General features: G+C 42.8%; 1 protein-coding gene across 1 annotated transcript; it reads left to right on the top strand.

Annotated features, from left to right (window-relative positions):
* Positions 1-44173: 44173 nt before the first annotated feature.
* LOC138262437 (A-kinase anchor protein 17B-like) lies at positions 44174-136315 on the top strand. Its single transcript, XM_069212335.1, has 4 exons — positions 44174-44960; positions 88973-89091; positions 91786-92020; positions 133606-136315. The coding sequence occupies exons 1-4, from the start codon at positions 44187-44189 to the stop codon at positions 135442-135444; spliced, it is 2967 nt and encodes a 988-aa protein (XP_069068436.1). The 5' UTR covers positions 44174-44186; the 3' UTR covers positions 135445-136315.
* The last annotated feature ends 7864 nt before the right edge of the window (positions 136316-144179 follow it).

Genomic DNA, 144179 nt, shown 5'->3' with positions numbered 1-144179 from the left:
ATTTTAATGGTTTTCTTTCTGGATGCCGTGCTTTTATGGATAAGTGTGAACAAAATTAAACTATCATTGAATGATTCAGTTGAATGTCAGCTATTTATGCTTTGCATTGACTATATTCTGATTACGTACGCAAGAGTAGAATTAGCTGCCAGTTCCCATGTACTTCACTGAAATATAAAGAAGCACGAACATTATTTTATCACATAATATATCACTACACTTCCTTTGTGGGTCGAATTACAGGACCACAGCTCTGATTTATCACAAACACTTTGTAGCTCTCCTTTGTACCCTTTATGGATTACAATCCTGAATTGAAAAACATTGTTCTCTTTGACAGTTTGTGGACAGAGTTAATCATTTAGTATTTTTGTAATGGAATAGTTGATTAATTGTACAGTTTTAGTGTATTCAGCTAAATTCAACTTAACCCACTAGATAATTTGAATCAAAATAGAATGTGATTTTTAACATAAAGGTTTTTTTAAACTTCTTAATCTTGTTGATGATTTATCTGGATTTATTTTTAACTAATTTCTGTATTTAATGTAGAGTTTTATACGTGCTTTTTTATGGATTATTTTAAAATCTGAATAAAGATTCCTTGACTGACTGACTGCCTTCAAAGCCTAACACATAGTATTTTTGTAATGAATTATGACATCTGATGGATATAATTGATTTATTTTCAATAGTTGTTTGGTTTCTCAACATTATTTATAATGACTTTTATCATCCATTGACACATTAGGTGAACAACTTGTGTATTCAAGTTAATTTGACTTTGCTCTTCATAAATCTTTCTACTTTGTTAAAGTTATTATTATAAAGCATTTGTATAGCCCTCTGCTATTGAGAAAAAGGCGCCCTGGCTCTTTTGCAGTCTTATTTCTTTATATACTAATGCAAGTTTGCAAACCATTTGCATCTTTCGCTGTCCAAACAGCAGGATTGTGCACAGTTGTATTTTAAAGTAAAAGTTTGATGTACGAGTTTTTTGAGGTCTCGTTGGAACAGGCGCATGGATTAACGTTAGGGGTGTCTAATCTAGGTCGAAGAGACCCAGAGTGATGCTAGATGTTCAGAATAAATGTACAAACCTGATCATTTTCAAAACATCATGATCACAGGGTTCTGTGCCTGCAGCCCTATTTACATTATCCAGACCTATGATCCCGGTCTGCATTGGGTGCACGCAAACCAGGATCCATCTGCGCATACCAGAAATGTACAGCTGTAAAAAATGCTCTCCTCAGGGCATGCATAAAGGGAGAGTTTGTGCCTCCACTGGGGATAGCTAAACGCCAGAGAAGGAGAAGCCATTTCAACTGTTGCTCTTTGTTTCACTCCAGATGGGTCAGGCTTACTTTTGAGAGGGATTCAGGTAGCCCCCCTTCTCAGGTGTGTGCACAGTATGAATGCATCTATCTACAGTCGGACGCCTGGGATCTCCTTGGGACCACTAATTACATCCCAACAGGCCCTCTCAGTGAAAACAAACTGTACACTGCCTAAGTGGTCTCTCTGTAGCATGGGCATAGCTTCCATCTGTGCAGCAGGTACAGTTGCACCGGGGCCCAGAAGCCTGAGGGTCCCACTGAACTGTGATAATTGCTGTAGTTTATAAATCAAATAACAACCAGGGGTCCCACTATTATAATCCTTGCAGTAGGGCCATGACACGCTACTGCTCAGGAGCCTCTTCGCCCAAATTCACATTGGAAATATTTTGTAGATGCATGAATGAAGGAATTCTTGCCTATGCATGAGGCACACCCCAGTGCAAATGAAGGTGTGCCCTGCTGACAGTGAAACATGCACCTGTCCAATGTGCATTAAAGAAGGGGCTACTCAAGCTTCTGTTGCACCTTCTGTGATACAGAAGAGTAAGAAGTAGGTGCAAACACTGGGTGCATCCCTGAAATAGATGGGAGTACTCCATTTTGAGATACGATGTAGTTAAATCAATCTGTGCATACCAGTGTTATATAAGTCAATAACGTGAAATAATCTAATAATTCAAAAAGTGGTTGGTGCTGGCAATTTTATTCAGCCCCGAATCAATATTCAGTATTGTCGCTAGGAAACAAATAAATGTATACTGGCATCTATTTTTAAAGTGTCTTAGGTACTAAAATGAAACCTTCAAAAGATTTGAAAGCAGGAGAGGCCCCTGCCTGGAAGACATAATCATGTGCCTTTTTCCAAGCTCTACTGTTTCCCTCCTTTAAGGAAAGGAACACCAAACACTTGTAGTGTCGGACTGGGAACCCAAAGCAACCCCAGCAGCATTTGTCACACCATCCCCATAGGGTGCATAGCCTGACCACCACAATGGGGCGAGCGAGCCTGACCACTACAGTGGGGCTTGGGGGATTCTCCCCCACGAACATTTGAGAAGAAATGGCAAAAGCAGTTCATTCTACATTAATATTGTTATTATATGTTCAATTGTATTAGTCTTTGAAGCATAGTATATGATGACCTTACAGAGCACCAGGATATGGCAGTCTTTATTGGGGCTCTTCAATGATTCCCTCACCATCACCCTCTAACAGTGCCTCTCATCGCTCCATATTCCCTCTCTCACATGTATTTCATTGGTTTTATAGTGCCTCTCTTACCGGTGTAGGGTTTTGGAGCACTTTACATCACACACACGTACAGAGACAATGAATCATACATGTGTAAATCAGTGTATAGAAACTGTTACATAAGACAAAGGGGACTACAAGGTATAGATTCACATGTTATCCCTACTGGTAGGCATTTTTTTAGAGTGCTTGTTATAGGGAAGCATAAACTCAGGATTAATAACGTAACACAGTGGTTAGGGTTGACTTTACTAATAACAATTTATTTCTATTCAAACAAATCCTTTTTAGCAAAATTAGGATAATCAAAGACTGGGGAAAATAACTTTCTAACCTGTACCATGCAGTTTGCATGTAGCTCTTGGATAGCAGTTCATAGCTCACTGTGCTAGATTTTGATTGTAACTCATGAACTGCACATTATCAAAAGGATCTCTGTGACAAAAGAAGTATACCACTCAGCATTGCACATAAAATACTGTTCTGTGATCTGCAAGTACACGCTCTGTGCAGCAGGCATTATTAACTCTCTGTGCTACCTTACATGAGTCAAAACTGCCACTAGACAAAACTCTGATCTCTCTCCAACAGGTACATTAATCACCAGTTATCTTGGCACTTTTATTGTTGCCTGAAAACTGTTGGATATACAAGGAACCCTGCAGTGCTTTCATAACTGCTGCACTGTTACAAAATTGCCCCTCCAGTAAGAAAAGCCCCCCCCCCACCCTTCCAACCTCCCAGGGAAATGCCCGAAATGGCCAAAAAAAACAAAACACTAAAAGCACCCGTATTCCATTTAATATAGAGACGACAAATTGAAAGTCCCGTGATATGTTCCAATTTATTCTTCTTTATTATTTCTTCACTTTCTCTCCAGCCAAGCCAACACATGTTTCATCTGGGTTATATCTCCCTTTGACTTCCTCAGGACTTTTAAGGCAGTCAACAGTATATACAAAAATATACAAAAAATATCTATTATATCTCTTCCTATTCTCTGTTTCTATTTCATACATAATCACAAATGTAAATCTACACAGTGGTGCATACAATCTAATTATATAGTGCCAGGTGGAAATCATACAAACTAGTGATCTACACAAATTGTTGTGAAAAGTTTATTACTTTCCAATGTACTAAGATCAAAAACCTTTAGTGACTTGTCGAAACTCCATGTGTTCCAAAACATGCACACACAAGTGAAGTCCCTCAACCCAACCCAACCTATTTTGTGTCAGTTTGATTAGTGCTCCTGATATTTAAACTGCCATGAATACAATTGTACCTGCTCAATTGGAATTCCCAGATTCCTTTTTCTCTATATGATCAATTCCAACATGTATTCAATTCGTCCTGTTCCAATATCATTCCAATATAATAGCGAATCAGTTTAATAGATTATTATCTCTATTATTATTTACTAACTCTAATTCTACCATATTATTCTCATTTATATTCACTTGCTTACCTCCTTAATAATTATTTGTCTTAGTGTATTAATAGTCTGGATACAAACTTTAGAGTGTATCCTGTAATGCAAAATCAAATGCCTCAGAAAGTACACAAATATAGAAGCCCCAAAGTCTTTATTAAACGCTCCATTATATCGCTACAAAATATATTATCAAACTCACCCCTGAATAAATCACCTCTGTGTCTCCTCGCACCGCAAGTGCGCGTAAATTAATTCAAACGGAGTATGCGTCTCCCCGCTACTTAAATAGCCCCTCCTTCATAGTATTAAACAAAGAAAGAGGACTTCTTCATTCACTGCAACTTCGTCAGAAGTTTCCCGACTGAGTCCTTTTTCTATTTACCAATCGCTACTTGTAGAAATAGACAGGGGACTATCTCTATTCACGTCTGTGTGCCATTACTCCCAACTCATAATCTATATATTTGCATATAGAATTGGTAAACTGGATAATGCCTCATTGATATTGTAATAACCCCTCACTCACTATAGTCGTTTTCCCGTTTTATCTATATTCCTAGAAAAATGTCCCTTAATTACAGTAAAAAACAAGCATAATTATTGACATATTATAAATTTAATCACAGTTAAATCTAAACAAATGTTCTAAGTGTTGATATCTAGCAGCAGTTATTATTGCATCTAACTATATTATTAATAGTAATTAACTACTACCAAATCTCTTGTCTCCTATTCGCCAAAGGTATCCATGTATATCTTATGCTACACCTTATATATTAATATCTTATTTGTATTCTCAATCAAAATAACTTTTATTGAGTTTTCATTCTCCTTGTGTGTGCATAGTTTGTTATGCATATCACCACTAGTAAATATACATATACATTATCTATCACCTATAAAATATTCCAGCTCATAGTCTGAATTCAATCCACATTCTACTGCTCATAATTTCATTATCCACATGGACTCTTCCCTCCTTAATGCTAAATCCGTATTTCCTCCTCGCTGACTTATCTTCATATGCTCGAAACCAAAGAATTTGGGGCCAGATGTAGGTAGGTTCCGATTTGCGAATTGCAAATTGCAAGTCAGAGCGACTCGCAACTTGCGAGTCGCAAATCGGAATGTAGGATGGTGTCCCTGACACAATCTGCTATTCACAAGGGGGTCGCAAAGGCCCACCTCATGTACATTCATGAGGTGAGTTGCAATGTCCGACCCCCTTGAGACTTGCGGCACTCACAGGGATTGTGGCCTGCTGGAGGCAGCAGACCACCATGTCTGTGACTGCTTTTAAATAAAGCAGTTTTTTTTTTGTTTGTAATGCAGCCCTATTGCGAATGGGTTAGCACCCATTTGAAATGGGTGCTAACTGCGATTGTTTTGCAACCGCGTTCGCGGTCACAAAACAATACAACAAACATCACGCTGCGACCCGCAATTAGGAAGGGAACACCCCTTCCTAATTGCGAATCGCAATCCGGTATTGCGATTCGGTAACCAGGTTACCGGATCGCAAAACGGGGTTTGGGCATCTCGATGTGCTTTTTGCACATCGCAAACAGCAAAATTCGCTGTTTGCGACGTGCAAAAAGTTCAGTACATCTGACCCCCAAATTCTTTATGTGCATTTTATGCACTACACCCACTCATATTTATTGCAGTTGGATATTGTGATGGGCCAAGCGGAGGCGGCCCGTACACAAACCTGACGGGTGCTGATGCTGCCCCTAGTGCTCCGGATCTTCCTGACCAAGGAACCAATCAGCAGTCCCTTCCGTCACTGAAGGCGGGACCAGAACCAGGAACCACGGGATCCCGACTCGAAGAAAAGCCAGCGTCCGGAAGAGGAGGAGCACGCAAGGGAGGAGCAGGAGAGAACGGCGCTGATGGAGGTGACGAGGAAACCCGACGAAAGCAGGAAGACGAGGAGGAGGTGGGCCGCAGAACAGACAGCTCGGCGACCCAGGAGGTGTAACAAGAACACCCCTGCCACGCTTCTGGAGAAGCGGGGCACACTCAGGTGCGTGACAGTCACCGTAAAAGGACACAAGAGGGTCGGGGAGGACGGGAGGTGGAGGGAATAAGGAACAAGGGGGAGTGAGTGAATGTTAAAAGAAGGGAAAAGGAATAAGGTGCAAAGGGGAGTGGGTGGGGGGAGAAAAGAGAAGGAAGAAGACAATAAAACTAATCTACAATTCTATACCAGACAAGAACTCAAAATAGGAAGAGACCTAGGAGTAAGATAAGGCTGCAAAAAAGAAACACCGCAATAGAGACAACGTGGAGGAAAGCAGTCAGAGGAGAACAACATAGGCAACCACAGAGAAAGGACAAGAAGGAGCTATACGCACAAGAAAAAGTACAGAAAGGGAAAACAGTAAAGAGACAGTAGAGAAATAGAATACTATAGAAAGAAGAGACAACAGGAAGAACGAAAGAGAGACGAAAATACTTACAATAGGATCAGAGAGAGAGAGATAGAGTAAGAAAGAGAATGAGAGAGAGAGAGAAAGAGACATATGAGATGACAGAAAAGAGAGGAAAAGAAGTTGCAAGAAAAGGGCATACAATATGACAGAAAAGAGAGGAAAAGAAGGTGTAGGAAAAGGGAAAAAGGACAAAGAGAGCAGGAACTTACCGATACGTCTCTTGTTCTTCCCTACACATACGCTTCCTGGGAGCCCTGAAAAAGGGGAGAAGACCACAGAAGACGTGAAAATCCTGGGAAAAGACAAGGAACCTACAAAGAGAACAGTATAAAGAAGACAAAGAAGATACACTTTGTAAACCCCACAATATTATCCAATAAAGCACATCCAAAACAATCATAGCTCTTCGTGTCATACTTGAACCCGGCCAACCACAGATATCTTTCATCATCTTGTCTGATGGCTCTCCAATGTTCTGCAATTCTAGCCTTGAGTGGACGAATTGTACTACCAACATAAATCTGTTCACGTTTACAAATCAGCATGTATATTACAGAAGTAGTATTGCAATTTATATATTTTTGTATTAAATATCTCTTATTATCAACCTCAAAAAAGTATTTCTGTGCTTGACATTCCCACTTACATACTCCACAACTACCACATTCACAGAAAACTTTATTGTGTGTATCTAACCAATTTGTATCTAATGATTTATTTGGATAGCTAGGATGTAAAGAACTACTCAACGTTTTCCCTTTACGGTAAGTAACTATTGGTTTCCTGCCAATATATTTTCTCAATGTCTGATCCTGTACAGGGATCTGCCAATACTTCCTCATACTTTTCAGTAGTATAGCCAAGTTATCTGTATAGTCCAGAATTACTCTTATTTGATCATCTTTATCTTTCTGATTTTTCTTTGTTGTCGATCCCAGTGTTTGTTGCCGAGAAATACAAAATGCCTTTCTCAAAGACTTATTCACAATCTCTTCCTTATATCCTCTAGCTAAAAAACGTTTCCTCATGGCATGTAAACATTCATGGAAATCTTTCTCTCTACTACAGTTTCCTCTTGCTCTTATCATCTCTCCCTATGATATTGCTTCTACTTGACAGCCAGGGTGTGCACTAGGAGCATACAATATTGAAATACAAGATGTCGGTTTTCTATCCAATTTGCATTCAATCTTAAAATCAACCACATATAGTTCCAAGTCTAGAAATTCTATAGGCGTTGTACTATAATGATAAGTAAATTCCATATTCACCTCATTACTATTCATGTAATCACAAAACATTTTTAATTTCTCCAGAGTTCCTGTCCGTATCATAAAACAATCATCTATATATCTCCCCCAATATAAGATGTATGTATGCCACTCTGCTGCTCCATGTCCCCAAATCCAGGTCTCCTCAAGCCAGCCCATAAACAGATTAGCGTATGAAGTAGAAAATCTTGACCCCATCGCAACTCCTTGCTTTTGTCTAAACCATTCTCCATTAAATAGAAAGTAAAAAGTAATTGTGATAAAGAATAAGATCCATCATTTCTATTAACATATCTGTGTGCTCCAATAGACTTGCTGACCTCTTGTTTAGCATATGCTTAATAGCATTAATACCTGCTTTGTGTCTTATACCAGTGTATAGAGCCTCTACATCCAATGTCACCATATACATATTCGATTCCCAATTCATATCTACAAGCATACTCAACAAATGTTTGATATCTTTGATATATGATGGAAGATTCGCTACCAGCGGTTGTAAAAATATACCAACAAATTCCGACATTTCTTCTGTGGGTCCTCCTATTCCTGGTACTATCGGTGTCCCTGGGGAAAATGACAGATTCTTATGTATTTTCGGTAAAGTGTAGAAACAAGGAAATTTAGGATGGTCAACCCGTAAATATGTGTACTCATCATCATCTAATATATGTTTTTCAAACCACGTTTTTAACATCCTATAAATATTTCTGGTTAGATTTCTAATAGGATTATACATCAATCTCTCATAGCATGCAACATTGTTCAATTGTGTGTAGATTTCTTTGTCAGAGGCACATCGATTCATAATTACCACATTTCCTCCTTTATCTGCTCTCCTTATAATTATAGCATTATCTCTTTTAAGGGTTTTCAAAGACATATATTCTTTATAATTAAAATTATATTTTCTCCTTGTCTGAGAAGCTGTTTTTTTTTTTTTGTTTAAATCCTCACTGATTAATTTATTTTAAAAAATCTGTATTGTTGTCTGTGGATAATTTGGGTATCCATGTGGATGTTTGTCTAAGACCACTGCTCACATGTACATCAGATACAATATTTAAATCTTGGAATACCCTAGAGGTAGTGATTGGAAAATCCTCATAGTCTGTAATCGACATAAGGGCTACTGTATCTCTAATATCTTGTATAGATAATACACTAAGGGGGTTATTACAACTTTGGAGGGGGTGTTAATCCGTCCCAAATGTGACGGATATACCACCAGCCGTATTACGAGTTCCATAGGATATAATGGACTCGTAATACAGCTGGTGGTATATCCGTCACTTTTGGGACGGATTAACACCTCCTCCAAAGTTGTAATAACCCCCTAAGTGATCTCTTAAATGATGACATACTACTCTCTCTATTATGTATAGATTATCATTCAAAATATTTCTTGAGTTTAAGCTTCCTCACAAATTTGAATAGGTCTATTTTTGATCTATGTCCACTTAATATCACCCCTTTTAAGTAGTTAGATTACCCGGTACGGCCAGTCCGGCCTTGAACATTGGCAACAATTTACAATCATTGAAAGGACTGCATTTACCCTCCCCTGGTACCTTTTGCTAGTCAGCCTCCACATTTGTATAACCCAAGTAAGTAAGTTCCAGTAAAAATATTGTTCTTTTCAGAAAGTGGTATGTCATTGCCACAAGGAAGGCGCTGTCAAGGTGGCATCCTGCAATCTACATCGAGGCATCAAAAGTGTATAAAGGTAGGCTAACATTGGTATCAACAATAGCACAAAAAGCACAAAATTACCACCATAGCACAGCTGCATCAAATTATAATGTTAGGGGACTTATACATGTGCATATACATCCCACAGATGTATTGAAGTCAAAGCAGCAAGAGGATCTTCTTTGTGATGAAATGGCAACCCTGGGTCAGATTCTGTGATTAGCTATCAGGAAAAGGTCAGAGGAGGGGAGCATAATCCACAAGGATCTCGTGGGATCTATCTTTGATCAGGAAATAGGACTTTCAATTTAGAGGGTACTAAGCACTGCCTGTGAGAGATGGTACAGGCTGTTCTTTGTTGAAGTTGTGAGAGTGGTACAATTAAAATAATGATTAATTGCTTCTAAAATGAGCTTGAAATGAGAAAAGTTAGCAATTTTCCCATTTAGTGGCAAACTGAAGAGCTTCTTGTCCAGGTACATGCAGGACTAATGTCAAGGGTAGAGTTATATAATTCTTAAGTACCCCAGGGAACAATGAGACTTTCTGCTTTGTTGTTGAATAATGAACTTTCCTGCTGTTGGACCCCAGGCACCTTTGTAGCTCTTTTAGAATGTAGGAAGGAAGGACGGCTCACTGGCTCAGCTTGAGAGGCTGATGTTCATACTAGGAAAAGAGTTTCTAGCTCCCAATGCTGTTCAATGCTGTTGACTCTTATTGGTGTAACTGAAACATAGTAGGAGCTGAATGTTGGCACCAAGACAGTGGTGTTAGGATAGGCTCTTTGTCATTTGACTGCAATGCCCAAGGAGATATCTTAAATCAAGGCTTTACTACATAGTAGATGTCAAAGTGTATGAGAACGCACCTAAGCAGTTGATTCTACTTTGATTGACATGAACAGCCTTTCTAAGGGCAGAGGGCATTTTGTCACCAATTCTGAGTATGTTGTAAGATAATTTTCCTCAGGGGTCCCCCCTCCTCAGCTATCTGAAACGGCCCCTGTCTTGCTGGCCTACCTGTCGACCCTGTCCTTTTGGGGGCTTATGATACACATTTTGATTCTAGAACACCATGGGGGTCATTACGACCCTGGCAGACCCTGCAGAGTCGTGGTGGCGGTCTGAACACCACATTAGGACTGTGGTGGTCGTGCCGCGGTGGGACCACCAGCACTGCCAGTTCTCCTCCACAGCTGGCATCAATGTTGCAGGCCGTTCCCCGCTGGGCCAGCAAGCGGAAACACCCAGCGGGGAACTCTTAATGGGGCCCTGGGAAGGCAGCCCACTGGCAGCAACCTGACCGTCGGGACTTCGGTAGACGGCCGCTGAAGTCATAATGTTGGTGCACCCTATGCCACCGTCTCTATGATGCCTTCTTTCTGGGAGATCCTTGCTGGTCTATTTTTAATGGCTGTTCACTAAGAGTTTGATGCGTTACTTATTCAACACCTGCATTATTCTTCATCATCAATCAAGAACTTCTACGATTGCCAATTGTTTTCCCTCCTTTAGGGCACCTAGGCTATTGGGAGGAGTCAAACATACAAAGGGTGATGGGAGTGTTGGGTTGTAGATAGAATGTGGTGACAGCTATTGCCTAGTAACGATATGAGGAGTGTTGGAATGTTGGGAACTCGGAGGAAGGCAGTTGGAAGTAGAACCTGCCAGGGTTGGTTGTGTAACTTTGATCTGGAATAAAATTACTTGATTTTACGGATAAAAGACATCGGCGTGTCTTTTCAGTGGCAACGAGGATGGGATCAGACCAGTGAGCCAACCCTGGCAAGTGTAGAGGATTGTCACCAAAGTATCATGATGGAGGAGAAGGCCCAGCTAGACTGTGTGTGATCGACGTGGGCCGGCAGTACACTTTGGAGGTCGCTGTGAAAAAGGAAGAAAAAAACCACTAACAGGAGCCCAGACGTGATCGGGAGAAAAGGAGACTTGGTCACCTCAGGAGGTGCTGATAAGGAGGGCGTAACCTGGATTTGGGAGAGGAACGGAAGGGAACTCGTAAACAAGAGGAAACGCAAGTCGGCTAATCATATATAGAAGAGTGCTGATGGCAAAACGTGCGGGTTTGTGGGTAAATACGAGTTTAACTTGAGGTAAGACAGTTGAGAAGGTCACGTGGTAGTGCTGGCGCATGTTGGTACCTCGGGCCTGCGCTCGCACATCATAAATTCATCGCGTGCCGCGCGTGCCTTAGTATACGCATGTAGGTGTCAGGCATCTCCAGGGGCAACGAGTTCCGAAGACTTGAAAGTGCGCGTCAGACAATCACTTGCCCTTACAGGAATGTGTCTGGAAGTGTGCGCATGCGTCAGTGTATGCACGCAGGCATCTGGTGCCTCCAGGGCAACAAGTTCCTATGCTTGGAATGTGCGCGTCAGGCGATTGCGTGCCCTAACGTTGCGTCGAAGGAAGCTAAGTCCATCAGAGGAGGGCGTGGACGAATCAACGAGTTCAGAGAAGTGGATCTGTCGGAGGTTAATCCCCTATCATACAAAAATTATGGTAAACGGATGGATTGAGCTGAAATCTGGACAGTGAGTGACTACAAATTTTAGGTAGTATAAAGAAAATAAAAATAAAATAAAAATAGTCAACGGTGGACATTATATGGACAGTAACGTGAGAGGAGAAACAAATCGTTGGACAAGGACAGGGACTTCATTCATCATTGGACATGGACAAAGACATTGTCCTATATTGAACATTTGGGAATAAGGTGGTGGAAGGAGGCACAGCTGTTGTGGTGTAGCAAAATAATGGGTTTTGGTGTGTGTGTGTGTGTGGGTAAAAGAAAAGAGAGAAATGCAGTCAATAGTGCCACCCCTGGTATTTTTTAGTACGCCGGGTGAACCTAGTATGCCTTGGAAAGATTGGCGTGAAGCATTTGAAACATACTTGGAAGCCTTGGGTGTGGCTATTTTTACAGCAAAAAGGAAGTTAGCTTTACTCAAGCACAATTTAGGTGTTGAAGGGAGGAAAGTGTTGAAAGCGCTGCCCAGTAATGAATTGTTGGAAGTCAATGGGGATGGGTCGGATGAAGAAGATGAGAACAATGACATATATGTGAGAACCATGGCAGCACTAGAAGATCATTATAGCAGGAAAGTGACTATTGTGGTGGAACGTCATAGTTTTTTTTCGAGAATCCAAGCACCCAATTAATCGGTTGATCAATATGTGTGTGCATTAAGATCTCTAGCCAACACATGCAAGTTTAAAGATTTGCATGAAGAGATAATACAAGATCAGCTGATAAGCCTTACCAAGGATATGAAAATTCAAGAAAAGTTGTTGTCGCTTAGAGACCCATCATTAGATGAGGCTTCATCGGCAGCAAGGCGTATAGAAGCCACGTCTAAGTACATCAAGGAGTTAGGAAAAAAAAATTGTAAAGATGAGAGTGGTATAATCATTCAGGAGGTGGATGAGATCAAGTGTGAAAGAGATGGTGGGAAGGCCGATGGTAAGAAGAAATGTTACAGGTGTGGGAGCACTAAACATTTGGCATTTTCGATGAACTGCCCAGCTAAGAATAGTAAATGTTTCAAATGTAACAGGATAGGACACTTTTCCAAAGTGTGCAATCAAAAGAAAGGTGGCGACAAGAAGAATGTAAACTGTCTGTGTGACGAGAGTTCTTTGGGGGATGGCGAGGTTAATGAACATATAGAGGTGTTGATGCTGCAAGATGTAGCCTCGGAGGGTACACCGAATAATGGTGATGTGTTAATGCTGGGTAACGATAGGTACAGACCGCCAAAGTTTGTTGTGAAATTAAATGGAGTATCAGTTGGTATGTGGGCGGATTTGTGTTCCCCGTATACATTAATTGATAGAGAGTCGTGGATAAGAGTGGGGGAAGTACAGTTGTCTAAGTCAAGTGTTGACTTGATGGGTTATGGAGGGAACAAAATACACATAATTGGTTATTTCCAAGGAGAAACTGAGTTTAAACAGAGAGGTATCACCAGTGACATTTATGTGGTAGAGAGTGGAAGATATTTACTAGGTTGGGGTGAACAAAAAACGTTGGAAATTGTATTGAATCCAAATACGGAAGAGCAAGTGTTAACCCTGGAGGGTGAGGAACAAAAATCAGAGAAATGGAAGTTAGAATTTCCAACGTTGTTTGGTGATAAGTTGGGATGTCTGAAGAAGTTCCAACATAAAATTGTGCTGAAAGAAGGAGCCATTCCTAAGGTACATAAAGTGAGGTGCGTTCCTGTGGTGCTAAAAGAAGCCTTGAGAATTGAGTTAAAAAGGATGCTAGAAATGGGGGTTATAGAGGAAGTGGAATCCTCGGAATGGTTAAGTCCAGTACTTTTGGTGCGGAAACCGAATGGTAAAATCCATATGTGTGTGGATTTGAGGGATCTGAACGAAAACATCTGGATAGATAGGCACCCAATACCAAAAATAAATGAATTGTTATCTAGTGTTCGGGGTGGCAAGATATTTTCTACTCTAGACTTATCCAATGCATACCACCAAGTCATGCTGCATCCAGATTCAAAACATTTAACGTCCTTCATAACACCGGAAGGGGCTTTCAGATTTACACGCATGCCATTTGGACTGGCATCTGCGGTTTTCCATAGAGTTATGCAAAATCTACTAGGGGAAATTGAAAATGTTTTTCCAAGATGACGTGTTGGTGTGTGCGAAAAATGTGGAAGAACATGATAAGGTTTTGAGGAAAGTATGTTCGATTTTGGAGAATGCAGGGCTGACGTTGGAAATGAGAAAATGTAAATTTGAATTGTATGCAAATGTGTTGAGTATCTGGGTCATACGGTGTCGGGAGAAGGTATAAAACTGAAGACAAACTTATTAGAGGCGATTGAAAAAGCACTGAATCCTACAGACAAATATCAACTAAGATTGTTTTTGGGTTTAGCAGAATACTATGCAAAAATTGTGAAGAACTTTGCTGACATTGCCCAACCGTTGTGCTCCATAATGAAAAAATATCAAAAGTGTGAGTGGTCTAAGGAGTGTCAACAAGCGTATTCTGCTTTGAAGAAAAGTATAATCAATGCATTGGAGTTGAAACCTTTTGTGGCAAGTGATCATACCAATGTATCTACTGATGCGAATATGTATGGTCTGGGGGCAGTATTGATGCAATCACACAAAGGAAAAGAACATGTGATAGCGTTTGCGTCTAGGACATTGAAGGGGTGGAGGTAACGTACTCTGCTATCGGGAAAGAAGCTCTTGCCTGTTGGTGGGGGGTAATGTATTTCAAGAACTATGTCTGGGGAAGAAAGTTTGAACTGAGAACGGACCATAAACCTTTAATTTAGGTATTTACCATGAAGGGTGCCAGTCGAGCATCTTCCAGAATAGCAAGATGGATGTATAGTCTACAAGAGTATGATTTTGTGATGAGATACGTGCCGGTTGTAAAAAATGGGAACGCAGATTGTTTATCCAGATTGCCAATTGAGAATCCTGTGGATGAGGATGAAGAGTAGTGGATGGTTGTGAGTATCCAAGATTCGGGGACTGATGCTATCAGTGAAGAGGTGTGGCGTGAGTCAGTGAATGAGGATGTGGAGTTGCAAATGCTGAGAAAGAATTTGGGGAAACATTGGTCTAAGTTGGGAGGTGTTACGAACGTGGTAACAAATTTCAAGAGTGTGTGGTCTGAATTATCGGATCAAGACGGGTTATTAAGGAGAGGTGGCAAGTTAATTGTTCCACACAAATTGAGGGAAAGATTACTGGAGGTATTGCATGAAGGACATGGATGTATGTCGGGAATGAAAAGAAAGGTTAGGGAGGATTTTTGGTGGCCGGGAATGGACCGAGATTTGGAAAGGTTTGTAAGAAATTGTGTGAATTGTGCGTGCAGTGATAAGTCCCATGTGGGGGGAAGGACCCCGGTTGTTCCATTCCCATTCCTGGATTAACCCTGGCAGAAAGTGGGGATGGATATATGTGGTCCTTTTGCGTTGGACACGGATGGCAAAGTGTTTGCTGTGGTGATGGTAGATTATCATTCCAAGTGGCCTGAGGTAAGCGTAGTGAAGGATGTAAGGTCAAATACGATAATTGAATTTTGTGAAGAGGCTCGGAGAAGAGAGGGTTATCCAGAGGCGTTTGTGACAGACAACGGTCCACAATTTACATCTGGTGAGCTTAGTGATTTTGTGGAAGAGTGTGGCGTTAGACATATTAGAACGGCCGTAGCACATCCCAGGGAGAATGAATTGGTAGAGAGATTCAACAGAGTACTGAGTGAGAACATACAGTTGTCTGTACAAAATGGTCTAAATTGGAGGAAGGAAATAAAGAATCTTCTGTGGAATTATCGCACCACTCCACATTCCCTCACGTTGGAAACCCCATTTGTATTGTTGAAGGGTAGAAAGCCTTGTACCAAAGCTGTGCCGGGGTGGATGGGTAGAGCTGGAAAGGGTAATGTGGATGAAGAAGAATTGTTGAGGCGTGTCAGTGGAAAGCAGGAGATGTATGATGAGAGAAACAAGGAGAGCTGAAAGAAAGGTTATTTGAAAGTTGGCAATTGGGTGAGGACTCGGATGTGGGATAAAACCAAGAAAGGTTTGTCCAAGTGGTCTATGCCTAAACGAGTAGTGAAGGTGAATGAGTATAGTGTGGAACTGGAAGATGGAAAAAGGTGGAATGTGAACAGAGTAGTGAGATGTAATGAAGTAGAATTGCAGAAGTGGGAAGTCATGAGGGATAGCAACAAGGGGGGAGAGGTGAGTAAGGAGGTGTGTAGGGAAAGGAGATCAGTGAAGAGACCTGAGTATATGAAGGACTATATAACATGAGGTGTCATCTGCATCAAGGAATGTGGGAAGGCTTCTCATATAAAGAAAATGTATATAAGGAAAATATATAATAGGTAGTGTTAGATAAGTTGTATGTTATTTTGTATTTTTCCTTTTCTAGGATATGTTATATCATTTTAATTGATATAGTACATATGTATGTGACTAAGTATTTTGTTTGAGATTGTTCTGTGTAGAGAGGGGTGATGTGTTGGGTGGTAGATAGAATGTGGTGACAGCTATTGCCAAGTAACGATATGAGGAGTGTTGGAATGTTGGGAATTCAGAGGAAGGCAGTTGGGAGTAGAACCTGCCAGGGTTGGTTGTGTAACTTTGATCTGGAATAAAATTACTTGATTTTACGGATAAAACACGTCGGCGTGTCTTTTCAGGGAGGACTTCTCGCAATTCATCTAACTAGTGGCAATTGCTTGAAGTAGCATTGAGAGTAGTCACCCTTTCCTCAGACAATCACATAGGAAACTTGAAAAACGACCAGCCCTCGAGAGAAGTATAACATTATATTATATCCTCACATAATGAAACCTCCTCTCCCCTTGTTTTTTTCTGTTTGGTCTCCAGGCACTAGGGATAGTGTGAGACAGGGGCGTAGGCCCCTGTAACCTGTCTGAAGCAGGGTAGCCCCCAACCCTCCAGGAAGCCCCAGTCAGGCCAAAGCCAATGAATATCTGTGAGATGTAGGAGACTAGGGAGCTCCTCATCTCATTCTGCTGAGGTGGCCCCATCATTTTGCGTTGCACCACTGGTTTGAGATGAAACAGATGAGGAACAGAGAATGTCAACTGAACATGCAACTGTTGAATTAATAGTTTTATCAGTTTATTGTATTATAATTATTATAGGAGTTTTGCATTTGCTTCAAGTACAGATTGACAGATATTTCACCTTCCAACAGCCATTTCAGAATGCAACATTTTCTGTAATCTGTATGTATGGGTTTCATTAATCTGATAAACTAAGTATAGTTGAGCAAAACGGAAGGGAATTGAAGCAGGTATGCAATTCAAGCTTATGGGCAACACTTAGGTGAGAGGGAATCCCTAGTATGTCAGGAATGGTGTGGGTGGGCAACCTGAGAAATGAGCTGTACTTAAGAGAGCACTGATGGTTTGACATGATTCACATAACTGGTCTCGAACAGATGTATTCAATGGGCTAGTTCAACTCAAGTAAGTTGTGCTTCATCAAAGGTGAAAATGGAAGCTGTTTTGATGACTGCTTTCCCTAACAACCAGTGCATGTTCCATTGTGCATGACCTAGAATACACAGATTCTGTGTATATGATAAATGGGGGCCTGTAATGCCTTTATAAAAGACTATCTCTAATTTCCTCATTAAAGGGGAGTTTGTAGCGTCTCTGGTCACCTGTTGTTAAGAAATGGTGTAGCTACTGAATTTTTATAGGTTATTACAGTTGAGTTTTGACATCACTGTGCCAGTAGCCAAAGTGAAAGACATGCCGCAAAGTATAATTACAGCAGCATTTTAAACAAGGAAAACAAGAACTCACTTTTCCTTCTTCTGATATGTTTCCCTAAAAAGAATGAAAAGAAAAAGAGAACAGTAGAAAGGAAATATGTATGCCAGCATGTCTGTTTTTTCCATGAGATAGGTCATTGTAAGAAAAATAGAATCTCTGCAAGTTTCTACACATCTGATCCACAGTCTTTTTTAACATCACTTATTAAAAATACAGCTATTTGGAGTGTTTAATATTTCAGTTTAAATTCTGCTTTTATTCATCTTATCTGCATTCAACATGGAAGAGCAAGATACTAAGGGTTTAAGTGGTTTATGGAAAGGCTGATGGTGTGATAATATATTATAATGGATAGAATACCCTCTGCTGTACATTAAAATGATATTGCAAGTAACATTGGAGATCCATTGCCTTATAAGGGAACTTGACCTTCTGCCACATTCCTCTATATTTTTTTCCTGTTTTGAAATGTTGTATCTTTAAAGTGTGTGAAATAAAATGTGGATGTTTGTTTCTAGCCAAATGCCTGAACAACAATTCTGTTTAAAACTAAAGTACTGTTTATTTAAAAAATAGCCACCGACATCGTGCACGACCTTTAGCCATCGTTTTAAAAATTAAATAACATTATTTCAGCTTTGCGTTTAACAAGGAAATTTGAAAATAAATGCTTATGCAAATGTGCACATCCACCACAAAAATAGTCCTGTTAAACGTCAAGATTTATATTTTGTAAATATTTTTTTTACATTTTGGAGTCCTTTTAATTGAGCCTGATGGCATACAACATGATATGAACAGTAGCCATGCCTGGGGGTCATATGACTCGATTTCGCACTCGAATATTTCACATGTGGTCTCTATATAGAATCATTGATGAAAGGTTCACAGAGAGACCACCTTACCGGCCAACTTCCTCTTTCCATCACACCCAGAATTTGTGACTTTAGTAGAAAGACTCCACTAACTTTTTCCCTTTCCCAATCCTTTAGTGGTAGAAATGCAAAACATAGCATTCTCTGCCCCACCCAGGAACACAACGTGCAACACCAGAGACTATTATATCATTAATTTCTGCGTTTAGTCTAAAGCAAACAGTGCGTATCCTTGAGTTTGAAAAACACTCTATAAAAACTGAATATATTTAGCTCGTATGTGCAACGTGTCCTTCAAATATCAATAATTCAGAACTTTAAACATACAGCATTTCCTAAACATGGAGCTGCATTACAATGCCTGGCTCAGTGATTGAAATAGAAATATAGAAGTGTTGTTACTCACTGTACCTGTCTACTCCTGAGAAGTCTTAGTACTCTGCTATATAAAGTATTGCACCCCTGGTGAGAAGTGTAATACTCTCCCATCAAACGTGTTGCGCCCCTGGTGAGAAGTGATTGTACTCTCCCACTGAAAGTATTGCACTCCTGGTGAGAAGTGAATATACTTTCCCATTAAAAGTATTGCATTCCTAGTGAAAAAAAGATTGTACTCTCCCAATAAAAGTGATGCACCCCTGATGAGAAGTGTGGTACTCTCCCATCAAACGCTGTGCCCCCCTGACAAGAAGTTCAAATACTTTCCCATTAAAAGTATTGCACCCCTGGAGACAAGTGATTGTACTCTCCCATTGAAAGCATTGCACCCCTGGTGAGAAGTGATTGTGCTCTCCCGTTGAAAGCATTGCACCCCTGGTGAGAAGTGATTGTACACTCTAATTAAATGTACTGCACCACTGGTGAGAAGTAATTGTATCCTCCTATTAAAAGTATTGCACCCATGGTGAGAAGTGACTATACTCTCCCATTAAAAATACTGCACCCTGATGAGAAGTACTTGTACCCTCCCATTAAAAGTATTGCACCCCTGGTGAGAAGTGATTTTACTCCCCCATTAAATGTTCTGCACCCTGGTGAGAAGTAATTGTACCCTTCCATTAAAAGTATTGCACCCTGGATGAGAAGTGTACCTCTCTCCCATCAAAGGTTTTGAACCCCTGGTGAGAAGTGCAGGTACTCTCCCATTAAAAGTACTGCACCCCTAGTGAGAAGTGTAGGTACTCTCCAAATACAAATATTGCACCTGTGGTGAGAAGTGCTGTTACTCTCCCATTAAAACTGTTGCGCCCCTTGTGAGAAGTGATTGTACTCTCCTATTAAAAGTACTGGTGAGAACTAGTTGTACTCTCCCAATAGAACTATTGCACCCCTGGGGGGAAATGCTGGTACTCTCCCATTAAAAGTATTGTGCCACTGCTGAGAAGTGCCAGTACTCTCCCATTAAAAGTATTGCACCCCTGGCAGGAAGTGCGGGTACTCTCCCATAAAAAATATTGCACCCCTGGTGAAAAGCGAGGTACTCTCCCATTAAAAGGATTGTAAACCGGTGAGAAGAGCTTGTACTCTCCTATTAAAAGTACTGCATCCCTGGTGAAAAGTGTGATACTCTTCTATTAAAAGTATTGCACCCCTGGTGAGAAGTGTATGTACTCTACAATTAAAAGTATTGCACCCGTGGTGAGAAGTCATGGTACTCTCCGAATAAAACTATTGCACTCCTGGTTAGCAGTGCAGGTACTCTCCAATTAAAAGTATTGCACCCCTGGTGAGAAGTGCAGGTACTCTCCCATTAAACTACAACATCCCTGGTGAGAGGTCTGGGTACTGCCCCATTAAAAGAATTGCACCTCTAGGGAGAAGTGCAGGTAATCTCCCATTAAACGTACTGCACCCCTGGTGAGAAGTGTAGGTACTCTCCAATTAAAAGTATTGCACCCCTGGTGAGAAGTCAGGGTACTCTCCGAATAAAATTAATGCACTCCTGGTTAGCAGTGAAGGTACTCTCTCATTAAAAGCATTGCACCCCTGGTGAAAAGTGCAGGCACACTCCTATTAAAAGTATTGCATCCCTGGTGAGATGTGCAGGTACCCTCCAGTTAAAACTACTGTATCCCTGGTAAGAGGTCTGGATATTGTCCCATTAAAAGAATTTCACACCTGGATAGAAGGTCTGGTACTCTCCATTAAAGGTATTGCACCCCTAGTGAGAAGCGCAGTACTCTCCCATTAAAAGTATTGCACCCCTAGGTAGAAGTGATGGTACTCTTCCGTTAAAGTTATTGCACCCCTGGCGAGAAGTGAAGTACTCTCCTATGTAAATTATAGCAGTGCAAGTACTCAGTAGCTGACAATACCTGCCCATTTAAAGAACTGACCTAACACTCAACAGTTGATTCAACTGCGGAGATAGATGTAAAGCTTCAGGTCTGAATCCCTTACTAAGCGATTTCCCACCAAATCATAGTTAGGCAAGGATAATGCAAGCTAGTACTGCACCTCGATTCTGGAGATTTAAGCACTATATAGTCTATAGGCCCTGACTATACCTTGTCTTGCTGAGAGTTATATGCTCCTGTTGCTACAGCAGAGAACACATTGAGTCCAGTGTGCACTCTCTAAGCCTTTGTAGAATGCTTTACATGGAAGTTCAATTCTTTTACCAGTATTCTTTCATTGAATTACAGGCTGTTGGGGGTCAGTGGTTAGGGTCAGTATGAAAATTTCAACTTAGAAAGAGCTACGTTTAATTCTTTGAGTAAGCCAAGATGGTGTTAAGTGTGCACTATGTATTACCACAACGAAAATATAAACATTGTAGAACAAAATGGCTGTCTCCCAGCATCCATATTACATAGAAGTCATACTGACCTTCAAGCAGGTGCACTTGGCACAAACAGGGACAGTGTGTTCTATAACAATGAATGAGCTAGCCCCAAGCCAGCTGCAAACTGACTTCCTGTTTCTTTGTACAACCTGCCTGCACTTTAAAGAGAGAAGAGAGATGGGTGCAGTGAGGGGATGCACCTGACTGCAGGGGGATGCCAGGGGGTACATGGAACCCCTTTCCCACCTCCAGAGGGCTTCTAAAAAGTACCTTGGATGGAACAAGCTTCAGTGTCGTAGACTTGATGCGTAGATTCTAATTCACGCAGTCAGGTAGATGCGTCGTCGTCAAGCCTCGCAGTCGGGTCCTGCATCAGCATTGAATCCCTTTCAGTGCAGGTATTGCGTTGTTGCCATGCAGCTTTGTCTCTGGAGCAGCACTGCATGATCGTCGAACCTCGCAGTCAGGTCTGGTGTCCTTGCCGAATCGGCACTGCATTGGTGTCACAGGGCACTACATCAGTTGTAAGCCATGCAACAGCCTCAATGTCTTGAGTTTTTAAAGAAAAACAGCTGCAGAGCCAACTCTCAAGGCCCAAGACTGAATTGGCACTTTTTGTCAGGGCGCAATTCACATTGGCAGAGTCCAGCAGCTGTAGCAGAGATGAGGGAAGTCTTTGATGGCCCTGAGACTTCCAGAACAGGAGGCAAGCCAGTAAGGTATTGCAGTCACTTGGTTCTCGGGATGAAGAGATGCAAGTCCAGTCCTTCTCACTCCCAGGAATGTAGGGCAGCAGGTAGCAGGGCATGCACAACAAAGCAGGAGTCCAGCAAGTCCAGCAGAGGTCCAGCAGAGTGGCAGTCCTTTCAGCAGCACATCAGTTCTTCTTCCTGGCAGAGTATCCTCAGATCGAGAAGTGTACTATTTGGTAGGTTCAGAAGCCCAATTCTTATACCCAATGGTGCCTTTGAAGTGAGGGTGATTTTAAAGAGGCGCTTTGAAGTGTACACAGTGTGGTATCCAAAGTCTGCACAAGTGGTGTATCCTACCTTCCCTGTACTGGCTCCAGGCACACCATAGGGGGTAATGCAGCTCTTTGTGTGGGGACAGACACACCCCCATTCAGGTGAAACTGTCAGCTCCTCCTCCTTCCCATCTAGCTAAGGAAGGCCCATCAGCCTGGTGATGGACGATCAAGATTTAAATGGCACATTTCAGCTCCCTTTGCGTGTAACTGGCTAGAGGGAATAGACAAAGCCCAGCTGTCCTCCAACCCAGACGTGTATTGGAGGCAGGCAGCAGGGACACAGTGCTTTGGAGCAGAAAAATGCCAATTTTCTGAAAGTGGAATTTTTAAAGTTGTAATCATAAATCCAACTTTACCATTAAGGGGGATTTATTATTACAGGTCCATAGGTACCAGACATGGCAGCTCTACTTCCTACTCCTCAATCAGGAATTACACTTAATAAATGTATTAAGGAATCCCCAATGCTGTCCTATGTGAGGTGTAGCCCTCATAGTAGTGAAAAACAAATGTGGGAGTTTTTTACTACCAGGGCATGTAAAACTAAGTAGCACATGTCCTGCTTTCTACGTACACAGTACCCTGCCCTATGGTCTATTTAGGTCCTTCCTCAGTAATGTCTTATGTGTAATAAAAGGGGAGTTTGGGGCACGTGTTTAAAGGGCTATTTAAGTGGGTAGCACAATCAGTGCTTCAAGCCCACTAGTAGCATTTACTTTACAGGCCCTGGGCACATATAGTGCAGTTTACTAGGGATGTACAAGGAAATGAAATATGGCAATTGTAGATACACCAATGTCACAATATTTTAGGGGAGTGAGCAAATGCACTTTAGAACAGGTTATCAATGGTGAAGTGCCCAGAGTCATAGAGCCAGCAAAAATGAGGCACAGCAGGCAGAAAGTTTAGGGAAAGACCACCCTAAGGTGGTAAGGTCTTACAGAGCTGCACAAGTATGTGTGGCCTCTTTTTCTATACCGCTGTCAAAAGAAGTTGATGCATTAGCATCAACTTATACTGTGCTTCATTTAGTTTATTATTGTTAATAACGCTGCATAATTCCCAGATTTTCTGTAAATGCCTTACACCACGTCCAGATATTGAAACCGTACAAAACAAATCGTCGCTTGGGCTCTCATTAGCTTAATGAGGCTGCTGGATTTGGGCGGCAGCATCACCTGAATTGTGGGGAACTGAATCAATCCCACACCATGTAACACCTAATCAGTTTCCGGCCAACTAGCAGCACCTCATTTCTGGCCAAAACAGCAGGGATGATTGTGGCAACCGGGCGCATGACCTAATGACTTTTCAGGGAAATCCTAGTGTATCAGATCTCATCCTTTTCTCTGACACATGTTAAGACAAACAGAGGCAGAAAATGGTTCAATAAGATTTATTGAATCATCTGCGTCTTGGATAAAATGGCATGAACTGCAATAATTACAATGATGAAACACGGTAAAAGCAAAATGGTGACAAGAAAAAAATTGAAACACAAGAAAGGCCCCACCATAATGTCATTATGCGTGATATATGTGGTTCCTGCCTAAGCTATGTTAGAGCACAGCCTGATAAGCCCTAATCTGCCCTTCAGGATTCCCCCTTGGGAAGACATCCTCCATACCTGAGCAAGGAAACCTGCTGTCTATAGAGACACCATCCACAGGTAGGCCAGGGAACCGGTAGTCTCAGCAAGCACCTGTAGCAAAGTCAATCAGGATGCAGTTGTGGTCATCTGGCTGGAATCTCTCTCTCTCTAACATGCATTGGACAGAGAAGTGTTTTTATAATAAAACAACTAATGTCCTGGAAAAATGTCCCCACATAAGGATGTGTATGTTTCTGTGAATGTTGGAGACGCAATGTAGCACTTTGCCTGCAACCATATCTCGGATTGATGGAAAGCACAAAGTGAAAAGAATGTCTTGCTAAGAAATGCAATGCTTTCCTAGGAGAAAGGACAATTAGACAAAGAAAATAAAACATCATCACAAATGTGGTTGATTATGAAATAATAAAAATGAACAGAATAAAATGTAACTGGGCGAAAGGGCACAAGCAGCAGGCCTAATTGCTAAAATGATGTGCCTATTCGACATCACTAAAATGGCTATCCAACAATATCAAATCAACGACAGCAATGCATTGGGTCACAAGTATCTTTTGTTCACCTCATATGTCCAACGTGCAGATGCTATGGTACTCCGGCCTTTTAATGGCCAGTAGAAGCCCAGAGCTCCAACAGTCCAATGTTTTTATTCACAGCTGTGACCCCGAGGCCTTCGTTTTATTTATTAGAGCATTCTGCCCTGTAGTGGTGGAATGTTTTAATAGACATGTAGCCCTCCGTAGCTGGGCTATACTGGCATTAATGTCCCGCTCCCTTGTTAAAGGCCCGAGCCAAAGGCTTGGGCATTTAACGCTTGCGTGGGCCTTTAATGAAGGTATAGGCCGCTTTGGCAGGTTATAAGGCTATATTGTGTTTTTCTCCTTCTTTTTGTTATTCTACGTTTGCAACAAAAGGTTTCTTTGGGTAGTAATAAAGTCTTGTTAGAACAGACAAACCCAAACACTTGTCTACAAGTATGGATGATATTCAACTCCTACACTTTATTACCCTCAGTGGCTTTTGTAAAATGTCCTGTACATTGATTTAGACACTTGTTTGACTTATTGTCTCTTTGTATGTGATGTGAGGCGCACTGACAACATACCCTGGGATGAGTAGCACTATAAAAGAATTAAACAAACTAAATAAAACCTAAATTAATAAGTGTAATTTAAACATTATTTTTGTAAATACTTATACACACAGATACAACAGATGTTCTTACAGTGCATGCACATCTCTTACATGGAGGAGTTGAACAAAGCTAAAACCTGCCTCCAAAATATAGTTTCTCTAAAGTACCTGTAAAGTGAAGAGCTGTGTGCCTCTGTCTCCTTCGCTTGCAGTGACATCTAGGTGTTACGATCCAAGTTGCTCCCAGCCAGGATAATACATCAACAAAGAAGGGCTAATTGCCCTTTAAATCATGTCTTTGAAAATGGCCCAGTTGGATTTGAAATTAAGAAAGCCCCCTCGGTGTCTGCAGGTTACTGCTCAAAACAGAATGCACTTCTGAATTGTATACTCAAGTGTAAGAAAATTACACGAGGCCAAATCCAGATCAGGCCTAGGAATAGCTGCTGGGACCGAGATCCTACTGGATCCCCCCTCATTTCCTACAATGAGTAGGAGTTATAGCAAGCATCCATCCTACTGAACTACCGGCTCACAAACTGTCTCAACAATACCTCTGGAGCAAGGGTAATACAAACAAAGTAGTGACTGGCATAACATGATGCCAACAACATAACATGTTTTGTTAAGGCGAGCAATCATGTTTCTGACATAACTGTGATATAGCTTTTTATTGGCTGACCAGCACTAACACTGAAGTGCATGTCTTTTTAGGCGTGTGTGCACTTGTGACCAGACATATTATGCGTTCGCTCACAGTGCAAGAGAGCCAATGCCTGATATGGCCTAACCCATTACCCCTTGTTTTATGTTTGGATAGGAGCAGGCATAAATGTGAGTGCCAGCTGAACAGTGAATATAGATGGCTGCCCCAAAAGCCCTCTATTTATGTTTATTTCTATATATTAGAAATTCTTGCAATGGGTATCAGACCAGAAATTAGTGAAGTTTTCCAATCTGGCTTTAGATCGTATTGTTCCTCCTTAGAAAAGTATATGGCTTCAACTATATTAACTAGAAAAGCAATGCAGGGAAACAATCAGAAAAGTGTGTGTTTGTTTTATTGACTATTATATGGCTTGATAAACTGAATAGGAATCGTCGTTGGGCTAAACTCCACTCCTGGGGTAATGATCAATCTTTACTTAAATTTTAATTGAATGACATTCAGATACATGTGTCCAAGTGAATCTGTCAGATGGTAATAGTTTTAATCCTAAAATAAAACAAGCATTTGCAATGCAATAGGTCTTGCATTTACTTGAGCTATTGGCATCGTAAATGAATAACTTGGCTTCTTTTGCCACATTAATTGGTCAACCCTGCTGCATATATTGGTCCTTTCTGCCACATAGGTCCAGTGGCCCTGCATATAACTATAGGGCTAGTAGGCCTAATAGAATATTTTTTCAACAAGGTCCTTAACATATAAACTACTCTGAGGTGCAAAACATATTTACTTGGCAGTTGGTACAGGCGACATTGACGGCAGGACAATGAATAAATAATTGTACTCCAAGAATGCATGCTTACTGGATCACTGTCCCTTTACTGAAGTCTAGGAAGTTGAACAAAATGCCCATTACTTTTTACACGCTTAAGGAGAGTCCTCTCACATGATATTAATGATCCTCAGTCAGTCTTGAACTGAAATATTACTAATAAAATATTGACCATTGTACAGCATAATCAACTGTAAGCTCTCCTCAGGGTTAGTTTTATAAATACACGCACACAGCTCAAATTTTACAGACTCAAACATGTGTAGCTCATCTACTCAGGTTTCTGCTTTGTATTCGCAGCTTGTATCATATTATTTTAAAAAAACTACAAGTCCCAGAATGCAAAGCTGAAACATAAAGCAAATGCGCGAACCATGCATCGAACTAAGGAGCTGGACAACGCTACGAATACTACTCCAAGGGCTGGTTTCCAGCTTGTATCACGTTTAAAAAATACAACTACAAGTCCCAGAGTGAATATGTGTGCTACAAAGAACGTGTACTAAGCAGATCACAGTTCATCTAATGTAAAAATGTCAAAATAACTCTGGTGATTAATGTTCTTTTTGGAGAGAGAACATACTTTTGTCTAGTGGAAGTTTGGACTCATTATAAGGTACCACAGAGGGTAAATGTTCTTTCGGAAGAGAGAGCATACTTTTGTCTAGTGGAAGCTTAGAGCCACCGTAAGGTAGCGCAGAGGGTTAATGTGCCTCCTGCAAAGAACGTGTGCTAGGCAAATCACAAAGTGCATATATTGTAAAAACAGTACGGCTGATCGAGTTTGCACTCTGAGTGCTGTGAGCGCCATGGCAGCCAAGAGAACATACTTTTGTCTAGTAGAAGCTTGGAGTCATCATAAGGCACAGCTGCAAAAAACATGTACTAGGCAAATCACAAAGTGCATGTAATGTAAAAATGACAAAATAACTCTGGCAATTTATGTTCTTTCTGGAAAGAGAACATACTTTTGTCTAGTGGAAGCTTGGAGCCATCATAAGGTAGCACACAGAGCTAATACGTCTGCTGCAAAGAACATGTACTAAGCAGATCAGAGTGCATATAGCGTGCAAACGATACAGCTGATCGAGTTTGCGCTCTGCTGTGAGCGCCATTGCAGCCAAGAGAACATATTTTTGTCTAGTAGAAGCTTGGAGTCATCATAAGGTAGAGTACAGGGTTAATGTGCCTGCTGCAAAGAACATGTACTACCAAATCACAAAGTGCATGTAATATAAAAATGTCAAAATAACTGGTGATTTATGTTCTTTCTGGAGAGAGAACATACTTTTGTCTAGCGGAAGCTTGGAGTCATCATAAAGTAGAGCAGAGGGTTAATGTGCCAGCCGCAAACAACATGTACTAGGCAAATCACAAAGTGAATGTAATGTAAAAATGACAAAATAACTCTGGCGGTTTATGTTCCGTGTGGAATGCACTTTTGTCTAGTGTAATCTTGGAGTCATCATAAGGTAGCGCACAGGGTTAATGTGCCTGCTGCAAAGAACGTGTACTAGGCAAATCACAAAGTGCATGTAATGTAGGATGTCAAAATAACTCTGGCAATTTATGGTCTTTCTGGAGAGAGAACGTACTTTTGTGTGGTGGAAGCTTGGAGTCATCATAAGGTAGCTCAGAGGGTTAATGTGCCTGCTGCAAAGAACATGTACTAAGCAGATCAGAGTGCATATAATGTAAAAACGATACCGCTGATCAAGTTTGCGCTCTGAGTGGTGTGAGGGCCATTGCAGCCAAGAGAATGTACTTTTGTCTAGTGAAGCTTGGAGTCATCATAAGGTAGCGCAAAGGATTAATGTGTCTGCTGCAAAGAATGTGTACAAGGCAAATCACAAAGTACATGTAATGTAAAAATGGCAAAATATTTCTGACGATTTATGTTCTTTCTGGAGAGAAAACGTACTTTTGTCTAGTGAAGCTTGGAGTCATCATAACATAACGCACAGGGTTAATGTGCCTGCTGCAAAGAATGTGTACTAAGCAAATCAGAGTGAATATAATGTAATAACGATACCGCCGATCAAGTTCGCACTGTGAGCGCCATGAAGTGCAGACAAAAGAAAAAAGTAGATTGCCAAGGCTGAAGTATATCAGCAATCGTGCAATTATCCCTGTAATAGTGTTGGTATCCAAGACTGTAACCAAACTGCCCCAGGGCAGGACAAATGTAAAGCATTTACCCATGAGATCAAGGGATTTTGGAAAGGCAATCCCACGACCAACTGAAAGTGATGGGGATGTGGTGGGCATGGTTAAAAGCCCACAATACTTACAACAGGTCAAAGTGCTTGCGCGCTCGACATAAACAGCAAACGGCCTAAATGAGGATGTCCACTTGTTTCCTTACTATTTTCTTTATATATGGCTGAATTGCCAGACCTCCTGGATCACCTGGCTGCTCTAGTTCCTAATCTGGAGAGTGAATGGAGAATTCATTTAACATTTGTTGATGATCTCATCATTTCATCAATGATACAAAGGGGTTCACATAAATAGCTGAATCAATTGCAAGACTATAACGTTCTGAATGGTCTTCCCACTACTCTTTCTGAAACTAAAGTTATGGCCATTGGAACTCAGATTCAAACAGTGGTGTAACTCTTCCCCTGCAAAATACATGGAGGATCTCACTGAGTCAGGAGCTCTTAGGACAGGGGCCTGCCATCTGTGCATATAGTGCCAGTGGGGGCCCCCTTATCAGAGGGGCTGCGGGGGCTATTGTTACGCCACTCGATGCAAATTGTTGATTGACTCGTCCCATATTGAATACATTGCCAAATACCCATATTGAGGGATCCTTCTATCAAATTGAGATAGATTATTCATATTTCTAAATTAACCACCAGAAGTTCAGGTGACAGCAATGCTATAAAGAAGTTTCCAAATAAATATGGGTGGTGGGGTGCCTTCAGTCCTACTATAACGGCAGGTCGCTCCCCCCATCTGCCACACAGCCCCCTGTGGGTTGAACCTCCGTTGCCGCTTTTGCCGCCTGACTACTCGCTCCCTTTTTTCTATACCCCTGCGCTTGGCTTCTGTGCCACTTTGTTTTTTCATTTTGTGCCCCTGTGTTTTGCTTTCTGTACCCCTGTGCTCTGTTGTCCCTCTCCGCTGTCTTTTCCCGCCGTTTTTTCCCCAGATTTTCCCCCGGGTTTTTCCCTTGCTGCTGAGCCCCTGCTGCCCCGCCCCCTTCACTCCCATTGGCCTCCCGCTCCCACCTCCCAGCTGCTCCTCCCTCCCTCTGCCCTCATATGGATGCCGCGAAGCGGGCGCGCAGCGGACGCGCTGCTGCCGCGCCAAAGGCGCGCCTAAGGCAAGCCCGTCTGCGCCCGTCCGCGCCTGGACCTCACCCAGCACCAGAACCCCTGGAACCCGCACCCCCCGCAACACCAGACTGCACTACGACGCAAGCACCCTCCACGCACTCAACACCAGACAAGACCACCCCTGCTACCGGGCCACCCCGAAACGCACCCAGCGGCCTTTCACCTGCCGGAACTGCAGATTCACCAGCATCCAACCCTCCACACCACCAGCCAGAGAACCCAACCACCTCCGCTGCATCCTCCTCAACACCCGCTCCGCTCGCAAGCACGCCATCGAACTTTGGGACCTCTCAGACTACACCGCCCGACGTCGCCTTCCTGACGGAGACCTGGCTGAACACCACCTCAGCACCAGACATCGCCATAGCCATCCCACAGGGCTACAAGATCTCCCACAGAGACCGCACCAACGGAGTGGGAGGAGGAATCGCCATCATCCACAAAGACTCCATCAAAATCTCAACGAACACCGATGACACCCTCACCACCGCCGAGCACATGCACTTCCAGATCCACACCGACCCCAACACCACCCTCAGAGGAACTCTCATCTACAGACCTCCCGGACCCCGCCCACAGTTCAGTGACACCATCGCCGACCTCATCAGCACCCACGCCCTCGCTTCCACGGACTACATCCTCCTCGGGGACCTGAACTTCCACCTCGAGAACAACAACAACACCAACTCCACCGCCCTGATCGACAACCTTGCCAACCTCGGACTCAAACAGCTCGTAACGACACCCACTCACGCCGCTGGACACACGCTCAACCCCATCTTCTCCGCAAGCCCCCACGTCTCCTTCAACCACACCACCGAACCACACTGGACCGACCACTGATGCGTCCACTTCACCTTCAGAAAACCCACCACACACCACCGCACCCAACAGCTACCACGCCGCTGCTGGGGCAAGGTCACCGAGGACCAACTGACTACCGCCCTTGCCCTGAGACCACCCACCGACCCCACCGACCCAGACACCGCCGCGACCAACCTCACACCTCAACGACTGCGCCAACACCCTCGCCCCTCTCAAGACCTTTACAACCAACCACACCAACAAGAAAGCCGCCTGGTTTACCGAGGACCTCCGGATCTCCAAGCACACCTGTCGGAAGCTGGAGAAGAAATGGCTCCACGACCGAACACCAGACAACCACACAGCCCTCAAGAGCGCCATCCGCAGACATCACCAACTCATCAGGACCGCCAAGAAGACCGCCTTCAAGGACCGCTTAGACAACAACGCACACAACACCAAAGAGCTCTTCAGCATCGTGAAAGAACTCTCCAACCCCAGCTCCATCACCAACGAGATCCCGCCATCTCAAGACCTGTGCGACTCCCTGGCCACCTTCTTCCACCGCAAGATCACCGACATCCATGACAGCTTCAACCCCGACCCACCCGCACCCACCACCGAGTCCACCACCCCTGCGACTACCACTCGCACCAGTCGCCTGACCGTCTGGTCCAGAGTTAGCGACGAAGACACCATCAAAGCCATGAACTCCATCCACTCCGGATCCCCATCGGACCCCTGCCCTCATCACGTCTTCAACAAAGCCAGCGCAGCCATCGCGCCCCAGCTCCGGAAAACAATCAACTGTTCCTTCGAGACAGCAACCTTCCCAGAAAGCTGGAAGCACGCCGAGATCAACGCCCTTCTGAAGAAGCCTAAGGCGGACCCCAAGGACCTCAAGAACTTCCGGCCCATCTCCCTGCTCCCTTTCCCAGCAAAAGTGACAGAGAAGATTGTCAACAAACAGCTGACCCGCTACCTCGAAGTCAACAACATCCTGGACCCTTCCCAATCCAGTTTTTGCAGTAACCACAGCACCGAGACCGCCCTCATCGCCGCCACTGACGACATCCGGACCCTGTTGGACAAAGGAGAAACAGCCGCCCTCATCCTCCTGGACCTATCAGCAGCCTTTGACACGGTCTGCCACCACACCCTATCAGCACGCCTCCATGACACCGGTATCCAAGAGAAGGCCCTGGCCTGGACCACATCCTTCCTCTCCGGCAGAACCCAGAGCGTCTGCCTCCCACCCTTCCGCTCTAAAACCACCGAGATCATCTGCGGCGTCCCACAGGGATCCTCCCTCAGCCCGACACTGTTCAATATCTACATGGCCCCCCTCGCCCACATCGCACGACAACACAACCTCAACATCATCTCCTACGCCGACGACACCCAGCTGATCATATCCCTCACCGAAGATCCCCACACCGCCAAAGCTAACCTCCACCGAGGAATGAAGGCCGTAGCAGACTGGATGAAGGACAGCAGACTGAAGCTGAACTCAGACAAGACGGAGGTCCTCATTCTCGGACCCACCCCATCAGCCTGGGACGACTCTTGGTGGCTCACGTCACTAGGGACAGCCCCGGAACCCACGGACCACGCACGCAACCTGGGGGTCATCCTCGACTCCACTCTCTCCATGACCAGGCAAGTCAACGCCGTCACCGCGTCCTGCTTCAACACCCTCCGTATGTTCCGCAGGATCTTCAAATGGATCCCCCTCGACACGAGAAAAACTGTTACCCAGGCCCTCATCACCAACAGACTTGACTACGGGAACGCCCTCTACTCAGGAATTACAAACAAGCTCCTGAGACGACTCCAACGCATCCAGAATGCCTTGGCCCGACTCATCCTCGATGTCCCCCGCCGCAGCCACATCACACTCCACCTGAGAGGCCTGCACTGGCCCCCCGTCAACAAAAGGATCACCTTCAAGCTCCTGATCCACTCACACAAAGCACTGCACAACACCGGACCCACCTACCTCAACAACCGACTCAGCTTCCACACCCCCACCCGAAGCCTCCGCTCAGCCAACCTCGCCCTCGCCACAGTCCCCCGCATCCGAAAAACCACCGGCGGCGGCAGATCCTTCTCCTACCTCGCCGCCAAGACCTGGAACACTCTCCCCACCATCCTACGACAGACCCAGGACCTGCTGGCCTTCAGAAGACTCCTCAAGACCTGGCTCTTCAACCAGTAGCACCCCACCTCCCCAGCGCCTTGAGACCCTCGCAGGTATGTAGCGCGCTTTACAAATGCAGTGATTGATTGATTGATTGATAACATTACAAAGTCTAAACTAATTCCTAATGAGCGGCACAGTTCTCTGTTTATCGCTCACTAAACCATTGCTTCACTGGATAACATTTGAATTAAATGGCTGCATTGTATTTTTAATTTTAGATCCTCTGCTCCACAGTGCATGATTCATCTCAACTTTGGCCTTGTAAATGTATCCTGCAGCTACGCTATTCAGTTCACTAAGTACATGAATTGCTCTGCTATGCAGATGACTAATTAAAAAGTAATATTCTCACATAACACGGGCACCATATCACCTAAGGTTTAAATAAATACAAAAATTATAATCAACTTCCTATCCTGGAGACAAAAGCAAGCATGGGTACTGACCAATGAAAAACCATCATAGAAACAAAATTCAAAATTGTTGCAAATTCCAAACATCTAAAACTGCTGTTTTCCTATAAAAACTCTGCTTATGTGTATCAACAATTTACAAGGAGGGGCCAGTCTTATTTAGACAGTAATCTTGAGGATACACTCAATTCTTAAGATGAGATTTATCATGAATAAATCTAATTTAGAGGTTCTAGGTCGAAGGGGGAAAGGTCTTTGAGATTATGCTGCTTTTGTAATAAGATAACTTTTAAACATATATAGTTTTCATGGTCCGGAGTTGTTAGAAATAATATGGAAATTTCTATGACCTCTTGTTCGTCAAAATGGATGCAGGATATAAGACATTATATTGCCCTTCTTCAACGACAAAATATAGGCATTTGTTAGCTGCATTGTACAATTATTCGGATTGGTTTTAATTTTTTATATTTTGTCAGCAAACTTGTAATTTGCAGTATTTTTTTTACTTTTATATTTGCTGTTTATCCGGTATGATATCAATTCTTTAAATTCTAAGTATTTTTGTTGTGAATTAATTAATCTATACAATAAACAAACTCACTAGTGCTAAAAATGTGTGTATATATATATATATATATATATATATATATATATATATTTATATGATACCCAACGCTCCCAATTCCAAAGAGAACCAGGACACCTCCGTATATGACTCCAGCATTTATTCTCAGCAAACAAAGCAAATCCAACTCCTTTCGGCAATCAGCCTTGATCACGGATAGAGCATCATTTCACCATCTCATTTAAATACCTTGGTACAAAAACATAAAGAAAGGACTAATTTGATCCACACCAATGGCGCCTATCTTTGTGTACCTATGTTTGCATACATATCAGCTTCACTTTTACAATGTATCCTTACAGTTTAACCCTTTTCTTCGAAATTATTATCAAAAGCTTCATTTACTAGAAATCTACTACATAATACATCTCCTATTGCATCCAACTTCTAATTTATTTACATAGAAAAATCAATTATAAACATGCACCCAATATTATATATTATTAGTACTGCTCAAGTGGGCAGAATTACTTTACCATGGTGCTGTTCTGTACCTAATTTTTTCATACATAGTATTAGCCTTTCTCTCATTATTGGATCTAATGTAGTCCTCATCTTGTATAAATCAAAGACTGAAAGAAAAATATAAAGGAAAAAATATATAACTCAACTCTTATCTAAACAAACTTTCAAAAAATAAATATAACTACAACATACATTACTTATCCCAAATGTGTGCTTAGTCCCTCACTAGAATTTAGCCCCATAGGGTCCAATGTCTCAAAATCTATGATATAGCGTGACTCCATAATTCTCAACATGCGTTCTCTGTTGCCACCCCGTTTACCCTGTTTAACCTGGTCAATGACCACAAACTTTAAGAGATTTTCATTTCCTTCATGGTGGCTAGAGAAGTGTCTCACCACTGTATAACTCTTTTCATTATTTTTAATTGCCCGCCTGTGTTCCAACACTCGCTTCTTGGCAGTATGGATTGTGCTCCCTATATATAGTTTGTTGCATGGACATATAAGACAATACACACAGTATATTGTCCCACAGTTGTAACTCCCTTTGATAGTAAAAGTCTCATCTCTCCCTGCTATCCTTAACATTTTTAAATTATTTCTTGTCTTACATGCATTACACTTCATACAGCACGAAAATCAATTTCCTAGGTTTTCCCTAGTATTATTCTCACTTGATATTTCACTTCTACATAAGTCATCCCTCAGCGACCTACTTCTCCTAAACGTTATTTGAGGTCTCTCTTCCATACACTCATCTAGTGGTGGGTCAGTTTGTAAAGTATGCCAACTCTTATTGAATATCTTCTGTACCTCATAAGCTAGGTTGCTGAATGTTGTTACAAATCTAACCTTGTCCTCACTTTTGTTGTTTGTTCTTGTTCTTATCAGTATGGTAGATTAAATCATCCCTACTTAATTTCTCCACTTTTAAATGAGTCGGACTTTCATCAAGAATGTGGCAAGATGTGTGAAAGATTCAAAGAGAGGGGTTATGGGGCTAAGACCATTAAACGTGCCAGACAGAAAGTGGAGAAATTAAATAGGGATGATTTAATCTACCATACTGATAAGAACAAGAACAAAAGTGAGGACAAGGTTAGAATTGTATATATATATATTTATCTCTGTTTTTAGGCCTGGCCTAAAGCAAACTTTAGCTGTCTCTCTAGCCTCATTTAGATTTTCAAAAAACATTATGGGGGTCATTCCGACCCCGGCGGTCAAGGACCGCCGGGGCCGGGGATGCGGGAGCACCGCCAACAGGCTGGCGGTGCCCCGCAGGGCATTCTGACCACGGCGGTTTGGCCGCGGTCAGACCAGGAAAACCGGCGGTCTCCCGCCGGTTTTCCGCTGCCCTGGGAATCCCCCATGGCGGCGCAGCTTGCTGCGCCGCCATGGGGGATTCCGACCCCCTCACCGCCATCCTGTTCCTGGCGGCTCCGACCGCCAGGAACAGGATGGCGGTGAGGGGTGTCGTGGGGCCCCTGGGGGCCCCTGCAGTGCCCATGCCAATGGCATGGGCACTGCAGGGGCCCCCGTAAGAGGGCCCCACTTTGTATTTCAGTGTCTGCTTTGCAGACACTGAAATACGCGACGGGTGCCACTGCACCCGTCGCACATACCCACTCCGCCGGCTCCATTCGGTGCCGGCTTCCTCGTGGGGAGGGGTTTCCCGCTGGGCTGGCGGGCGGCCTTCTGGCGGTCGCCCGCCAGCCCAGCGGGAAAGCCAGAATGGCCTCCGCGGTCTTTTGACCGCGGAGCGGCCATATGGCGGCTCCCTCCAGGCGGGTGGCTCCCGCCGCCCGCGGGGGTCAGAATGACCCCCTATATACGCATGGACTTTTTAGTTAGCTCTCGCAATACATTGGTCGATCTAAGTGTGATTCATGTTTTGTGTCCTCCCACCACAGAATCCTGCATGGGCAGTAGGCTAGCACTCTTCAGCCATTAACTCTGTTCACTGTGATTGATCGCATTTTGCTTGTGCACATGCACAGATTGGCCTGAATAGTAGTCAATGAAAGTGTCCAGGCATCTGGGACGATCTCTGCTTCATTTAATTCTTTTTTTTCTAATTTGAGCAACGGGTCATTGTTGTGCAAACATGACTACACCACTTTTTGGCAGCACCGTTTTTGCTTTTCATTATTTTAAGCTTACAATGCCTATTCCATATATGTGCAAACAGAAAAAAACCTTTCACATTGGCAGGATCAGACATGTTGACTTTGCCAATGCTTTTTTGTTTTTTTTATATTTCTGTGATGCTTCTTTGATAATTTTGAAACATATACAGTTTATCACATTTACGTTTCCTTATGCCTGTGGCATGAAGTGTGCTATTTTGTATACAAAATTATTCTAATAATCCCCCTTTTCAGGCATTAATATTTTCCTTTTTTACATTCATGATTGCCAATAATTGCATGTTTTTGTATGTATTAGCTTATACAATTTCTCTGATAGCTCATTTCTGTGGTAGGCTTGTAAGAAACATTTAGGGGGTTATTACAACTTTGGAGGAGGTGTTAATCTGTCCCAAAAGTGACGGTAAAGTGACGGATATACCACCAGCCGTATTACGAGTCCATTATATCCTAAGGAACTCGTAATACGGCTGGTGGTATATCTGTCACATTTGGGACGGATTAACACCTCCTCCAAAGTTGTAATAACCCCCTTAATGTTTTGCCTCTCACATCCATAATAAAAGAGCCTTTGGTTATTCAGATAGGCGCATTATTACAGATATAATTATCAGTTTTAGGATCAATGCCTACCAGACAGCCCAGCTGTCTGGAATGCTATTGACATCTTGGGGACATTCTAAAACTGTCGTGGGTATGCATTCTTCCCATTGCTTACCATTGGCTTTGTGCTTTGTAACTTACATTTGCTTGCTTTCTATTTGTTGGCTTTCTTTGTTTTAGGCTGCTCAACCTGAGTTTATCCCTCTCGTGAAGCATGGCCTATTTACTGCTTTCTTCCACAAGTGCTTGCTCTCTGTAAATAGGCCTTTAAATCTTGCTCTTCTCTTGTCAATTCTGGTGTGCATTCAAAGGCAGAGGTCAAATGTCAAGCTCTGTCTTGCGAGGGAGCTTAAGGCCAGATGTAGCACGCCGTTTGCATGGCGCAAACTGCGAAAAATGCAGTTTGCGCCTTGCAAACGGCCTCACGCGATGCACATTCCCAAATTGCGAGTCGGTGTTCCCTTCCTATTTGCGACTCGCATCACAATTCAGAGTTGCTTTGTGACCGCGAATGCGGTCGCAAACCAACTCGCAGTTACCACCAGTGCCACCCTTCCCCTTTGTGAATGTCGATAAAAATATTTTTTCAGAGCAGGCAGTGGTCCTATGGACCACTGCCTACTCTGAAAAAAACGAAACCAAATGGTTTCGGTTTATTTTTCATTTTGCAACTCGTTTTCCTTTAAGGAAAAAGGGCTGCAAAAAGAAAAAAAAAACTGCTTTATTTATAAAGCAGTCACAGACATGGAGGTCTGCTGACTACAGCAGGCCACCATCCCTGTGAGTGCAGGGACTCGCTATGGGGTCGCAAAATGCCACCCACCTCATGAATATTGATGAGGTGGGTCTTTGCGACCCCATAGCGAGTCGCAGAAGGTGTCTGAGACACCATTCTGCATCCGTTTTTGCGACTTGCAAATTGCGAGTCGCTCAGACTTACAATTTGCAAGTCGCAAAAACAGATTTTTCTACATCTGGCCCTTAGTGTTTACTCTTCTTTCTCTGACTTCAAAGTGAGAGGACTTATGTGACAATCCTGCTGTGAGAGGAAAGGTTTTTTTCTAGCAGAGAACAGAATGTAAATGTTTGAAAATGAACTGTGCAGCTATTTCAGAATATATCAGAATTAAGAAAGCATAAATGAAGCACATTTTTTGTAATTTTCTAAATATATGAATACGGTCAAATCAATACATTCGATGATGACATTTCTACACATTATTGTTTGTTCGCTGTATACTTTATCAGAAAAACTGTATGTCTCTGGAAATTTAATGGTCATTTCAGTTCAAAATGTGTTGTCTGTAACTGAAGTGCATTACTACACCATACATAATCCACACTATGCCACTCCACTCTTCATCACACCACTCTACGACACTCTACTCCATTCTGTGCCCCCAACTCTACACCACTCTTCAACAGTCTACAACAAAATCACTCCATTCTATGACACTCCACTCCATTCCACATCACTCCTCTCTACGCTACTCCACTCTGAGCCACTCCACTCTATGACATGTCACTCCACTCTACAACATGCCACTCCACTCTACAACACGTGACTCCACTCTACAATCCACTCCTCTCTACAACATACCACTCCACTCTACTGGCATACCACTCTATGCCACTTCACTCTGTGACACATTACTGCATTTTACAACATGGCAATCCATTTTACAAAATACTAAAATTAGAGAAGCAGGGTTAATGAGTGAGGCAAAAAATCCGCAAACACCCATGAATGTGTTTGTGAAGCACAACTATTAGTTTGTGCAAGAAAAGCAAGCCAATGGCCAAATAGTTAGACTTCCCAATTCAACAATCATAGACTTTGCATTCAGTTTTTCATTTATTTAGCACAGATTCATCTGTGGAATATGGGTACAAGAATCAGTCAGCATACTCTTTTTTTATAAACAAATTCCAAACAATATATCAAAATACAACAAAAAAAGTATTTAAAACAGTTCACCAATTATCTACTATACACAACTGTAGCCCATGAAACCAGTATTGTTTGGGGACAAAAAAGGTCCAAGCCTCGTAATACATATGCTTTTGACAATATTATCCACTGATCAGGTCGCCATCTAATAAGACACATATTTGTCCTTTGAGCCACATGACTTTGGGCATGTTCTTGGCTTGGAATAACTGTGTAATTTTTGTTTATACACAGCATTATGGTGGGGCATTAAGGTTGAATGTGGGACTAATTCCGGTGGTGGCTCACCACTGAGCAAGTAATACATATTGTGTTCGAGTTAGGTAACCTTTTCATTTTGTTTGTTTTTAGTCTGTTGGATTATCTATCAGCCCTTGGTCCTGATGAAGCCAACAAAGTATGTAGGCCATAACATGTCAACATTACCACTTCCAAGGAGCCAAACATGAAAAGGACATTGTTAGGAGCCGATGCTCTTGTTGTCAAATAAGTGGACAGGTTAAAGGAATGTTGGCCCGGGGTATTAATTAAGTGTTGAACAGGGTTGGGCTGAGGGATGAACCTTGAGGGATCCTGCAGATGATACTTTTAGGTTCTGAGGTGAAGGGTGATAGGCAAAGTCTCTGTGTTCATCCTGTGAGGAAGGATGTGATCCATCTCCCTGGATCCTGATGTGGTGGAGTCTTTTGATGAGAGTCTGGGGGAATACGGTATTGAACAATGTTGAGAGGTCGAGGAGGATCATGGCTGCTGTTTCTCTGTGGTTGAGGAGTGTTTTGATATTGTTAGTGGTGGAAATCATGGAGGTTTTAGTGCTGTGGTTGGTGCTGAAACTAGATTGGGAGATGTTCAGCAGGTTGTTTTTCCTTAGGTGTTCAGTGAGTTGGTGTTTGATGGCATTCTCAAGGACTTTGGCGGGGAGGGGAAGCAGAAAGTTCGCTGGTGTTGGCAAAGGGTTTCTTGAGGAGGGGTCTGACCTCTGCGTGTTTCTAACCATCAGGGAAGGCGGATGTGGTGGTGGACGTTTTGAGAATGGAGGTGAGTTTGCAGCTGATTTCCATGATCCCAAGGTTGAAGAAGTGGTGGAGGCAGGGAACTGTGGGCCTTCCAGAGTGAATGGAGTTCATAATGGCTGTGGTGCTCTGTGTGGTGATCTGTTCCTGTGTGGTGAGCGGGTGGTTGTGGGTGGCGTTGGTAGATGTGGGAAGGTTGTAGAGGTTGGTGGGTTGGGGTTCAAAATGTTTGTAGATGGTGGATAATTTGTTGTGGCAGTAGTCCGCTAGAGTGTCACAGAGTTCCTAAGAAGGGGAGATCTCATTCTTGGTGGCTGACGGGCAGGAAAACACTCTGATGTTGCTGAAGAGTTCCTTGTTGAGGTTGGAGCTGGCTTCAATGTGATCTGTAAGGGCATCTCTTTTTGTGTCATTGGTGATATTCATTGAGGACTGATTTAAAGGTGGCTCAGCCTGTGGGATATTTGCTCATGCACCATCTTCTGTCTAGCCATTTGCAGTTGTGTTTCAGTATTCTGAGTTTTGGTGTAAACCAACTAGCTTGTTTGATAGATCTACTGGTCTTGGCAGGTTTGATAGGGGTGAATCTGTTGCTGCAGATGGTGATACAGACGGAAAACCTCTTGACAGCCTGTTCAAGGTTGGTTGCAGAGTCAGGATGGGAGGTGTTTAGGGCATCCATCCATTGGGTCTCTGTCCCTTTGTCCCAGCTGCAGTGGGAGGAGCAGGAAATTTCTTTGGTGGTGCATGCGGATCCTGCAATGGTGAAGTGGACGATGGCGTGGTCTGTCCAGGTGAGTTCGGTGACTTGACTGTACACACGTGTGATCTATACATAATAGTTACTAGGAAGCCTTGAAAATCCATGTCTGGCTTGAATATCCATGTGTGTTAATTGGCATCCTCCCATCTGTACTGCTGCCTGAGAGAAATACCATCAATTATCGAATTTTCTAAGACCTCTTTATAGCATTGGAATAGCTTGGGCGTGCCCCTAAATGTCCAAGCTCAGGCAGTGGGATAAATAATCTAAATGATCACAGCTGTGTGAGCAGCAAGCACTTTTATGTGGAAGCAGGCACCTTTTACCCAATTAAAATAGGTAATCCTGGCTCCCAACATGTGGGCAGAGCCAAAACCCCTCTCCTGGTGATACTCACATAATTGTCTTGTGACAATTGCGCTGTCAACTCAGACCATAACACATAATTGTCTGTCGACAGCTGCACTGTCAAGCCAGACCATAAATATATAGAACCACATTTAGGGCTAACTGCTTACCTGACATTTGCATTGCCTAACCTTTTTGGAACAGTCATGTTTATAAATCATTATAAATATATGTATTTAAAATGGGTGAGTATTTACAAATACAGTTTCTACAAAGTGTTTACTTATAAAAAGAACTATTGAGTTTTCATTTCTTGGTTTTCGTCTTGCTACAACAATACCTCAGTCTATATAGGGAAGTTGCTTATAGAGCTGTGCATGGAAAAAACCTACCACAGCTAGAATACCAAGTCTACATCATGGTATACCGTTGAAACTGTGTAGGGGTAGGCTGGTTGTAACCAGAAGATGTGGGAATAGGCAATATCGTTCATGCAACAATATCTTCCTCAGTAGCAACGATAATAAATAAGACATATCAAGTCAAATAACTTTTGGCACTTCCGCAAATATCATAAAAACACATTTTCACTTTTTGGACAAGTCTGTGACTTTATGATCCATCCTTCATGCACAGGAGGAGTATACTCATATTCATTAAAGACTGCCCAAATTATGCTCATGTTAAAGAAAGCTAACAGTGACCTCAAAATTGTATACACATGTATACCTTTTTATAACTCCCCCCCATGGCTCAGAAAAGTGATTGAAAGGTGTGTCTCCAATCAGCTAATCCCCTACATCAACAAGGAGGACAGTGAACACCTACTAGCAGGCAATCAACCTGGCTTCTTCACTGGCTGCAGAAATGAATCAGACACTTCAAAAATGTATGTGGCTACACCACACCCTGTTCGAGAAGATCCCTATTTCCTCATTCTTCCCAACCTTCCAGTGGCATTTGACACAAAAGACTATCACACACTAATTCCAAACCTGTAAGAGCAAATGGGTTTTCAAGGACAAGTGCCTTTCTAGCAAGCTATCATGAGATTAAAAAGAGGTTGGAAGCCTCTTGAAAATCTCCACCATTTTGCAGTGTTCAAATGAGTTCAATCTCGACACACAACTTTAAACCACTGAGCACTCTATTTGATGGAAAAAATGGTACGTGGCATTCATTGGTATGTGAATGGCCCACAACTTTACTAAAAAAAGGAAGGAGTAAAATACATGCTTATCCTTCATTCCTGTCTGACAAACATAGAAATGCTCACGCCACAAAAAAGTAGTTTCTACTTCTCATGCCAAAGCACAGAACAGATTTCTACCCCTACTGATCGATGAACGAAAGGTGAACTGTTTCTCCACTGCCATTTTTGGAATTTCACTTTGAACTCTACCCTCTCATTCAGCACACACATCAACAGAATTGATCAAACTGCCAACTATCACCTCCCCCAGCTTAAAAAGACCTACTCTTCACTGGGTACCTGAAATTGGCATCACGTCATGGTAATTTCTTGGTGTGTCTTTGGAAACTGTAACTCACGCTCTCACCATGCACTGCTAATTACTACCCATATTACATTACTCATGACATGTTCTATGACATCATTGACAACATGACTACAAAATCTGAAATGACATCATTAATGATAACACTGTACATGGCGGTGGCGAGAGCTGCTGGATAGAACTGCCTAAAGACTGCTGTTAATGCTGAATTGGAGTAATAATAGTCTGGTGAAGAGCTCAGCAAATATGTTGCTGCGGGTTCCACCCATAGAGGTTCACCCAGGTTGGAATGGTTTAGTGCAGGCACGAGAACGTCACTTAACATTAGTCAATTGTGTTTTTTCTTTTGTTTTTAGGCAATGCCTCTGATAGTGCTGGGGTTTCAGACTGCACTGAAAGAACTTTAGACACAGAGCTTGAACTTTACATTCTTCCTCTGTGTGGTCACATAACCCCTTAGTGACTCACTATATAATTATAATGTGAAGAAGGCAAAGCTTTGTACCATAAAGTGATTTCTTAAATGCCAATAACAAGACTTCTTTCTTTAACTTCAAAAAACACTTGTTATGATGTGGGGAAATGGTTTGTAGTTTGTGTGGTGGTACATTTAGTAAACAAGATTCTATGGGTTCTTTGGTGTAATCCTGGTAGAACTTCTTCCCTAGAACATTCTTGAGAATCAAGCGGCATATTACTATGTGAATGAATGGAGCACAACTTCTGCCACTCTAGGACAGTTAGAATTTGGACACATTGTGATGATCGCTCGCTATCTCGGTATATTGGGGACAGCTGCATTCCACAGAACCAAGCTGCATGCCTACAGGTCAAGTTCACTGGGAGTCGACCCAAATACAGCGCTTGAGTTGTCAGCTAGTTTGTCTTGGCAGCGACAATATGCTATGTTTCAAAGGTTGATGGAAATGAAATTAGTTATGGATTAAATGCATATTATATATCATAGCTACTTAATAATAATGGCAGTGATTGGCATTATCTTTGTGTGAACAATGTGTAATGCCAAAAAACTATGGACTTTATCTAGAGTTTGGCAGACAGGGTACACCGACAAAAAGTAGTGAGTGCCCATCCACTATATTACAAGTGCAGTATAGTTAATGACACTCTAAATACAGTGAATGGGACATCTGCCACGTGTTGATGGAGTATTGTGTCCACCAAACGCTGCTAATTTTGCAGTAAAATTCACAGTTGACCTGTCCTTTTAGTTCTTGACTGATAAATGCATTTATATACTCTAATTATTATCTTTCCTAGATTGCTGCATTGAAACAATGGCTCCTGATATTGTCTATGAAACATCCGATGAAATAGAGCTCTGCGCTACTCAGTCACTGTACCTGACACCAGTGCAAAGATTGACTATCCGAGTGATGCTTCCAGAATCACAAGATGCCTTGACTTTCTCTAACCAAGACATAATAGACCAGTTGAAGCAGGCTGTTTCTCCAGATCAGTTTAGCAATATAAGGATCTCAGAAAGCGCAAAGGAATTCATTCTACTAGAAGGTGAGGCAGAAACCAAAGGTTTGGCCCAGGCTTTTTTGGCAAAACTGCATGGAAGTGGCATCAAGTTCGATGGTTTAACGGAGGATTTAAGAGTGGAAGTTACAGAAGATCAAATTAATTTCCCATCTAAACAAAGCTGGGAGGCTTCACTGCAAGCAACAAAGGAATTGAAGGAAACTGAGGAATTCCGAGAAGGACAAAAGCAAGATATCCCCTCCAGTCTACATGTGCGAGGGCTGCCTTGCCAGTGGTTTCTCTCAGCTGATTCTAATGGTGGAAAGCCAAGTATGGAGGTTTTAAAAAAAGTTTTTGAAACGTTTGGAACTGTGAAGAACATTGATATTCCCATGCTAGAATCCCGTGGAGAGGAAGTGTCTGGAGAAGGTTGTGATAGTGCCACTTCTGGACTCCTTGATACCTTTGAAGCCTTCATCCAGTATGGAGATTCAAAAAGCTTGGTAAAGGCAACAGAGTCCCTACGAGGAATGCAACTGATGTTTAAAGGAGAAGACGGGAAAGGCGTGCCATGCAAAATGAAGGTAGGCTAATTTGTACATTTTATTTTAATTAAACTGATTGAGGTGAATTACATTCTAGTGGAAATAAATACTATCTATTTATCTGGATTACTTTGCTTGGCGGACTGTTTTGCACTGCTGTGTAAATTGCTTACAAGAGTAAAGCTCAGTAGGTTATTAAGGTAAACGACTCCATCAGAATAGCATGGATTGTCATTCTCAATTTATCTTTACCCATCTTTTTTCTTGCTGCAAAACTACGAAAAAAACTCTGGTCTTATAATATCATGTGTAGTAATTCTTTATTGGTTTCAATTAATTTAAATTGTTACAAAATGTCATCTTACATAAAATACACGTAAAAGGAAAGAACAATATTCGTCACCCCTGAAGATTTCGGGCAATGCTTTATGCATCGTAAATTATATAACAGTCGCTGCAACACACAATCAATAAAATCCATTTGTGCAGTGCATCTTATTGGCCCAGCTAGAGACACCACTCGGGCCTAGAGAGCGCCCATAAAGTTAAACATGTTCCAAGAGGGCATCTGGCAATGGGCAGTCTAGCTGTGGCCCAAGCTCGACCTATCTGACCCGACCTGTGCCAGCTGGAAGCAGAAGGCCAGTAAGGTGTTGTTGGCGGTAGCGCAGCGGCTCTGTGTGTGGCTTACCAGCCCCCGACAAGGGGAACAGGGATAGTAAAGAACAAAAGTGTTGGTAGTGTCACACGAGATCGGGAGTACCCAACGGGGCCTGACATACAGGCCCTGTGTTTGGGATGCTATTGTGCAGCCAGCGGGGAGCACAGAGTCACAAGGTGTGAGGGTGGTGCCTTTGGGCCTTGCAGGCTGCCGGCATACAGCATCCATTTTAACACATCCTCATTCCTCACTCCTCATCCCTACTTCTCATCCCTGCTTCTCATCCATCATCCCTACTTCTCATCCATCATCCCTACTTTCATCCATCATCCCTGCTTCTCTTCCATCATCCCTACTTCTCATCCATCATATATCATCCCTACTTCTCATCCATCACCCCTGCTTCTCTTCCATCATCTCTACTTCTCATCCATCATCCCTACTCCTCACCCCCATCCCTGCTTCTCATCCATCATACATCATCCCTACTTCTCACTTCTCATCCATCATCCCTACTTTTCATCCATCATACATCATCCCTACTTCTCATCCATCATCCCTACTTCTCATCCATCATCCCTGCTTCTCACCCATCATACATCATCCATACTTCTCATCCATCATCCCTACTTCTCATCCATCATCCCTACTCCTCATCCCCCATCCCTGCTTCTCATCCATCATCCATCATCCCTACTCCTCACTTCTCATCCATCATCCCTACTTCTCATCCATCATCCATCATCCCTACTTCTCATCCATCATCCCTACTTCTCATCCCTCATCCCTACTTCTCATCCACCATTCCTACTTCTCATGCCTCAGCCATCATCCCTACTTCTCATCCATCATTCCTACTTCTCATGCCTCAGCCATCATCCCTACTCCTCATCCATCATCCCTACTCCTCATTCCTCATCCCTCAGTCATACCAACACATTTTCAGTTTTGTGAAACACACCTTCGCACTGATTGGTTAGGAACAGCCAATCAGAGTTATGTGAGAAAGTTGCATTCTATTTCAATGAAAAACAGCCTCCTCATGCACATGGTGGGTGAAAAGGGAGGAAAGGAAATGCAACTGTGGTAGTTTCCAGTGAATTCAAGGCTGCACAATATTTCATTTTATTTAACTCGGTGTTTTTCTGTTTGCACAGGCCTCTGCAGAAAGCTCTGCTGGTTTGGGAAATACAAGGAGTGCACAGCCTGGGACATAAATCAGCTCTTGGAGAAAGGGTTATACAGGTCATCTACAGTTCAACCGAAAACCTCTCTGGTTTCAGTTTCATATGTAGAAACAAAATGTTTAAAATCAACTCTGGTGACAGTGCAATCCAATTCATCCAAACCTTTTCTGGTTTCATTTTTATTTGTAACAAATAAAATGTTTAAATCTGAGCCTGCTTTTTATTTGGAACACATAACATGTTTACATATGAGGCTGCTTTTATCTCTGAGAGCTGTTTTTTTTTCTTTTCTGAAACCAGAAAGATTTTCGATGAACTGTATAACCCTTTCTCCAAGAGCTGATTTATGGCCCTAGCTGTGGGCTCCTTGTATTCCCCAAACCAGCAGAGCTGTAAGAATGCAGCCCTCTCTCATAACTCTGATTGGCTGTTCCTAACCAATCAGTGTGAAGGTGTGTTTCACAAAACTGAAAATGTGTTGGTATGACTGAGGGATGAGGAATGAGGAGTAGGGACGATGGATGAGGAGTAGGGATGATGGCTGAGGCATGAGAAGTAGGAATGATGGATGAGAAGTAGGGATGAGAAGCAAGGATGAGGGTAGAGAAGTAGGGATGATGGAAGAGAAGTAGGGATGAGAAGCAGGGATGAGGAGTAGGGATGGTGGAAAGAGAAGCAGGGATGATGGATGAGAAGTAGGGATGATGTATGATGGATAAGAAGCAGGGATGATGGATGAGAAGTAGGGATGATGGATGAGAAGTGAGAAGTATGGATGATGTATGATGGATGAGAAGCAGGGATGAGGAGTAGGGATGATGGATGAGAAGTAGGGATGAGGGAAGAGAAGTAGGGATGATGGATAAGAAGTAGGGGTGATGGATGAGAAGTAGGGATGATGTATGATGGATGAGAAGTAGGGATGATATATGATGGATGGGAAGTATGGATGATGGAAGAGAAGCAGGGATGATGGATGAGAAGTAGGGATGATGGATAAGAAGCAGGGATGAGACACAGGGATGAGAAGTAGGGATGATGGATGACAAGTAGGGATGATGGATGAGAAGTAGGGATGATGGATGAGAATTAGGGGTGAGGAATGAGGATGTCCTAAAATGGATGCTGTACATATGGGGGCTTTCAATCAGCCTTCTCAATCCACTAGACTCTGCATGTGTGGGACACATTTTGCTTCCACCCGCCACAGAATATTGCATTTGCGCAATGGATCAGCCATCTTCACTCATTGGCTCTCTTGCACTGTAACAGCATGGTTTTCTCAAGTGTACTGCTACCTGAAAAGGAGTGCACTTCATTGATAGGGCTGGAATTCGTGGGTTGCAGGAAAACTCTTAATTTATTATTTTTACATGTTTCCTTTTATTTTGGTGTACTGGTTATATTTGCAAAAAAATAACCAAAAGAAATCGTACTCTTTCACAGACCAGATGTTAGCTTTGCCATTGCTTGTTAGTTTATCTGTGGAATCTGCTGGACTTTGCAATTGGTTTAATTTAGCTGTGATTTAATATTAAACGAGTGCGCCCCTCTTGCACGTGGGGGGAGTACGCAAAGCAGCATTTAATGCTACTGACAAGGCTTATTCAGAGTTAATACAGGGATGAGCCGAATAACCATCTTTTATAACAAAAAAACAACATTTTAGGGATTACTACACAGCAAAGCACAGCACGGTTGGATGAGGATGTAGGTCAATGTGCTTTTTTTGAAAGTGAGCCCTGGGTTTGTAATCAAAACCTAGCTCTGGTGAGCACAGATTAGTGAGATCTGTTTTTAGAAATAACGCCATTGTGACCGAGCATAACTGGTTCAGCCGGAGTTCAGTTGACATTTCCTATTCAGAGGGGATTCTGGATTGCTTTCAGTTTATGCTGCTTCAGTGAGCAAAGCTTTGCACTTGAATTTACGATCTGAGCAAGTAAATCGGTCCCCTACAGCAAGCGCTGGGTTTTGGTTGCCCTCTGGTTAAACCCCTGATGAATCTGAGCGGGAAACATGCTGTGCAGTCATACTGGTTTCGTGACATATTATGCAAGGTCAATATTTCCTCTCAGGCACCGAGATTGCAAATTAAATGTGGCATCAGAATGCGTTCTTGGCAGGCGACCCTGGGTGACCCTTGTTGCAAACAGCATCGTGACCTGGTAGACGCACACTCAGCAGGGGAAGAGTTTGAGGTTCAGTAAACAAGTTGATAATAAGCACACCATAATAAGCACAACTTGTGTTATATCGGTCGCTTCTTTGTTTTTAAGTGCCTCAAAGAAGAGAAGTTAGTAGTACCAATAGAGGTGCCTTGCTCAAACTCAGAATTCATCCATAATAGGAGTACATGGGGCCACTTTCAACAGTGAGCCCCAGAGCAGGGGCGTACCTACACATAGGTAGGGTGGGGCCGGGGGGAGGAGGGGAAGGGGCAGGGCAGCCTGTCTCCCAGTCACTGACGACCTGTACATTTTTGACCAGTCAAGTGCCCGGTCTCTGAGGATGCGTGGGGACCAACTGAGATGGTTTCTAATGACCACGACTAAAGGCTGGAAATGCTCTCAGAAGAGGGGCTTGTTTTGTCTGGAGGTGTGATCTAAGGTCCGCCTGGGGTATCTGGAGTTGAAAGAAGGGGTTTTGAGGGCTTGTTGAAGGTTCCTGAGGAATACTGCTGGTCTCTTAAGGGTTGGCTGGGGAGTGCTGGTTCAGAACGCTAAAGGACAAGCTGCTGTTAGAGTCAGTCTAAGGGTCTCTTGGCACCCCTCAGGCATTCTAATGACATTTTGGAAGTGTCTAAGGGCACACTTGGCTGGTACCTGAAGGCAGACTGAGGGACAGCTTGGAAATGGAAGCTTCTAAGCAGCAGGTAGACAACCCGCAGGGTGTCTCTGAGGGCCAGTCAAGGTTTCTGAATGTGGTCTGGGGTAGCTTAAGTGAGACTGAAGGCATCTACTGGCTGGCAGTGGGTCTCTGAAATCCCGCTTCGAATGCTTGAAGGCAGGCTGAGGATATCTGGGATACCTGATTCCCAGTTGGGGAGCTGAAAGGTGGGCCAAGGGATGGCAATATAGTTAATGACAACATAGGGGTGCTGATCCTTAGTGTCTCTGAAGGTACATGTTGAAGATCACTTACAGCCTTTTTTGTGAATTTGACGATTGTTCGAGAAGTGTCTGAGACTGTCACAGGGCCGATCAAAGATTTGAATGGCCTGCCTGACAGGGACATCATAAGGAATTTGGGGGCCCTGGACCAAATGTATTTTGGGGGCTTCTGTTTGAAACAACTTTGAATTTATGATCCATTTTCAGCTCTTTCATTGCTTCTTTGGTCAGGTCACGGATGGTTATGGACGTTGCATGAAACATAAATACAACATTTCTCTGCAAAATGTATGTAATAGACTCACACACCACCCACAGTAAAAATATATTAAACGAAAACAGTATTTAAAACAAGCTGTTCAAGAATTATTCAAGGGCATCAGGGCAAAGCTCTTTGCAGAAAAGAGTGACTCTTTGCAGAACAGAGCTGGCTCTTTCAGGGGGCCCTCTGAAAGGCTGGGGCCCTGGGCCAGAGACCAATTTGCCCATGCCTTAAAAGGTCTGTGCTGGCTGGGGGTCTGTATGGGCCTGTTGGTGGTGTCGTGGGGCATGCCAACGGTCCCTGTAGGCTATTTGGGGGTGTTGTCGTTTTTTGACGCAAAATCGGCGCAAACTTACAAAATACAATTGTAAGTTGGTGCCGATTTTGCGTCAAAAAACTAGCAAATGCGGCGCTAAAAAAGTATAAATACGGGCCTTATTGTATTTTGTAAGTTTACGCCGATTTTGCGTCAAAAAACGACACAAATGCTGCGCTAAAAAAGCATAAATATGGGCCTAAATGTACAAATAGAAATGAACAAGGAAAATAGGTAAAGTGAAAGGAGCAAAGAGAGAAGAAATTATTAGAAAAAAGACAAGCTGAATTGTTTTGTATAAGGTTTATTACCATGCAGAAAAGATGATTTTACAGAAAAAACACATCATTCAGTTTCCATCATTGAGCAGATTCTTTGAAAAAAATGTGATCATGACAGTATAAAAACAATATGAATTCTATGAAAAGAGGAATGTGTCCTGGCAGACTCATGAAAAGCAATCAGTTCCTAATAAACCTTTGATTACCGATTTCTCAGATTCAAAAAGCCAATGCCAAATCATACTTTCTCATTGGAGATCATTTCAAATTATAGATATGGAAAGAGCAATTTCTTTTGACTAGTATTAGTAGATACAATTTTCAAAGAGATGCTATGAGACAATCTATAATAGAGATTGTTTGTAAACTGCAATTGGGTCGATAGTAACAAATTTAATTATTTTAGATCTAAAAAGTGAATATCCATACACTCAGGCATACGGACAATTGAGTGCATACCAAGTTGGATTCTTATAGCATATAGTAATTAAGACACACTCTTGGCATAATAGACAACATTGAGAACAGCAGTGAGGGTTAAAGGGCACAGGAAAAGGGTAGAGGAAGTTAGAAAAGGAAAGAGAGAGTATAGCGGGAGTAGAAGAAATACACTCAGCAGAGCAGTGAGTCTAGGTGTTGTGGCTAACAGAACATGACACAGTGAGGCAGTTCCAATCGTGGCATCTCACCAGCCGGGGAGAGCTCAGTTGGTGCCGAGGTCGGGTCTGTTAGGTCGGCATTGAGCACCTCCAGAAAAATACAAGAGGGGACCAGATATCCGGAGGACGCAAATCGGCAGGCATCAGATCCCAGTAGATTTGCAAGTGTTCTTGACAATATGCAGCATCTTGCAGCCAGTCAGACTTTCAGAGAACACCCCGACAACCCCAATGCACCACAACTCTGCACTTAGCTAACAATAGCATCATGCCTACCAGTTTCCTTACAACTTGGGACATCCTTCTCATAGCCCAGGAGATCAATAAGTGGGTTGCCGGGAATTGCAATACCTGCTAAGCATCCACCACATTGAACACCTCGAAACTCTGCACAGTAGGGCAGTGCCAGGCAGAGTGAATGAAGTCTGCATCTGGAGAGGAGCACCGCTGATAGTGTGCGTCAGCCCAAAGACCTATGCCATAAAGTCGCACTTGAAAGTAGAAACTTGAAATGAATCAGTCGTAAGCGGTAATTTGGGGGGAGTGTGCGAATGTGTGCACAACAGTATTTCCAGGGCTCATTAGAAATGGGCATACCCAGATCTTGTTCCCATAGCCCCGCGAGCAGGGATTCGGCATCGGTGCCATGGCTTGCATTGTAAGGTGTAATTTGGTAATCAAACATTGCGGGGATGGAGTGGTTATCAATAGGTCTAGAGGCTGTAGCATGGGCGGAGCAGCCAGAAAGGCACTATTCGGAGAGTGATTCGAGGTGCACAATTCAAAATAGGTCAACCTAGGTAAGAGAGTGTTAGATGGCTCTTGCAATGCTGGCTCTGGTTCAGTGAATAAAAAACCTTAATTGAAGATTCAATGCCCTTATTGGTTACAATGATTAAATGCATGCTGTATGCCCAGCCTGTAATTTTTTTAATTCTAAAAGATAACAATATACATATGAGATCAATGTATGATTTGATCAAATACAGTTGAATACATTTCTTCAGGAGAAGGGGATGTATATGTGCTTACCAGGCACAAAACTAAATGGAACAATTATCTGAAAAATAGTTCATAAAGAATATCTAGAAGACATAAATAGAAAAGGTCCATGTCTTCCAAAATGATAGGACTGAATTCAATTAACTGGATGTTATGGGTAAACTAAGTGGAGCAAATGATCAAAAACAATTATCACCAGATGGCCACGTGATAACCCCCCTGGCAGACAGTTGCGGTGCTCAAAAGGGGTGGGGCGGAGCAGCGCTTGGCGGGGGGAGTCGGAGGCAGGAATGACAAATACAATAAATATTTATTTTTTTAAACTTACCTGACATGCCGCCGCCTCCGCCGCTCCTCGTCACAGCAGGCACAGGCTCCCAGCTGCTGGCAGCATGAAAGCAGCATTAGGATTGTCCGGAACTTCATGCTCCAAGGCAGACTGGGAGCCTCTGCCTGCTGTCTCCAACCCAGCAACACAGTGGGGGGTTGGAGAGCGCACAGTGCGCATGTGGGTTTGGCCGGTACAAGACAGCCGGCCAAACTCACATGCTCACTGAGGGGAGTGCTGTGCACCAACCCTCCATCCCTGTCACGCCCCATGGCCCCGTCCCTTTAACAATAAAACGTTAATAAACACAGTTTATTATCGTTTTATTGTTAAAGGTTTGCAGCTGCTGCTGCTGGCGGGGGCGCTTCTGGCAGATCTATTAGATATTAGTTCAGTGTGTGGGGGGAGTGGCTGGAAAATGGCAAACACAGCTAAATGGTGAGTGCTTTAGGGAGGGCTGAGGAGGGGCTTAAGAAGGGACATTCACTGTCCCACAAAAGAGTAAGGCCAGGCCGTATTCAGAAACTGCTATTCTAAAGTTACTACCTCCAAAAATGACTCAAAATTGTAGTAAATGTACTCCAGGTCTGAGCTGGAGTATGTCTGGCACCACACTGGGCCAACCACTGCACCTATTGCAACACTCTCCCATTGAAAACAATGGAAGTAGAGACATAAAATGTTAAAATAAATTGATTTATTTGTACTTCTTAAAATTATATATAAGCGTAATTAAATGTTAAAAATTATACATATAAATTAAAAATAATTATTTGTTGATTTTAATTTAGTTTAATAACCTTTGTTTTATTTTAAAAGTAAATCTAACTTTAATTTTGTTAAAAATTTAATTGTTGTAAATTAATTCTCCACATATGCACATTTAACTTTAGCTGTGTTTAGGGAATTGTTAAAAACTCATTTAAATACTATTTACTACATTTCAATTAATTAAATATTTAATTCACAATTAAGTTAACATCATCATCAAATGCCTTCTACATTTATATTATATACATTATATATTATTATATTGTATATAATAATGTACATTAATATTTATCTTCAAAATATGTTTGTTAATTGTTTTACACTTTAATAATGTTTTATATTTTCTCTATACTTTATCAAAGGTTGATCTTGGCCTCAGTGGTGGAGATATCCATCTTCATGTGGAAGTGACAAGTAGTAACTTTCAGTAATAAAATGCACTCCATCACAGGTTGCATGAGGTGTTGACATGTAAGCCTAAACTTTGTGGAAAATGTATACTTGTACATGGTGAATAGCCAAAAGTATTTAATTTACTACAAAGTGTAAGAGTAAACATTCCAATGTAGATTTACTCGTGTAAGTTTACCTTAATGAATAGTTCCCAACATGTGCATTTGTAAAGCATACATCACAAAAGGAGTTCTCTTTCACTCTATAACAGATGTTTATTGTTACCCAACTCAGTGGTACTCATTTAATTGATCTCAAGAGATTAAAAAGCTGAATGGACCCATCAGAATTTGAACGTATAACCAGTGGGCCCAACATACCAATTCCTAGCATGGATAAGTTAGTTCAGCGATCCATCAGATCCAGCTGCTCTTCTGTGCCCCGGACCTTTCCGTGAAGAATTCCTGATGCGTCTGGTCTATGGCCTATCTTCATTGGCTATATGCAGAACATTTTGACCTATACCTTTGGCATGCTTCCCTCATCTTCTCTCCTAGTGCTCAGAAGTAGGATTTATAAGTACATGACTCCTTTCAAAAGTCTAAAAATAAGTAGAAATATGTGAAAATAGCTGCAATGCTTGTTGAAGTGCTTGCTTGAACTGTGCCAATGGAGAACCATGTTTTTCAGGGGGCTGTAGGATTTCAGGCTAGTTAAAGATTTGTTGTTATTACTTGCTTTTTAATGCAATTTTGGAGGTAGTAGTTGCTGCAGTGCCACGGAATCCTAGCTATTATTTACCCTGAATAGTGGATTCTGCGCTAGAGGACGATGGATTGAAGCGACATAGGTTTGAGGGGATGTTATCAATGTGTGAGGTGCGCAACAATAATAAGCAATTACAATCAATATTACTAAACCACACTCAATAATCACACCAGTTTATTAAGAAGAATTATGAATGTATTTCCCTATATTAACAATGCTAATGTCACGAAGATAACTCTCAAACACAAATGATAGGTGTATAAGATCAATAGTGGTTGATTAAAGTGTCTTACAAATCTCAATCTGATTAGGACAAGCAAACAAATTATCTCCAAAAGAATCACACTTAGTAATAATACAAAAACCGGTAATAATGGCAAAGTATATATGAGTTCCGGATAAAAATGATTTCAAGATAAATCATGAGCATTTCAAATTAGTTCCCTCGCTAACCACAAATGAGCAACAACATGTTGGGCTTCATGTGAAAAGAATTTAGGAAAACTCTTATCCTGAATTAATATAAGGAAAAAATATTATTATTGCTATTATTATGGAGCAGTCATATCACATATTGCAGCTGGTACCTGGAAAACAAAATAAAAACACACAACATCTCAATGTTATACTTTACCCAATTATTAGTAACATCAAAAAGCAGTCTACTTCAGCCAGTGGACACCATCAGTTATGTCTTCGGAATTTGGGCCTAATGATAGCGAAACCCTCTAATACAGGAACCTTAGTTAGCCTCCTGCTTCATCTGACTCTCGTCATCAATCGCTCTTCTCTCCTTTTCCTTCTCTAACTTGTTATACTAAACTCTAAAAAGCTTATGATTGGTCAGTCCTCCGGGTTGTTATGCTCTAGCCAATCAACAACTGAACTGATAACCTAAACTACGACAATTCTACATTGACTGAAACATTTTCCTTGGTATAATCTTTTCCTCTTCCGACTCGTCTGTAGCTCCATTGTCCCATCTCCGTTTGGGCACCACTTCTCAGGAAGAAACTTTTACAGTAGCTGTTTTACTTCCATCCTCGAGGAAAGACCAGATATTAGTAACATTATCAAACAATAGGACATTTCAGCTTATGCATTGCTTGGTTAAAACATAACCTTGTAAGACATAGTGCAGCAACCCAATAGGGGTAACTGTGGGCACATTTACACGAACTTCGAAAACACTTTTATGTAAACTTTGAATAAAGGAATATAACCATAGCATTTAGTTGGAATTTTGCTCAGTTAAGGACAGGAAATAAACATTAATAACTATTATTTAAAAGTTACTCATTTTTACACATTAATTAATTACACATTTTAGTATAAAAATCATTAATAAAAATATTAGAAAATTCACACTCTCACAATCCCTCCTCTGATGACTATTTATGTCATCACATCAACCCATAATAAATGCATTTATTATCATTGATTTCAAAATTTTGTCTCATTGTCTTCTTATATTCCCTCTATAGAATTAATTAATTTGTATTTCAAAATTTCTTCTGTTCTTTTCTGATTTTCTTCTCTTAAAACATTTTATCACTTTATATGCTCCCCAGATGCCAATTAAACATAATATCATTACTGACACCCATTTTGTTATTGTCAGAATAATAATCCTTCCCACATTGCTAAAGCAATTTCCCACTGCTTTGATTCCTTTTCCAGCTTTTTCCCAAACCGTAGTTTCTGTTAGTTCTTTTAAATCCTCACTATTAGTAATCAATACATTTTTAATCAACTCTTTAACTTTAGCTGAATTATCAGGTATATAAGAACAGCAATGATTAGAACCCAATAATTTACAAACTCCGCCCTCCTTCGCCAAAAGAATGTCTAACGCAAGGTGATTCTGAAGTGGCGATTCTCTTGTAGCAGCCAATTCTGTATCCAAAAGAATGATAGCTGCAGAATATCTTGTCAACATGTTGTCCACTATTGTAGACAACTTCTGAATCTTAAATGAATTTAGAAATACTCCCACTGAAAGAATTATAGCCCAAAAAATGTCACCCACAATGCTAGAAATTGATTCTCGCTTGTGTCTCTTTGAAATTTAATTGATTCAGGAATCTTACTCAAGTCTTCCAACTGACAGATTTTTGGAAAGACTATTCCCAAATAACATGTCCCATACCATCCTCTAGGAAGACGGTTGTATGCATTTCTTCCACAAATATAATAAATCCCAGGTACTGCAGGATCCTGTCCATTCATCATAAAGTCCCACTTACTCCTAAACATAAAAACATGTCTACATTCACTCTTTCCAACAAACACTCTATCATTTTTACTCCAAGTTCTAAATATACAAAGGTTTCCTACAAGCTCAGCATCTATTGTTAGTTTTCCTTGTTTAGTAATGTCAGTATAAGCATAATCTATTCCAGGCTTTCTACTTATAATACCCTTATCTATCTTTGCCTTTATTCCTCTTCTTCTGTCTTCTGTGTTATTTAAGATTTGTTTCTCTACTGGTGTTAACAAACAAGTTAGATTATTCCTATGAGCAAAAGCTGTACCAAAGGTTAAAGTAGGCTCTAATAAATCTCTCATAATTACTATGTTATTTTCTTTGGCTATTCTATTCCAATAACCTATGACAGGTACAAATGACAATGCCATGTCATAGTTTGAATAAAAATATTGAATATACTCTTGATGATAGAAACGCGTTAGCAAAGGATTGCAACTTATAGTATAAGTAACCGGTAAGCTATGATATGTAGTTCCTCCTTCCACTGAAGTCGGAATCTGCGTGCACACATAACAATCATTCACATCCATCACCTCAACATACTCATGCAATAAGAGAGAGAAGACATTAGAGGAAAGCTCTTTCTCTTCATGTAAGTATTGGACATCTATCCTGAATTTATTTTTTGTTAGTGACGTACCAGTCAAATCTAAAGTACTATCAATTTTCGTAGTCTGTTTGGCTCCATCGATCTCATAAACAGACACTCTTATGAACAATAATAAACATATTAACACACTCACTACCGCCAAACCAATACTAAACACTTTACAACAACTAATCCTACTGTTTTGGTTATAGGAGTTACTCATTTTTTCCTTATTAAGGGGAAAAAAAAATTTCTTAAAAATACAAAAATTCTAAACAAACAATCCCTCCAAAAATCTTTTTTTTTTCTTTTTTCTTTCAAAAATTCATTCACTCTTGACAGTCCCTCTATCAGTTCAGTATAGCAGGTTTGTCAAATCCAGTTATTTATTTGTTCATTTCAGCAAGTTTTATAGCATTTTCTTTTAGTACAGCAGTACGACTTTCCTCTTCCCCAATTCTTTTCCCTGTAATCTTCACGTACCAAAATAAGAATTGTCAATGTCTCTGTCAAAACAGTAGTTCAAAAAGTCTTCTTGATATTCATTTGTAGTTAAGTATGTCCATTCTGCTCCTGAATATCTTCTGTTCACAACTCTTTTCCTTTTCAGTCTTTTGCTACTTTCACTTTCTTCTCCACTAGTATGTTCTCCTTCGTTTAATTCTCTTTCCTCCTGTATTGATGGAATCACATCATCTTTTCCACCCTTCGAATCTCTTTCTGGCCAGTTGTCCCCTTTCAGTGTCTTTCTTGTCAATAATCTTCTCAATATTGATTCTTCACTTGCCTTTGGACCTCTCTCTTCTGACGTTCACTCTACTGGTTCAGGAAGAGTATAATCCACTTGGGCTGGACTATTCTTTTCTTCAGTTTGGTATGTCAAACCACCTGCCTCTGAGGATACCCTCTTCTGAGCAGATTTTTCTTCAGGTGACTCTTGTGATATACTGTCAGTCGAGGACACCCTCCTCGGATCAGAATCAGTCTTCTTCCCTTCTCGGATTGACTCCTCTACCCCTTTTACAGATTGCTCAACCGCTTTAGTGTTTTGCTCTTTTTCATCTGTTATAGGAGTAGGTACATCTCTATCATTGTCGACATTTTGCTCATTTTCTTTCTCTTTGTTTCCAATGTTTCCAACTGTCGGTAATCTCAACCGGTCTTCTCTTTCTGATGGATCATGCACTTTTCTCATATGGCTTGCGTGCACCCAGTTTGGCGAACCAGCAGACTTCACTGCTGTCGTTGTAGTGAGCACAATCTGATAAGGTCCCTTTCTAGCGTGGCTCTAGGCAAGACTTTCGCACATTCTTCCGTATAAGCACCCAGTCATCAGCTCTCAGTCTGTGGCCTTGACCTTGTGTTTGTTGCACTGTTACAGCTTCCACCTAATGGGAAAAAAGACTGAACTATATCAGCCAGGCTTTTGCAGTAATCTAGCATCTTCTCATCTGTAATATTAACAAGTGCATTTGCAGGAATTGATGGCAACCTCATTGCTCTTCCAATCCAAATTTCATGTTGGCAAATTTCTTATCTGGAGTGCTTCTCATTGACATTAACATTAATGGTAAAGCATCCAGCCATTTTAAATTTGTTTACGCACATACTTTTGCCAATCGTGATTTTAATGTTCTATTCATTTGCTCCACAAGACCTGAAGCTTCTGGGCGATAACTACAATGTAGTCTCTGCTGAATGTTTAATGCTGAAAAAAGTAACTTTCTCACCTCATAATTAAAATGAGTTCTCCTATCTTATTCAATTGAAACCAGGAAACCAAAACGTGGATTTAGTTCTCGCAAAAGCAATTTATCCACTGTAAGACTATCATTTCTCCTTGTTGGATAAGCCTCAATCCAATGACTAAAAATGCACACAGTCACCAACACGTATTTCAAACCACCACATGCAGGCATCTCAATGAAATCCAACTGCATTCTACTGAATGGACCTCCCGCCATACCTATGTGTCCCATGTTGACAACCATTCCTTTGCCGACATTAATTTGTTGGCAAATTACACACCTATGGCAAACCATCTCCACCACTTGTCTGAATTTTGGGTTGTACCAAAACTGTTTGAAACTCCTGATCAATTGCATCCCTCCCTATGTGTGTTTGACCATGGTAGAATCTAGCCATTTGTGTCAGTAAACTATTTGGCAAGACCACTTTTCCCTCTACCGTCACCCAAATTTCATCCTCTCTTTGAATGCAACGGTGTCTTATCCAGTCTCTATGCTCCTCTTCTGGCACATTATTCTGGATAGCTTTTAACTCATCTAGGGCCAGATGTAGGAAGGCATTAGCGCCTCGCAAACAGCGAAAAATGCCCTCACGCGATGCTGAAACACATATTGCGAGTCGGTACCAGCTCTCAAAATGTGTTTCAGACTCGCAAATAGGAAGGGGAGTTCCCTACCTATTTGCGAGTCGCACTGCGATGTAGGGTTGATTTGTGACAGCGAAGCGGTCGCAAATCAACCCGCAGTTACCATCCACTTGAAGTGGATGGTAACTCATTCGCAAACAGGAAGGGGTCCCCATGGGACCCCTTCCCCTTTGTGAATGCTCACAACAATGTTTTTTCAGAGCAGACAGTGGTCCTATGGACCCCTGCCTGCTCTGGAAAAAAACGAAACAAAAAGGTTTTGGTATTTTTTCTGTTTGCAGCTCTTTTTCCTTTAAGGAAAACGGGCTGCAAAGAGAAACAAAAACTGCTTTATTGAAAAGCAGTCACGGACATGGTGGTCTGCTGTCTCCAACAGGCCACCATCCCCGTGAGTGCCCAGACTCGCTAAATATTTATGAGGTGGGTCTTTGCGACCCCATAGCAAGTCGCAGAAGGTGTCTGAGACACCTTTCTGCATTTCCTTTTGCGAGTCGCTGGGACTCGGAATTTGCACCTCGCAAAAGGAAACCTACCTACATCTGGCCCCTAATGTTTAAACTATTGACATGGTAAAATTTGTATAGACCTTATCATTTTCAGACATCAATTCCCAATTTCCTTTGAATGAAATTCCATTCAGAGCACAACATTTTGCAACTTGGTCTGCATAAGCATTTCCCAATTTAACACAATCGTGTCCTCTCAGGCTTTTGTACAGCTTGTAGCAAATCGTGTATTCTTTCTCCATTTCTCACAGGTGATCCTGAAGAGGTCAGGAAACCTCTTTGTGACCAAACTTGCTCGCAATCATGTACAGTACCAAATCCATACTGACTAGCAGTATAAATTGTCACTTTCATTTGACCTGATAATAGACATGCTCTAGTAAAAGCCACCAATTCTGCGACTTGTGCAGAAATCACTCCTTTAAGCCATGAGGCTTTCAGAATTCCAGTGACTGCACACACTGCATATCCTGATCTTAAAGCACCTCTGTTATCTCTTAAACAGGATCCATTGACAAAAAAGATTTGATCCTTGCCTTCCAAACAAGTATCTTTGATGTCATCTCTTGGTTTGGTACACAATTCTGTCACCTCCAAACAATCATGTTCAACATCGTCAATTCTATTTAAATTTTCCTCTTCATTTGGCAATAGTGTTGCCGGGTTAAGCACTGTACACCTTTTAATTATCACATTTGGTGCTCCGAAAATCACAGTTTCATATCTCGTTAACCTCGCTTTTGTCAGGTATTGTGTCTTTGACCTGGTCAACAGAATTTCTGTTGAATGAGGTACCATCACTGTCAAAGGATAACCCTTTACAATGTTTTCACTTTGAGTTATACTCTGCTCATCGGCTGCAACTGCTCGTAAGCAACCTGGTAAAGCTTCTGCAACATTATCCAAAGTATCTGAAAAATATGCTACTGGACGATTGACACCACCATGTGTTTGTGTCAGAACAGGCAAAGAACATCCATCTCTCTCATGACAAAACAATAGGAAAGGATGTGCGTAATCAGGCATACCTAAAGCTGGTCCTTGACACAAAGGCCCTCATTACAACTTTGGCAGCCGGCAACTGCTGCCCGCCAAGTTGTAACCGCAGCGCAGCCGTCAATGCGGCCGCACTTCTGCGGTGGCCATTTCAACATCCCCGCTGGGCCGGCCGCAACACGGGGGCATTTGCTATGCAGACAGTGAAAAGCTCCATGGGGCCCCCAGGGGCCCCTCGACTCCCCTTTCTGCCAGCTTTTTCATGGCGGTTCCTACCGCCATGTAAAGGCTGGCGGGAGGGGGACTCCTAATCCCCTGGGCAGCGCTGCAAGCTGCGCTGCCCTGGCGGATTACAACCGCCGGGACCAGCGTGCCGGTAAACCGCCGGTCCCGGCGGTGTGAACGCAGCGCTTCCGCTGCGGTCGTAATACCATGGATTGCATCGCCAGCCTGTTGGCGTTGCATCCGTCGAAACAGCCCTGGCTGTCTTTGACTGCCAGGGTTGTAATGAGGGTCAAAGTCTCTCTCAGCTCAGTAAATGCTCTCATGCATTCCTCATCCATCATTATGGGATCTGAGACATCCTAATGTGTTAATCTCTGCAGTGGCTTTGAAATGGCTGAAAGATATGGAATCCATTGCCGGCAATATCCTACCATTCCCAGAAACATTCTCAACTCTTTCTGTGAACTTGGTATTTTCATTTTCTTTATTGTCCCCTCTCTTTCTTTTGAAATTCTCCTTGACCCTTTCTCAATCAAATGTCCCAAATATTTTACCTCTTGCTGACAGTATTGTAATTTAGCAGGAGAAACTTTATGACCATTGTCTCCCAGAAAATTCAACAATGCAATTGTATCCTCTTTACAGCCTTCCTTTGTCTTTGATGCAATCAACAAATCATCAATATACTGTACTAAAGTCGATTGGCAAGGCATCACAATGACTCCAGGTTCTTTTTCAAGATCTGAATGAAAATCGATAGTGATACTGAAAACCTTTGAGGAATTCTACACCAACAGTAGACTCTGGTCAAAAATTTGAAACAAAAGAGATATCTGCTGTCCTCATGTAGAGGTACTGAAAAGAAAGCTTGGCACAAATCAATGACTGTAAACCATTCTGCATCACATGGAATCTGAAACATTATCACTGCTGGCTTTGGCACAACTGGAAAACACTTCATTACTGTATCATTTGTTTTTCTCAAATCCTGGACCAGACAAATTTTCCCATTTGGCTTTTTCAAACACATTATTGGTGAGTTACACAGACTGCTCAACACTTCTTTCAAAACTCCCTGCTCCAAAAATGGTTCTATCAGTGGTCTTATCCCTTCAATTATTTAATTTGTCATTGGGTATTGTGCTGTCTGTGGAAACACCACATTCTCTTCTTTCACTGCCACTTTGACTCCGTTGATCAAACCAATGTCCTTTCCTGAAAAATCCCAAACCATTGGTCTAACTCTTTCCTGCAAATCGATCGGCAAATCTTTTCTTTCAAAGACTGGGAAGAAATGAATTAAGTCTTCCAAATTGTGATCTTCATTTGCCTGCTCATTGTCATCTGTTTGATCATCCTCAACATCCAGCAAAGCTATTTCGCAAGACATCGCCCTTTTTCCTTCATTAACTGACAAATCTTTCTGATCATCACTGTTGGTCTCTATTCTAATTCCCTTAACTGAACACACAGTCGAGCAGTTTATCTTGCACAGCAAGTCTCTTCCCAATAATGATACTGGACTGGAATCACAAACAACAAAACTATGATAATCTCTAAATTTTCCAGTTTTCACAAGAACTGGTTGTGTAAGAGTGTTAACCAAATGTTTATTTGCAACTCCTACTATCTGCACTGTCCTTTCTGAAACAGGTATGTCTGGAACTTCCACAGTTCTTATTGTTGAGAGTGTTGCTCCTGTATCAACCAGAAAATTAACCTCATGACAATGTACTTCACCCTGCACATAAGGACCTCTCTGATCCACTTCTAATGATGCAGCCATTATATATTCCTTCTCATCTGAACTGTCCAATGGCCATTCAGCGTTTATTTCACTCTCATTGTGTACAGGAAATTGTTCAACTGTTTTTGCACTTTTGTCTTTACTCTGATTTGTGACCACTTGCAAAAGCATTAACCTGTTGCTGTTCCATTGGGATCTGTATCATTTGAACCTGCCTCAGTATGTGTATTTGTTGTACAGGCACCATCTGCACATTGTGCATCTGTTTCATCGGCTGTAAAGGCTGAAAACCTTGCATATTATTCACATTGTTCTGGAAATTTGGATTTTGACCCCCCATTCTAAGTCCTCTCATGCCCTGAAATGAATTGACACCATTTGTTTGCTGAACCACTCCTCCCTGATTCAACATAAGACACTGTCTTTTCCAATGTCGCACTAATCCACAAATATGACAAGGTAACACCTTTCGCCTCTGCTGCTTATCTCGCATCACCACTGAACTCAAATCTACATTTCTATTGACTACCGGAAGCATCATTCCACCTCGACCTCTACCTCGACCTTGACTCGGAAACAAACCATTTCCCTGTGGCAGTTGTTGAAAGTTTCCTTGCAATCCCATCTATGCAGCCTTAATCTGCATCACCATTGCTTTCTCTTTCAGCTTTTTCTGCTTCAACTCAATTTCATCACTACAGTATTTAGCATACTGCAAAACTTCATTGATCGGCTTTGCTTGCCAGCAGATCAAATGATTCTTGATCATTTGACTTACTTCTGGTTTCAACCCTTCAACAAATCTGAACTCCAAATGATTCATGATCTCCTTTTCAATTGTTTCTACACCACTGAATCGATTGAACACCTTTAACAATTTTTCATAATATGCATGAACTGATTCTTTCCCTTCCTGTGATGTTCTATCTATGCGCTGCCAATCAACATTTTTCAGCTAAATTCTTGTTTTCAGAAACTCAATGACCTTATAGTAATGTTTCATTACCCCAGGAGATGGCGCACCAGTTTTTAAATCCGTCTGTGGTTCACTCATGGGCCAATCAACACTTCTCTTGCATTCAATCCATAAATCTGCTGGAGCCACAATGTCAAAAAGCGTATTCAAGTCTTCCCACAGACACTTCGAACGTTTCACAAACCTATCTGTCTTCTGGTACCACTCCATTGGTTTCTTTCTCAGTCTTGGATAATCATTTGTAAAACTTATGATATCGCTCCTACTCCAAGGTACATGTATAAAATTTCCTACTGGTGTTTCTCTCATTGGTAGCATTTTTACTGCATCTCCCGTCTGTGTCACATCATCTTTCTTTGGTCTTTCTCTTTTCCTGTCCCATCTGCTCTCCCATTTGTCAAATGCCCTCCAAACTTCTACTTTCTCAAGTAGTTCTTTAAGATGTGTTCTTATCCCTGCAGATCTCATGTGAGTAAAGTCTTCCTCCTCCAAATATAATCTGTAACTTCTTTTCAGTGTTTTTATTTTTGACAAGTCAATGTCATATTCATCTGCTACGTCTTGTAACTTTTGATAAAGTCTGTCTACTTATCCTTATCTTTATTCCCCTGTGATTTTGAGCTACTCAGGTCTTCCAACCATCTTGTTATCTCCTCCGCTGACAAACCCTTCAATGAAACTCCATCTGCCTGTGCACCTGCTTCTTGTTCTTGCCCTGAACTTGCACATTGTTGTGGAACAATTGTTCTCTGTCCCTGATTATTATAAAACATGGTTTCAGAATTCAAATCAAAGAACCCGGTCCCTGTCTATTCTGTACATTTATTAGTGAATTCTCTACACTATTGTCTACATGGGCATATAATGGAGTTACCGGACCCATTGTAATAGGTACAATAATTGCATCTGGACTCATTAATGCTCCAGCTCTCTTCGTCTGTCCTGCTCCCATGCTCTGCATCTGTAGAATCTGTATATGAACAGATTCTCTTAAATTAATTCCTTGCTGACCTTGTGATAACACCAAATTAGTAGATGTTCTCAGAACCGGAGCCTCTGGCAGTATCTCAGGAATGTTAATTTCAAGCTGTTGTCTGTTGCTCGATGAGTCATTAAAATTACTCTGCATCTGAACTCTCTCATTGTCCAGAATACTCTTTGCTGATCCTGAAGTCAATGGTGCAGTAGGAATTGTATTACTAGTTCCACTCCCATTTAATCTGTTATCATTTTGCTGCCTCACATTTGGTGGAGGATAGGTCTCTAAAATTTGAGTAACTATCTCATCTTCCCCATTTCCTCATCTTTGAACATAACTCGTTTAGGGTCTTTCATATTTTGTCCTTTAACACTTAATAAACCCTCCTTCTTTTTCTTTGCATCTTTTGTTTTAATCTCATCCTCTTTTGTTCTTGCAGGAAATAATATGACCCCACTTTTTCTGGTCTTCATCCCATACAGCTTCAGATAATGTATTTTCTACTCTTCTCGTTTTCTTTTCAAATTTTAAAGCCCGTTGCTGTTTTGCTACCAGCTCCCAAACCGCTAATGCTTTGTGATGTGCTGGCCTCGGTAGAGGTTTTAAACTGTACATCCTTGACCTTGAATTATCCAGAACTCTTAAGTTAAATGTACCATGTTCTGGAAAAGCCAGGCAACCTTCTTTCTTTGTAATCTTGACCCAATGTTTCAACCAAAGACATGCCGCTGCACCTTTCTCCTCAAACACAATATATGCCAGAGTATTTTCTGGCAGACAAACTCTCCTTCAAGTGCTGGAATGTATTCATCACCCCTCAAAGCACTTCTCAAAGCTTTGAAAAACTTCATTTCTGACAGAATTTTATTTAAACCTGAAGTCCACAGCAGATATTAATATCAAACTTGATTAAACTAAGCAAATACAAATTCTGAACAAAATACAGAAAGAATAATCAACCATGAAAAGTGACTATGATCCCACAATTCTCTTCAATCCCCTCACCTTCCAAATCGCGTTACCCTAATGTTAGACTGATTGACAAATCCGTAGGCGACTCTTTCCTATTCTCAACCAATCCCAGCGCTGCACTAACTACGTCACACCAACACATTCACCCCCCTTTCACTGAGACGCTGACAAATTCTGGCATACCAATCTTTCACAACCACATGCAAAATCAACACAATATTAATTTGGAAGCTAACTTAAATAAAAAACAAATTTGCTCAGTTACTACAGGTAGGGTAACACAAATGCTTCAGAACCTTCCAAAGTAACCTTCAGCTTTCGCCTATTCCTTTTTCACAGATCCCACAATCGTGAGCAAAATTCGACTCGCAAACTTCACTTCTCCACAGTTCCTTGGATTATTATCTTGTGCACTTAGTACTCACCAAGTCTTCAGTATATTTTCATTCATACAAATTTCGCGCAAACTCGATTTACCAACCATGACAGATCGGTTTATTAAATTAACGAATTACAACACATATCAAGTGTCTTTCTACACTTGTCAATTTACTCCGGAGTACCAGACCTCTCTCCTCAGGTCTGTTGCCACCATCCACGTGGCTAATTTTTTCTGCATCAAGCGCCACACTCAAATGAAGAAAAACACTTCCCTACTCTCATACCTATCTATAGGAGTTCGCCCACTCCATCTAAAAACTACTTTATACTCCTCCAAATTCACTTTCACTTCAATTGTTTGTAAATTAGCTAAAGCTCTGCAAGCGCAAATCACTTTTACTCAACACATTTAAACACTACTAAGAATATACCCTTCAACCTAGGGAATCTCCAAGAACCGGGGAAAGTCACTTAAGGCAACTAGCAACTCATTTTGCTACTTCCATATATCATTTAGAAAAGAAAACCCAACAAATCTCAATTTTATTTTTACCAAAAGAACCTCACACCCACATTATGACATCATCAAAACAATGAAGCAACCGTAATCTGCTACCAAACCTGCTGCAGCGCCACGGAATCCTAGCTATTATTTACACTGAATAGTGGAATCTGTGCTAGAGGACGATGGATCGAAGCGACATAGGTTTGAGGGGATGTCATCAATGTGTGAGGTGAACAACAATAATAAGCAATTACAATCAATATTACTAAACCACACTCAGTAATCACACCAGTTTATTAAGAGGAATTATGAATGTATTTCCCTATATTAACAATGCTAATATCACGAAGATAACTCTCAAACACAAATGATAGGCGTATACGATCAATAGTGGTTGATTAAAGCGTCTTACAAATCTCAATCTGATTAGTACAATCAAACAAATTATCTCCAAAAGAATCACACTTAATAATACAAAAAACTGTAATAATGGCAAAGTATATATTAGTTTCAGCATTAAAATGATTTCAAGATAAATCATGAGCATCAGTTATGTCTTCGGAATTTGGGCCTAACGATAGCTAAACCCTCTAATACAGGGGCACTAGTTAGCCTCCTGCTTCATCAGACTGTCGTCATCAATCACTCTTCTCTCCTTCTCCTTCTCTAACTTGTTATACTGAACTCTAAAAAGCTTATGATTGGTCCGTTTTTGGGGTGGTTATGCTTTAGCCAATCAACAACTGAACTGATAACCTAAAATACAACAATTCTACATTGACTGAAACATTTTCCTCTGTATAATCTTTTCCTCTTCCGACTCGTCTGTAGCTCCATTGTCCCATCTCCGTTCGGTCACCACTTCTCAGGAAGAAACTTTTACAGTAGCTGTTTTACTTCCACCCTCGAGGAAAGACCAGATATTAGTAACATTATCAAACAATAGGACAATTCACCTTATGCAATGCTTGGTTAAAACATAACCTTGTAAGACATAGTGCAGCAACCCACTAAGGGTAGCTGTGGGCACATCTACACGAACTTCGAAAACACTTTTATGTAAGGTTTGAATTACGGAAATTAACCACAGCATTTAGTTGGAATTTTGCACAGTTAAGGACAGAAAATAAACAATAATAACTATTATTTAACAGTTACTCGTTTTTACACGTTAATTCATTACACATTTTAGTATAAAAATCATTAATATAACATATTAGAAAATTCACACTCTCACATAGTCTTTGTGGTTTTGGGGTTTTTCCGAACAATTTGTTTCAAAACTGCCATAAAGCACCACTGCATTACAACATTTCATTGCATTTATTTATTTGTGTGTTTATTTGCTTGTTTATTTATTTTTCAGTTAGATGTTTAGTTAGTTAATTAGTTAGTTAGCTATATACTTTTACTAAATGACTTGTGCTGATTTCTGGTCACATCAAAGTGCTTTAAAAGGAACAGAAAATAAGGATAAAAAGAGTGGGGTTGATCGGTTAAGTTTGGTTCCTGGGATGGGATTGTTATTCTGAAAGGATGAAACACTATTCAGTGGTTGAGGCATCATCTTCCTAAATGTTTGTATGAATTGGATAATCCTTATTGAATAATATTCTTTCACTCTGGTTGTGTTCAGGCCAGGATTAGGTATAAATGGACAATGAGTCTCTTAGGCATTTGTATGGCAAATAAGAGGCCAGCTATTGTTTTCCTGTGGGTCTTAAGACACTTCAGAAACATCCATTGGCACTCCCTAGGCTGTGCAGTTGCAATTTGTCTTCACTTCCCTGTAATAACTATTCTTTCACTTTAAAGAGCTACAAGGGGAAGACACGGGGAGACCGTCTGTGCTCGTAATTTAGTGAAAATGGAAAACAGATTAAAGGAGGCAGATAATAAACTTTGAGCTGATTGTGTAAAATTGGAAAACCTTTAAATGCAACCTAGCTGTAACCATGTGGCGAACTTTGTACTTGCCAGAGTGCCCAGAGCGTAATTTGTGATGATGTTTCCAGTTTGTGGGAACCAGCCCTCATTTTATTTTTGTGAATCAGGACCTTCTTTTCATCATCAGACTTTGACCAGAGCAAGAGAGAAAGGCAGAAAAGGAGGAAGCGAAAGAGAGGAAAACAGTGACAAAGAGATGCTGAGGTGATCAAAAAGAACTTGCAAGAATTTGATAAGGCAATAGGTAGCCTTGTGGTGGAAAGTGGTATGAGTTAATCAAGACTAGGAATCCTCTGTTGTCCTCTGGTCAATGACATTCCACCAGATGATTCTTCCATGGATTTTACGCTTCCTCCAGGTAGCATAGTATTACTGTTGCTATAACGGAGGCCTAAAATTGTAAATTGGGAGTTTTTTTAATGCTGGGCCTTCGGTGCAGACCTGATGTGATCAACAAATTGTAGACCAAATATCTGCTCTTTTGAGGGGAGAGTATCCTTGTGGGGTGCCCTATGTGGATTGCATTGCACAAGACTATGTAAATTGTCACAGAAAGGATTACAGTAATTTTTTGAAGTAATTGTAGAAATAAAAGAGGCTGCCTAACAGATGTAGATGTTAGAACACAGTTTTGGTAACTTTGTTAAGGTGGAAAGAAACTTGTCAGTCAAACTAGAGCCCAAATTGCATACCTTCTTGGGAATGTGTCTTCCTAGTTGGAAAGGAGAGTTGGTGGGGTTGGGTTGTGGCAGAAAAAGTCCTTCATGTTCGATCCTGCTTCTCATGGTTGAGTGGTGCTAACCCTGCAGAGTGAAGGAAAGACCCTGGAAAGGATCTGCAAAGTATTACTCATGGTGTTGAAATTTTGCTGAGATGGATGTAGGATTGTTTATAGTGTTAGAATGGGCGCATGAATTCTTATTCTACATTTTTAGATTGTGAGTGACATTAGGAATCTGGGGTTGACAGTTAATTGTGTAGCTGTCCTCAGGGCTGTCTAGTGAAATTATTTGTTCCGTTTCAAGTTGTGGTATCCTCATTACAATTTGGCAATAAGCTGGCAGATAGATCCGCATCTACATTGAACCTGTGCATCATTGGTTGGGTTGTGGCAGAAGAAGTCCTTCTTGTCCGATCCTGCTTCTCATGGATGAGTGGTGCTAACCATTCAGAGTGAAGAAAAGACCCTGGAAAGGATCTGTAAAGAATTGCTCATGGTGTTGAAATTTTGGCTAAAATGCATTATCTTTGCGCTTAAATTATTATGCATACTAATAGTACTATTAGTACTTGCACTCAAGAAAGTTTATGGTTATATGGTGATTCCTCTCTAAAACATGTTGTGGCATTTGTCAAAAAAGCTGAATTATCCAAGAACTGTGCCCATGCAGCAAAAACTATCGGAAGAGTTGGGGAACCAGTGTATAATGTTTCCTACAAAAACATCCATCTTCATTAGGAAAGAAGGAAGAGACACCAATAGAGATGTTAAAACTTCTGTTAAAGACAAAGGAAAAATGTTCAAAACTAAAGTCATTGTTCAGGATTGTTACAGATGCGGTAGCAAGGACCATTTCATACATGAAAAGTGTTGTCCAGCTATTAAACAAAAGTTTTTGAACTGTGGCATGATAGGCTGTCATGCTAAAGTGTGCAGGAAAAAACTTAATTTATCCTAAATTAGATGAGTGGTTGAAATTGCTGGCTCTGATTCCTCTGATGATAAGAGTGATAATGCTAACAATTATGTTAACTGTGAGTCAATTGTTTCAGATGTTAACCTTCATTCACGAAGCAAAACTTTATGTGAAACAATCCTGGGAAGTATTGTCATCAACAAAGTTGCAGACTTAGGATCACCTTATACTATTGTGAACAAATAGGCTGGAAACAGAAGTTTGCAGCGACACTAGCTAATAACTTACTTTTTACTGATATTCATTCTGAAAGTTTAGCTGGAGAGGCTATTCCTATGTTTGGATTTTGGCGCCTGGCATTCAGGCTCATGGGTAGGAAAACCTCTGGAAAAGTTTGTGAGCCTGAAAAAGAAACATTAGTTTTGAGCTGAATGGACCAAAGAGCTTTACTGATAACATTAGACACAATCAGAACTGAGCACTTATTAGTCATAGATCAAGAGGATGTGTTTATCAACAGTTTAAATGTGGAATTTCCCAAAGTGGTTTCAGGTACTGTAGGGGAGCTCAGAGGATTTTTGCACAAATTATTCTTTAAGAAAAAGCAGTACCTGTTTCCCATAAAGTCAAGACTATTCCCTTGAACATAAGGGAAGAAGTTGAATTTGAACTGAATAAACTGGAAGATGATCATAGATACAGTGGAAGCTGCTGAGTGAATGGTACCTTTGGTCGTAGCCAAATGCTCAAATACTCAAATGATAAAATCAGATAATGAATTGCTCTTTGCGACTCAAATAAGAACTTCTTGATTGACACATTTCTGTTACTGAAAATAAATTAATTGCTTGCCATCACCAAATGCATTAAGTGGTTTAGCAGCTTAGATTTAACTACAGGCTCTCATCAGGTACTCTTAATCCGAAGAGAAAAAATGTGACTAACTTTATCGTACTGTTTGGGTACCTTCAGGGTCGTCGCATGCTATTTGGATTAGCCTCGGCCGCAGCTGTTGACGTACATAATATTCAAGGGTATGGATGGAATTGTCTTCTTCCAAGATGACATTCTGGTCATCAGAAAGAATGGGGATGGGCATGACATGAGATTAAAGACTGTGTTGAAAGTGTTAGAAAAACAGATTTAATGATGGAAATTGCTAAGTTTATATTTGCTATTAGTTCAACGATATATTTGAGAGATTTGGTTTGTGATAAAGGTATTCTGCCTATGGCAGAATTAGTGGGAGCCATTATGAGGAGTTTATTTCCTTAAATTGATGAGAAAGGAAAAGAAATCACTGTTGCAACATCAAGATATCTTACTCAACCAGAAGCGTGTTATTCTCTCATTGAGAGGAAATACTGGCTTGTGTATGGGAGCACACCATATCCAACAATTTGTGTGGGATATTGAGTCTGAGATAAGAACTGATCATAAACCATTAACAGAAATTCTCACCACCAGTGGGATCTCAAAAGCTACTTCACGTATTGCAAGGATGCCTTTGGGCCTTTTGGATTGTAACAATGAGGTGTGGTTTTTACCTGGTGTTAAGAGTATTGTTACAATTTTCTTGCGCCGCCACCTTTACCAATGAGTGAATATCCGGTGAATGAATGGAGTGAATTTTGTATTGCCAATGTAGTTCCAGGCACCAAAGCTATTTCAATACAAGAAAGAACAGTTGCACCTGAGAAAGGCGAACAACTGGGCAAGGTTATGATCTGTGTTTTGTCAGGGTGGGGAGGAAAGAATTGTTTAAGTGAGAGTGCTATAGATTTATTATCTGAGAAAACTCTCCTAGGCTTCGAAGATCTATGTGCTCAAACTGCCTTGCCTACTGACAGCTTCTTACTATAAAGCAAGATTTAAAGAACAATAGTTACACACTATGGCAATACGGATCTTGAAACGGCTACTAATAAACTTCTACATACACTAAACACAATAGATAAGGCATACATTCAGTCATATGGCTAAACCTGTCCTGCCTACCAGATCCTTCTAGACTTCCACAACATCTTAAAAACTCATGGGAAGTAGCACTGAGACAGGTATTTGGTGATCCTGAATGGCAGCGAATACTGGAATACCATTGTAATGTATCTAGAAATGTTCACTCTAAAAACATTCAATTCTATATATTACAATACATATCTGACCCCTCGCAACTTATATTTAGTATTTCCTGGACCGGCGGACTCCTGGCCGAGTTGTGGTGCCTTTCTGGTGGATCTGCTTCATATGTTTTGGAAATTTCACACACTATGCCCACTTTGGAGGGTGGTAATAACTGACATCAAGAGGGCTACAAAGAGGAAACATGCTTCCATGGCTGTGCATTGACCTTGGGTCTCTTTCCTAGGAAAAAGAATGTGAAAGCTACTACCAGGTTTATGGATCTTGCATTAATTCTGGCCAAACATGCAACTGTAATGCATTGGAAGTCCCCCTCCTCACCCGCAACCAAACACTGAAGAGACAAGATCATCTGATGAGCTCACGCAGAAGGAGTGACCTTGTGCAGCGCCTAGCAACCTACTGGGATATATGTGATGTCATAGGGTCTTTATTTTTATTGGTTTTGTAAAGGAAGATGAGTACTGTTGCTTAGTGTTAGAATGGGCACAGGAATTCTTATTCTAAATTTAGAGACCCTGACTTTATTTTTCAATTACAAACAATTAGTTGCCCTGATGCACTGGGGGTTTTCTTTCAGTGTGTGGGAATCATTTTGTTTATTCCTGTTAGGAATCACCAGGCTTTTATTGGCAGTTCTGAACAGGAAATATGTACAGCACAATCACTGTCTAAGTAAGGCAGACATTCTGACAGCCCTGTGGTGGATGGACCATCAGTTAAAGGGTTTCTGCAGGCTGAGACAGCCGAGGTTATACTGGGAGAAACCTGGGGGCATATTTACAAGAAAGCAGCGCACCGGTTCAGATGCACCACTTTTCTTGCATCACCCCGCCACACCTAACGACACCATGGTTGTGCTGTATTTACATACAGTGCACCATGGCGGGCGTTAGGACAATAGCGTCAACATTTTTGATGCTATTGTGGCGCTTTGCTGTACTAGTGTCAAAAAGTTTGACGCTAGTGCAGCAAAGCACTGGGAGGCCCATTGATAAAAATGGGTGCATCATTTTAACGCCTGCTCTGAGCAGGTGTTAAAAATGACTGAAAAAATGGTGCAGTGAAATGTTGCAAATTTCACTGTGCCATTTATTCGAGCTTCCTCTAGCTAACCACTGATAAAACTGAAATGGTGGTTAGTGGCATTTAGGACTCTCTTTTCAGTTGACTCGGCTTCCACTACATCTGAAATTTGGAAATGTGCAAATGTGGTCTGTTTGCAGCCATCCAACCACTCGCTGGTCGGATATTTTTACCAATGTGGGCTTCAAAGGAATGATGTGATCTTCATAAGTGTAAAGCACAAGCCCGGTTTCTGTCAAGTTTTGTGAAGCTGGGAGTCTTAGACTACCGGTCAAAACCAGACTGTATCTGGCTGACAGAGCTGGTGATATATATGGGGAAGCAAAATCTTCAGTGGGGCAGTTGTCACCGTAATTAACAACTGCTTAGTCATGTCTAACTTGTTATATCCAAGCCAGACATAGGATATAGGACCATCTGTTTGGCAAAGAAAGCCATAGTCCTTCATCTGACTGCAAAGCACAGAGTGGTTGGTTTTGGTTTTCATCTTGTGGGTGGTGAGGTATATAATGGCATGTACTGATCTTTCCGGCATTGGCTGATATATAATGACTTTTTATGTAAGATATATTGGGCCTGATTACAACTTTGGAGGAAGGTGCTAATCCGTCCCAAAAGTGACGGATATACCACCAGCCGTATTACGAGTCCATTATATCCTATGGAACTCGTAATATGGCTGGTGGTATATCCGTCACTTTTGGGACGGATTAACACCTCCTCCAAGGTTGTAATCAGGCCCATTGACTGTTACTGGTTTATATCTCGATTCTGCACATGTATGTTAATGGACGGAAAACCATTGGGAAATGGGGGAATCCTCCGTATTGTTCCCTATGGAGCATGGTACATAGCTGCCATCTTGATCTGTTAAATATGTTTTAAAATTATATTTTGGCTTAGTATCTAAATTATATTTTACTTATTTGAATCATAAATGCTGGATCGAGGGCATACAATGAGTAAATACAATGAGTAAATAATGATGCCTTTAAAGTACTGGGCGTGTAGTATCCATTATTCTACATCAGGAAAAAGGTGGTAAAATGAGATTTTCTGTGTATTTATGTTCTTTTGGGCATAGATTATGCTCCAGGATCACTGCAATAATCCATATATTAATAGTGATACTGATTTTAAGAACTATTTTTTGAACGTTCTAAATGATAACTTTTTAGTCCTTAGATTGCCATAAACAAGATGTGAACTTTGTTGTGAATTACTCTGTAAAATTCGACTCTTGTCCTTTGGAGTTTAAGACCATAAAGAACACTTGTGGGACAGGTCTGTGCATATTCAGCTGGATGAGATCATGAACATAAACACAAAATGTGTGTCATCGAAGAAAACTGCAAATTATCCTACTGTGAATTCTGATCATGGCAAATAAGGAGCACCCTACATTTTAGAGACACATGAATTCCAAAACTTGGCACCGTGAATCCAGATCTACTGAAAATTATATCAGTCCAGTTTGAATGTTTAGGCAGAAGGACAAAAGACAACTAGATTACTGGAAATTAGGTGTGAATCTACCCTCATCTATGAGCCCTATTACACAAAATAAGTCACATTTACACCTGGAACCATTGGAGTGGACAATATTTGAGATGATCTTAATGAGTAAAAAGATTCCAATATGTCATGGTGTTGCTGGTTCTACTCCAACTAATGAAGGAACGAGATCACCATGTGTTATGGAACCATTTCAAACAACGTGGGAACACTACAAAAGACCAGTCAGAAAAATTAGTGGATCCAACTATTCATCCTTCATGGCAACTGGCACACATAAATTAAGAGAATGAATCTTTGTATAATGCTAGACTGAGCTGTGGGAAATGTGATGCTCTAAAGTACATGGTCACTGAAGATTTCACAGAGGACAAGGAAAACAGTATTAGGGAGAGAGTACATTCCTGCAAATCACAAGTTACAGTTAAATAATGATGAAAGCAAATTAAGGAAATATCTTACCAGGAGGAATTCTGGTCAAGCATACTTCCTTAGACCCAGAGAAAGAAAGGCGGTGGACCAATTTTGTTCCTATAAATTATATTACAAAGTGTGAAACCGCTCTGGTTGGAGTAATTAAGATAGTTGAATTTCATCAAACCTCTACCTCAGCTCAAGTTTCCAGAATATAAAAAGCCTTTTCTCGATTTGTATTTTCCAAAGCTGAATTAGAAATAGACAGTCACCATTGCGTGAGAAGGAGCTAAATTGATACGAGTGCTTGTATTCTCAACATACGAGTGGGCTTTTTTGTGCGCTTGGTGTGGAACATTACTTCAAAGTGTCTGACGATAAGCTCATCAAAAAAAAATCAAGTTGTATATGTGAAAACATCTGATGGGATTATTAACAACTGGGCAGGGATTGCCTATATCTAACTACAGAGAGATATTGAATAAGATATTATGGGATGTAATATAAGCAATTTGTTAATTGTTTTTGTGTTAGACTCAATTTCACGTTACACATGAGAATTTTACTGATGGGTCCTATGTTTCTTGGGATAGAGAAGACAATTTCAGTAGAGAAACAGGTGAGTGTCGGGCTTCTCTTCAAAAGTGCTTACACTAGTTTAGTTGAGATCCATAATTGTGGTTGACTTATATGGGTTCCCCATGATGTTCTAGGCCTTGATGAGGAGAGTTATGATTCTCTTGGGGAGCATCTGGGCATGCAATACTACCAGCATTGTGAGGAGGAGTGTATGGTCCATTACCTCAGGCTGTCCCTGGTCTAGCCCTTGCATTACCAGAGATTTCCGTTACCCAGTAAAGACTCTTGGTGGTTCTTGCTCATTTTGTGTTTGATGATGTACAACGTTTCACTGCTACAGTGACAGTGCAAAAGCATGCACGCCATAGCTAACATTTGATATGTGGATCAAGTTTGAGTCTGAATTCTTGCTTTCCTTTCTCTGTGTGTGATGTAATATAACACAGAGAATAATTTATTACTATGTGCTCTGAATGAGGTACCCATGTGTGGGTAAAGTAGCAGGGAGGGAGAGAGTAAAATATGTCTGTAACAATACATTAACTAGGCAATTCAGCATTGTTTGTGACTAGTCCATTAGTTGTTACATTGACATTATAAGGAAAGGTTATCATGGTAACTCCAACAAGATAAACAAATTCACAAGAACACATTTTAGAATTAAATACAATTAGGTGAGTCAGGTTTAGGAAAGCAATCTGTACTCCTCAGAATAAAGCTTTCCTAACTGGGAAACTTATAGATACTGATTTCCTCTTTTATCCGGTCAGTCCGTCCACCTAAATGAAGAAGTGTGCCAGGAGTACTGGTGCAGAATGTTCCCTTTTCCCTCACTCGTGTTTCTCTCAGGAAGAATACTGGAGGTAGGGACTGAGATCTGGATGCATTCATGCAGAAGTGATCCATTGCGGACCTGGAAGCTTAGACTCCACTGTAGCACAGGTTAGTGAGTGTATGATTTTAGTAAACTTGCTTTGTTCATTAGTGTTAGAAATTGAGTTTCTGGTTGGCTAGGGTATGCACCTAAGCCAAGCAGAACCCACCAGTCTAGTCAGGTTAAGGGAGTTAGACACCCAAGATAACCCCTGCTCCCCCCTTGGTATTTTGTCCAGAGCAGTCAGGCTTATCAGGCTCATTTGTAAAGTGTTTGCACAACACACACACTCCAGCGACACAATAAATACACCACAAAAGAGACACTACACACAATTATATGAAAATAAACTGTATTGCATATAAAACATAGGCCAATAATTACTTTTCTAACTAGACAATTGTTAAACCATTATAGTGCAATAAGATACAGACTTATATGTTGTACACGTCATGACAAACCACCCTCCCTTTGCATACAATGCATATCTTGTAATATACTTGTTATCCTAACAAGACAGCGGAAACAACATGTAATCATGGAATGGAGCATAAACAATGAGGGCATAAGTGTTTCTCCCAATGCTAGCCTATGAGAAGAGTAGGCCTCACAGCAGTGAGAAACCAAATAGGCTGTTTGTCACTACTAGGACATGCCACACAGCAAAGGCACATGTCCTAACCTCTATCTACACAGCACCCTGCCTATAGGGCTACCTATGGCCTACCTTAGGGGTGACCTATATGTAGTAAGAGTGGAGTTCCAGGTTTGGCAAGTAACTTTAGATGCCAAGTCAATGTGGCCGTAAACTTCACACAGAGGCCCTGCAGTGGCAGGCCCAAGACAGGTTTGAAAGGCTACTTCTGGGGGTGGTGCAATCTGTGCTGCAGGCCCTCTAGCAGCATTTAATTTACAGGGCCTGGGTATATGGTGTACCATTTTACAAGGGACACAAAGGGAAATTAAATAAGCCAATCATACCCAGTTTTAGGAGCGGGGGCACATGCACTTTAGCACTGTTTAGCAGTGGTAAAGTGCCCAGATTCCTAAACCCAACAAAACATAGGAGGAGAAAGGCAAAAACGTTTGGGGATAACCCTGCAGAAAGGGCCATTTCCAACAGTTAGTATGACATAACTATAAATATCAATGAACCAAGAATTCCCTACTCCTACCTAATTGTGATCTATACAAAGATAACTGATGATCTGAGAGTTTGCATTGACTGCCTCACACTGAACAGTAGAACTGTAACTGATCAGCACACAACTCCCAAAGGTGATGATCTCTTAGAATATTTAACAGAAAGTCAATAGTTTTCTGTTCTAGACCTCCAGATTCCTTATTGCCAAATTCTATTGATACCACCAAATAAAAGGTGGCCTTCATCTGTATGCTTCAACTTTACATATTCATTTGTACGTCCAGGACATATAAGGATCCTAAGTGAGCTTAGTGACTTTACTCTTTTGTGCTAGTGTATCTTGATGAGATATTTGTATTTGGCAGGACTCAGGAAGAACACAACAGAATGTTGAAGAAGCTAAATCAACTAAGGACACAAGTACTAAAACTATCCTTTGGTACATTTCAATTTTGCTCATGTAGTGTACAGTACATAGGTCACATTGTATAAGCAGAAGGCATAGTATTTGATGCCACCAAAGTGGATGCACGCTACACTTGGCCAAGACCTTGAGGGAACTTCACAGGTTTTGTGTTTAACACTGCAGATGAGTATCTGATTTGCAAAAACATGCAGACCACTAACAAACTTGACAAAAAGGATACCAACCTATCAAAGAGAAGGTGAAATATGAAGATAAATGTGACATATCTTACCATATCTGGTTTCAGATGGAGTGCTCAGTGCCAGCAACCATTCAATATAATTATCATGAAACATACAACAGCCCAGTAGTGGCTAATGCTGATCCACAGTTACCATTCATTCACAATGTTCAGGCTAATCAAGATGGACTCGTTATCACTGTAAATCAAGAAGAAGAAAAGGAAGCAAACCAGTCATTTTCGGAGGCAGAGCATTGTCTGCCCCAGGAAAGAACTACCAAACTCATGCCAGTGGACCATAACAAGAAAATTTCATGGTTGTCTTTTTGGTGAGAAATTTTCAGTGCGAACCAAAAACAACCTATTGGCATTTGAGGAAAGCTAAGTCGGATGTTGGTTCCTATGACTTGCTATCTTCTGCTTGGAAATTGCCAAATCAAGGATCACCCTGGTTAGACTAATATTGATGCTGATGTCCTCTGCAGGAGAGCACATCTACGATCGTCTGGTGGGATTTACCTTGAGGCACCAACATCACAAATAAAAGAAATATGTAGAATATTTCCTTTAAGCAAATGTATTTTATTTATTTTGATGAAGAAAATACACATCATATGATGAATATATTGCATAGAAACAGAGATGAGCACGATGCGAGGACAACGTTTAACAACGTCACTAATCAAAAGAAAAGAGAAAGGAAATGCCCCACCCTGAGCAATGGACTATCTACATTACAGCCTCCTTAAGAAGGACACCAATTGGGGAATAAGGAATAGGGCAGTGCATTTGTCAAACTAGCAATTAAAGCTCAATATACAGGGATACAATATGTTGAATGCCTGCAACAGGACACCTGACCATCAGAAAGCATAAAGTGATCAATAACAAATGAAGAGGGTCGATAAAACATAAATAGCGGTTATCCATATAGCTGAAAGTCCTGATCACTATTGTTTTTCCCCTCCCCCAGCTATTATCCTGTGCTCCTGCACTGTTATTCCACTGCAACTGTACTCTGATCTTGTCTTCTTCAGTCTCTTGAGTTCTACTTTGCTTCAGTGGTGCTCATGCACAACGCTAATATCATCTACCTCTATCCTATCAGCTTCTCTTACGACGGCTAGACTATTGTATCTTGCTTCCCCTCTAATTCCCCACTTTCCCAGAATACCTCTTAGGCAGTGATCCCATACAGCCTTGGTCCTCCTATCAGTCTTTCATTCTGCCCTAAATTCTACTGAGGCAAGTTTGAACTTGACCTTCTCTTGCTTCTCGATGCTCCCCCTCCGTTACCTCTCCACGCCATTGTAATACTCATTGCTGATACAATCCCTGGACTAGTTTAAGTTTCAATGAAATACACAATGTTAATGTTATAATATAAAGCATCCACATATTATTCAATGCATAAACACTATAAAAAACTGGTAAATAATAAATAACAGAACTGCTAGGAGAGAAAAATGCAGTATCATGTCAAGTCAGTGCTGAATCTACTTAACTTAAGGGTGACACTTTTTCTTCCAAAAGTTCCCAAAATCGAGCTGGATATTTAAAGTTATGCTGGGTCCTATGATCAATAAAGTCCTTCTTGAGGTTCTGCAAATCCCTCCTTTTGGCTGCGCTAGTTGAGCATACACCAGGAAACATTGATAGCCTCGGAATACAATGCAGCACTTTGTCTTTATTGTCTGCCCAACGAGGGGTCAAGTCCTGATGAGCCTCCTCAACCAAAATGAATTGTACGGTGCCTCTCCAGCATGCTCTCCCAGCATGTTCTCTTGTGGACAGCTAGTGCTTGCCTCAGCATGGTGCTATGAGCGACAACTTCTGTACCCATTTCATTTCCAAGAAAGGTTTAGGAAAAAAGTGTGCATGTTTAAGCCTTAATGTACCTTTCCTGACCCAAACGTCTTACGTTAGCCATTCTTTAAGCATTTTCCAGCTTCTCCAGGAAATTCCAAAAAGCACCATTGCCAGCTGTTCCATTGTCAAAGTGTACAGAGGAGCCTTCCTCTTTCCCCTCCTTGAAATGATTTCTCCATCCCAGTAATCCTAGAAGACAAAGCCTCCAATGTTTGCTCTGCAACAGACATTGAATAGTCAATGTCATCCACCACTCTGTGAAAGCTCTCAAGTGATGCCATAAGAGCTTTGTAACTCACCTATGTTACAGTTAGGTGTGTCCACACACCCCTCATCTCAACTGCTGAAGAATCAGCATATCAGCCAGGACGAGAGTAGTATTCAACTGATGAGGGGTGAGCGCTTCCCTCTTTATTAAGGCTACACATTTCTCTGTCTGTTGTGTAGTTTCACTCATTGTCAACAATTATTTTGCACCCTTTCTTGGCTGTAGCCACACCTGACACATTAAAATTGGGTGAGTGGAACTGTGTGCTTTTAGATGTTTGGGGCAAGGGCATTTGCCTCCTATAACTTCTTATTTAATGAACCTAAGACGAAACTCCATAATTATCTAAGCGCCATACATTGAGAGTAAATTCCAAAATATTACCAAAGGTACACTGTCATCTTCCAAAAATGAAAATGAGAGGATTACCTAAACTGATAAAAGAATACTTGAAGCAAGCAAAGATAGCTGACCTGGCTTTTGTGAGATTGGAATAAGCCATTGATGCGTCATATTTCTTGCGCTTCTCGCACATCCCCTAACAATACCATTGATGGGCTTTATTTACAATACAGAGTTCCGTGTGTCAGAAATTCACACATTGCTGGAGTTGCGTTGGTAAACTGACACAACTCCAACAATGAAAGGGGTCTCCCATCGGAAAAAACCCTGTGTCAATTTTACACCTGCACTGAGCAGGCGGTACAATTTTGATGCAGCGACGTTGTAGAATGACGTGGTAGAATGTTGTAAATTTCGCTGCATCAATTCTGATTGGCTTTTCCCGTGGGACCGCCTATCCTGTATACATTATACCTGGTGTAGGTATAATGTGACTCGGGGATTTACAAATTGACGGATCGGGCACAATGCGTCAGTTCGTAAATATGAAGTAGGGCACTGCTAGCACCACCGCTGCATCAAAAAAAAAAAATGACGCAGCGGTGGTGCAAAGGGCTTGTAAATAAGGCCCCTCATCTTTACACTAGACAGATTTATGGGAGGGCAGGGATTGAGTTTACCAGTAGCAGAAAAGCACTTGACACCTTTAAAGAAAGCCAAATTACTCTGATGAGAGGCAGAAACCAAAAGGAAAGTGATTTGTTTATTTGAAGAATGCATGCAAACCGACAATATTATCTATTTTGAAGTCTGCACAGTAATGTATTACAATATAAATGCATTCAATTGTTTTACTAGGTAGATTAAAAGAACTGTTTAAATTAGATTTGACAACACAGGTAGGATGACTAGATATAGAAATCCAATAACCAGGACAGTTAGCAAACAAAGAAGAAAGACTACAATTTTACATCAGCTGAGGGGCACAGGTGATAGAAGTGTAAATGCAATGGTATTTATATAAATTGGATACGTAATCTGGTACAGAGAATCAATCAATAACAACTAGTGCACATATTAAAGATTAAGACTTGCATTACCTGAAAATTACAGAAAGCTGTACCTCTACCCCTGACGTGGTATTGAAGCACTTCACACGAGGCAGCACTCTGCTCCAGAACCTGAGATTAGTGGTCAATCCAGTGTCTATTGAGATTTGTTATATGTGACATTAAGATAACCACTTCATGCATTCACTCCAGTTTCTTTGTGGTGGATTAAATTAACAAGATTTGATGACAGCACTCATTAACATAGAAACACAGATTAGGCATTAAGGGCCAGATGTAGGAATTGTTTTGCATGGCGCAAACTGCGAAATTCGCAGTTTGCACCATGCAAAACGGGCATCGCGATGCACATTCCCATTTTGCGAGTCGGTACCGACTGCAAAATGGGAATGCAACTCGCAAGTAGGAAGGGGTGTTCCCCTTCCTATTTGCGAGTCGCACTGCGATGCAGAATTGCTTTGTGACCACGAACGCGGTCGCAAAGCAATTCGCAGTTAGCACCCATGTGAAGTGGGTGCTAACTCATTCGCAAAAGGGAAGGGGTCCCCAGGAAGGGGTTGTGAATGTTGCCAAAAATATTTTTTCAGAGCAGGCCCACTGCCTACTCTGAAAAAATGAGACCAAATGGTTTCATTTTCTCAAGGGTATTGCAACTCGTTTTCCTTTAAGGAAAACAGGCTGCAATACAAAAAAAAAAAGTGCTTAATATTAATGAGGTAGGTCACAATTTGCGACCCCCTTGCGATTCCCTTCACTCACAGGGATGGTGGCCTGCTGGAGACAGCAGACCACCATGTCTGTGACTGCTTTTTTAATAAAGCAGTTTTTTTTTTTTGTATTGCAGCCCGTTTTCCTTAAAGGAAAACGAGTTGCAATACCCTCAAGAAAATGAAACCATTTGGCTTCATTTTTTTCAGAGTAGGCAGTGGTCCATTGGACCACTGCCTGCTCTGAAAAAATATTTTTGGCAACATTCACAAAGGGGAAGGGGTCCCATGGGGACCCCTTCCCTTTTGCGAATGAGTTAGCACCCACTTCACATGGGTGCTAACTGCGAATTGCTTTGCGACCGCGTTCGCGGTCACAAAGCTATTCTGCATCGCGGTGCGACTCGCAAATAGGAAGGGGCACATCCCTCCCTATTTGCGAGTTGCATTCCCATTTTGCGAGTCGGTACTGACTCGCCAAATGGGAATGTGCATCGCAATGCCCATTTTGCATGTCGCAAACTGCGAATTTTGCAGTCTGCCCCATGCAAAATGGTTCCTACATCTGGCCCTAAGTGCCAGATTGATGCAGGTCTTGAGCCGTTCCAACACTATATTAGCATCATTTTTTTTAACGCTAATGTGGTATTGAAAGGGGAAAAATCCAGCACCATATTTACAAAGAGGCGCAATGCTTGCAATTGTGCCCCTTTGTAAACCTTTGCGCCACATTATGCCTGCGCCAGGCATAATGTATGCAAGGGGGGCATTCCTGTCCTAGGGGGGCCATGAAAATAATGCAGAGGAATGAATGAGATTCCATGGCGCCATTTTTATCGACAGTTTTTAACGTCTTCTAAATGCAGGTGTTAAAAAGAGGCTCCCATCGATTACATTGGGCCTCTGTTTGCTTTGCGGGATTAGTGTCATAATTTTTTTACGCTAATCCTGCAAAGCACCAGACTAGTGTCAAAAATTATGATGCTAGTCACCCTAACTACAACTATGGTGCGCTGTATTTTAAATACGACACTACCCTGGTGGCATTAGGGGGGAGCAGGAAAAGTGGCGCTGCACTGGGTGCCACACCTTTTTTCATAAATCTGCCCCTAAATTTAATGCCACTTTTAAACCCAGCCTTATGTATGTCAATTAAAGCCTTGAAAAAATGTAAATACATACTTCCCTCTGTTTACAGTCAACAGTTTCCTGAAAACCGAGATGTGCTAAATTTGCCAAAATCTGATGGGATAACTGCTTGCAAATGGGACTATTACTGAAAATCCAGGACATCTGATCACCCTACCTCAGGGTCTATTCGTTTCTATGGAACATAAAGAATAAGCACAAAAAGCCTTCAACCTAAGTAGCTACATAACTGAAGGCTTAAACACCATTTATTTATCAGAGAGATATTTTGTTTTATACACTGAACTTACATCTTGTAGCAAAAAAGATCGCTGACTTTGAAACACATTGTGTAACAAAGTGATTTATTAACTGGGGTGGATGGTAGTCTACCACATATAATAAAGTCACTGACATGTTAGGTTCAGGCAAAGGTTTCAGCAATTTCAACCTGAGCTCAACCCCTAGTAGCTGTGGCACCGATCATCCAGGCTTAACTTAAAGAAAGTTGGAAAGCATTTAAACATATCACATAGTAAAAAGAATCAACAACACAAAACATTAAAATTCCTTCTCCAATTTATAAAAGAAAAACAAAAAATGACAAAAATCCACTAAAGAGATCCAGAGATATGCATTTTTAAAGATTTGAAAGAAAAGGCACTAAGAAAAAGTAAAGCACCGATTAGTAATCACTGTTTGCAGGTGACCAGGACCTACTCTATTTCAGGTTGACCAGGATGGAGCACAAGTCAAATACACCATGTAGGTTCGTAGAGGGTAAAGGTTTTACCTTTCAACTTAGGGCCTAATTACGAGTTTGGTGGTCCGACCGCCAGATTACGACCCTGGAGGAGCAACTGCCAGGGGACCGTTGCCATCAGCAGGATCATAGATCCGGTTGACGACAGTCGAAGTCATGGTCAGCCACGGCGGTGCTTAGTTCAGCACCATCAGGCTGATCACGACTTCCCTTTCTGCAAACCTTTTCATGGTGGGGTCCCCGCCATGAAAAGGTCTGGCGGAAAGGCAGTGCCGGGGGACATAGGGAGCCCCTGCACTGCCCATGATCATGTTGTGGGCAGTGCAGGGCCCCCCCGCCCAGCACCCCTGGAATGTGCATGGTCTGCTACGGCAGACAGCGTGCATTCCGAGGGTGCTGGGGCACCCTCTGTGTGACAGCATTGGCCTCAGCTCCCTGAAAAGCCGAGGCCAATGCTGCCGTTCTGTTTCCATTGGGCTGACCGGCGGAAACCTCCTAATATGAAGGTTTCCACCAGTCAGCCCAGTGGAAACATCATAATTGGGTCGGGGAGGAGACTGCCAGCTCTGCTGCAGTCTCCTCCCCACGTGTCTGGTGGGCCAACAGTCGGCTCGCCAAACTCGTAATCAGGCCTTTATTCTCTGAAATGGTAATTAGAATCCGCCTAGCGGGCAAGGCAGCAGACGGTATATGTCAAAGTCCCATTGAAGTCAGTTAGGCATTGAGCGAGGTCCTGCTGAAGCCACTGGTTTCGGCGGGAAAAGCTCAGAGAGAGAAACGTCAAAGTTTGCACCCATGAAAGTCCAACCAAATACTTTTGACATCTTTGCCTGATGAGGGTTTCTACCTTCTGATTTACTCTCTTTTTTGGAAGTTGGATTCCTTCAGTGGCGCAAGGCCGCAGGCAGTGTCTAGGAAGGTTGCACTGATGTCAGAAAGGCTTTACCATGGTCTGCTTAACTGGATTGTCGGACAGCAAACCTGATTTTCTTGCCCACCAAATTTTTGCCTTGGGGTATTGAGTTGGATGGTTGGTCTTAACCTTGCGGAGGTCTCTCAGTCCAAAATTTTTTTAAGCCTATATTTTAGAAGAGGTTTTTTTTGTATACCACAAAGACTACAAGGACCTTACAGACAGAGCTTAGGTGCCAGGACTCTCCAACAGAGATCAGCAACAGGGTCTAGTCCTCTTCCAATTGCAACTGGTCACTCCAGAAAAAAAGCCTCTTGAAGCGTTTGATGTCTCTGTAGCTACACAGGAGGTCAGCCAACTGACCATTGGAGTCCAGCTATGTGTCATGGGGACAAGTGGGAGCACGTCCAGACCTTCAGGTCTCCTGACAAGTTTTAGACAACAGGATCACTCTTCTTCTGTTCTTCCGCAGGTCCAGAAAGTGGTATCTTGAGCTGTAGGTGATTTTCCACTAGCCAGTATCTGGGTGACTCCTGGTGACTCCCTAACCAATGAGTAAAATGTTTCCGGGGCAACCTTTTACACTTTTTCAGCACAAGCTATTTGTCTTTCTGCAAACTATCCCACAGTGCATTTTTAAGGGAAATTCCAGATGGCACAGGTCTTCTGCCACTGAAGGGAGCCTGTGGGCCAGGAGTGTGTTTAGAGAATTGAGAAGATCTTTCCTCCTTAGCTACACCAAACTCTCTCTGCGACCAATCGGCTAGAGAGGGCCTAAATATCAAAGGCTGCCGTTCCTCAGGCTTCCCCTTACACGTGAGTGTGAATGGACAGGTCTCACCCTTGTCCCTGTGAAGTACATTAAAATCCTGAACCCTCCTAGCTGCTTTTCCTAGGCTGACAAGTGTCACATACCTCACCCCTGGCCCATCATATCGCCAGGAATAAGCTATTGTCTCTGCTCTGGGAGTAGGGTTCACACCTCATTAAGGTCAATCACTGGAAGGGGCAGATGCTGTCAGGCTAATGTGCCCCTAGGAGCTTTAGGCAGAAAACAGACAACTTTCTAAAATTTACATTTGCTAAATATATATAAAAATCTACTTTTACCTTAAACTTAATTTTTAATCAATGCATTTTGTAAACCAGAGTAAGCAAAATAAACATATTATATGGACTCTAGTTTTCCTATAGGACAACTAAGTCTTCAAAAGTGGAAATAGCCTTTGGTGTCTTGTCACTGTATGGACATCATACCATTAAATTTCAACATGCCCCACTTTTAAATACTAGGCACCCTACCTTGTGGGCAATCAGACTGACCTAGGGGTGACTTATTAGTATTTTGAAGAAGAGTTTTTGTTTTCCTTTCAAAAGTGTTATTTTGACAGGTTGAGCTTCAGGTTTAAATTGCAGCAGTCAGGATACACTAGTAGGCCCAAAGCCATGTTTTCCTTGTCACACTAGGGTCGGTACGATAAGTGCTGCAGTTCAAAGGTGACATTTAATTGTCCATACCACAATGTAATTTCTACACCCTATACTATGGCCTTGCAGGAGAGTTACATTTACCAGTCAGGCTTTAGTCAATTTTTACATGTTTTAAGGGTCTGAGCACATATACTAGACCCTGGATAATAGTGCCCCACTGTGCAGAGTGTAAAGACTCGCAATAAAATTCAACAAAACAATGGGAGTGACCACACAAAAAGGGGCATTTTTTCCACACTCTGAATTTCTTATAATTATGTTTATATTTATGTGCATGGATTTAAGGATGGTTTAGAAAGGCAAATGTTACCTGGGCCATAGGATTGTTTATTTATCAGTCAACTTAGGAACACAAGTATTAGCAAGGATAATTGAAAAGTAGGAAATGTTCTATTTAAATGTTTATGTTTAATGTATTCCTGTGTATACCTGTATTATCAATCCATGATTTACAAGCACAAACATACAGTAGTTTTTATGTTATCCATTGCGTGTTGATTTAGCTGTTGTAAGTGACGATATATGTGAAAATACAGTCTATGTGGGATGCCTCTGTATGTACCAAATATCACCTAAAGCATGAGGTGTTTATTGTTATAGATGTTTCAGGCAGATTGCACATGTTGTATACTGCATAGTTATACCTAGTATATTGATTGATTTATTCAGGTAACTAAATATTTTGTTTGAACTCTACCTGAGCTCTTGGAAAACTTTAGAAAGTAAAGCTGTTGGCTATGAAGTTGTCTTTACTTAACTGTACCAACATGCTATTTCCATTATACCTTTTTCTGGATGTGCAGTAGCTCCTGTCTTTAACAGTTATATGTATAGAAAACATATATCAAAGACATGTAAAAGACTGAAACAATATTACAGTTACAGATCTGTACACACCTTCAGTGATTGCTCTTTCCTCAATACTGTCAAAGGAATACTGCTCTTCTGATTTTTTCTTGCTGATAGCTACGAAAATTAAGGGCCGGGTTTAGAGTTGGCAGACAGGTTACTCAGTCACAAAACGGAAAGGATATCCGGTCCACCATATTACGAGTGCATAATATCCTATGCCAGTTGTAATATAGCAGAGGGGATATACATTATATATGTGATGCAGTAACCCATCAGTTGAACTCTAAATTACGTCCTAAATGTCTTAATGTGTGAGAAGAACCAAATGGCTTGAGTAAGACTAATTCTTCACATAAATTCTTTGGTCTGATATTTATCACAGGTAATGGTTGACACAACCAATCATTTTAGTGAAGAGGTCACTAATCAACGAAATCTTGAAAAACTAAAGTTGTTGGAAAAACAACAGAATGAAGAGAATAAGGAGGAGAAAGATGAAAGGTGAGGCAAATTCACATTGAATGATTATGTCATATAAGATTTTTCCTCGCCTAACTGTGAACGAAAACATCACGCAAATTATTGACTGTTACATTGCCTGTTTGATTGAAATATCGATCAATTTCAAAGTTGTATTTTATTGTACATGGTGCAGTATTTCTTACACATAATCAACTCAAACCCCGTTTCTATCGCAGCCATGAATGACTCAGTGAATCATGATCTATTAACAGAGTGTACAAAACCCCATGGTCGGGGTGATTTGTACACTCAACCCACCATCTCGGGTATCCCCAAAGAAAGAGTGTGACCACTGGTTGCCAGACGAGCCAGGTAAAGTTCTAAGCAGCCACGGCGTGCGTGTCGCAGAGGGGGCGGGCGGTGTGCACGGAGGGGAGGGTGGGGGCTATATTAAAAATATATATCTTTTTTTAAAAATTACCTCCCTCCCGCTCCGTGCCGCTCCTCTGCTTTTCCGTCTCGCTGCAGGCACAGGCTCCCAGCCTGCCCTGCGGCCAATCCTGATGCTTCTCACGGAAGCGTTAGGATTGTCTGAGAGTGCCCAGCCAAGGCGCTCTCAGGCTGACTGGGAGTCTGTGCAGGCTCTCTCCAGCCCAGCAACTGGGTTGCTGGGTTGGAGAGAACTTTCTGCACATGTCACGCACAATGAGGGGGGAGTGCTGAGCACTCCCCCCTCATTGCTCGTCAGCCCGTGGCCCCGCCCCTTTGCCCCTTTTCCCTACCAGCGGGGGGCGGCACTCCTCCACCCTTATGAAGGAGCCGCCCCTGGTTCTAACTGTCAATTATAGTCCATAAAATCCTGGCTGTTCTCTACCAGGATGTCCCAGCTAGGGAACTCTATTTCAGGGAACCATAATGGGTTTGCTTTAAACAAACAACATTTACTGCATATGGAATGTTAACTTTAAACTATCTCTGGGAATATTTTCTATCCTTTGAACTTGAAGATTAAGGGCAAAGCTTTAAGGACAGCGTATTTGGTGTCTAATTACTGTGCCTTGGAAGAGGCAAATATGGGACAGTGTGTTGCTGTACTTAAGAATCAGATAACATGACACATCTTGTGAACATATTAACGACTAAATCTTCAAGCTTTGCTATGTACTTAGATTCTTTTTCTATGGAAATGTCCTAAATAGATTATCTGTAATAGGTTTTCCTTTGTATGAGAATGTACACACTAGTGCTCAGAAACTTTGTAAACTAAATTTAATGTGAGTGACAACATCTTAGGGCTACATGTACAAAGATTTGAAAAAGCGATTTCCTAATTGGAGATCGCTATTTCAAATGTATGAAACTCTTGAATATTAATGAAGTAGGTCGCAATTTTCGACTCATTAGGAATCGCAGCCATCAGATGGATGGTGAACTGCTGGGGTCAACAGACCACCATATCTGTGATTGCTTTTAAAGAAAGCAATCTTTTTTTAATCACACTTTGAGTTGCGTTAAAAAAAATGAAACTTTGAAGTTTCGTTTTTTAAAAGTAGGCAGTGATCCATGGTACCACTGCCTCCTCTTAAGAAATGTTTGTTTCTTATTCTCAAAGGGAAAGGGGTCCCTTGAGGACCCCTGCCCATTTGCAAATCGGTTACCACTTCCTTCAAGGAGTCAGTAAAATATGAATGTTTTGCGACTGTAACTCAGTTGAAAAACAGTCATACATCCCATTCAGATTCAGTATTTAGAAGGGACGCCCTAAAAACGCGCATTCCAAATACGGAATCGCAAACCCAAATTGCAATTCAGTAACCTGTTACGATCACAATTTTTGTTTTATACATATTTAAAATAATTTATGCAGTCATAAACGGCCCGATTGGGCTGTTTCCGACCACAAAAATGTCTTGTACATATGGCCCTTAGGGGCATATTTAAGAAATATGTGTGCAGCGCCATATTTTTTGCACCCATTATCGCCCACCTACTGCTACCACGTGTGCACCGTATTTAAAATACGGTGCACCATGGCGCAGGGTAGGGGCCAATAGCGTAATTTTTCATGACACTATTGATGTACTCTGCAGGAGTAGTGCCAAAATATTGGCGCTACTCCTGCAGAGTATATAGGGGCCTGTTATAAATAATGGAGGCCCCCCTTTTAATGCCTGCTCTGAGCAGGCGTTAAAAGTACTGTAAAAAATGACGGAAGGAAATCTGTTAGATTCCTTGCACCATTTTTTGCCCCCCTAGCGGGGGAACGCCCCCTCTGCATACATTATGCCTGGCACAGGCATAGCGTAGCGCAAAGGGTTACAAAATGCATGCATTGCGCCACTTTGTAAATACAGTGCGAGGATTTTGCCCACGTTCAGCCACATTAGCATAAAAAAATGACACTAATGTGGTGCAAGGTGGCGCTGGGGGCTTATAAATATGCCACTTATTGCTTTAGATGAGTCACTTTCTGTTGCGATCCACTACAGTCTGACCACAATAACTCACACCAAAGTACAACGGTGGAGTGATGTTTAAAATGAACATTGAAGATGGGATTGCTAAACACCCATGTCAAGATACCAAACCAGGTAAAAGGAGAGAGACACAAACAGCGAAGCTTTAGAGCAGTCAGAAGCTAACATACTTTATTATGCTTTGTGGGGGCTGTGCAGCATGCTGACGCCCACATGTGACTGCATGTGAAAGAAAAACTTCACTTTATTTACTTAGGAAAGGAAATGATGAAGAAAGAAACGCACATGAAGAACCTCAGGAGACTGAGAAGGAATGGGAAGCAGAACAGGAGAAAGGACCAGAGGAAACAGCTAGTGCAGCTGTCTGCCAGCCAGACGTGGAAGACTTGTGGCTAGACGGCACGGCGGAATGGGAAGAGCGGAAACTGGTGCTGGCCCAGAGAAGAGTGGAATCCATGAAACTCCTTACAACCCTCTTAGAGAAAGTGCAGGTAAGCATCCTTTCACTAACATGCTGGCAGTATTTCTTGCATAAAAGTATGTATATGATCTGCATTGACTGATTGTTAGCATACGTCTTATGAGTCAGACTTTATTTCTGAATGTACTATTTTCAATGTTGCACAAGGGACAGACAGCCCACACCTGACTAATAAAATAAACATTATACATGTTATTAAACACTTCCATATGCTGTAAAAAACAACATACAATTTACTATATGTAAAACAAAGTTTCATTATTTCGGTGCTGCCCTTTGAGAAAACTTCGTTTTTTTGTTTGAAAATGTTACTGTCAGTGAATAAATAAGGCAAAACAAACTACTTTTCAATTAAGCTGATACATTTACAGCTCCACCCACTTATTTCCCCTTCCAAACACTCATCTGTGCTATCCGTCCCATGTGCCACGGGACTCGCGCTAGACCTCAGTGATGACGCTTACGCAGGTTGAAATCAGCCTGCAGTTGCTTGTGTTCCTGTCTGGAAAGGTCTAGCCTATCAGTTTTTAACAAGATCAAGGATGATTTGCATATGGCTGGCCTTTATCTAAAGAGGCATAGTGACTTAGAGCCTGGGTTCGAGTTTGGCGGACGAGTTACTCCGTCACAAACATGATGGATATCCACGATCTCATTGTAGCCTATGGAGATCGTGATATGGCGGACGAGGCGTCCGTCACATTTGTGACAGAGTAACCCGTCCAACAAACTCTAAATCAGGAGCTTAACTTTTTGGACTAGAAAGCAGCCCATGCGACTGCCAGCGGCTCAGTTGAATTTTAGTATTCCTCCCATTCATTTGTTTCATTCAGGGCCAATGTGTTAAAGAGGTTTGTCAGTGGGTTCAACCAAAAGGTCAGTTAAGACACCAACAACCTCATCATCCTTGGATTTTATTCCATTGAAGAACTGTCATAGCCTCCGGGGCGGCTCCTCTTCTATGGCGGAGGAGTGTCACCCCCTCCCCTCCCCAAACGCCAGCAACAGCAGCTGCAAAACCTTTACCAGAAAACAATAATAAACTATGTTTATTATCGTTTTCTTGTAAAAGGGGTGGGGCCATGGGCGATTACCGGGACTGATGGGGAGTGCACAGCACTTCCCCTCAGTGCACATGTATGTTTGGCCGGCCGTCTCGGGCCGGCCAAATACACATGCACGCTGGGCTCTCTCCAACCTGGCACTGCATTGCTGGGTTGGAGACAGCAGGTAGAGACTTTCACTCTGCCTCGAGCCCCCTGGCAGGGCGCACCGTCCAATCCTAACACTGCTTTCATGCTGCCAGCAGCATGAAAGCAGTGTTAGGATTGGATGCAGAGGGGCAGGCTGGGAGCCTGTGCCTGCATTGGAGGATAGGAGAAGACCGGAGCGGATCAGAGCGGTGTGTAAGGTAGCTTTTTTTTTTATTATTCTATTTTGTTTTGTTCCCCACCCCCAAACCCTGCCACGCACCACCCCACCCCCTTTCCCTCCCGCGTGCTGCCACTGCATAGCCTACATGTGTTCTGACCTTGTGAGGTATCCTCTAATGTCTGCTTTTCAGTTTCTTTGTTGGCTCTTATGGACTGTCCCTTTTTGGACACACCTGGGTCTAAAGAAGTGTGCAAATATTATTAAAAGTATTTATTATTTCCTTTCCTCAGTGAGAGTGATGATGTTGTATGTGGTGCATTCCTGCACATACAGGGCCTGATTCACAAACTGCACTTTAGCAGTATGTTGTGTAGTACTACAAAACATACTACAAATTGCAATTCACATACTATGCAAGGGTAGGTCACTCCCCCTGCCGCTGCAGCTCCTCCAGGTTCCTGAGTTCCTGAGACCCACCCCATAGTAAGTACCCCCCACCTCCCAGCCCCTCGTTCTGCCCCGCGCTACTCACCCTCTCTCCTGCTCCTGCTTCTTTTCCTCTTTCCTTCTTCTCTGTTCTTCCTCCTCGCTCCTCGTCTGTATTCTTCTTCTGTACTCCTCTTCTCCCCGTCTTCTCTCCTCTTCTCTTCTTCCTCATCTTCTGCTGTGGTATTCTGCACCCTGTTTCTTCGTTTTTTGTATCTCCCTCCGTGTTCTTCTGTGTTCTTCTGTGTTCCTCTGTCTTCTTCTGTCTTCCTCTGTCTTCTTCTGTCTTCCTCTGTGTTTTTCTGTCTTCCTCTGTGTTTTTCTGTCTTCCTCGGTGTTCTTCTGTCTCCCTCTGTGTTCTTCTGTATTCTTCTCTGTTCTTCTGTCTTCCTCTGTCTTCTTCTGTCTTCCTCTGTGTTCTTCTGTATTCTTCTCTGTTCTTCTGTACTCCTCTCTGTTCTTCTGTGTTCTTCTGTGTTCTTCTGTGTGTCTTCTGCTCTTCCGGTCTTCTGCTCTTCCGGTCTTCAGTCCTTCCGGTCTTCTGCTCTTCTGTTCTACTTTTCTTCTGTTCTTCTTTTCTTCTGTTCTTCTTTTCTTCTTGTCTTCTTGTCTTCTGCCTTCGGCTCTTCTGCCTCCTCCGTCCTCTTCTCCCCGCGCCTGCCCTCCTGCTCCTGCCTCATCCCCCTCCCCCACTCGCATCCCCCCCTCTATCTCCCCTATCTAACCCGTTCACTTTCTACCTCCCTCACTCCTCCTATCTCTCCATCTCTCTATCCCACTATCCAACTACCTCACTCTCCACCTCCTCCTATCTTCCTATCTCTCTATCTTTTTCCCTATCTATCGATTTCTCTATCTACCTTTTCTCTCTACCTATTTCTCTATCTCTCCCCCCCTCCCGCCACCCCCTCTATTACCTATCTTCCTATCCCCTCACTCTACCTCTCACCCTCACCCACCTCTACAACCCCCCTCCCCTATCTTCACAACCCTACATCTATCTTTCTCCCTAATCTCCTAAACCTCCTAACACTCTCCCCCCTCCACCCTTAAACCCCCCTCCCCCAGCTCTTCTCACTCTACCTGTCCCCCCCCCTCCCTCGCGCTTTCCCGCTGCGACCTCCTGCACGCCCCCGCCCCCCAGCTCCCATTCGCCCCCAGCTGACCCCTCCCCCACCTCCTACCTCATATGGCGCCCGCTGCGCGACAGTGGTAGCGACCCTTGACCCAAGGGTAGGTCGCTCCCCCTGCCGCTGCAGCTCCTCCAGGTTCCTGAGTTCCTGAGACCCACCCCACAGTAAGTACCCCCCACCTCCCAGCCCCTCGTTCTGCCCCGCGCTACTCACCCTCTCTCCTGCTCCTGCTTCTTTTCCTCTTTCCTTCTTCTCTGTTCTTCCTCCTCGCTCCTCGTCTGTATTCTTCTTCTGTACTCCTCTTCTCCCCGTCTTCTCTCCTCTTCTCTTCTTCCTCATCTTCTGCTGTGGTATTCTGCACCCTGTTTCTTCGTTTTTTGTATCTCCCTCCGTGTTCTTCTGTGTTCTTCTGTGTTCCTCTGTCTTCTTCTGTCTTCCTCTGTCTTCTTCTGTCTTCCTCTGTGTTTTTCTGTCTTCCTCTGTGTTTTTCTGTCTTCCTCGGTGTTCTTCTGTCTCCCTCTGTGTTCTTCTGTATTCTTCTCTGTTCTTCTGTCTTCCTCTGTCTTCTTCTGTCTTCCTCTGTGTTCTTCTGTATTCTTCTCTGTTCTTCTGTACTCCTCTCTGTTCTTCTGTGTTCTTCTGTGTTCTTCTGTGTGTCTTCTGCTCTTCCGGTCTTCTGCTCTTCCGGTCTTCAGTCCTTCCGGTCTTCTGCTCTTCTGTTCTTCTTTTCTTCTGTTCTTCTTTTCTTCTTGTCTTCTTGTCTTCTGCCTTCGGCTCTTCTGCCTCCTCTGTCCTCTTCTCCCCGCGCCTGCCCTCCTGCTCCTGCCTCATCCCCCTCCCCCACTCGCATCCCCCCCTCTATCTCCCCTATCTAACCCGTTCACTTTCTACCTCCCTCACTCCTCCTATCTACCTATCTCTCCATCTCTCTATCCCACTATCCAACTCCCTCACTCTCCACCTCCTCCTATCTTCCTATCTCTCTATCTTTTTCCCTATCTATCGATTTCTCTATCTACCTTTTCTCTCTACCTATTTCTCTATCTCTCCCCCCCTCCCGCCACCCCCTCTATTACCTATCTTCCTATCCCCTCACTCTACCTCTCACCCTCACCCACCTCTACAACCCCCCCTCCCCTATCTTCACAACCCTACACCTATCTTTCTCCCTAATCTCCTAAACCTCCTAACACTCTCCCCCCTCCACCCTTAAACCCCCTCCCCCAGCTCTTCTCACTCTACCTGTCCCCCCCTCCCTCGCGCTTTCCCGCCGCGACCTCCTGCATGCCCCCGCCCCCCAGCTCCCATTCGCCCCCAGCTGACCCCTCCCCCCCCTCCTACCTCATATGGCCGCCGCTGCGCGACCGCGCAGCGGGCGCGTGCAGCAGGTGCGCCGCTGGTGCGCCAGAGGCGCGCCAGAGGCAAGCCCGTCTGCGCCCGTCTGCGCCTGGCCCGCGCCCAGCGCCATGACCCCTGGTCCCCAGCGCTCCCAAGCCCCGATGATCCGCTATGACCCCACCACCCTCCATGCCCTCAACCCAGGACGCTCCAACACCTGCTTCCAAGCTCACCCCAATCGCACCCATGGACCCTTCGCCTGCAACTCCTGCAAACGCATCTTCCACCACGCAACAACTACGACCACAAGCCCACGCGCCATCAACCACCTCAAGTGCATCCTAGTCAACGCTCGCTCCGTTCACAAACACGCCGTTGAACTCTGGGACCTCCTAGACTCCACAGCACCGGACGTCGCCTTCATCACGGAGACCTGGATGAACGCCTCCTCTGCTCCAGACATCGCCACCGCCATCCCCGAAGGCTACAAGATCTCCCGGAAAGACCGCACCAACCAAGTAGGAGGAGGCATCGCCATCGTCTTCAAAGACTCCATCAGCGTCACCACCTCCACTGAAGACTCTCCTCTTGCCGCTGAACACCTGCATTTTCAGATTCGCACCGACCCGAGGACCACCCTCAGAGGATCCCTCGTCTACCGTCCTCCCGGACCTCGCGCCCCTTTCAGTGACACCATCGCCGACTTCATCTCCCCGCACGCCCTCGCCTCACCGGACTACATCCTCCTAGGCGACCTCAACTTCCATATGGAACAAAACAACGACCCCAACACCACCACCCTGCTCGACAACCTCGCCAACCTCGGCCTCAAACAACTGGTGAACACTGCCACCCACATCGCTGGACACACACTCGACCCTATCTTCTCCGCCAGCAAACACGTCTTCTTCAGCCACGCCTCCGCCCTTCATTGGACCGACCACAGCTGCGTCCACTTCACATTCCGACGCGAGACCCGCCACCTCCGCACTCAACCCATCCCTCGCCGACAGTGGAACAAGATCCCTGAAGAGCAACTCTTCGCCGCACTCGCCGCCAACCAACCCACCCTCACCACCGACCCCAACGTCGCAGCCCTCAACCTCACAAACTGGATCTCCAACTGCGCAGACAACCTTGCTCCCCTCAAACGCTCGCAGCGACAGAACAACACCAAGTAACCCCTTTGGTTCTCTGACACCCTCAAAGAATCAAAGAAAACTTGTCGCGCACTTGAGAAAGCCTGGCGCAAGGACCGCACCGCTGACAACATGACCGCCCTCAAGAACGCTACCCGCAAACACCACCACCTGATACGCACTGCCAAAAGGAATTTTTTCACCGACAGACTGGACAAAAACAGCCACAACAGCAGAGAACTCTTCAGCATCGTCAAGGAGTTCTCCAACCCCAGCGCCAACGCCAACGCCGTCACGCCCTCACAGGATCTATGCGAATCCCTCGCCACTTTCTTCCATCGCAAGATCAGCGACCTCCACGACAGCTTCGGACACCAGACCCAACCTAACACCACCGAACCCACATCCCCGACCATCACCCTCAACAACTGGACCCACATCAGCACGGAAGAAACCAAATCCATCATGAACTCTATCCACTCCGGCGCCCCTTCGGACCCCTGCCCGCACTTCATCTTTAACAAAGCCGACAACATCATCGCCCCGCACCTCCAGACCGTCATCAACTCTTCTTTTTCTTCTGCTACCTTCCCCGAATGCTGGAAACACGCCGAAGTCAACGCCCTACTAAAGAAACCTACGGCTGACCCGAGCGACCTGAAAAACTTCCGCCCCATCTCCCTTCTGCCTTTCCCAGCCAAAGTAATAGAGAAGACCGTCAACAAACAGCTGACCACCTTCCTGGAAGACAACAACCTGCTCGACCCCTCACAGACCGGATTCCGAACCAACCACAGCACTGAAACCGCCCTCATCTCAGTCACAGACGACATCAGAACCCTGATGGACAACGGTGAAACAGTCGCCCTCATTCTTCTCGACCTCCCGGCTGCCTTTGACACCGTCTGTCACCGTACCCTAATCACCCGCCTCCGCTCCACCGGGATCCAAGACCAGGCCCTGGACTGGATCGCCTCCTTCCTCGTAAACCGCTCCCAAAGAGTCTACCTCCCTCCGTTTCGCTCAGAACCCACTGAGATCATCTGCGGCGTACCTCAAGGCTCATCACTCAGCCCGACACTCTTCAATGTCTACATGAGCCCCCTCGCTAACATCGTGCGCAAGCACGACATCATCATCACCTCCTACGCCGACGACACCCAACTTATACTCTCCCTCACCAAGGACCCCGCCAGCGCCAAGACCAACCTACAAGAGGGTATGAAGGACGTCGCAGATTGGATGAGGCTCAGCCGCCTAAAGCTGAACTCTGAAAAAACTGAAGTCCTCATCCTCGGCAACACCCCGTCCGCCTGGGACGACTCCTGGTGGCCCACGGCCCTCGGCACCGCACCGACCCCCGCAGACCACGCCCGCAACCTCGGCTTCATCTTGGACCCCCTTCTCACCATGACCAAGCAAGTCAACGCCGTGTCCTCCGCCTGCTTCCTCACCCTCCGCATGCTCCGCAAGATCTTCCGCTGGATCCCCGCCGACACCAGAAAAACCGTGACCCACGCCCTCGTCACGAGCCGCCTGGACTACGGCAACACCCTCTACGCTGGGACCACCGCCAAACTCCAAAATCGCCTGCAACGCATTCAAAACGCCTCAGCCCGCCTCATCCTCGACGTACCCCGCAACAGCCACATCTCCGCACACCTGAGACACCTGCATTGGCTCCCAGTCAGCAAAAGGATCACCTTCCGACTTCTCACCCACGCACACAAAGCCCTCCACGACAAGGGACCGGAATACCTCAACAGACGGCTCAACTTCTACGTCCCCACCCGCCCCCTCTGCTCCTCTGGCCTCGCACTCGCCGCCGTCCCTCGCATCCGACGCTCCACGGCGGGTGGGAGATCTTTCTCCTTCCTGGCGGCCAAGACCTGGAACTCCCTCCCCACCAGCCTCAGGACCACCCAGGACCACTCCGCTTTCCGGAGACTCCTAAAGACCTGGCTGTTCGAGCAGCGATAACCACCCCCTTTGTCCCTAGCGCCTTGAGACCCGCACGGGTGAGTAGCGCGCTTTATAAATGCTAATGATTTGATTTGATATGCACATAGTTTATACCTCCACAACTGCCTATACTTATGTGTGTGGAGTTTTGTGCACAGTCCGCAGAGCCTCCTCACACATAGTATACATTTTAGTAATAAAAGTGGGTAGGACTGGTGGAGCAGGTGGAAAAAGGGTCAGACTTACTCCAAAAGGGGATATAAGTAGGGAGGAGTAAGAGGAAGGGGTTGGAACGGTTTTAGGGAAAGACGGCACCCACCCACATAAGTGTAAGTGAATTGATATACTCTGGGGAGTGACATGTGACTTACACTACATGTAACTTACACTTTTGTAGTCAATTTATACTTGGAATTTGTGAACACCGAAAAGTAGTAAACTTACTCAAAAGGCTAAATTTAATCAAAAGTGTAAGTTAACTTGGTGAATCAGATCCATAATTTGTAAATTCTTACCTTTGACATGAGTACCAAAACTCTATTCACTTTGATCCCTTTCTCAGAGAATATTTGTTTGAGCATATGTAACGTGGGTTTGGCCTTACTGTTTGCAAGTATTTGTTCTTCCGCTTCAGAGCTTGCTGTACATTTTTTAATCAGAATCTTGAGTTATAAACCTCCGCATTCTGATCCCTTTGAATACATCAACTGTCATAGCCTGGGAAATTGCTCTACCACCATTTATATCAAAATTTATATCAGATTTCTTAATCTGTTTCTGCAGTTTTATTTTATATACTACACAGCTCATGATCTAAAGGCGTAAAGTCAATTTCCTGTGTTTTCACGGTTTGTCACATAGACATAGGTGTTATTGTACTTGGGCGTGGTCAGAGTTTGTAATGCTGTAATTGGTTTTTACATATCATAAGAAAGTGAGCTGCGTACAAAGAGAGAGTCAATATGTATCTAAGTGCAGTAACTGTTAACCAAAAGGAGTATTTTGGGTGTTCTGGTCCCTCCACACCTCTTTTATGTCCAGTTCTACAATCAAGCTTTTTAGCATTTTGGATCCGCCTTCATTTATCCATACCTCCCACCTGACTTAAACAAGGTATTCTCCAAAACCACTCGTAAATTCTTTAATTCGCCCATAACCAGAGTTATTCAATATATTTATTCCAGACTCATTTCAGATCATTAGTTTCAAACATTTTGAACTCATTATTAGCCACAGACAGCACAGAGATGACAGCATATGATGTTAGTAAGTGCGTCCAACAAGGTCTAAGCACCAATAGCCATGGGTACCAGTGAACAGGCATGCACAGAGGGCGGTTTCACTGCAGTGAATGCAGATGGTGCCAGGGGTACAAAACACACACTTGTTGAGCAAGCAGGGCGCAATACAACATCTTTGTTGTTTGCGCACACCAGTTTATAATGCGGCCTTGTGGCAGGTTAATTCACAAAAATGGAAGGATTCTGGGGGAGACTGGCACTAAAATGTGAGGTATATCCACTAATGGAATTGCTTCCACGATGCCATCCATGTAGTAGAGGACAGCCCGACAGTGGTTTCTCCTCAAATGTTAGCTATCGCTCCAGGAATAAGAGGACTTACCCAAAACTTTGGGATTAAATCAGAGAAGCACACAGAGTACCACTGTTAGGTTCCCTTTCTGGGTTGGAATTGGTTACTATAGATGTTATACAACACACTCATGCATTCAATGACCAATGAACGGACAAGACACAATATTGCTATAATAAAAAAAGTATTTATAATATATAAATTACATTTAGCTTGTAAGAGCTAAATCTATCATTCTTTGCCTATGCAATATTCATTTCTACACATTGTCATAAGCAAGTAGTTTAGTTATAATTAATTATGACATCAACAAAAGCATTTTGACCCTCTATTCTTTCTCACAAGCTGTAGCATAAAAGCTAACATAATCAAAATTACAAACTAAGGTTTATGTATGATATGACCATGGCCTCTTCTGGGCGGCACCTTTGCAGGGGGGGGAGCTCAAGCAGTTAAACCATAGTATTGCCGGATTCCTGTAGGAAGACCATGGGATCGACGGGTTTCCGCTGAAGCAGGGTTGACATTTTTTTATCTAGGGCTAAGACCTACCTGCAGTCCAGGGGATCAAGAACTGTTCTGATCACGGAACCATGATTGGGGCTCCGTTAGGTGGCTTTCTGCCTGTGCCATTTCGGACCTTAACTCTCCTGGGTGGTGGAAAGGGTCTGGTCCCAAGACTCACCATCAACCTCATGACCTTACTGGAGGAGGAGGGCTGTCACATGTCTAAAGACCTGTAAAAGCCTTTTAAAGAATTACATTCAGTCCCACTTTTCTATGTACCACCTGGTAGTTCCAAAATGGAGAAGCATTCTTTATTGCGTACCTTTTTCCCACGCTCTCATGGCTATCATCTTGTGAGCTTCTATATACTTTTCTTTTCCTGTCAGTGTACTATTTAAGGACTGCTTTTCTTCCTTTCGCTGCATCTCTATGCAGCTGTAGTATTTTTAGGGGAGTTCTATCCCTTGTCTCTATATTTTGTCCCTATTTGTTTCTTTGGATTTTCCTTCAAATTTTCTTGAATTTTGTGGATTCAGCCTATGGTCAGACCTTGTCTCAAGATTTCGCTTCGCAGTTTGCTAAGGCTCTGCCATCTCTGTATGCGGATATTCCATCATCTTGGCGTTTATGTGCAACAGGCTTTTCGTCTGGTATTCAGCAACCCTTTCTGCGGATAACTGTCTTTCACACATTTAGTAGTAGAAACGCACTGTGGCTTCAAGAAGGAATCGTCTTATCCTTAGATGGACAAGAGACTGGACTACAGACATTCAAATGGGTCCAGTTCCTGGCTATGTGCAAGAAATACATGAATGGAAAAAAAGCCACTATAACCTCTGAACAGATTGTTGTGTTCTATAACAAAGATGTCTGCTATTAAAAAGAGTGTTTTAGTGTGTTCTTTATGTTAATGCGTGGAGATGCGTGTATAGAATAGAAACTGGGCCACACCAGTTTTGAGCTCATGTGACAACTGAAATTCAACAATGATGAGAAAATCCCTTCTTCTTCACTCACCCCAATTTTCGGGGTATTTCATCGGCCTACCTATCCCAAATTTTTCCTGCCTTTTATAAGATTCAATTTCAGCTGTGTACATGGAGAGAATGTGCTGGGGAGATGTTTGTGAATATCTACAAATACAGTTTTGGGGCTGTTTACTAACGTTGTAGGGCAGTCACAATCTAGAAGTCCTCTCTGCCTATGGAAACATTTTTTTTTACAGATGTTTTGTGATTCGCAAACGTGGACTTATTCTTGTAAATGTGGATATTTGTGTACCTCAACAGACCTCTGGAGCACAAATGACTTTCAGAATCAGTCCCCTGTGATTCCGAAAACATTGGAATTTATAACCAGGTTTTCAGAATAAAAAAGTGAACTACATTTAAATGTAAATTTAAAGATTGCCTTATATGCGAGTGAAGATAGAGGTTTTAATGAATTTATCAAAATAAGACCAGTCATCCTGTGCTTAAAAATAATGATTACCGCATTTATCTAATGCTCTCTACATTTTGTCTAGTCTCCAGGCGCTAGAAAGCACTAACCTCGTACTATGGATCACAAAGAAGCAATGAACTCTTTTAACTCTCACCACAGCTGCTTCTGACCACACAGAGTATGATATCTGAGACAAATAGTAGATGCGAGGCAGGGCAGTGTGTAAGAGAAAAAATTGAGACATCAGCTATCACTCACTCAGTCCAACACCACTCTGCTGTTCATGGATGTCTGCAGAATAGGGTTATCTAAAGGCAAATATCAGCTCTGATCATCCTGCTAGAGGCATAACTACCAACTACCAATGGTGCAGCAGATGCACTGACTATTGCAGTATTTTACTAACTAAACAGCAGTCAATATGGGCCCATCTCCTTGGCTGCAATAGAGCCCCTGGCACCCTCGATACACCACTGCATCTTGCATCTATCATCGAGGGTGAGAGGATATACCATAGGGTGTAACCATCTCTCTGTGTCCTCCGAACGAATCTGACTTTCCTGAAACAGCAATATAAATTGTAAGTGGTGATAGAGCGGAACGTGGTAACAATTTACCTGCGTTCGGACGCTCTTTAGGTCGATGAATCTTTTGACTAAGTGGGAACTCTCTGCACTCTTAATCGATCAATCACCTTAAATCGATAATCAATAACGAACATAAGCAACACCTTGAACAACATAACACTTAACAATTAATCCAGAATACATTTCGGCGAACCCTGACCTTTCAGCCAGGAATAACCACACCAGTTTATTGCAAAGTTAGTGAATTTATTTCCCTATATTAACAAAGCTAGCACGATATAGATGTGTCTCAACACCAAATGATAAACATAAATGAACATTAATAGCTGTCCATATCGTCGAAACAAGTGTAATCTATGTAGCATTTGAATCACAAGGCATTCGATAGTGGCAATGCAAAGCACTAATACGATAATCTGTAATGGGCTAATTGCGTACATTTAGTCAGCATAACAAGATCTCAAATTGCATCGTGCGACATATGGAATCCTCGTCTAACCTCAAATTAGCATCGGCATGTGGGACTTCATGCAAAAACAATTTGGCAACATCAATTTAGAAAACTCCTAGCTCGGGTCCTTATCAAAATCAGCAGTTGGTTACCTAAAAGAAACACAATGCAATTTTACAATTTCCTTTCATAATTACCAATTCCGATCAGCAATCAATGAAGTCTTCGTCTCACATGTACCGTTTCTCGATCAGCATGGGACGGGACCAAGGGGCAGGGGTGGACGGGGCAATTGCCTCACGGCGGCAAGGTAAAACTACTACTTCATGCAAAGGGACAAATCAAAGTTAAAGTCTCTAGAGCAAGAATCATTAAAGTCTCTTTCTCTCGACTAGAGAAAGCATCAAAGTTTCTCAAAATGGCGTCGCAGCAAAATGGGCCATAGTAGCTACGAAGTCAAAATGGCGGGATGTCCGAAGATAGAGAGAGAGCTTTCCTCTCGTGCACCTGGGTTTTATAGACAACAGTTCAAGTCCAGTAGGGTCTCCATTGGAGGGTTCATAGGTTAGCTTCAAATTGACCAATCAAAAACGACAGTTCTCAAGCTTTTACTTAAGCATACATTATCCTTGGAGATGGGTACGTAATTTGCAACATTGTCTCTCGATTAGCTTACTCTCAGAGCCTCCAGTGTCCGCACCTGCAAGTCGACCTTGAATTAAAGAGAAAATATGCCAGGCTGGCACTAACTTTAAGATAAGCATGTGAACAGTTTCTGTGGAAAAGTACAGCTTCAAGCAGAAATACACGTTTTAATAGCACAGTGGAAAAATATGAACATCTAAACCGTGAGACCAGGCAACTAGGCCAAAGCCTCCGCTAAAGTAATGCTAAGCTAAAACATTTCAAACAAGCAAATCGTAGCACACGTTTATGATTATGTCGGATTAGTGCAATTCTAATACACTACGTTATATAAAGCACGCGTATAAATGATGGCAAACTACTCTGAGGGCACATTTTGTCCCCGTACAATCTTTATTAGTTCGGTTAATGTCACACATGATAATGTCAGCACTACGTTTATGCGTTAATAAATCAAAACCTTCATTTTCTGCTTCATCAATCCCTCCTCTGATGACTACTTGTCATCACACAAATTTTAGCCCACAAATTTTATTCCATTAAAATTCTGTCAGCTCCCTTTTCCTTTTAGTTCCCCTAGTTTGCGCTTTATATTCTTCTGCCATTCTTTTCATAATTTTCTCCTCCTTTCTTCTTTTAATTCTTTCCATAATCATTATTAGTCCCCTTTTTATTCCCCAAATTCCAAATACACAAATTATCACTATTAATATTCCTTCTATTATTTTCAATAATATTCCATTCCAAATTCCCCCAATCCAATGTCCCACTGAAGCAAGTCCCTTTCCAACCTTCTCCCACACTCCTGGTTCTTTCAGTTCTTTCAAATCTGCACTCTCTTTTGTTAGATTAGCAAGCATAGTTTTAATCTTCACACTATTATCAGGTATATAGGTGCAGCAGTGACGTGCACCAATCATTTTGCAAACGCCTCCATCCTTTGCTAAAAGAATGTCTAAAGCAAGCCTATTTTGAAGAGTCATAGCTCTTTCTGCTGCAAGTTCAGCATCTATCAGAATTATAGCACCTGAAAACTTTGTCAACATGTTATCCACTATAGTAGACAACTTTCGTATCTTGATAGAATTCAACACAACTCCTAATGAAGGAATCATGGCACCAAATATATCACCTACCACAGCAGCTGTGGTCTCTCTTTTCTGGATACGATGGGATCCAGGTGTCTTTTGAATCATCGATATGTCATCCAGTTGATAAACCTTTGGAAACACTATACCCAAATAACATCTTCCCCACCATCCCTTTGGAAGGCGATAATAGGCATTATGCCCACAAATGTAATACACCCCTGGAATGACAGGGTCAAGTCCGTCCATCATGAATGTCCATTTGGCCTTAAAGATAAACGTATGTTTGCATTCACTCGCTCCTACAAAAATATTGTCATAGTAAGATTCACCTCGATATATACAAAACTTCCCTACATGCCAAGCATCTAAAGCAATTTTCCCTTGTGTCTTTATAGCAGCAAAATCATAATTATCTACTGAAGTCCTCTTATGTAGCTCTTTTTCTAATTTCGCTTTCATTTGAGCCCTTCTATCATCTGTGCGATCTAAAAAGCTTATTTCTACAGGAGAGACGGAGCAAGTAAGGTTCTCCCTATGAGCATGAGCCGTTTCAAAAGGTTGCATTGGCTCGAAAAATTCCCCCATAATTTTATAATCCCAATATTTTGCAGTCTGGCTTAGCTGCGCTATTATAGGAACATAAGCAAATGTAACATCATAATTCGAGTAAAAATACTGTATATTAGTTTGACCATAAAACCTAGACATTACTATACTACATGTAATCCCGTATGTAAGAGGCATGTGGTGATAAGTCACCCCTTCCTTTACTGATGTTGGTATCTGGGTACACACATAACAATCTTTCGCATCCATAGTCTCAACATACTCTGTTAATAAGCGATAGAAAACGTTATACGAAAGCTCTTTCTTATCGTGCAAGAGCCTCTCATCCAGTGCTAGTCTTTTCAATGGTGTTAGTTCAGTGACAGTAACAGGAGCAATAGTAGAAGCAGCAATAGTCTCATTCTCACCCTTTCCATGCATTCCAAACACAATTGCCATTATTATTAGTACACATGTTACTACCAAGCCTATACACACGTATTTACAATATTTCTTTCTATTGTTTTGCGTCATGATCTGTATAGAATCAGAGAGCTAGAAACACTTATAAATGAAACTATTTAGCAATTCAGTTACAAAGCTGAACGAGCACAATGTTCACACCGTCTTCTTCAAAAGGCCAGTCACTTATCGGTTAGCAGCATTTGTCTCAATTCGGTTTAGCAATGTCTCAGCTGGTTGTTTGTCTCACGTTAGATTGCAGCAAGCAATACCATTTACTACCGTTTCAATCAACAGAGTCTATGAAACTTTTCTTTTCTATTGGTATCTCTTCTTCTTCTTCGTTCTCGATGCTTAGAGATACAAACTCATCAGTCCAATCATCATTTACTGCATATGCCCATTCAGGACCGGAATACCTCCTGTTTGGTATCCTTTTCCTTTTCAATTTTGCTTCTCTTTTCGATTCTGCTTCGCTGGCACTCTCCTCCTTTGCCAAGTCCTTTTCTTCACTTGACGATTGTTCCACGACCGTCACTTCCTTTCTTTTCTCTTTCACTTTTGGCCTTCCTCCCTCGTTCAAACCTTCTTTACCCTTTTCAATTATCGGTGAGATACTTAGTCTTCTTTTTGCACCGTGTCCGTTTGATGGACCTGCGATCCTTTCTGTAGAGGTTTGAACTCTTTCGTTCTGCTCTTCTTTGTCCCCACCTTCAGGGGAATCAGTCACGTTTTCTCTTTCTTTTTCTGTATCGTCTGTTTCTGGGAAAGCCCCCTTCTGCTCAGGCTCTCCTGCCTCCTCACCCTTTTCGAGCCCTTCGTCACCGTTACTTTCTTCTGGCTCTGTATCGCTTTCAGCTGCTTCAGGTTCTTTGTCACCTTCAGCTGCTTCAGGCTTTTTGCTACCCTCAGCTGCTTCAGGCTCTTTGTCACCTGCAGCTTCTTCGTCGCTGTCTGAACTTTCTCCTTGGTCTTCCCCAAGCGAGTCAGACTCTTCGTTCTCCAATAATATCTCCTTTTCTCCTGCTGCTGCCTGTTCGCTTTCAGTTCGCTTTTGTTCTGTCTCAGCACTCGGCACTGTTTTATCCGGCACTGGTAATTTCAGCGCTCCAACTTCCTCATCGGTTGGACACAGCACCTTCTTTGTGTGACTGGCGTGAATCCAGTTGGGAACCCCTGCGCACTTCACAGCGGTAGTTGTCGTCAGGATCACTTGGAAAGGGCCTTTCCAACGGGGTTCCAGACACGACTTCCTCACGTGCTTCTTTATCACGACCCAGTCACCTGCTTTCAGTGCGTGTCCTGGACCTTGGATCGGTGGCAAGGTGGTCGCTTCCACCTGGTGAGAGAAAGAGCGAACCACGTCAGCCAGTCCTTTGCAGTAGTCTAACACCATATCATCTGTAATATTCAAAAGCATGTTTGCGGGAACTGCAGGAAGTCTCATAGCCCTGCCCATGAGAATTTCGTGCGGAGACAGTCCAGTTTTTCTATCAGGAGTGTTTCTCATTGACATTAGCACTAAGGGCAATGCGTCAGGCCATTTCAAATTTGTCGATGCACATATTTTTGCCATTCTCGATTTCAGCGTACCATTCATCTGCTCCACCAGTCCTGATGCCTCAGGGCGATAGCTACAGTGCAGCTTTTGCTCAATGTTCAGTGCTTCGCAGAGTAACTTTATCACCTCGTTATTGAAGTGACTTCCCCTATCTGATTCTAAAGAGATCGGGAATCCGAAACGCGGTATTAACTCCCTCAATAATAGCTTGGCAACTGTAAGGCTGTCGTTTCTACGTGTGGGGTATGCCTCAATCCAATGACTAAAAATGCACACAATCACCAACACATATCTTAAACCTCCATGTACAGGCATCTCAATGAAGTCCATCTGCATACGACTAAAAGGACGCTTGCCCTACCAATGTGACTCGCGTTCACAACTGTTCCCTTTCCTGGGTTCATCTGCTGGCAAGTGACACATCGGTGGCAAACTGCTTCTGCAGCTTGACGAAATCTGGGGTTAAACCAATCGGTTTTGAACAATCTTATCATGGCATCTCTCCCTAGGTGAGCTTGCCCATGATAGAACCGCGCAAGCTGTGATAAGAGACTATTTGGCAAAACAAATTTTACCTCATGTGAAACCCATAGCTCGTCTTGTCTCTTTATACATTGTGATTTAATCCAGGAATCTCTTTCATCCTCCCTGACATTATTCTGTAGTGCTTTTAGTTCTTCTATTGTATCTACGACCTTCAAGGCAAATGCTTCAGCTGGTTCGAGTTCTGGTTCACTTATTGTATTCCAATCATCCCTTAGCAATATACAGTTCAAAGCACAAAATCTTGCGACTTGATCTGCATATGCATTTCCCAGAGACACATAGTCCTGTCCTTTCGTGTGAGCACTGCACTTTACCACTGCAACTTCAGCTGGTACTTGAATGGCATGTAACAATTCCCTTATTCTCTCCCCATTTTTCACTGGGGATCCTGAAGAAGTCAGGAAACCTCTCTGTGACCACAGTTGTCCAAAGTCATGCACAATCCCAAACCCATATTGACTATCAGTGTAAATGGTGACTTTCATCAATGCAGACAGTTGACATGCTCTAGTAAGGGCTACAAGTTCTGCTACTTGTGCAGAATAGACTCCTTGGAGCCATCCCGCTTCCAAGACCCCTGTCACAGTACATACAGCATATCCTGCTTTCAAAATTCCCATCCCATCTCTTAGACATGAACCATCAACAAAAAGAATTTGGTCATTTTCATCAAGTTTTGTATCCTTGATGTCCGGTCGGGGTTTTGTGCAAAATTCAGTCACCTGAAGGCAGTCATGCTCGACGTCTTCAGCGTTCTCAATTTCAGCATGTTCTCCAGGAAGCAAGGTAGCTGGATTCAACGTAGTGCACCTTTTCAGCTGCACATTCGGTGAGCCCAGAATAGTCGTTTCATACCTTGTGAGTCTTGCTCCAGTCATGTGCTGCGTTCGGGAGCGGGTCAAAAGTATCTCAACTGAGTGAGGGACCATGACTGTTACTGGGTGTCCCATCACTATTCCCTCACTCTGAGTGAGGCTGATACCAACTGCTGCTACGGCGCGCAAACACCCTGGGAGTGCTGCTGCAACCGGATCCAGAGTAGCTGAAAAATACGCTACTGGTCTGTTTACGCCACCATGGGCTTGAGTCAAGACAGACAAAGAACATGCATCACGTTCATGGCAAAACAATGTGAAAGGCTTTGTGTAATCAGGCATACCTAAAGCTGGAGCCCTGCACATGCATTCCTTTAATTCAACAAAAGCATCCATCTCATCCCCTTTCAGTTCGATCTGATCCAAGGCATCCTTCTGGGTCAATTTCAGCAAAGGCTTCGCTAGAGTCGAGAAGTTGGGAATCCACTGGCAACAGTATCCCACCATTCCCAAAAACTTCCTCACCTCCTTCCTTGTCTTTGGTGGACTCATTTAAAGTACACTTGTAATTCTTTCCTTCATTATTCTCCGTGATCCTTTCTCTATCTGGTGACCCAAGTATTTCACTTTCTTCTGACAGAACTGTAATTTGGAAGGGGACACTTTATGTCCATTCCTTCCCAAATGATTCAACAGGGCAATGGTATCGGCTGTGCAGCCACTTTCTGTCTTTGATGCAACCAGTAAGTCATCAATGTACTGTACTAGGGTTGACTCGAATGGCAATTCTAACTCTTCCAAATCTTTCTTTAGAACTTGATTGAATATCGACGGTGACTCAGAAAACCCCTGAGGAATTCGACACCAACTGTACACTCTGTCTAGGAATTTGAAACAAAAGAGGAATTGGCTGTCCTCATGAAGAGGCACAGAAAAGAATGCTTGTGACAAATCGATGACTGAGAACCACTCAGCATCGCAAGGGATCTGAAACATTATCACAGCTGGATTCGGTACCACAGGACAGCACTTTATTATGATGTCATTTATTTTCCTCAAATCCTGCACGAGTCGGACTTTCCCACTTGGCTTTATTAGTCCCATTATCGGTGAATTACATGGGCTGCTTAATACTTCTTTCAGTACTCCCTGCTTCACGAATTCGTCAATAAGTTGGGCAACTTTCATGAGGGTATCTTGTGGCATGTGGTATTGTGGGGTCTGGGGAAAGATCGCATTGGGCTTTACCATCACTTTTACTGGTTCTACTCCTTTCATCAATCCCACCTCTTTCCCTGTCATGTCCCACACTTCCTTTCCGACTGTTTCCCGTAATTCTGCTGGGATATCTTCTTCAGTTATCATCGGTAAAAGACAAATCAGAGGATACTCTTCGTCAACTGTTTCCATCTCATCACCCTCTACACTGTCCTCTTCTTCCCCATCACTGCTCGTCTGTATTGTTATTCCCTCGTTCGAACACATTATCGAACAACCCAATTTGCACAATAGGTCTCTTCCTAACAGTGCAATCGGGCTTGAGTCACATACCACAAACTGATGTACCCCTTGATAGTTACCAATGTTGACTGGTACCGGATCTGTTATTGGGTTCGTCAGATGTCTGTTTGCTACTCCCACCACTTGAACTGTCCTCCCTGAGAGTGGCAAATTTGGTACTTCACTACTCTTAACAGTTGAACGTGTGGCTCCCGTGTCAACCAAGAATGAGACACGATGACCCATTACTCTTCCTTCTACGTACGGACCCCTTTGATCAACTTCTAGGGATGCCGCAAGCACACAATCTCCTTCCTCTTCTGAGCTTTCACTCTCCCATACATTGTTTATTCCACTCTCACTGTGTAATGGGAACTGTTGTACTGTGCCGTTTGTGCTCATTACCTGACCCGTTACCTGTGGAGGAACCATCACTTGCTGCTGACTCATTGGTGCCAAAGGTATTTGCATTTGCTGATTGGGTACCATAGGTAACTGCTGTTGCATCGGCTGCATTTGCGTCATCTGCACACGGGGCATCTGCATCTGCTGCGGCTGCATAGGTTGTAATCCCTGCAATTGATTTATGGTCTGAAAATTTGGGTTTGGACCTCTCATTTTTGGTCCTCTCATTGTCTGAAGGGCATTGACATCATTGTTTTGCTGACCAACACCTACACCTGCACCTGCACCTTCCTGCACCACCATCGGGCACTCGCGTTTCCAATGACCTACGTTTCCGCACGCGTGACACGGCATCACCTTCTTCATTGCCTGCACACCCGTCACAACAGTGTTCAAATCCGGACCATTATTCACAAAACCTCCTCTGCCTCTGCCTCTGGCCTGTGGTTGAAACGCCATGTGTCCCTGCAACTGCGGCTGCGGTTGCTGAAACGCCATGTTTCCCTGCAACTGCGGCTGCGGTTGCGGTACCTGCTGTTGGAACCCTTGCATCCCTGGCAACCCTTGCAGTCCTTGCAGACCTTGCAAGCCTGTCTGAGCCGCCTTAAGCTGCATCATCATCACCTTCTCTTTCAGCTTTTTCTGCTTCACTTCAATTTCGTCGCTACAGTATTTCGCATAAGTCAAGACTTCATCAATCGGTTTCGACTGCCAGCAGATCAAATGCGACTTTATCATCTGACTTATCTCTGGTCTCAGCCCTTCCACAAATCTGAACACAAAATGAAGCATATCCTTCGCCTCGATTGCTTCCGTGCCACTGTAATTCTTGAACGCCTTCAACAACCTCTCATAATAACTATGAATCGATTCTTTAGCCTCTTGGGCAGTTCGATCAATTTTCTGCCAATCCACATTTTTCGCGGCAACCTTCATCTTCAAATGCTCAATCACCTTATAGTACAGACACATCACCATAGGTGATGGTGCACCCGTCTCTCTGTCTCTCTCTGGTTCACTTGTCGGCCAACCTACAGCTCTTTTGCAATCCTCCCACAAATCTGCCGGAACCACAATCTCGAATAGAGTGTTCAGGTCTTCCCAGAGACATTTCGCAAGCTTCACAAACCTATCAGTCTGCTGATACCATTCGATCGGCTTCTCTCTCAGTTTGGGAAAATCATTCGTAAAAGACTGAATATCGCTCCTGTGCCATGGTACATGTACTAATTTTCCCCCTGCTGTCTCCCTCATTGGTAACATGGTTACTGTCTCGCTGCTCTGCGGTCTTTTCTCATTATGCTCTGTGGCACTGTCCCTCCTCTTATCCTTTCTTTTTACCCATTTGCTTTCCCACTTGTCTAAGCACCTCCACACTTGGGCACTCTGCAACAATTCTCTAAGGTGTGCCTTCATGCCTGCTGATCTCATGTGTTCAAAATCTGTGGTCCCAAAATCCAACCTATAGCTCCTGCTCAAGTGTTTCGTCTTGCCTATGTCAATCCCGTTCCTGTCTGCTACTTCCTGCAAACTTTTATGTACCTTGTTTACTTCTTTCGTGATCTTTGGACATAGATACCTCAACTCCTCTTCCGTGTAGGACTCTAACCTGTTCACACCCATATTCCCTTCCACCAATTCTTGTGCTTCCATGTTCAGCCTCATCCTATTCAAGTAATCTTCTCCTTTCCCACTGTCTGAACTTTGTGTGGAATTTAGACTGTTGAACCACTGTGTCAGCTGTTGCGCATTTACCCCCATCAGTGTAGCATTCACATCGACTGCCATCGATGGTTGCGGCAACTTTTCAGTATTCGATGTGAGAGGTATTATCAGGGGGGGGCTCGACCTCACCAGTGTAGACTGTCCACATATGGGACTAAACTCCATCAGGGACCCAGACCCAGTTGGCTGAGCCGCTATCGGAGTTATCCCTGGAGTGTTTTCTATGCACCTTCATTCTGTCCCATTCTGCAGCATTGGTCCCTGAGTGCTCATACCTAAGTTAGGCTGACTATACAAAGGTACCGCTGGACCTACGGTAATGGGCAGTGATATTGCATCTGGATTCTGTCCATTCCCCATGTTCTGTGGCATGTTCATTCCCACACCATGGGTCATCATTGCCGGCATGCCCATCTGACTCCCCGTCATTTGAGCATGAGCGTTTCCTCCCTGCATCTGCTTTTGAGGCATCATAAACTGAGTTGATTCAGCTTGTGCCATTGTTGGGTTGTAACCATTCTGTACGCCCCTTACGGTTGGATCTAGAATCATCCCTCCACTGTTGTCACTGCGGTAGTACCCTGGCATCTGCGGCTGATAATTTTCTGCTGGTTTCAACACGGGCACATCTGGATATATTCTCCTAACCTGCGGTATCTGCGGGGTGAGCAGTAAACTCGGATCCTTAGATCCCGATGGTGCTCCTGAACTCTGCGTTTCACTGTTCTGTAACGATGCCGGAGGGGCAGAACTGGTACTTGGACCTTGTCCATTTTCCGCATAAGGTGGTGGACGGTCGTTCAGCAATTGCATTATCAACTCCTCATCCTCTAACTCCTCTTCTCTTCTCAACTTTTCCTCGTCCTCTCTATCCTTGGAACACTTCCTGTCTGTCTTACAGGTAGCTTTCTTACCTGTCTCCTCTTCATCCTTAGTAATTGCGGGGAACAATTTTATTCCCTGCAATACATCTGACCTCCACACCTTCTGCGCATTATCCCACCTAGCATCCGCTAGTGTCTTTTCTACCTTCCTCATCCTTGTTTCAAACTTGTTCTTCTGTTGCTGTCTAGCCATGAGTTCCCAGATTGCTAGAGCCTCAAACTGTGCTGGCCTTGGAGGTACCTTCATGTCATACATCGTGAATCTCAAATTCTCTAGGACCCTTATATTGAATGTCCCATGTATCGGGAATGCTACACTCCCATGTTTCTCTGTCCACTTGTGCCATTGCTTTAGCCAAAGACACGGAGCTACCCCTTTTTCCTCCATTACAATGTAAGCTGGTGTGCCCTCGGGCGGCGTCTCCTCCCCTACGCTCGCTTTAATGTAAGACTCCCCCTTCATCGCGCTCCTGAATGCTTTAAGGAATTTCATTTTCTCGTCTTTTAATTCACAAGTTTATAATCAATAGGTCACTTTTATTCCACAAAATTTGTAATTAATAGGTGACTTTAATTCCCGGAATACTCTTCACTTGCCTTTCACCCTTCCAATCGAGTCCCACGGACTGCGTCCAATCCGTGCGCGACCCTTCTCTCCAACCAACCTATCCCAGCGCGGCTCTTAGTGACGTCACACTCACACACACTGCGGCTGACAAAGCCTCGCGGCTAGTCCTCCTTCACTCAGCTCCTCTCGTAACAACTTCTTGCATGTATCGCGAGCTACCAAAACTAAAACAGATCTGTCGGTTTACTACAGGAAGGGTAACATAATCGCTTCAGGACCTTAGGGATTTTTCACTAGCCTCGGGACTTTTCACTAGCCTCTGGCCGCTATTCCGTCTTTCTCAGTCCCCACATTCGCAAGCAAATCTGACCCGCAGACCTACTCTCAACTTGTCAATGATCTGTTCTAGTGCACTTAGAATCTTGTCAAAGCCCGAAGTCGAAGTTTCTATCACTCCCTAACACACGTACCCACTCGTTGACCACGCCCGATCAACCTACTAAACCGCCCAGACCACAACATGGATCAACATACTCCGGAGTCTCTTGACCTCGCAGGGCCCGTCTCAACAACAACAACCACGTGGACCTTTTTATGCACAAAGCGCCAGACGCACATGAAGTTCGACGACTTCCCTACTCTCACACTCGGAGCCGCACCTCCGCTATCTCTATGAAGTTCGACGACTTCTCTACTTCTACACTCGGAGTCGCACCTCCGCTATCCTTAAAAAGAAAATCCTCGCAACCTTTTCACACACCCTGCGGCAATAAGCTGTGCAAGCGCAAAACCCTAACTTCACTCATACCATCACTAGTACCGCCAACGCTGTTTCCACACCTCCGTTCTCTCCATTCGCAAGCTCCGAGATCCCGGGAAAGTCGCGGTGGACCTAGCCCATCATCATCTTGTCAATCAGTTTTATCCAAGAAAAATCTAATTCAACTTCTCGAATGAGGTCTCAAGACGCGTAACCGCTAATCCGACACCATGTACTTTAATAGTACAGGGTCCCAAAAGACGAAACCGTCCTCTGCTACCATCTACTGATAGAGCGGAACGTGGTAACAATTTACCTGCGTTCGGACGCTCTTTAGGTCGATGAATCTTTTGACTAAGTGGGAACTCTCTGCACTCTTAATCGATCAATCACCTTAAATCGATAATCAATAACGAACATAAGCAACACCTTGAACAACATAACACTTAACAATTAATCCAGAATACATTTCGGCGAACCCTGACCTTTCAGCCAGGAATAACCACACCAGTTTATTGCAAAGTTAGTGAATTTATTTCCCTATATTAACAAAGCTAGCACGATATAGATGTGTCTCAACACCAAATGATAAACATAAATGAACATTAATAGCTGTCCATATCGTCGAAACAAGTGTAATCTATGTAGCATTTGAATCACAAGGCATTCGATAGTGGCAATGCAAAGCACTAATACGATAATCTGTAATGGGCTAATTGCGTACATTTAGTCAGCATAACAAGATCTCAAATTGCATCGTGCGACATATGGAATCCTCGTCTAACCTCAAATTAGCATCAGCATGTGGGACTTCATGCAAAAACAATTTGGCAACATCAATTTAGAAAACTCCTAGCTAGGGTCCTTATCAAAATCAGCAGTTGGTTACCTAAAAGAAACACAATGCAATTTTACAATTTCCTTTCATAATTACCAATTCCGATCAGCAATCAATGAAGTCTTCGTCTCACAGGTACCGTTTCTCGATCAGCATGGGACGGGACCAAGGGGCAGGGGTGGACGGGGCAATTGCCTCACGGCGGCAAGGTAAAACTACTACTTCATGCAAAGGGACAAATCAAAGTTAAAGTCTCTAGAGCAAGAATCATTAAAGTCTCTTTCTCTCGACTAGAGAAAGCATCAAAGTTTCTCAAAATGGCGTCGCAGCAAAATGGGCCATAGTAGCTACGAAGTCAAAATGGCGGGATGTCCGAAGATAGAGAGAGAGCTTTCCTCTCATGCACCTGGGTTTTATAGACAACAGTTCAAGTCCAGTAGGGTCTCCATTGGAGGGTTCATAGGTTAGCTTCAAATTGACCAATCAAAAACGACAGTTCTCAAGCTTTTACTTAAGCATACATTATCCTTGGAGATGGGTACGTAATTTGCAACATTGTCTCTCGATTAGCTTACTCTCAGAGCCTCTAGTGTCCGCACCTGCAAGTCGACCTTGAATTAAAGAGAAAATATATATGTTGTTTTAGTGTATGTGTCACTGGGACCCCGCCAGACAGGGCCCAGTGCTCATAAGTGTGCCCTGTAGGTGTTCCCTGTGTGATGACTAAGGGGGTCATTCTGACCCTGGCGGTCATGGACCGCCAGGGCCAACGACCGCGGAAGCACCGCCAACAGGCTGGCGGTGCTTCCTGGCCAATTCTGACCGCGGCGGTAAAGCCGCGGTCAGAAAAGGGAAACCGGCGGCTTCCCGCCGGTTTTCCCCTGGCCATAGGAATCCTCCATGGCGGCGCTGCAAGCAGCGCCGCCATGGGGATTCCGACCCCCTTCCCGCCATCCTGTTCCTGGCGGTCCTTACCGCCAGGAACAGGATGGCGGGAACGGGTGTCGTGGGGCCCCTGGGGGCCTCTGCACTGCCCATGCCACTTGCATGGGCAGTGCAGGGGCCCCCTAACAGGGCCCCATAAAGATTTTCAGTGTCTGCTTTGCAGACACTGAAAATCACGACGGGTGCCACTGCACCCGTCGCACACCTTCAACTCCGCCGGCTCCATTCGGAGCCGTCTTCATTGTTGAAGAGGCTTTCCCGCTGGGCCGGCGGGCGGCCTTCTGGCGGTCGCCCGCCGGCCCAGCAGGAAAGTCAGAATGACCGCCGTACGGTCTTCTGGCGGTTCCCGCCAGGCGGGCGGCTTCTGCCGCCCACGGGAGTCAGAATGACCCCCTAAGTGTCTCACTGAGGCTCTGCTAACCAGAACCTCAGTGGTTATGCTATCTCTGCTTTCTAAATTGTCACTAACAGGCTAGTGACCAATTTCACCAATTCACATTGGCATACTGGAACACCCTTATAATTCCCTAGTATATGGTACTGAGGTACCCAGGGTATTGGGGTTCCAGGAGACCCCTATGGGCTGCAGTATTTCTTTTGCCACCCATAGGGGGTTATATGATGGAACACCGAATTTTAAACTACTACTAACCTTAACAACGAGGTCGGAACACCGACCTCGTCTTTACTACTAATGATTTTACCACGAATGCCTTTACAACGATATTTCGTTGTAAAGGCATTCCTGATAAAATCATTAGCAATAGGCACCATTCACCCTACATCCCTCACCCCACCCCTCCAACCCCACCCCAAAACCTAAAACCCCCTGACCCCCCACCCACTCCCCAAAACCAAAAACGCTCCACCCCCCCAACCCCACCCTAAAACCTAAAACCCCCTGACCCCCCACCCACTCCCCAAAACCAAAAACGCCCCACCCCCCCAACCCCACCCCAAAACCTAAAACCCCCTGACCCCCCCACCCACTCCCCAAAACCCAAAACGCCCCACCCCCCAACCCCACCCTAAAACCTAAAACCCCCTGACCCCCCACCCACTCCCCAAAACCAAAAACGCCCCACCCCCCCAACCCCACCCTAAAACCTAAAACCCCCGACCCCCACCCCCTCCCCAAAACCAAAAACTCCCCACCCCCCAACCCCACCCCAAAACCTAAAACACCCGACCCCCCACCCCCTCCCCAAAACCAAAAACGCCCCACCCCCCCAACCCCACCCCAAAACCTAAAACCCCCCACTTACCTGAGTTGTCACCTTGTCATCTGCGTCGTCCTCCTCAGCCGACTCCCTTGTTTGTACCTTAACCATGCATGTTCGTTGTTCAGGACATGCGTGGTTAAGGCACAAAATAACGAAGTCGTGGTTAAAGAAAGCGTTGTTCCGCTTTCGTTAACCAGGACTTCGTTATAAAAAATTCGGAATAAAGGATGTTTCCCCCCATAGGGAGATCTGACAATTCTTACACAGGCCTGCCAGTGCAGCCTGAGTGAAATAACGTCCACGTTATTTCACAGCCATTTACCACTGTACTTAAGTAACTTATAAGTCACCTATATGTCTAACCTTCACCTGGTGAAGGTTGGGTGCAAAGTTACTTATTGCGTGGGCACCCTGGCACTAGCCAAGGTGCCCCCACATAGTTCAGGGCAAATTCCCCGGACTTTGTGAGTGCGGGGACACCATTACACGTGTGCACTGTACGTAGGTCTCTACCTATGTACAGCGTCACAATGGTAACTCCGAACATGGCCATGTAACATGTCTAGGATCATGGAATTGTCACCCCAAAGCCATCCTGGCATTGGGGAGACAATTCCATGATCCCCAGAGTCTCTAGCACAGACCCGGGTACTGCCAAACTACCTTTCCCAGGGTTTCACTGCAGCTGCTGCTGCTGCCAACCCCTCAGACAGGTTTCTGCCCTCCTGGGGTCCAGCCAGGCCTGGCCCAGGAAGGCAGAACAAAGGACTTCCTCAGACAGAGGGTGTTACACCCTCTCCCTTTGGAAATAGGTGTCAGGGCCGGGGAGGAGTAGCCTCCCCCGGCCTCTGGAAATGCTTAGATGGGCACAGATGGTGCCCATCTCTGCATAAGCCAGTCTACACCGGTTCAGGGATCCCCCAGCCCTGCTCTGGTGCGAAACTGGACAAAGGAAAGGTGAGTGACCACTCCCCTGACCTGCACCTCCCAGTGTGCTCCAGACCTCTGCCATCTTGGAAACAGAGTTGCTGCTGGCACACTGGACTGCTCTGAGTGGCCAGTGCCAACAGGTGACGTCAGAGACTCCTCCTGATAGGCTCTTACCTGTGTTGCTAGCCTATCCTCCTTCCTAAGTAGCCAAACCTTCTTTTCTGGCTATTTAGGGTCTCTGCTTTGGGGAATTCTGGAGATAACGAATGCAAGTGCTCATCTGAGTTCCTCTGCATCTCTCTCTTCACCTTCTGCCAAAGGATCGACCGCTGACTGCTCAGGACGCCTGCAAAACTGCAACAAAGTAGCAAAGACGACTACTGCAACCTTGTATCGCTGATCCTGCCGCCTTCTCGACTGTTTCCTGGTGGTGCATGCTCTGGGGGTAGCCTGCCTCCTCTCTGCACCAGGAGCTCTGAAGAAATCTCCAGTGGGAAAACGGAATCCTCCCCCTGCAACCGCAGGCAACAAAAGACTGCATCACCGGTCCTCTGGGTCCCCTCTCAGCACGACGAGCGTGGTCCCTGGAACTCAGCAACTCTGTCCAAGTGACTCCCACAGTCCAGTGACTCTTCAGTCCAAGTTTGGTGGAGGTAAGTCCTTGCCTCCCCACGCTAGACTGCATTGCTGGGTACCGCGTGATTTGCAGCTGCTCCGGCTCCTGTGCACTCTTCCAGGATTTCCTTTGTGCACAGCCAAGCCTGGGTCCCCGACACTCTAACCTGCAGTGCACAACCTTCTGAGTTGTCCTCCGGCGTCGTGGGACTCCCTTTTCTGACTTCGTGTGGACTCCGGTTCACTCCTATTCCAAATACCTGTTCCGGTACTTCTGCGGGTGCTGCCTGCTTCTGTGAGGGCTCCCTGACTTGCTGGGTGCCCCCTCTGTGTCCTCATCCAAGTGGCGACATCCTGGTCCCTCCTGGGCCACAGCAGCATCCAAAAACCCTAACCGCGACCCTTGCAGCTAGCAAGGCTTGTTTGCGGTCTTTCTGCGTGGGAATACCTCTGCAAGCTTCTTCATGACGTGGGACATCCATCCTCCAAAGGGGAAGTTCCTAGTCCTCTTCGTTCTTGCAGAATCCACAACTTCTACCATCCGGTGGCAGCTTCTTTTGCACCCTCAGCTGGCATTTCCTGGGCATCTGCCCTCTCTCGACATTGTCGCGACTCTTGGACTTGGTCCCCTTGTTTCACAGGTACTCAGGTCCGGAAATCCACTTTGGTTGCATTGCTGGTGTTGGTCTTCCTTGCAGAATTCCCCTATCACGACTTCTGTGCTCTCTGGGGAATATAGGTGCACTTTACACCTACTTTTCAGGGTCTTGGGGTGGGCTATTTTTCTAACCCTCACTGTTTTCTTACAGTCCCAGCGACCCTTTACAAGCTCACATAGGTTTGGGGTCCATTCGTGGTTCGCATTCCACTTTTGGAGTATATGGTTTGTGTTGCCACTATACCTATGTGCTCCTATTGCAATCTACTGTAATTTTACACTACTTGCATTACTTTTCTTGCTATTACCTGCATAATCTTGGTTTGTGTACATATATCTTGTGTATATAACTTATCCTCATACTGAGGGTACTCACTGAGATACTTTTGACATATTGTCATAAAAATAAAGTACCTTTATTTTTAGTACTTCTGTGTATTGTGTTTTCTTATGATATTGTGCATATGACCCCAGTGGTATAGTAGGAGCTTTACATGTCTCCTAGTTCAGCCTAAGCTGCTTTGCCATAGCTACCTTCTATCAGCCTAAGCTGCTTGAAACACCTCTTCTACACTAATAAGGGATAACTGGACCTGGCACAAGATGTAAGTACCTCTGGTACCCACTACAAGCTAGGCCAGCCTCCTACAATCACACCTAGCAAAACCTGCTTGATATTTAGCTGTATGTTCCACCCAGTGGCTTAATTGAGGGCCACATGTACAAAGCATTTTTCTAGTCGCAAGGCCCAAACTGTGATTCATCACAATTTGGGTTTTGCGATTCGGTATTAGGAAGGGGCATGTTCAGTGCGTCCCTTCCTAATCCCGAATCTAAATGGTATGTAGGGTTATTTTGTGACTGTGAATGTGGTCGCAAAACAATCGCAGTTAGCACCAATTTCAAATTGGTACTAACCCATTCGCAACAGGGAAGGGGTCACCTAAGGGAGCCCTTCCCCTTTGTGAATGCATGCAAAAACGTTTTTGAGGAGCAGGCAGTGGTCCCAGGGACCACTGCCTGCTCTTCAAAAATGAAACGTAAATGTTTCATTTTCTTTCTTTTTAGACGCAGCCTGTTTTCCTTTAAGGAAACAGGCTCCGTTTGAAAAAAAAAAGATTGCTTTATTTAAAAGCAATCACAGACATGATGGTCTGCTAACACCAGCAGGCCACCATCCCTGTGATTATTGTGATTAATATTAATGAGGCAGGTCTATTTGCGACCCACCGGGAATCGCAAAAGATACTCAGTGGAGTTTCTTACATTTGGAATTGCGATTCCCTAATTGTGATTCGCATAGAATCGCAATTAGGAAATCGCAAATCCAAATATTTGTACATGTGGCCCTAAGTCTATCAAAGACTTGTGCTGGGCAGGACCAGGCCACATGTAGGAAGTCAGCCCCATCTCCGCCACACCGAGTACAGGCTGCTGCGTGGGCAGGGTAGATGGCATGCAGCGTTTTGGGTGTTAAGTACACCTGATGTACGTAGTTGTACTGTGTCAATTTGAAGTGAGCATTAGAGGATACCATCCGTACACCTTCATGTTTCACCTCCCACTCAGCAGTGGAGATAGTGTCTTCCGATGCCCACTCCCACTTGGTCTGTATTGTGAGTGGTAGCAGTGGTCGGTCTTCATGTAATGCCCTGTACATTATTGAAATTAGACACCTCCCACCCTCCATTCCCAAAAGCAAGGAAAGTGTTTGTGGCTGCTAAGGTGCCTCCAGGACAGTTGGTCATATATTGTGCACAGTAGGAGGGAGTTTAGCATACTGCAGATGCTGCCCCATGCCCAACACAAAGGTTTCAATAGCCTCCTCTCTAGTGAGAAAGCAGCCATTCGGGTAAAGGTAGCCCAAAGTTTTGCACCCCCAGCTCGCCGCCTGTCTCCTGTCATAGCTTGGGTTATCTTAATGATAGGTGATAGGGACCGTTAATCTCCTATCGGTTGCATACGGGCTCGTTGGATCACCCGTGTTACCACTGTTAGAAATGGGGTCTTTGGTTGGCAGTCATGTTACCCCCGTCCAAGCAAGGACCCTCACCCTACTCAGAATAAAAGAGAATCATCCTTAGCTAACCCCTGCTTACCCACTTGGTAGCTTGGCACGAGCAGTAGGCATAACTTCAGAGTGCTAGATGTAAAGTATTTGTACCAACACACACAGTAACTTAATGAAACACTACAAAATGACACAACACTAGTTTAGAAAAACAGACAAGATTTATCTGAACAAAACAAGACCAAAACAACATAAATCCACAATACACAAGTCAAGTTATCAATAATAAATGCAAAAAGAGTCTTCATGTAGTTTTAAGCACAACGCTAACACTGTTAGCGTAAAAATGTACTATGGGTGCATCAAAAATAACCCCGCATGGGCAAGTGTGCATCGAAAAGGGGCGATTTCACTCACTCACAAGACCTTGCGTCATTTCTCCTTTCGTCGGGTCGGGCGCGTTGTTTCTTCTCTCCGCAGGAGAGCAATGCGTTGATCCGGTCAGCACTCTCGGGTCCGGGCAGGCCTTGCATTGTATTTACACGCTCAGCAGTACTTGCTCGGAAACCCAGCCACACGATGATCCGAAAACCACGCAGCACAGGTTGGGATCTCACCAGCCTCCATCAGCAATGCTGTGCGTCATTTCTCCAGCCCCGGAAGTCGATCTTCAGGTCGCGTTGCAGGCGAGCGTCGATTTTCAGCCGCAAAACCAGTGGTGCTTCGATCTTTCAGTTGCAGATTGGAGTCACGTCAATCTTTTCCCCACACGGCGTTCTGTGCGTGGATTTCTTCCTCTTTGGCTGCCAGCTTCTCCTTTCAGGGTCCCAGGAACTGGATGGGCACCACTTGGCAGAGTAGGAGTCTTTGCTGTCCCTGAGACTTCAAACAACAGGAGGCAAGCTCTAAATCAAGCCCTTGGAGATCTTCATAAGATGGAGGGCACACAAAGTCCAGTCTTTGCCCTCTTACTCTGGCCGAAGCAGCAGCTGCATGATAGCACCACAAAGCAAAGTCACAGGCAGGGCAGCTCTTCTTCCTCAGCTCTTTCGTTCTTCTCCAGGCAGAGGTTCCTCTGGATTTCCAGAAGTGTTCTAAAGTCTGTGGTTTTGGGTGCCCTTCTTATACCCATTTTGTCCTTTGAAGTAGGCCTACTTCAAAGCAAAGTCTCTCCTAGTTGTCAAATCCTGCCTTTCCCAGGCCAGGCCCCAGACACTCACCGGGGGGTTGGAGACTGCACTGTGTGAGGGCAGGCACATCCCTTTCAGGTGTAAGTGACCACTCCTCCCCTCCCTCCTAGCACAGATTGCTCATCATGAAAGGCAGACTACACCCCAGCTCCCCTTGTGTCACTGTCTAGTGTGAGCTGCAATCAGCCCAACTGTCAAACTGACCTAGACAGGGAATCCACAACCAGGCAGAGTCACCGAAATGGTTTAAGCAAGAAAATGCCCTCTTTCTGAAAGTGGCATTTTATAACACACAATCTTAAAATCAACTTTACTAAAAGATGTATTTTTAACTTGTGAGCTCAGAGACCCAAAACTCCACATGTCCATCTGCTCCCAAAGGGAATCAACACTTTAATCATATTTAAAGGTGGCACCCATGTTAACCTATGAGAGGGACGGGCCATGCAACAGTTAAAAACGAATTCAGCAGTATTTCAGGACATATAAAACACATTACTATATGTCCTACCTTAACCATATACTGCACCCTGACCTTGGGCCTACCTTAGGGGTGCCTTACATGTACGAAAAGGGAATGTTTAGGCCTGGCCTACATTTTACAGTTTAAAACTGCACACAAAGTCACTGCAGTGGCAGGGCTGAGACATGACTACAGAGCTACTTATGTGGGTGGCACAGGCCCACTAGTAGCATGTGATTTACAGGCCCTGGGCACCTCTAGAGCACTTTACTAGGGACTTACTAGTAAATCAAATATGCCAATCATGGATAAGCCAATTACATACAGATTGTGTATAGGAGTACTTGCACTTTAGAACTGGTTAGCAGTGGTAAAGTGCCCAGAGTAACAAAAACAGCAAAAATAGAGTCCAGCACACATCAACAACCTGGGGAACAGAGGCAAAAAGTTAAGGGAGACCACGCCAAGGTTGAACGTCTAACAACCACCATGTCCCATACCTGGCATACCTGGAGGATCACATAGACCACATTGGATGATACACCCACGCCTTTCATCGGCATCAGCAGTATGGACAGTTCCTCCCCCAGCTGTCCTCCAAATCTAACCAGTATACCCCATTCTGCAAGTGTGCAGCCATGTAGTATAATTCCATACCTGGTATCTCAACAACCCCCCCATCCACCAGTGTCTTTTGATTGTTGTGAGGCTAACCTAATAAAGTAGTGACATGGAATCTCATATGTTGTACCCTGCAGAGTGTATGAGCATTGTAATAGCAATATCATTTTAACTAGTGCAACTTTGCCCATCATGGAGAGGGGCTGTGTTTTCCAGAACCTGACAGTAGATCTTAAGCCGTCTACCACCCTGCCTAAGTTTAGACTGGTGGAATGCTGCTCGTCATGAGCAGTGCTCATGCCCAGGTATCATACACATTGTTGTTCACATGACAGCTACCTTTGGCAGCAGGGCAGCCAGGGCCAATGCTCCCAATGAGAAGAGGCTAGACTTACAACACTCAAATGTAGTTCCAACAGGGCCCCAAATTCAGCCATCACATTGAGTAAGATAGCTATGCTTCTGCACTTTATACTATCTCTGCCTCAAATGATCTGCAGTTGCTACTTCTAAGGAAAGTCCTAATGTGGCTGGTGCAGCGGGACTGCTGTGCCTGACCTTGGATGTATTTACTGTTTCTGACTGCCGGTATTTTCCATTGGATTGTTCTTGGCCTTCACGTTTGAATGCTCACGGTCTTTTCTGGACTTTTTCAGGATCTTTTCTGGGTTACCTTGTCTGGTATCCTGGCTGTTATGTGGTAGGTATGAAATCCAGGATTTGTAAAGTGCAGCAAATCACCCAGGAGGGTCTCAAGGCGCTGTATTGTAGGCATGGGGAGATTATGTGATTTGCCCAGAATCACAGGATGTTGAGCCAACGCCAAGACTCAAACCTGGGTAACACAGCTCTGAAAGTCGGAAGCTCAGGCCACTAGCCACATCCTTGACGAGGAAATCTTTGTAACTCTTTCATTCCTATGTGTTCTCTCATTTCCTTCTTAACATAAGTTTTTGTGCAATACATACAGCAATACTCTGAGCTATCAAATCTTCAGAGGGTTTTTGTTTAGTGTACCCCCGTTTCTTATCATAAATCCATAAGTGCAGGAAGGACTTGGAAATGTTGCAGAGTCTATTAGCTGAGTGAGTGTTTGTTTCTTGGTTGGATGCCAGGACTTGTTATTGAGAAGATCCTACATATGGTTTGGACAATGCTTCACCGCCTCGAAGCTTGAGTGAATCTCTCACTGAGAACGAAACTAATGTCAAAAAGGCTGGATTAATTGATGGAAATCTAGATGAAGGAGGTCAGGGCTTACAATGCTTTCTTTTGAAATATTCAGTTGAGAAACAAAAAGTAGCAGTCAATTGTGAACCAAGAATTCAGTCTCTCAGGAACGGAAACTTAAGGACTATGATTTTGAAAAGAGCTTGTTTTCTAGTCCTTCAATAGGTAGTGTGTGTAAACTGTTATGAAAGCGCCTTGGACCACCACTGACACTTTACACCAATCACAATATCAGAGCGATCCTGGGATTCTTTCTCCATACAGTTCCAAGAAAAATGACTATGCTCTGCCCTATGAAATACCCTAGAGCTGGTCTGAAAGTCCTTCTAAAAGACCATGACAAATCACAGAGGAATTACTAGCTGATATGTTACTTTCACAATCTCTTTTGCTCCCCTATTCACTGAATCAGATGGAGATGCATCCTCTGAAGTGATTACTATCCAGAATAATAAGTATAGAATTCACATGTACCACCTGTATAATGTTTACTAAAATGGAATCTAGAGTGTATGTAAGGTACAGGAATAAAACAATCTATTTACCTCCCACCAGACCCTTGATACCACTTTGTTGAGTGCTATGGGAAACGGGAGGGAAGCAGTACAATAATAAAATTAATTGCTGCTTCTAGAGTTACTTGTTCAAACCCTACACATGCCCTAGTAGCTTGTGCTTTCTCAAAAGATATGTCCCCTCTTGATGTTTTAGGAAATGCAGGTTTCTTCTCATTAGAACAAGAATAACCATACACCCGTGTTGCATTCATCTTCATAGGGAGATATAGCCCTGTTTATTGGCTAAAACTTTGGACTTCTTCTCAGGGACCCAGCCAGGAACCCTGAATTGAATGACCAATGGACCTATCCTTCCTCTCTTCCTCATCTCACAAGAAGCTATGAGGTACACGGTTATGGAAGTGTAGGTAGGTTAAGGGGAGGTTAAAAACCCCTATGCACGCCCATCTGATGCCACAATTCCAAAATGAAGCAGAGCCTAACCTGCCACTCTCTACAAATTGCTCATCTTTTGCCAAATATTTACACCTAGAAAGTTATAGAATAAAAACCCAGTTAACTCACCCCAAAGGTGTCAATAGCGCATAATACCATACACAATAGCAGATAGAGCACCCACATGACATTGCAAAGAATCAGACTTGAAGAGGTGCAGTAAATGGTGGGAAGTTTTAGAGCAATCCCGTAAATCCAAAAAGTTGAGTGGTTGTACTGTAAGGCAACAAATATGCTCTTCCCCTAATCAGAGACTTCACGCCTGATTCAGAGTTTGATGGATGCTTTACACCATTATAAACATGATGGATACCCAGTCCTCCTTATTACAAGCTCATTATATTATCAATGGAGCTTGTAATAAGGCGGACAGGATATCCTTCACGTTGTGACGGAGTATCCGTTTGACAAACTCTAAATCAGGACCTTACTCCCAGACTGTGACAGAGGTGACCAGAGAATAGGTAGCCTGAAAGGTACAATTGTCACTGTCAGCAGAGTTTGAGGTATGTTATAAAAGAAACGCAATTGAGATGAAGCTTTACAGGAAAGTGGTTCCACATTTTAATGTCAAAAGAAGTGAATGATTAAAATACAAACTTTCAAAGTTTAGGGTTTCCAGGTGGGACTAATCAAGTTCCAGTGGTGACTATCCACATTTTTGGTGAGGTATATGGGACACCTGTTGTAGTTATATGTTAGGTGCATGTATGTGTGTGTAGGCAGCTAATGCCAGGAATGTTCATGGTCCCCATGGAAGTGAAGCTCCAATTGGGTCTGTTGGAAACTGGAGCTGACTGGCAAGCTGACATTGTTGGCGATGAGGTCACCTTGGTATACCGTGAGTTCATTTCTTACTGTCCAAAATGGTTGCAAGACTGAATCCAATCCTTTATAATAAGGTCAACCTTTTATGACTTTCACCTTGACTGTTGGAAAACAATACATCCTCTTCTCCACTGTTTTCCCACTCCTCTTTCGTAATTGCAGGATCTTTGACCCAGCTCACAAAGTTTAAATCAATAGTGGCCTCTTCACTCTTGCTTTCTACTGGGAAGCGTGACAAGCAATCAGCCGCCTTGTTCACCAACCAGGAAGGAATAATACTTGAAAATTTAATTCCTCCAAGCCTTCGTACCAACGCTGAGTAAGGGGGGTTAACCTTTCACTTTGGTTGCAGGAAAAGATTTGCACTAGAGGACGGTGGTCTATCCTCACTTAAAATGGAATACCCAAATGATAGAACTTCAAATGCCTCACTTCCCAAACTATAGCTCAGACGTCTCTCTCAATGCATGAATGGTGTTTTTAAGTGCCCTAGAGGCAAATGCAACTATCTTTTCTTCACCACCTTCCACTTGAGTGAGTGCTGCACCCAACCCCTTAAGACTGGCGTCAGTGGTAAGAATGTTTTTTCTAAGTGTCAAAATGACCTAAGGTAGGTATCCTACTTATTTCCTAGCTTCACCATCCTGAATGCCACATGACACTCATCTGACCATGCAAACTGAACCTTCTTTTTAAGACGTAATCTGATGAGTTCTACCATACTCGCAATCCTTTTAAAAATTTCAAATGGAACTCTGCGAGCCAACAATTTACCTCACTTTCTCTTTATAACAAGGAGTGGAAGAATCCACTATACTGTCTGCTGTTATAAATGGGGTCTTTGGTTGGCAGTCAGGTTACCCCCTGTCTAAGTAAGGACCCTCACTCTAGTCAGGGTTAAAGAGAATCAACCTCAGCTAACCCCTGCTCACCCCCTTGGTAGCTTGGCAGGAGCAGGAAGGTTTATCTTCAGAGTGCTAGGTGTAAAATATTTGTACCAACACACACAGTAACTTAACAAAAACACTACAAAATGACACAACACAGGTTTAGAGAAATAGAAAATATTTAGCTAAACAAAACAAGACCAAAACAACAACAATCCAACATACACAAGTCAAGTTATTAATTAAAAAGCTAGGAGAGTCTTCATGTTCTTTTAAACACAACGCTAACGCTGTTGGCGTGAAAATGTACCTGGGTTGCGTCAAAAATAATTCCGCACAGGTGAGTGTGCGTCAAAAGAAGCCTGCAATGCGTCGATTCCACTCACAAGCGAGACCGTGCACCGTTTCTCCTTTGGTCGGGTCAGCGTGCGTCATTTCTTCTCTCCGCAGGAAAGCAATGCGTCGATCCGGACAAGCACTCTCAGGTCCGGGCAGGCTTTGCATTGCTTTTACACACCCAGCGATGTTTGCGTAGAAAATCCTGCCGCACGGTGATCCAGTATGGGTTGCGATCTCACCAGTCTCCTTCAGCGATGCTGCGCGTCCTTTCTCCAGCCACATGCGTTGACCTCACAGCTGCGTTGCAGGCAGGGCATTGATTTCAGCCAAGAAGCCGGAAACGCGTTGTTTTTCCGGAGGTTGTGTCAAAATCTGCCCAGCATGGCGGTCTGTGCGTGGATTTCTCAAACTTGGCCTGCCAGCTTCTCCTTTCAAGGCCCCAGGAACTGCATAGGGCACCACTTGACAGGGCAGGAGTCTCAGCAGAGGCTCCAGGTGCTGGCAGAGAGAGGTCTTTGCTGTCCCTGAGACTTCAACGACAGGAGGCAAGCTCAATTTCAAGCCCTTGGAGAGTTCTTCACGAGCAGGAAGGCACACAAAGTCCAGACTTTGTCCTCTTGCACAGGCAGAAGCAGCAACTGCAGGATAGCTCCACAAAGCACAATCACAGGCAGGGCAGCTCTTCTTCCTCAGCTCATCAGCTCTTCTCCAGGCAGAGGTTCCTCTTGGTTTCCAGAAGTGATCTAAAGTCTGTGGTTTTGGGTGCCCTTCTTATAGCTATTTTGCCCTTTGAAGTAGGCTTACCTCAAAGAAAAGTCTCTCTTGTTTTAGAAATCCTGCCTTGCCCAGGCCAAGCCCCAGACACACACCAGGAGGTTGGAGACTGCATTGTGTGAGGGCAGGCACAGCCCTTTTAGGTGTGAATGACCACTCCTCCCCTCCCTCATAGCACAGATGGCTCATCAGGATATGCAGGCTACACCCCAACTCCCTTTGTGTCACTGTCTAGAGAGAGGTGCAAACAGCCCAACTGTCAAACTGACCCAGACAGGGAATCTACAAACAGGCAGAGTCACAGAATGGTTTAAGCAAGAAAATGCACACTTTCTAAAAGTGGCATTTTCAAACACACAATTTTAAAATCAACTTTACTAAAAGATGTGTTTTTAAATTGTGAGCTTAGAGACCCCAAACTCCTCATGTCTATCCGCTCCCAAAGGGAATCTACACTTGAATCATATTTAAAGACAGCCTCCATGTTAACCTATGAGAGGGATAGGCCTTGCAACAGTGACAAACAAGTTTAGCAGTATTTCCCTGTTAGGACATATAAAACACATTAGTGTATGACCTACCTTAAACATACACTGCACCCTGCCAATGGGGCTACCTAGGGCCTACCTTTGGGGTGCCTTACAAGAAAAGGGAAGGTTTAGGCATGGCAAGTGGGTACATTTGCCAAGTCGAATTGGCAGTTTAGAACTGCAGACACTGCAGTGGCAGGTCTGAGTCATGTTTACACAGCTACTACTGTGGGTGGCTCAACCAGTGCTGCAGGCCCACTTGTAGCATTTGATTTACAGGCCCTGGGCACCTCTAGTGCACTGTACAAGGGACTTACCAGTAAATCAAATATGTCAGTCATGGATGAACCCATTACATACATATTTTGTATAGGTGCACTTGCACTTTAGCATTGGTTAGCAGCGATAAAGTGTCCAGAGTAACAAAAACAGCAAAAACAGTCCAGCACACATCAACAACCTGGGAAACAGAGGCAATAAGTTAAGGGAGACCACGCCAAGGATGAAAAGTCTAACATCTGCCAACTCCAATTTGGGTTGAATGCTGTTACCTGACATGACATGGCCTAGATAGGTGACTGATGTTACTCCAGTTTTGCACTTCTGCCTTTTTACCTTGATTCCCTTGTCTGCCAGTTTCCTCAATACTTTTCGCAAGATGTCATCATGCTCACACACATATTTACCCTATGTGAGAATGTCATCCTGAATGAATAGGACATTAGGTATCTCCCCAAGAACCATCTTCATGATTCTCTGAAAACAGGCTGCAGTCGAGGCTAGCCCAAATGGCATCCTCACAAACTGATAAGCACTCGGCAGTGTTACAAAAGAGGTCAAATGCCTCAAATCCTAGTGCAGTTGTACCTGGTGGTATGCCAAGAAGAGATCTGGGATGCTAAAAATCTTCACCCCCTCCAACATAGTAAAAGATTCAGCAATGTTGGGGAGTGGTTGGCGATCCACCCAGATCCACTTATTGAGATCTCTCAAGTCCATGCACATCCTGTTGGACTTCCTACCGTCCTTCTGTACCAACACCACAGGCACCAATCACTGACAATTCGATTTCTTCAATAACATTCAAACCCAACAACATGTCCAACTCTCCCCTCAAAGGTTCCAGCATCATATAAGGAACCAAGCATACCTCATGCACACAAGGCTTGGCATCTATCTTTAGCACTATATGATGCTTAACATCCTTGAGTATGCCCATTTTATCATTGAATACCTCCAATGATGCTTTGTAGAATTTTTCACATCCACCACAATCATCAATTAATATTACCTGGTCAAGTGTCTTATGTGCACTGGGATTTATAATAATCCCCAAGTCTCTTTGATTCCTCAAACCTAGAAGGCTGTCCCCACTTTTGGCCACAACTTTTTCCAATGGTGTCTCTGCTTTTAAATTCAATCCTCTTTACCACGGCACCCAGTGTGTGTTCACCACAGCTAACAGGGTTTATATGTGGAAAAAGTATTTTTTCACTGGGAAATGTCTCATCCCACAACCTATTTCCAATCATGGTAAATCAGGAACCAGAGTCTGCCAGAATCACAAATTGTTTTCCTCCAAAATCGACATCACACGCAGGCATGACTATCACCCAGCATCCACATCATCACCGTTGCTCTTCACATTCAGAACCACCGTCTGCAGAACATTCATTACTTTATCAACATTCTCTACCATTTGCACTTTCCCAGTGGATTTGCAAACGCAAACAAGCCACATTTTTTGCATAACGTTCAGGCTACTACAAATGCGACCAAAACTCCCATATCTGTCACATATGCGCTTTGTAGTCTCAGTTATATGTTAGGTGCATGTAGGCAGCTTATTGCAGGAATGTTCAAGTCTCCATGGAGGTGAAATTCCAGTTGTGTCAGTTGGAGACTAGGAGCTGACTGGCAAGCTGACATTGTTGGTGGTGTGTATTTAATTCTAATAAACACTACTTGGAAACTACATAGTTGCAGCATCATAACACTACATGTGGATTGCCTTATGTACCTGACACAATTTTTTAATTTTTAAAGATGGTTTTGACTACTTTCAGCCTATGGTCATTAGGATTGGTGAAATGTGGTCTGATTGATGTGAGCTTGAAGTCAAACAGCTTGACGTATGCAGCAGTGATGGAAATGTATGGAAGTGGATTACAAGGATCCTTCAGCAAGACATTGCATTACAATTTTATTTTATTTATTTATTTAATGTATTTTTATACAGTTGTAGAACACATGACTACCCAACCTGGACTTCCTAGACCTAACTGAATCAACAGCCTGAGATGAGTAGACGTCCTGGTCAGAAGAACCAGATCTTAAGCTTCTTCTTCCTGAAGATGGTCTCATTTAGACTCAAACTAAACTGAACTGGAAGTGTGTTCCAGAGTTTAGCAGCCAGAACCCTAATCTAAAACAATAGTTGATCATTGCTTGCATTAGAACATCGAATACAGCGCAGAAGCCCCAAGGGCTTAAGTGTTTCCACACCAATTCCTGCAGTTTCTTTCTCATACTTAAGGACATTTTTCTGGCTCACAGTTTTCCAAGTTTTTCCTAGGCAAATGTCCACGAGTTGGGAAGGTGTTGAATTAGGAGTGTGGCGCTCCCGAGATTTGTCTGCTATCTTCAGGTACCGGCTGAAATGGAATATCCTGCCAATTAGAACATGGGCCTTAACATAGCTGCCTAAACGTTTTCTGATACATCATTATAAAACTTCAACAAGTGCAAAATCATTATCATAGCAGTACCAACATTTAGATATACATTATCACTATTGCCTGTTGCCCAAAAGTATTCTGCTGGTTCAGTGGCATAATGGGGAACTTTTCATTTCTTTTGACATTACTTTACCTGTTCTTTAGACAAATGTGGAATTTGACGTCAGCTTTGTTGCATAGCTTGTTAGCCTACATGTGTTCGACTTATGCTCAATCAATTTCTTTTTTATTTTGTTTCAAGGAATATGTAATTCTGGACAATTTCAGCAAGGAGCTGCTTCTGAATATTACCGTGGATCAAGACAGTTGTCAATCAACTAAAGTGAAAAGTGTGAAAAAGGCAGAAAGGATCTCAGAAATTGTTCTGAGCGACGAGCTGGATTGGGAAGAAAATTCAGAAATTCACTCACCCACTGAAGGAAATGACTCAATTTACAAAGGGGAGGCTTGGGAAGAAGAAAAAGAGGATGCGGAAAAAAGAGATGAGAGTAAAGAAGACAAATCATACCTTTCCATTTCATCCTCAGTCTCGCCTTATGATTTGTCTATAACTACATCCAGTGAAGAAACGGAGAGGCAAAGCCCTGAGAGAATACTTGCAAGAGCAGGACAGCGCAAACGTAGTTATAGATCTGGTTCTCTACAAATGGCAATGTACAAAAACAACCACCAAACAGAAACAGAGGCTAGTGGAGGAAATTGGCACAGCTACAGTGGGTGTGGCTCTGTAGCCACCAATGAAGCTGTTTGTTACAAAAAGCCCAAGATATATGAAACAGATGAGTTCATTCATTATTTGTTAAATTACTATGAGTATCCAGCCTATGCGCGGGTCTGTCTGGAGCAAAATAATACAGAAAGTGATGCCTGGTGGCAACGCGTAGTCTTTAACAATGGCAGTGGCTTCCAGATAAGCCTGATGAATCTGTGTGGGCAGCCATACTCCAGAATGACAGCTGCACCCAGTACTAAGCAGCAGCCCCCGAAACTGAAAAACAAATGGAGATATACTGTTCCAAATTCAGAGCATCTCTTGGCAAGGAATTCTTGCCCGACGCTTACAAAAGATCTTCACATGAAACAGGTACACGCTAAAAACAAACTGGCGTGTGTCAAACAGAGAAACACCCCTTTTAAAAAACCCAATGTGAAACCTCTTGGAAGTTGCAAAGCCTGGCAAAAGAAGACCCCAATGTCCTACCAACAGGCAGATGAGGCCAGTGAGCTGAAAGACCTTCTGGAGAAGATAAGCAGTGATTCAGAATACTTTAGCGAGGAACTGGAGAACTTTGAAAGAAAGCCCAAAAGAGTATGCACGGAGGATTGCAAAGTAGAGTGTAAGAAAGTGCCAATCAAGAAGCAAACCATTTGTCCTAAAAGAAGAAGAATCAGCATGTTTCCTAACACAGGTAAAGATGACACAAATGATCCAGAAAAAATGTTCCCTGGCTTTGGCTTACAGTTCAGCAATGTGTTCAGTAATCTCAAAAGCCACTGCAGATGCAAACGTATCCAAAAATGCAAAAGGCCCAACAGTGTACTGCAGTCTGAAGAGCAAAACAGTGAGTCTGAATCTACTCACGAAGAGGAGACAGCTGAAGGAAATATAAATGGTAAAAAGACTCAGGGAAACTGTTCAGAAGGCAGTGATTACTGCTGCTCTGACAATGCCTACCAAAATCACCTCTGCAACCTCCAGAAGGGCTCATGGAAAAGAGCATATCTGCAAAGAGTAATTGAGAGGAACAGGAGGGCTCAACACAAAGCGAAGTTAAAACTAACTCCACATCTGCTCAGTGCAGCGAACCATCCATTTCAGATGTGTCCCCTAGGACTACAGCGGTCAGTGATGCAACGCGCTAACCAGCAAGACACAGGTGCGTGTGCCACCACATGCAAGCACTGTGAGGAACCCTCTTATGAATTTTGCTCTGACAGCTGCGAGTGCCTAAACCATCCTATTGTAAGGAACAGTCTGGAAAATATAAAACCATTCACACTTTGTCCAAAAAACTTTAATGATTATTTGGAATGGCAGCGCTATTTTTATGGCAATGGTGATTTTGACAGTATAAGGTAGAAGTCGAAAAAAAAGTCATACAACATATTTGAAATATTATAAGACGTAGGAGATTTGGAGGCTAATATTTCATTTAAAGAGTCAGGACATTTTATATGCTGGTTCACCACTTGGGAGAGAAACAGGAGTTGTAAAAATATAAAAAACGTATTGGTAAGGTGGCTGTTTGCAATATCTTTTTCACTATCACCTATATGTTGTTATCAGTATCTTTAACTATTCGTGTCAGTACATACATTTCTAGTCAAATACATTTCTAGCAAGAGTAGAGAAGGTGTGGAAATAAGTAGACGAATTGTGGGCCAATGTAAAGAAACCATTGCAAACAAGGCTTAGAGTGGGATATGAAGAGACTCTGGCAGTGAGGCTGCTGGCTTAGTAACGCCACTCATCAATCCCCAATACATGTGATGGCAAGACATTTCTGGATTCAGAATTTGTAAAATTATGTGTTTACAATTCTGTTTACAAAAGGCCCTCATGGCTCAATGCTGTGCTTTTTTTTGCCTGGCTTCCCCTGCTATAGCTTCAGTTCCAGTCACACCTTTTGATTAAGGGAGATTTTCATAGGTAATATACAGACTTGCTCGCTCAGCAACCAAATTTCTGGGTAGTCACAATCCTCATAAAGAAAACAAGCATAGAGGAATTTTGTACTAGTTATAGCTCTAGTGCATGCAACAATATTGCCAAAAGGATACTTTTTTTTGAATGAATATACAACTATATTTTCGATCTGAAACATTGATACTTCCTACTTTTAACTTAACTTTAAAACTATTCAGTTTTCTAAAGAATGTCATTTTTGCATTCTAGTATTTTTAATCAGTAAATCTAAAGCAAATAAAAGGCAACTGTAATCTTATCTATAATCGGGTCTGGTGGCTGAGTAGACTAATACTCCACTGTAGGGGCCTGTGTTTGACCTCATGGTCACAGGCTCAAATCCTGGCAGGTCCACTCAGCCTTTCATTCTTCTGAGGTAAATAAATAGAAGTACCATTGAGTTGGGTAACAATAAACACCTGTTATTTAGTGCAAAGATACCCTTCTGGGTGACCGTGCGCTTTACAAATACACATGTTATCCAGAACATAAATCTCTTTCAACTAGTAAGATTGCATCTGGTCTGTCCTCTTAGTCTAAACTCTGTCTCATTTGAATGGTAGATATTTTCAAGAGTTTATCATGACTATTTATGTGTTCATTCAGGAAGGATTCAAAGTCTACAGAATGAAAATATAGTCAAATACACCAATAATCTGTTTTGGGAGACCAGATAATGCCTTGCACACGTCTCATTGCCTGTTGAACAAAATAACCATAGTTTTCCAAGGCCTTCTGGTAACCATTTTAAAAAAAATGTATTATTTGAGACTTGGATAACACTCAAGGTACCTGCTACAGTCTGTACAGTCTACTTTCGTTCAACCAGACTTTTAGAAAGTTCCCTTTCTGCAGAATTGAGCTTTGGAAGATCCTGCATCGTACTAAAGTGTCCCAATATGAGTTATCCTTCTCTTTGTCAACATTTGAGAACCTAGATTCTGCAATGCTTAGACAAAAGCAAACAATATTGGTATTATTAAATGATTACCATTTCATACCAGGTTTGATCCAATCAGTATGTAGGTTGTGTGATCTATAGTTGATCTCCAAATTAAATAAAATTTGCAATAGTCCAAGAAGCTCTTAAAAAATATTTGTAATGAGAGAAAGTCCCATCACTACAGTCAGGTGAACGTACGCCCCAAATGTCCATGAGTAAATACTGCAGAAACAAGCTAGGCTTCAGCAACAGCAGGTGCAGCAGGAGAGTGGGGCTTTTTATATGGTGCAGATCTTTTGTCACAGATTAAAAATATAGTGCCCATTTTAGAGTTTGGAAGACAGTTACTACATCACAAACGTCATGGCTATCAAACTTATTACAAGTGCCATACGATATGATGCACTTGTAGTAAGGAGGAGGAAATATCTGTCAAGTTTGTTATGGAGTAACCTGTCTGCCAAACTCTATAAGAGGTCTATATTTATATCACCAACCACTCAGAAGCAAGGATCTAGCAATCGTAAAATGGCCACCCATAGACAACCCTGGTAGCTTTTGAAATAATGTGATGCTGTTGATTTCAGTTTGAAGAGAGAAAAGAACCAAACCTGTGAGCTCTGTGAAGCTTCCTGCATAAAGTCACACCTTAAGACACACTGGCTGCATTTTAATCATAGTGACTGCAATCCTTCTCAGACACCATTTGTTGCTTTGCTCTATCAATTTTGCTATCCCTTTTCTCATTGTTTTTTTTTCACCATCTACCTAATCATCTGAAAGTTTAAGGGAACTGCAATCTTCCCCCGTGCCTCTGTAGATACATTTTAGGTGACTGGCAGAATAACAAATCTACCCTTTCTCAATGGACTGCCAAAAACGTCCAGTACTGAGTTCAGTTAACTCTGCAGTGCCTTTCAGTGCTTGTTAATGATGCTAAACAAGGCTCTAGATATAAACATGAAGGTGCTTGGTGCCAATGTGAAAAGTAACCTCAGCATTTGCTGAGGCATCTTTAAGATTGTAATATATTTATTTATTCTGGGTTACAATTGGTGCCACTCTTCACCGTGAGGTCGCTTCAGGTACAAGCACCTGGGTTGAACTATGCTACAGTTCCCATGCAACAGATGGAAGGCCGTAATACACGTGGTAAAGATATATGACGTTCCATGTACAGAGTTCAACAATAATTTAATATGTCTAAACCTGAGCTATCTAAAGCTTTGTGAAGCTAATTTTCTTGTGCTTTTGTGAGCATCTCATTCTTGCTTTCAGCTATTAATTGGCACTGGGTGACAATCCATGCCTGTGGCCTTATTATTTGTAATGATCTCCTTCCCTCTAACAAAGTACTAGGCAAAAGAAGCAGTTGTGCACCTTTTGTAACAGTCTTAATTCCATCTAGCAGGATCTGCTTTAAGCAGTGAATTCATCCAAGCATGTGTCTTGCTAAGTGGTAAAATCAAATCAGATGAGGTTCCTGAAGGAGGTTCACTCCTACATTTTCCAACATTATGACTCACGGCTCTCTAAGTTATTCCCCCCATTTGCATGTTGTGTCTTAGGCAGATGGTGCCTCAGACCTAAGTTCCGTACAAGGAGTGGTGTCCTAAAATACAATTAAAAGTACATATCCTGTAGCAGCTCTTTTTAATTAACAGAGGCAACTCTTATTAAACATTTGAAATACTACATAACAGTAGAGCTTGTTTATATCTGTAAGATACTCAGGAAGATAAAAATGTTGTCCAAATAAAAAGCAGGTATTCAAAAAGGGTATGAAAACATATTGAAAATAGTAACAGTTTCATGTAACTTAAGGAGTTAAAGTAGTGTTTATCTGGCTTGTTCCTTCTTAAAGCTGATTTCAGTACCATGAACACTGATGACCTGGGGACAAACAAGTCATGAGCAAATGGATAATTATATGTAAAACAGCAAGTTATAAGATACAGTGAATCCCACAGTATTATGCTATTAACTCAAATCTTCTATACGCCGCTAAGCTATCATCCTTCAAGTCCTAAATTTTATTCGATGTGTTCCAATATTTACATCATCGTACTTGAATCCTATGGTCTTTTGAAAGCTCAAGGTATTATTTCCACTTCTGCAATAGAAGAGTTTTTAGCAATTGGGGAACCCCTTACCACAAATAATTTGTAATGTTTGTTCTTTTCAAGCCAATCTGAGGTGTCATTGAACAAACCTAATTATCTCATGTTAGTCACTTCTACTCATGTTGTGAGGAGAGTTCTGAGTGATCACCTCCCAATGCAGACATAAATTGTCTTTGTTTTTTTAATTAATCTTTGTGGTCTTCCTGAGACTCAAAAATGGAAATTACTGACCTAATATAAAATACCATAAATATTATTTTGATAACTAGAATCCCCACCTAATCACTGGTTGCTTACTAACACTTGTCGAAGCAAGTCAAATGCCCAAGACCAGTTAGCATTTTCAATTAACACAATGGCTTGCTCTGCAAACTTGCTTCACCCACTTAACCATAAATCTTGACATCTGTTTATCTTCTATCAGCTGACGTCACAGTAGACTAGATCTAAGATGCAGCAATGCCACCAGGATCTCTCCATCCATTTGATGTACTCTTAACTAGGGTCACCCTTAAGTAGCCAAGTCCCTCCACACCCTGCCTATGTCAGTAGAATTTGCATCTAAGACCTCCAGACAGAAGCTGTTGCTTTTGTTGCTGTGCCATCTGCATACCAGGACTACTTCATGATCCCCTGCAAACAATTGCTGCACTGTCCAAACCACTGAATAAAATGCATACATTAGGTATCTTTCAAAAGATCACTATCTGTTAATCTGAAATTGAATAACCTGGCTCTTTTGCCCAGTCTGTTTTACTTATTTTGCAGCATGTTAAACTATTGCCAATTCAATGCTTATCTGTTGTATACTGCAGAAAACACATTGACACAAGCAAAACTCTCATCCTAGGTTAACAAAGCCTCAGAACTCTGGGTAGGCGTAGAGATGATAATTTTCAAGCCTTGCTTCATGCTCAAATAGTTCAAAATCTCTAAATAAGGTAATATAATTTCACTTGTATGCTGTAGAAACGTTAAGTTAGTCGTCGATGAGGCAAGCTTATGATTCCATAGCTTGTAGAGAATGATTGTAGAGTATTTTCAGGGTAAACATTGGATCAGTTATGAGTGTGTGGATTTCACCACTCCTTTTACATACTAAATGAACCCTTTGTGGACTTGGTAGTGTCCAATACAACAGGGCAGTTTTAATATGGGCAAACAAATACAATGATGGACCACTGCTTAGTGGCTGCTTTTTCATATGATTCTGCTAAGAGGTCTCATCATTCATCAGAAGATATCAATGTTAGGCTTGGGTCAAATGACTACTGGGCAAAACTTCACCAGGCAAGAGATTTGCCCCAAATGCCTTGGTGGCATTTTTCCTAGGAGATTTTTTAATGTATCCAATCAGATCTTTCCTGTACCAAGATAAGTCTAAATAAACCTTTCAGGTGCTCCCTATGCACACCGAGGGCTTACAAATCAAAAATGTATTTTGAAGATGATTTTTGAATTCAGTGGAGCACACCTTTTTGGCATTAATCTCTGCCAAGGTTGACAAATTCAACATTCTTGAAGCATATATGTTAATTCACTTGTTCTGTTGTCTTTGTTAAATACTGTTTGAGTATAAGCTTGACACTCACCTTTACTCATGACTGCTGGGTTCAATGGACATAAGAAAGAGTTCTTAATTCCTACACTTTTGATTACTTCAAATACAAATGTGTTTCTGGTACAATATATTATCCATTCCTGCATTGTATTTACTGAAACATACCAAGGATACATTGCCTATTATTTGAGACAATATGTTAGCACAAAACACAGACAATACTTACTAACTTTAAGTCCTCTCACACTTTGGGTAGCACATAAAATACTCATGTGTTTTTGGTGCAACATTCTTAAAGGGTCTGGCCATTTTTCTTCTGCCACCACAGCATATGTCATGTGGTGATGGGTCAGCCCACTTCAGCCACTGGCTAACTTCACTGTAGGTTCTGGAATTCTGCTACTTCATTACTATGGACTACAATGGCAATATATGACTTTTACACACAAAAAAGAATTTCTGCTTTCAGCCAATTCGTTTTTTTTTTTTGGTTTGACGAGAGCCCGGTTGCTTCCCAAAGAATAACATTTTGAGATAAAAAATCATGACAAAACAAAACAGGCATTGATAAAGCCTAAAGGCTGGCCAGCCAGCCCTACTGGTTTTGCCAATGCTTCTTTTGTTGTTGTTTGTTTTTGTTTTTTACACTCAGTATGTGTACATACTGGTGCATGCCATGGCTTCACTTTATGTCACTAGGCGAAGGATGCTGACCCAGTATTGATGGATGACAATCTGAAGAGTGTTGCTCTTTCAGGCATTTAGTTTAAATATGTCACTATAGGAGTTTACTGACACTTAAGTTTGTCATTTTGGCTACACTAACTAACGTCAGATCTGCAGTCAACACACAATTTGATAGCCAACAGATAGGGTTTTGTTTGTATTTTCTGTATTTATTGACGTCAACATCTTTTGCCTTTTTGTCAAATTACGCCTTTCACATCTTATTACATATATTGTTACTGATATTTTCACTTAGTCATAACAATATTCTTTTACAAGATTTCAACAGTTTAGTAGAGTAGGCTACTGTAAGAAGAGCGATTTGTTTTTCTGAGCTGTCTTTCACTTCCTGATGTTTTCAGATGTTACTGGAAAAAATAATTTGTAGAAAGCAGATAATGCAATGTATACTTATTTTGTGTTAAACTAATATCGATTTAATCATAATGTGTAATAAATTATTTATATGTAGTCGTGATGGCTTTGTTGTGGTGCAAAACTCTCTTTCAGACCATCATTACTTAATTGTAATTCATAATGGAGAGAACTATAATTGCTTATGTTAAACTGTTCTGAGGGCTACGGACATTTGCCCCTTTTTTCTAAAAGTGTTAAGAAAGATGACTACTTCTCTTAGCAGAAGAGAGGAAAGTAAGTGACTGATGTGTAAATGTATAATCCAGAGGTGGAGTTTGGCACCTTGCTAAAAAGATGCCACCTACAAACGCCTTGGGTCTACTTGTCTTGGCATGTTTGGAAAATTCCTGTTTTGTGATGATGTTCCTCACCAAAAGAATATGATATATACTTTTTATTATTTTAAATAATGTTTATCTATTTTTCAGGAAATATTTCTTACATTCTTGTAGGATGCACATATCTCACTATTGAAATAGGATACTGATTACCCTGGAAAAGGCTAGGGTGATCCTAGTGTTGGTTTACCTTGACAGTAACAGAAGGTGCTAAAAATGTGCAGTGCTAGTAATTTGCGAACCTTTGTAATTTTATTATTGTTATTATTTATTTTTTTTAAATCGAGGTTTCAGGGATAGAGCATTTCAGATCTTCGACTGTCGCAAAGGACCGGTCACCCAGTCTGATGTTTCTGAACCCTAGACTTCAGGGAAGTGGAATGCAGGAAGCGAGGAGGCGTGTAAAATTTGAATAAAGTTGAAATATGTCTGCACAGAGATCATGCAAGGCTTTGTGACAGTGGCAAAGAATTTTAAAAGTGCTCAGTTTGGAAATTGCCACCTAGAGGCGCTGAGTCAGATGGTCAGAAATGTGGAAATGCTAGCGGAGACCTAGAATCAGGAGGGCTGAGACAGTCTGCATGAACTGAAATCTATGGGTCAGATGAGTTGGAAAACCCACAAAAAGAGTATTAAGATAATTCCTAGATAGTGAATCTAATGAGACGGCGTGGTAAGCGGATCAAGAGAATTCTGCCATTACTCTGGGGTCTACAAAGATAGATTATCAAAAACAAGGGTATGTATCTTTTCTGCATTCAGGATCATCTAATTGGACATTTCACTAATACAGGTTTTAAATTGTTGTTGAAGCAACACCATATCTCCATCATCTCTGAGAATAATTTGAGTATTCTCAGCAATAGTCCTACATTAATGGGTTTAAAAGTAGGCATGAAATTGGCAAAATACACTTCCTCTGTGCGATGGGATTAACAAATAGGAAAACCAGAGACTGCGTGTGGAAACACTGATATCTTCAACTTCCTTTAGCAGGATGTTGTGAGACACAGCATAAAAAGGCAACAGAAAAACAAGCAAAATCAAAGCAGTTGCCTCACCGACATCTAAGATCTTCTGAAGCTTTCACAAGGAATGTTTCAGTGCTGACGCTTTTTTCTGGAAGCTAGATTGCAAAGGACGCAAGAGGGGTCTTCTAAATAAGAGGGCAATTGTAAGTTTACTACATGTTCAATAACTTTAGCAACGAAAGACAGCGGGGAAATCGGTTGGTAATTCAACATAATAGAAGGGTCTACCTTAGAGTTTTAGTAGTGGGGTCACCAGGGACAGTTTCCAGGAGGCAGAAAAAAATCCCTGAAAATAGCAAAGAGTTGCAAAGAACTACAGGTGCAGGAACAATCATTGTGGCCACTCTTGTAGGTGCTGCACCAGACAAGGAACTACAGCGAGTCCAAAACGCACATAAATGTTTATTGTCCACCTGTTCAGTAAGAGTTAAGCTGAAAGAACTCCAGAAGATAATAGAACAACCCAAGAAGGAAGGAGTGGGTGCAGATGAGAAGGATACAGTGAAAGAGACAACAATGAATTGGTACATAAAGAGATCACGTCTTGAAAAAATGTCAGACATTTCAGAGCACAATTCCTGACTCAGCGGAATGCAGGCTGTAGCTGCACTTGAGGATGCCTGGCTATGACAACGCAAGAAAAATCTTTTGGTTGGATTATTAGAGTGGAGGATATGCTCATGAAAATAATTGGTTTTACCCATGTGAACCAATTTTTTATACACATGCAATTCTGTCTAATGAAGATTGAAATCATCAAGGTTCTGATTCATCCTCCACTTTACCCACCACTTTCTTGCTGGATGTTTGCAACTTTTTATCAGTGATTGTAGTTTCAGAGAACCAAAGGGCTGAAGGGATTAGACAGTTTTGATTACATAACTTAGTTGAAATCCGTTGAATGAGCTAGGGAGACAGTCATTACAAAGTTTGGTGTTTGATAGATCTTCCAGAAATAATGTGTTGTTGAACTAGGTTTTTCCACAATAT

This window comes from Pleurodeles waltl, chromosome 2_1, assembly GCF_031143425.1.
Source record: "Pleurodeles waltl isolate 20211129_DDA chromosome 2_1, aPleWal1.hap1.20221129, whole genome shotgun sequence".
NCBI classification, from domain to species: domain Eukaryota; kingdom Metazoa; phylum Chordata; class Amphibia; order Caudata; family Salamandridae; genus Pleurodeles; species Pleurodeles waltl.
The sequence above is the reverse complement of the archived record's forward strand: the minus strand, read 5'-3'. Positions and strand labels throughout refer to the sequence as shown.

What these genes read in the sequence shown, in the direction of transcription:
- LOC138262437 (XM_069212335.1), top strand. Translation starts at nt 44,187, where the DNA reads ATGGCTCCTGATATTGTCTATGAAACATCCGATGAAATAGAGCTCTGC. An exon ending in GCGTGCCATGCAAAATGAAG is followed by an intron (nt 44,961 to 88,972) that starts GTAGGCTAATTT and finishes TATTTATCACAG; the next exon opens with GTAATGGTTGACACAACCAA. An exon ending in AAGGAGGAGAAAGATGAAAG is followed by an intron (nt 89,092 to 91,785) that starts GTGAGGCAAATT and finishes TTATTTACTTAG; the next exon opens with GAAAGGAAATGATGAAGAAA.